This window comes from Erinaceus europaeus, chromosome 2, assembly GCF_950295315.1.
Source record: "Erinaceus europaeus chromosome 2, mEriEur2.1, whole genome shotgun sequence".
Lineage (NCBI taxonomy): Eukaryota > Metazoa > Chordata > Mammalia > Eulipotyphla > Erinaceidae > Erinaceus > Erinaceus europaeus.
In genome coordinates this window covers 2,488,314-2,629,649 of record NC_080163.1, presented here as the reverse complement: position 1 = coordinate 2,629,649, position 141,336 = coordinate 2,488,314, and the positions used below count along the sequence as shown (strand labels likewise).

The window sequence follows — 141,336 nt, the reverse complement described above, 5'->3', positions numbered from 1 at the left end:
TTTCCCGAGGAAAAGGACTACATTTTGCTCCGGGCCACAATTTGGTTCTTTATGACCGTGATCGTAGACCTTGGGATATGCATGGGGATTTCCACTGGGACTTTCTGGACTTCTTCTCGCATGTTTCCCATGGAGAAGGACTACTCTAATTTGAGGAGCGTTCTCCAGTACCCTGGCAGTCCCCAAGAATGGAGACACGTGGTTAGTTCTACTCTCCTGATTGGATTCTTTCTTCGATGGGAAGACGCTTTTAAAAGTAGATGCCTGAAGCAATACAGCAAGAACAGTCAGAAGCACCCTAAATGGAATTTCGAGGAGCTTTTTGGACTAGGACACCCTCCGGGGACTGATAATGCTACATGCTGTCAAGTCTTCACATGAAAAAGTATCTACTCAAATGGAATTCCTGGAAATCCATTTGGATCCTGTTCTCTGACATCACCCACAAGATGAAATGACTACAACACACCCCAGAAACCAATGATGTGATCTGGCACGACCTGAAGAAACAGATTCACAGACTCCAAAGATCACTCTCTACAGAAAAGCAGAATTCTGGTGGCCGACATTCCCCATCGAGACAGACATGCAGCATTTCATCCCTTGGCATTTTCTTCTGTGGTCAGCTACTTTGGACTGACACCTCCATTGGACTTACTGGTACTCGCTGCTGTGTTTCTCAAAGACTAACTTCAGTCAATTGCCTTGAGACTTTATAGACCATGTCCCCTCGCCTGCAGGCTCTGTCCCCAGAGGTGGAAAACTCCCCCTCCTTATTAGGTTATGCCCACAGAGGTAGGAAACGCCCTTTGAGGCAAGAGATGCCCCCAGAGGCATGAAGCGCTCCCAGAGGCAAGAAATGCCCTTTCGCCTGCTAGGCCTTTCCCTTTGAGGCAAGAAACGTTCCCCTTGGCATCACACTTGTTATTGCTGCTCGCCTATTTTGTTTTCCGTGTCTTATGCCAGTTCTTTTGAAAACGCCTGTACAATATAGGTTTCTGTTCACCCCACAATCCTGATACTATGGCCATTAGTTAAAAAGAAAGGGGGAATTGTTGGTATGCTTCTAAAAACCCCTTCTGTTTCATTTGGTTTAAATCCCCCTGCTTAACACTGCATTCTATTTATATAACCACTTCATTCTATTTACATAACCTCTGTTAACAAGCACCACCTTCCCTCCAGGGCATTGGTGGTCTAGTGGTAGAATTCTCACCTGCTCCGCCCCCTCTCCTTGTCATACCCTGATTTTCACCAGTCACTTTTCTCTCCACCCTCTCTGCATTGCATCCTGTTCCCACCCTACTGGGCTAGTATATTTGTAAGGACAAGATTGTTTGTAGTTAGTTCAGTTTAGCTTAGCTTGGTATAGATTGTGCTGCATGAATAAAGAGATACTGCCTACAGCTCAACCATGAGTCCCGGGTCGTCTGTCTCCCATCAATGAAGCTTAGCCCGACAGGTCTATTTATTTATTTTAATGAGAGGATAGAGAGAAAGGAGAGAGTCAGGGAGGCCAGAGTGCTGTTCAGCTCTGGCATATGGTGGTGTTGGGAATTGAACCTGGAACCTCAGAGCCTCAGGCATGATAGTCATTTGTGGAACCATTATGTTGTCTCCCTAGCCTGATGACACTGGAATTTCATGCATAAATGGAAAGTCTCTGCATGAAAAAAAAAGTCTATATTGTTGGAGAAATTATCCCCAAACACGAGACCAGAGCCAGGTGTGGTGAAAAAAGAGTTTAATACACTGGTAAGTGAGCGATCTAGATAGCTCCAGGAAGTTCTCTCCCCTGGATGAATGAAACAGCTTATATAGAGTTTTACATCTCTGTTACAAAGGGAATGCAGACATAGGCACATGATCTTAGGCCCCAGTGCTGCTTCATTACAGGGCTCTCATCTCTTCCAGGTAGGCTGGATGTCCTGCTTAGGAATTTGGAGGGAGGAGCTACAGTACATCAGACACAGGGGAAGTATAAGCTTATACTCATCTATTTTTCTACTTCAATTTCACTGTTTTTTTTAATTTATTTATTGGGGAATTAATGTTTTACATTTGACAGTAAATACAATAATTTGTACATGCATAACATTCCCCAGTTCCCATATAACAATACAACCCCCACTAGGTCCTCTGTCATCCTTCTTGGACCTGTATTTTCCCACCCCACCCACCCCCACCCCAGAGTCTTTTACTTTGGTGCGATATGCCAATTCCATTTCAGGTTCTTTTTTTTTTTCTTCTGATCTTTTTTTTCAACTTCTGCCTGAGAGTGAGATCATCCCATATTCATCCTTCTGTTTCTGATTTATTTCACTTAACATGAATTTTTCAAGGTCCATCCAAGATCGGCTGAAAACGGTGAAGTCACCATTTTTTTTTTTTACAGCTGAGTAGTATTCCATTGTGTATATATACCACAACTTGCTCAGCCACTCATGTGTTGTTGGACACCTGGGTTGCTTCCAGGTTTTGGCTGTTACAAATTGTGCTGCCAAGAACATATGTGTACACAGATCTTTTTGGATGGATGTGTTGGGTTCCTTAGGATATATCCCCAGGAGAGGAATTGCAGGGTCATAGGGTAGGTCCATTTCTAGCCTTCTGAGAGTTCTCCAGACTGTTCTCCACAGAGGTTGGACCAATTGACATTCCCACCAGCAGTGCAAGAGGGTTCCTTTGACCCCACACCCTCTCCAGCATTTGCTGCTGTTACCTTTTCTGATGTATGACATTCTCACAGGAGTGAAGTGGTATCTCATTGTTGTCTTTATTTGCATTTCTTTGACAATCAGAGACTTGGAGCATTTTTTCATGTGTTTCTCGGCCTTTTGGATCTCTTCTGTGGTGATTGTTCTGTCCATGTCCTCCCCCCATTTTTCATGGGGTTATTTGTTGTCTTGTTGTTGAGTCTGGCAAGCTCTTTATATATGTTGGTTATTAAACTCTTATCTGATGTATGGCATGTACAGATCTTCTCCCATTCTGTGAGGGATCTCTTGGTTTGGGTAGTGGTTTCTTTTGCTGTGAAGAAGCTTTTTAATTTGATGTAGTCCTATAGGTTTATACTTGCCTTAGTCTTCTTTGTAATTGGATTCGTTTCATTGAAAATGTCTTTAAAATTTATGCGGAAAGGAGTTCTGCCAATATTTTCTTCTAAGCATCTGATAGTTTGTGGTCTAACATCCAAGTCCTTGATCCACTTGGAATTTACTTTTGTATTTGGTGAAATACAGTGATTCAGTTTCATTCTTCTGCATGTTTCAACCCATTGTTTCCAACACCATTTGTTGAAGAGACTCTGCTTTCCCCATGTAATAGTCTGGGCCCCTTTGTCAAAGATTAGATGTCCATAAGTGTGGGGCACTGGGTTTTTTTTCACTGTTTCTTATTGATTAAAATCAACACATCACATTATTTAAAAAACATGGATGGGAGAAAGAGAAAGATGAATATGGGATGAACTCAATCATGGACAGAAGTTGAGAAATAAGAACAAATGGGGAAACACAGAGTAGAACTTGGACTGAGTTTGGTGTATTGCAGCAAAGAAAAGGATTCTGGTGTATGGTGGTAAAGGTGGACCTAGGCTGGGGGTGAGAGTGTTTTGCAGAAAACTGAGAAATTTTATGCATATATCAACAACTGTATCTTCTGTAAACCATTAATCTTCCCCCAATTAAAAAAAAAGCTAAAAAAAAACTGGCGGAGGCAGGGGAGACAAAATAATGGTTATGCAAAAACACTCTCATGTCTAAGTCTCTGAGATCCCAGGTTCAATTCCCAGTATCACTATAAGCCAGAACTGAACAGTGTTCTGGTAAATTAACAACAGTAATAAATAACTGGCAACAAAATTGAAATGTAGACTAGAGTCCTGGCCAGACAGAGTTCACTAGGTAGGATTTGTGCCTTACCATGAAGGTGGCACAGAGCTGATTCCAGGCACCACATGAGAGATGCTATAGCACTGGGGGAAGCTCGGATGCTGGTGTGTGTGTGTGTGTCCTTTTATTTCAATTAAAAAGCTGTACTGAGGGTGGGGGAGACAGCATAATGGTTATGCAAAAAGACCTTCTGCCTGAGGTTCTGAAGTCCCAGGTTCAAGCCCCCACAGTACTCTGGCAAAAGGAAAAGAAATAACAACAACCACAACAAAAAAGTTGCATTGAAGGAGTCGGGCGGTAGCGCAGCAGGTTAAGCACAACATGTGGCGCAAAGTGCAAGGACTAGCTTAAAGATCCCGGTTTGAGCACCCGGCTCCCCACCTGTAGGGGAGTCGCTTCATAGGCAGTGAAGCAGGTCTGCAGGTGTCTCTCTTTCTCTCCCCCTCTCTGCCTTCCCCTCCTCTCTCCATTTCTCTCTGTCCTATCCAACAACAATGACATCAATAACAACAACAATAACTACAAAAACAATAAAAAAACAAGGGCAACAAAAAGGAAAATAAATACATACAAATTTTTTTTAAAAAGTTGCACTGAAGCAGTGAGATTGTGCAAGTGCAAGGCCCCAGCTCTGCAAAACACACACACACACACACACACACACACACACACACACACTCCCCCAACTGAATAGAGCCATGTCATCAAGTTTCTTTAGCAGTGATGGAACATCTCCATATCTATGGTGTCCAATGAGTAAAGCTGGCAACCACTCTTGACTTGAACCTCCTTACGGACAGCTTTCTCTCTCATCTAGACTGATTAGACATCAGAGTCTCAGGTCCTTCCACAATGTCTCTGATGCTGCTGAGACTTTTCCTGTGAGAAAGTGCTTACATGATCTAAAGTGGTTTGGAACATTTATTCTCGGAGATGGTAGCTTTCACCCGCCGTAGAAAGCCTTTTATTTATTTTTATTTTTTATCAGGCCAGGGCTTCACTACTCTGGCTGACTTTCTCAGATAGAAAGAGTCAACCTCACCAGTGCATCCTGGAACCTCACCTCTCCAAAGCCCTGTTCCACAAGAAAAAGATAGAAACAGGCTGGGGTATGGATCAACCTGTCAATGTCCATGTCCAATGGAGAAGTACAGAAGCTGGACCTTCCACCTTCTACACCCCATAAAGAATTTTAGTACACTGCATCAAGCAGTGGCATACCAGGTGAAACAAATAGCACAAAGTGCAAGGACCAGTGCTAGGATCCCGTTTCAAGCCCCCAGCTCCAGGTTTTCTTTAAATGCTGTGATGGTGCTATAGCCTCGTGCATCTGCTGAGCTTCATGCCTCATTGTCAAGAGGAAGAGAGGAGGTGAATCCACACTGAGATTTTACACCAGCACATGAAGCTTCTGGAATACTTCCAGGATCAAAAGAAGAAAAGGGGAAAAGAAGGGAAGAAAGAAAGGATGGAAGGAAGGAAAATAAAATAAAACAACAGGAAAAGAAAGGAATTACCTGCTATTTCTACTGTGACCTTCCCAACCTTCCCCAGCTCCAGCTCCAATGTCATGGACAAACAGAGAAAAAGGGTGACCCTAGTAAACTGATGAAACAGTTCAGTCTGTCTTGTCATCCTCCACCCCCTTCTTAAAAGACATTTTGGGGAGTCGGGCTGTAGTGCAGCGGGCTAAGCGCAGGTGGCGCAAAGCACAAGACCAGCATAAGGATCCCGGTTCGAATCCCGGCTCCCCACCTGCAGGGGAGTTGCTTCACAGGCGGTGAAGCAGGTCTGCAGGTGTCTATCTTTCTCTCCTCCTCTCTGTCTTCCCCTCCTCTCTCCATTTCTCTCTGTCCTATCCAACAATGACAAGAACAATAATAACTACAACAATAAAACAACAAGGGCAACAAAAGGGAATAAATAAAATAAATATTTTTAAAAAAAGACATTTTAGGGGTAGGGCTGAGTGGTGACACAACTAGTAAAGCACACTAGTTATTTATTGTGATTGAAGACACGTTCAAGCCCCTGGTCCCCATCTGCAGAGAGGAAGCTTCACAAATGGTGAAGCAGTGCTGCAGGTATCTCTCTGTCTTCCCTCCCTCTTCCTATTTCTCTATGTCACTATCAAAAATATATATAAAATGTCCTTTTTTTCTCTTTTAAAAAATTTTTTTATTTTATTAATTTTATTTTTGAGAGATGCAGAGAGAGACACACAGAGAGAAATACCAGAGCACTGCTCAGCTCTGGCTTCTGGTGGTGCAGGGGATTGAACCTGGGACTTAGGAGCCTCAGGCATGAGAGTCTGTTTGCATAACCATTATGCTGTCTCCCCTGCCCTAAAATGTCCTTTATACTTAAAAAAAAATTATTTTATTTATTTATTCCCTTTTGTTGCCCTTGTTGTTTTATTGTTGTAGTTATTATTATTGTTGTTGTTGGATAGGACAGAGAGAAATGGAGAGAGGAGGGAAAGACAGAGAGGAGGAGAGAAAGATAGACACCTGCAGACCTGCTTCACTGCCTGTGAAGCAACTCCCCTGCAGGTGGGGAGCCGGGGTTCGAACCGGGATCCTTATGCCGGTCCTTGTGCTTTGCGCCACCTGCGCTTACAGCCCGACTCCTGTCCTTTATACTTTTACAAATATATTATTTACCAGTACATTTGTAAAAAGGACACCTCAATCATTTCTGATAATTCCAGCTCTCTCCTGAGACCTTATTCTAAGTAGAAATCTGCAAGAACCCTTGATCAAAAAATCTTCTGTTGTTGTTGTTGTTATATTATTATTATTATATTTTACCAGAGTTCTGCTTAGCTCTGGCTTATGGTGGTGCTGGGAATTGAATTTGGGACTGCAGAACCTTAGGCATGAAAGCCATTTGTAGAACCACCACGGTGTCTCCCCAGTCCTATTATTATTTTGTCACTGTAGCCCTGGGGGATGAATCCAGGGCCTTATGCATGGTATTCTCACTGAATAACCTCATCAGTCCATTTTATTCTTTTCTTTTTAAATTTTTTATTTATAAAAAGGAAACATTGACTAAACCATAGGATAAGAGGGGTACAACTTCACACAATTCCCACTACCAGAACTCTGTATCCCATCCCCTCCCCTGATAGCTTTCCTATTCTTTTTTAATATTTATTTATCTATTTTCCGTTTTGTTGCCCTTGTTTTTTATTATTGTTGTTGTTATTGATGTCATCATTGTTGGATAGGACAGAGAGAAATGGAGAGAGGAGGGGAAGACAGAGAGGGAGAGAAAGACAGACACCTGCAGACCTGCTTCATCGCCTGTGAAGTGACTCCCTTGCAGGTGGGGAGCTGGGGGCTCGAACTGGGATCCTTAGTTGGTCTATCCACCTGCGGCGCTTACTCCACTACGCTACTGCCTGACTCCCAGATTTCCTATTCTTTAACCCTCTGGGAGTGTGGACCCAAGGTCACTGTGGGATGCAGAAGGTTGAAGGTCTGGCTTCTGTAATTGCTTCCCCACTGAACATGGGCGTTGACAGGTCGATCCATACTCTCAGCCTGCCTTTCTCTTTCCTAGTGGGGAAGGGCTCTGGGGAAGCAGAGCCCCAGGACACATTGGTGGGTTGTCTGTCCAGGGAAGTCTAGTTGGCATCATTCTAGCATCTGGAACCTGGTGGTTGAAAAGAGAATTAACATACAAAGCCAAACAAATTGTTGACCAATCATGGACCTAAAGGTTGGAATAGTGCAGATGAAGAGGCCCTCCATTTTGTAGATAGCTAGTAGGCACATTTTAGTTATATTCCAAAGGGCCTGTGGCTATACTAGTGTTTTTTTTTTTTCTCCCTGAGCTTGAAATTTGGTATACAGATGGATCCTAATTATTGTCTAGGGAGGTGGTGTCATGGCTGACACCATTTTATTCTTTATGAGAGAGAGACAGAGATAAGGGGGAGAGACTGAGAGAAGAGAGACACCACAGTACCACTCCACCCTCATAAAGCTCCATGCGGCCTTCCATGGTGCTCCCAGGGGGCACCAGGGCTTGAACCCAGGCCTTCACACACACTGAGGTGTGTGTTCCACCAGGTGATCCATCTCCTGTCCCCTCAAATCTTTTGATACATGGCTGATGAACTCATCACATCACTGGAACCCAGATAACAAAGTAGACTCTAGAACCAAGGGAATTTTTCTGAATGGTATAAATCCAATTATTTGGAGAAGAGACTAAAATAATTTATTTGGAGGGAAGAAACACTATAATCACACTGGATCTCCAAGTACCCCCAGTCAATCTTTTTCTACTTGTGGACAGAGCCTTTCTTAACTGCTAAGTCATGAGGACAGACTTCTATGAAAAGAGATGACACAATGAGTGAATGAATTCTGTGCCCCCTGCAAAGCCCCGCGGGACACATCAGCCAATGGAGAAGCAGCTTCCTCTCAGCACCATATTTTCTCCCAGTCCTCAGAGTGAGCCTCTTACCTGTCACTGTGACCTTAATGATATTTTTGACCAGCATTTTTTCCCTTTGTTTTTGCTTTGAAATACTCATACTCTTTAGGGATCAGGTCATCTTTTTTACCTGAAATCGGAGGATGTGGTTGGGAATGGTTAGCTACAAAGTGGTTTCAAGGAATAAAGCTCTTCATCTTTGAAAATGTTAATTAACCTGATTTCTGCTGGAGCACTACTTATCTCTGGCCTATGGTGGTGCTGGAGATTGAAACTGGGACTTCTATTTTTTTTTTTTTTCAGCCTGGGAATTTTGGTGCCTCAGGCAGGAAAGGCTTTTATTTTATTTATTTTTAAATATTTTTTAATCTTTTATTGATTGGATAGGGACAGCCAGAAATCAAGAGGGAAGGGGGTGATAGAGAGGGAGAGAGACAGAGAGACACCTGCAGCACTGCTTCACCACTCACAAAGCTTTCCCCCTGCAGGTGGGGACCGGAGCCTCGAACTTGGGTCCTTGCGCATTGTAATATGTGCACTCAACAAGGTGCGCCACCACCCAGCCCCTATTTTTATTTTTTTTAACTCCAGGGTTACCACTGGGACTAGGTGTTTGCACCATGAATCACTGCTCCAAGCAGCCATTTTTTCCATTGTTGTTGTTGTTGCTTTATTGTTACCGTTGCTGCTGTTGTTATTGGATAGGCCATAGAGAAATTGAGAGAGGTGGGGAAGACAGAGAGGGGGAGAGAAAGACAGACACCTGCAGACCTGCTTCCCCACTTGAGACGTGACTTCCCTGAGGGTAGGGAGTTGGAGCTGCAGGCTACAACTGGGATCCTTGCGACAGTCCTTGGCTTTGTACTATGTGCCCTTAACCTGCTGCACTAACCCTGCCCCCCATTATGCTATCTCTCTAGACCTTCCTTCCTTCCTTTTCCCCTTCCTTCTTCCTTCCTTACATCCTGTCTTCCTTTATTTTTAATTGGTGATATTAATAATTGATAGCAAGTACAGTTGTTGGTACTTGTGTAAAATTCCTCAGTTTCATGCAAAACACTCTCACCCTGGACTAGGTCCTCCTCCACCATCATGCATCAGGACTTGAAAGCTCTCTCTTCCCCCAGAGTCCTGTTCTTTTTTTTTTTCTCTTTTGTTGCCCTTTTTTTTTTTTTATTGTTGTTGTAGTTATTATTGTTGTTATTATTGATGTTGTTGTTGTTGGACAGGACAGAGGGAAATGGAGAGAGGAGGGGAAGACAGAGAGGGGGAGAGAAAGCAAGATACCTGCAGACCTGCTTCACTGCCTATGAAGCAACTCCTCTGCAGGTGGGGAGCCCGGGGCTCAAACCGGGATCCTTATGTGGTCCTTGTGCTTTGTGCCACATGCACTTAACCCACTGCACTACCGCTCAACTCCCCCCAAGAGTCCTTTTCTTTATGCAATACACCAGCCATTAAAAAAATATTTTAACTTTAATTTTTATTATATTAATTTTATTTATTATTGGATAGAGACAGAAATTGAAAGGGGAGGGGGAGATAACGAGGGAGAAAGAGAGACACCTGCAGCCCTGCTTCATCACTAGGGAAGCTTTTCCTGTGCAGGTGCTGACTAGGAGCTTGAACCTGCATCCTTGTGCACTGTAATGTGAGCACTTAACCAGGTGTGCCATGAACTTGCCCTGCTGGAGCTCACGTGGGGTGGCTCTAGCCAGGAGGTAAGCCACTGATCTTCCCTCACTAGCTCAGGGGCTCAGTGATTCAAAAAGGAAGACTCGGGGAGCATTTTGGTACAAACACTCATTTTATTTGGGGGTGGGCTTGGGTTTATATAGAGATTTAAACAAAGAACATTTTTCAAACACATCAAAAATTACAGGTTTCTTAAAGGTCAGCATGCCCCTATGGTAGGGGGTTGGTATGACAAGAATTGATGTGATACATAAACGTCAAGACAATTAGTCCTCATGATGCAGGCAAGCTAATTATCCAAAGGCATTTGAGAGAAGCATAGGGGTTAAACCAGTAAGGCGAGATATGGAGAAGAAAAATAAGGCTTAATGTAAATCATAGATATCAAAGAGCATAAGGAAATAGAAGTTTTGGGGGTTTCTCTGTCTGGTGTTTGCGGTTTATGATAGAGTGTGTTCTCCTTTGTGGTCAAAAGGTGAAGTGGATGTGTGAACTTTGAGTGACTATGTGAACTTTGAGTGAACCCTCAAGCAGGCAGCCATGTGGCCTGCTAGCAGGGAGAAACTAAGTGTGAGAGGCCTGTAGGATTTCTGTGAGCTTGAGAGACTAACAAGGAGAAACTGAGTCTGGGAGACTTTTCCCTGTTGGCTTATCTCTATGAGGAGAGAGGCTAACAAGTAGGGTGTCTTTCCAGACCTCCATCCAAGGATGGGAGAGCTTCCCTAAGCTCTACCAAGCTTTCACATAGTCCTACATTGCCCTCTATTAAATTAAATTAAATTAATTTTTTTCCTGCTGGGGTTTGATCCTGGTAGACGTTTTTATTTTTCACCTAGAGGGTGAGAGAGAGAAGGAGACAGAGAGAGGAGAGACATCACAGCACCACCACACCGCTTGTGAGCTCCTTTTCTTCTCACTGTGCTTCAATGAGCAGGTGGCTCAAACCCGGGTCACACGCTGATCATACATTCATGCCACCCCACACCCATGCTCAGGAGGGGGGCTGTGATACTTACTGAGAGTCATCAGCGTCGATGTCACTAAGCCGTCATCGACAATGGAGATTAAGAAAATCACAAGCAGGGAGTCGGCTGTAGCACAGTGGGTTAAGTGCAGGTGGTGCAAAGCACAAGGACTGGCATAAGGATCCCGGTTCGAGCCCTGGCTCCCTGCAGGGGAGTTGCTTCACAGGCGGTGAAGCAGGTCTGCAGGTGTCTATCTTTCTCTCCTCCTCTCTGTCTTCCCCTCCTATCTCCATGACAACATCAATAGCAACAACAATAATAACTACAACAATAAAACAACAAGGGCAACAAAGGGAATAAATAAATAAAATAAATATTTAAAAAAATTAAAAAAAAAGAAAAAGAAAATCACAAGCAGATTGTTGGATCTGTACAGATCTTGAACGCACATTTTCCCAAAGTGTTGGGCTGTGCTGTGGAGAAGAGAGAGAGGAGGTCCGGGGCAAGTGTGGTACACAAATCTTTATTATTGGATCAGGAGGGGGTGGCTCAGGCCACGTGGAGTCAGCCGAAAATGGCCATCCCCACTACCTCACCACCGGGCGAGAGAGAGAGAGAGAGAGAGAGAGGGTACAGAGAGAGAGAGAGAGAGAGAGAGAGAGAACCCAGAGAGGGGGGGAAGTCGGAGAGCTTTTATTGGGCAACAACCAGGGGTGACGTGTGGGAACAGGATTGGTTGAAAGGGGCACTGCTAGGATTTCGCAGGGCTTGGTAAAACCTGGGGGCCGAGACTGCATCAGAATAATTCCTCCGCATCATCTCCTCCTTTTCCTTTATATCTAAATGGACACAGTAAAGAAATATGGAATGGAGCAGGCTTAAATGTTTTTAAGGAATGCCATGCTCAGGTGGGAAGATGTAGGACTTTCTGTGGAGGAGGGAAGGCTTAAATGGCTGCCAATCTTGTGAGATTTATGTGTCCCCCTGTGCTCAACCCCTCTTTAGAGAGAGAGACTTACCTGGAGGGACTTATCTCATAGGTTAAGCACAGCCTGCTCAACCATCTCACAATACCAAAGTCTGTAAGCAAGAAAGAGATGAAGAGGACAGCTTGGCTGGACCGCAAGGGAATAGATACAGCCCATGTCATATTTAGGCTGGTGTGTGTGTGTGTGTGTGTGTGTGTGTGTGTGTGTGTGTGTGTGTGTAGTGGGGGGGGAGGAGAGCCAAAGGTCTTGCTCATGGGAGATAGAGCTGTGCAGGCTCCCTGGCTAATATTTTGCATTCTACATCCATCCAGAGAATTAGAAAGCAGGAGAGACAGGACGGAGAGACACGATGGCACTGCTGCACCGTCCCTCAAGCTGCCCTTGGTGCTGTCATGTGGGAGCCCAGAGTCTACCCAGTCACCCAGTCTACTCCACTGAGTCACCTTCAGGTGAAGTTCCTTTCTCCATCACTCCTTGAGTTCGTGTGTGTCTCTCTGTGTGTTTTATTGGTGGAAACTAATGGTTTACAGTCAACAGTAAAATGCAGTGGTTGGTATATGTGTAACACTTTCACATAACACTAACCCCTCGCCTAGATCCTCCTCCACCATCATCTTCCAGGACCTGAACACTCCACTCTCCCCCTCTCTATCTGTCTATATATCTATCTATCTATCTCCCCCTTCCTCTCAACTTCTAGCTATCTCTATATAATAAATAAATAAAGATAATAAAAAAATTTAAAAATAAAAGAGAGAGAGAGACATGGATAGAAACCAGAGCACTGCTTAGCTCTGGCTGGTGCTGGGACTTGACCCTGGGACCTCAGAGCCTCTGGCATGAGAGTCTTTTGCAGAACCAGATTGCCATCTCCCCAGCCCCAGGGTGATTTTGAATCTTTATGGCTGTTTCTCACTTCCCTCCACTGTGATGATATCCAAACCGTCCCCTTCGGTTACTGTGGGCAAGAAAGGGGCAAATGAGTGGTGGCAGGTGCCAGATACACAGGAGGCCTCCTTCCTTAGTGACTGTCCTCGGCCGTAGCCGCAGCCACAGCCACAGCCACAGCCACAGCCCCATCCCTGTTGTGGGAACTCCACTACCAGTGACATGGATGGAAGGTGTGGAAAATAATTGCACGTATTTGTATCAGACCTGCAGAACAACTATGAATTCTAAACTTAATCCCCTTCTCTGCCTAGTGTTTGCATGGTTTTAAGGGCTTTTTGAGGGCTTTATGCTGTTAATTTTTTCTCCTCCCCTCTCGTATTGATTACATAGTGATTTATATGACTGTAATATACTTTAAATATATTAGGAATATACTTTAAATATATTAGGAATATACTTTAACACCATTCCTACCACCAAAGGTCTGTGTCCCTACCCCAACCCCCTACAGTGGAACTGAAAATCTACCCTTTGACTTTTTAAGATGTTAATTTATTATTATTGTTTTATAACCACAGCACTACTCAGCTCTGGTTTATGGTAGTTGGGGGTGGGGGGGTTTGAACCTGGGACTTTGAGGCCTCAGGCAAGAGTCTATTTGCATAACCATTACGCTATCTATTCCCTCCTTAACTCTTTACTACACCTCCTTCACTTCCTACACGTCCCCCTACCTCTCCATCTCTTTCTTTCTCTCTCTCTTTCACACACACACACACACACACACACACACACACACACACACACACACACTTAGCCATAGACTGAATCATTATCCAACTGCTCTGTGTGTGCTTGTGTAAGAAAAGATTTTGATATAAAAGAAAAAGCTTGCTATAAGAAGGGGCTCAGGGTCTTAGGGAAGGGATTCTGCCCCCGCCCTCCCAGGTTGATGCATCAGATCAATTTTGCTTCCTTAGCCATAAGGTGTCATGCTCTTTGCAATCTGACTTCCCTGCTACATGAACCCTCACCAACCACCACCCACTCATGGTGAGTGCACAGTCTGGCTCCCAAGAGTTATTTACACTCAAAGAAATAATAGTCTTGGTCAGGTCTCCTTCCTTTATGATGAAGCTCTGGCAGGTGCCATTGATCCTGGGAAAGGAAGGGTTTCAATTTGTGAGAAAATGGAATTCCCCAAATTTAGACTAGTCCATTAAAGTAGAGAAAGTGTCATAGAAACTAGGTAAGATGAAATACACTAATGCACTAACTGTTTCAGCTCAGCACCAGGCTGATACAATGTTTATCTTGAAAACTGCACACTGTAACCCCTGCTTCCTCAGCTATATGTTAACCTGTCCATTTGGCTTCTGTAAACACTGCTTGCTTCCTCCCTAGAAGACAAGAATGGAATGTTCTCTTTGAGACTTTTACCCCAAAGATAAGTTAGCAAGGACATGCAGACCCCTCCAATCATGCAGACACGCCCTCCACTTTTCCCTTTTAAAGGTGGGTGAATTTCAAGCCTGGTGATCTCAGAGCAACTCTGGCCTGGGATCCCTCAGCTGAGGTTTGTCTTTGTCTTTTGGTGTTGTCTCTTTGTAAGTATGTGGACTGGCCTTATTTTCACTCTTCTAAACTTAAGAATAAATTCCTTATATTTCACTTATATACTGGAGTCATGTCATTTTGTGTGGGTTTGGATCAGAAGTGCTCTTACATTTGGCGAGCCAGCCAAGAGATATTTTCTTAAGCCTTCTGACCGACCACAACAGCCGGCTTAGGTTCTGCTCTCTGTCAGATCTCGAACTGATTCTCCTTGGTCTCGTGATAGCTTTGATCCTTGTTGTTCTACACGGAGTAGTTTACTGACTAACCACCCCAGAGATAGGCTACTGGCTATAACCCACCTCTCCTCCGGCCTTAGCATTGGTCTGATTATTTGTACATTTGTCTTTGTGTTTGTTAATATCCCTCCCTATTTTACTTACAGCTCCTTCTCTTAAATACTGTTCTATCCATTTTAGCTAAGTCCTCCGTGAGGAGATTGGTATGGTCTGAGATAACTGAAGGTTTCTGGTCGAGGCACCCTCTGGCATAATGAAGCTGTAGAAATCTATAAAAAGGAAACTGCCTTACTGGCCTAAATTCACTACTAGCTTGAATTTGATGTATCTATTCAATAAAGCCTCTTACTCACAGGCCTCTGTGTCTGTGTCTATTGTGGAAGTCGAACTAGAAATGTGCTTACACATCTTCCTTTATGTCCTGTGTTGGCCTCAGTTTGTCTTACTTTGCAATGGGTACGATCAGAAACAAAAGTTAACAAACTGTGTTTGCTGCACTCATAGATGACTAGGAAGGAGAGCATTGCGCCCATTTGCAAATGACTTTCTTCCTTTCCCATTCCTTCTCTCTCTCTCTTTCTTTCTTTCTTCCTTTCTTAGCTTATTGGAGGCAGAAAGAAATTTAGAAGGAAAGGGGAGATAGGGAGAGAGACACCTGTAGCACTGCTTCACCAATTGTGAAGCATCCCCCCCCCCCTTGTAAGTGGGTGTTGGGTAGTATGCCACCTCCCCCTGGCTTCTGCTTAACCATATGCCTATATAGGGATTTACTGATCCAAAGCTTTGGTCTATTTACATAAATAACTTTTACATAAAGCACTCCAGGGCATTGGTGGTTCAGTGATAGGATTCTCGCCTGCTCCACCCCCTCCTTGTCACACCCTGATCCCTTCTTTGTCACACCCTGATTTTCACCAGTCACTTTTCTCTCCACCCTCTCTATATCACATCCTGTTTCCACCCTACTTGGAGAGTATAAAAACAGCTGCTCTTCTGATTAAAGACACTTGGAAATTGCTTTCTGGCTCTGTTTCGCCCATCATGTTTTGGCGGTTCCAGGTCACTCTCTACAGAGAAGAAAAGTTCCGGTGGCCGTCCTCCTCCATCAAGATAGACGTGTGGCATTTATTTCCTGGCCGTTGACATTGGACTGATGCTTCTATAGAACTTGCTGGACACTCCTTTTATACTGCTGGACTTCTTGAAGAATGACTGTAGCAGTTCATAGAACTTACCGCCAGCTGACTCGGGATTTTGCAATACCAGATCACCCCTCTAGCCCCTCGGCTTATCAGGCCCCCAATCCTCCACCCATCAGGCTCACTCTGTCTCTTGCTACTCTTACTTATCCCTCCCTGTCTTGTGCTAGTTCTTTTTGAAGACACTTACACACTATCATTCTGCTTTCTTCCCAACAGGTTTCCATTCACCCCTACACTGCTATTCCCCTGACAGAGATGAAGCCTTTTACAGACATTGACCCAGTTATATATGGCCATTAAGTAAGAGGAAGATGTTGGGGAATTGTGAGGATATGGTTGAGCTTGGAAGGGCTTGAGCCTGAGGGGTGTGTCAATCCTGTTAGTCTCTCTCTCCACGGAGAGGTTGAGCAAGGAGGGACAGTTGAACCCCAAAAAAGGTGTGCCTCTTATCAGTCTCCCTGCCTCACAAAGTGCCCTGCACTCCTGATACTATGGCAAAAAGTTAAAAAGAAAGGGGGAGATGTTGGGTAGTATGCCACCTCCCCCTGGCTTCTGCTTAACCATATGCCTATATAGGGATTTACTGATCCAAAGCTTTGGTCTATTTACATAAATAACTTTTACATAAAGCACTCCAGGGCATTGGTGGTTCAGTGATAGGATTCTCACCTGCTCCACCCCCTCCTTGTCACACCCTGATCCCTTCTTTGTCACACCCTGATTTTCACCAGTCACTTTTCTCTCCACCCTCTCTATATCACATCCTGTTTCCACCCTACTTGGAGAGTATAAAAACAGCTGCTCTTCTGATTAAAGACACTTGGAAATTGCTTTCTGGCTCCGAGAGTTCCAGAGTGTATCTCCTGCGGAAGTTGGTGCAGCACGAGTTCCTGATCCCTCTCCCACACAGCAGCCTAGATCAGCTCCAGTTGAGTTCTCTCCAACCCAGAGAGCACTAGCTCGGGAAGAAGTACTCTCAGGCTATCCCGGCAAGTGGGGACTAGGGATTTGAACCCAGGCCCTTGTGCATTGTAAAGTGTCCATTTAAGCCAAAGTTCCACCACTTGACTCCTCCTTTTCTTTTCTTTTTAAATATTTTATTTATTAGTTTTCAATGAAACAGAGATACAGAGAGAAAGATACAAGGTGGGGGAGATGGCATAATGGTTATACAAACAGATTCTCCTCCCTGAGGCTACCAGGTTCCAGGTTCCAACCCCAGCAGCACCATTAGCCAGAACTAAACGGTGATCTGGTAGAGAGAATGAGAGAGAGGGAGAGGGAAAGAGGTGTACTGCTTAGCTCTGGCTGCTGGTGGTGCTGGAGTTTGAACCTGGTGCCTCAGAGCCTCAGACAAGAGAGTCTTTTTCTGAACTATTATGCTGGCTCCCCAGGCCTCCAAGTAGCTTTCTGCAGGGTGGGTGTTCCTTGTCTTTTGTTGTGCCTCCCTGGTTCCCATTGTGAGGAAAGGTAACTGTGTGAAAAGGCCACTCCCCCAAAGGAAGGCTGCCTAGGTCTGTGTCCCCAGGTTCAGTTTATGTCTGAGATTTGGGGTCTCAGATGTTTAGTGCTGGAGATGGAACCCCCAGGTGCAAAGCACATCCTTGAGCACTGGCTGGCCCCTGGTCCCTTTCCCTAGCTTCTTTTTACTTTGATAATGCTAAGTAAAAGAAAAAGAAAAAAAAAAGAAATTTATTTTAATTTGACAGGACAGGGAGACATTGAGAGGGAAGGGGGAGGGGAGAGACAGAGAGATGCCTGCAGCTGTGCTTCCCCACTTGTGAAGCTTCCCCCCAGCAGGTGGAGGTCAGGGGCTGGCCCCTGGGTCCTTGCACACTGTAATGTGTGCGCTCCACCAGGTGCATCACGGCTTCTTCTTTTTTTGTTTTCTTTTTTTAAAAAATATTTTCCTTTTTGTTGGCCTTGTTTTTTATTGTTGTTACTGATGATGTCGTTAGATAGGATAGAGAGAAATGGAGAGAGATGGGGAAGACAGAGAGGCGAAGAGAAAGACACCTACAGACCTGCTTTAGCGCTTGTGAAGCCACTCCCCTTAGGTGGGTAGCCGGGGCTCCTTGCGCCTCCAGCCAGGTGCTCTTTTTTTTTTAAATATGTATTTATTTATTCCCTTTTGTTGCCCTTGTTTTATTATTGTAGTTATTGTTGTTGATGGATAGGACAGAGAGAAATGGAGAGAGGAGGGGAAGACAAAGAGGGAGAGAGAAAGATAGATACCTACAGACCTGCTTCACTGCCTGTGAAGTGACTCTCCTGCAACTGGGGAGCCGGGGGCAGGTCCTTGCGCTTTGCGCCATGTGCGCTTATCCTGCTGGGCTACCACCAACTCCTAGCCAGGTGCTCTTAACCCGCTGCGCTACCTTCCGACTCCTTTCTTCTTCTCCTACCCCTCCCTCCTCCTCTCCCTCCATCCTCCTCCTTCTGGCTGGGAATTACAGGCCAATTCCTACCAGACCTGCACTGTAGCTTTTATCAGTTTTAAACTAGGCATGGCACAAGCTGATTGGTTAGAAACAAAGTCCATCAAGGTGCTAACAATAAAGGTGAGAGCAGGTTGGTTACCATCACAGCCTTCCACTCAGAGCCCGCCACAGGGTTGCAGGAATGTAGAAGTGGGCGTCCACCAGGAGCCTATAGATATTTAATTTCATCCCTCTTTTTGTGCCCAGGAAATCTTTCCTGATGTATTGGATTACCTCAGTTTACATTCTTTCTGTATCAGCTGTCATCAGTTTATAAACTTCTTTTTTTTTCTTTGTGTGTGATTTAAAAAAAAATTTCTTTCTTTATTGGGGAATTAATGTTTTATATTCAACAGTAAATATAATAGTTTGTACATGCATAACATTCCCCAGTTTCCCATTTAACAATACAACCCCCACTGTGTCATTTATCATCCTTCATGGACCTGTATTCTCCCCACCCACCCACCCCAGAGTCTTTTACTTTGGTGCAATACGCCAATTCCATTTCAGGTTCTACTTGTGTTTTCTTTTCTGATCTTGTTTTTCAGCTTCTGCTTGAGAGTGAGATCACCCCATATTCATCCTTCTGTTTCTGACTTATTTCACTCAACATGATTTTTTTCAAGGTCCATCCAAGATCGGATGAAAACGGTGAAGTCACCATTTTTTTTTTTTACAGCTGAGTAGTATTCCATTGTGTATATATACCACAACTTGTTCAGCCACTCATCTGTTGTTGGACACCTGGGTTGCTTCCAGGTTTTGGCAATAACAAATTGTGCTGCCAAGAACATATGTGTACACAGATCTTTTTGGATGGATGTGTTGGGTTCCTTAGGCTATATCCCCAGGAGAGGAATTGCAGGGTCATAGGGTAGGTCCATTTCTAGCCTTCTGAGAGTTCTCCAGACTCTGAGAGTTCACAGAGGTTGGACCAATTGACATTCCCACCAGCAGTGCAGGAGGGTTCCTTTGACCCCACACCCTCTCCAGCATTTGCTGCTGTTACCTTTTCTGATGTATGACATTCTCACAGGAGTGAAGTGGTATCTCATTGTTGTCTTGATTTGCATTTCTCTGACAATCAGAGACTTGGAGCATTTTTTCATGTGTTTCTTGGCCTTTTGGATCTCTTCTGTGGTGATTGTTCTGTCCAAGTCCTCCCCCCATTTTTGGATGGGGTTATTTGTTGTCTTGTTGTTGAGTCTGGCAAGCTCTTTATATATGTTGGTTATTAAACTCCTGTCTGATGTATGGCATGTAAAGATCTTCTCCCATTCTGTGAGGGGTCTCTTGGTTTGGGTAGTGGTTTCTTTTGCTGTGAAGAAGCTTTTTAATTTGATGTAGTCCCATAGGTTTATACTTGCCTTAGTCTTCTTTGTAATTGGATTTGTTTCATTGAAAATGTCTTTAAAATTTATGTGGAAAAGAGTTCTGCCAATATTTTCCTCTAAGTATTTGATAGTTTGTGGTCTAACATCCAAGTCCTTGATCCACCTGGAATTTACTTTTGTATTTGGTGAAATACAGTGATTCAGTTTCATTCTTCTGCATGTTTCAACCCATTGTTTCCAACACCATTTGTTGAAGAGACTCTGCTTTCCCCATGTAATAGTCTGGGCCCCTTTGTCAAAGATTAGATGTCCATAGGTGTGGGGCCTCATTTCTGGGCTCTCAATTCTATTCCACTGGTCAGTACGTCTATTCATGTTCCAGTACCAAGCAGTTTTGATGACAATGGCCCTATAATACAGTTTGTGATCTGGGAGTGTGATGCCTCCGGTTCTGTTCTTTTTTCTCAAGATTGTTTTGGCAATTCTAGGTCTTTTCTGGTTCCAGATAAACATTTGTAGCATTTTTTCTATTCTCCTAAAAAATGTGCTTGGGACCTTGATGGGGATAGCATTAAATTTGTAGATGGCTCTGGGTAATATATTCATTTTGATGATGTTAATTCTTCCAACCCATGAACATGGAATATCTTTTTTTTTTTTTTTATTTAAGAAAGGATTAATTAACAAAACCATAGGGTAGGAGGGGTACAACTCCACACAATTCCCACTGCTCAATCTCCATATCCCACCCCCTCCCCCGATAGCTTTCCCATTCTCTATCCCTCTGGGAGCATGGACCCAGGGTCATTGAGGGTTGCAGAAGGTAGAAGGTCTGGCTTCTGTAATTGCTTCCTCGCTGAACATGGGCGTTGACTGGTTGGTCCATACTCCCAGTCTGCCTCTCTCTTTCCTTGGTAGGATGGGTCTCTGGGGAAGCTGAGCTCCAGACACATTGGTGGTGTCTTCAATCCAGGGAAGTCTGAACATGGAATATCTTTCCACTTCTTTGTGTCTTTTTCAATTTCTTTGAGTAGTGACTCATAATTTTCAGTATACAAGTCTTTCACTTCCTTGGTTAGATTTACTCCTAGATATTTTATTGTTTTTGTTGCTATAGAAAAAGGAACTGATTTCTGGATTTCAATTTCTTCTAACTTAGTGTTTGCATGGAGGAATGCCACTGACTTTTGAATGTTAATTTTATAGCCTGACACCTTACTGTATTGCCTGATGATTTCCAAAATCTTCTTGCTGGATTCCATAGGTTTTTCCATGTATACTATCATGTCATCTACAAATAAGGAGAGTTTGAATTCTTCTCTTCCAATCTGTATCCTTTTAATTCCTTGCTACTGCCTGATTGCTATGGCAAGAACTTCCAACACTATGTTGAATAGTAATGGTGATAGAGGGCAGCCCTGTCTAGTATCTGATCTGAGTGGAAATGCTTCCAGTTTTTCACCATTGAGTATGATGTTGGCTGTAGGTTTGCTATATACAGACTCCACTATCTTCAGGAATTTTCTATCTATTCCCCTTTTTTGTAGTGTTTTGATCATAAAGGGATGTTGTATTTTGTCAAAGGCTTTCTCTGCATCTATTGATATGACCATGTGGTTTTTGGTTTTGCTTTTGTTGATGTGGTGGATCACATTGATTGATTTACATATATTAAACCAACCTTGCATGCCTGGGATAAACCCCACTTGGTCATGATGAACAATCTTTTTGATATACTGCTGTATCCGGTTGGTTAGAATTTTGTCCAATATTTCGGCATCTATGTTCATCAGAGATATTGGTCTGTAGTTTTCTTTTTTGGTTGTGTCCCTGTCTGCTTTTGGTATCAGGGTGATGTTGGCTTCATAGAAGCTGGCAGGGAGTATTCCAGTGTCTTCAATCTTCTGGAAGACTTTTAAAAGTAGAGGTATTAGTTCTTCTTTGAAGGTTTTGTAGAATTCATTTGTGAAACCGTCTGGTCCAGGACTTTCATTTTTCGGGAGATTTTTGATAACTGTTTCAATTTCATTAGCTGTGATGGGCCTGTTCATGTTATCCACTTCCTCTTTACTTAGTTTTGGAAGTTGGTAGGTATCTAGGAAATCGTCCATTTCTTCCAGGTTCTCTAGTTTGGTGGCATATAGTTGTTCATAGAAGCCTCGCATGATATGTTGAATTTCTGCAGTGTCTGTTGTGATATCTCTTATTTACTATCCGGTTTATTTGGGTCTTCTCCCTTTTTTGTTTTGTGAGTCTGGCTAAAGGCTTGTCGATTTTGTTTACTCTTTCGAAGAACCAACATTTACTTTCGTTGGTCTTTTGTATGGTTTTCCTATTCTCAAAGTTATTTATTTCTGCCCTAACTTTAGTGATTTCTGTCCTTCTGGTTGCTTTAGGATTCCTTTGTTGTTCTTCTTCTAGGTCTTTAAGATGTGCAATCAGTCTGTTTATTTGTGCTTTTTCTTGTTTCCTAATGTGTGCTTGTATAGCTATGAACTTCCCTCTTAGGACAGCTTTAGCTGTGTCCCAAATATTTTGATAGCTTGTGTCTTCATTTTCATTGAACTCTCGAAACATTTTGATTTCTTCCTTGATTTCCTATTTGACCCAGAAGTTGTTAAGAAGTGTATAGTTTATAAACTTCTAAGCTTGCCTCTGTTTCTTTTAAGCCTCTGTTTCTTTTTAACACTTCTTCTGTTTTTCTTCTCCTTCTCTTTTTTTTTTTTTTTTTGCCTCCAGGGTTATCACTGGGGCTCAGTGCACCACCAATCCACTGCTCCTGGAAGCCATCCTTTCCCATTTTGTTGCCCTTCTTGTAGTTGTTATTATTAAAGCTGCCGTTGTTGTTGGACAGGAAAACAGAAACCGAGAGAGATGGGGAAGACAGAGAGGAAAGACAGAAACCTGCAGACCTGCTTCACCAATGTGAAGCAAGCCCTCCCCCCCCCCGCAGGTGGGGAGCCGGGGGATTGAACTGTGATCCTTGTGCTGGTCCTTGTGCATTTTTGTGTGCTTAATCCGCTGCGCTACCACCCAGGCCCCCACACTGCTTCTTTTGATGGAGGGGCTGTAGATATGCACTGGCTGCGCCAAGAGTGCGTGTATAGTGTGTTGGGTAGTATGCCACCTCCCCCTGGCTTCTGCTTAACCATATGCCTATATAGGGATTTACTGATCCAAAGCTTTGGTCTATTTACATAAATCACTTTTACATAAAGCACTCCAGGGCATTGGTGGTTCAGTGATAGGATTCTCGCCTGTTCCGCCCCCTCCTTGTCACACTCTGATTTTCACCAGTCACTTTTCTCTCCACCCTCTCTATATCACATCCTGTTTCCACCCTACTTGGAGAGTATAAAAACAGCTGCTCTTCTGATTAAAGACACCTGGAAATTGCTTTCCGCCTCCGAGAGTTCCAGAGTGTATCTCCTGCGGAAGTTAGTGCGGCACGAGTTCCTGATCCCTCTCCCACGCAGCAGCCTAGATCGGCTCCAGTTGAGTTCTCTCCAAGCCAGAGAGCACTAGCTCGGGAAGAAGTACCCTCAGGCTATCCCGGCATCTGGCGCCCAGAACAGGGACCCGTAAGCAGCAGATTTACAAGAAGACATCTTAGATAAGTACACACCTTTTGGGTATCTGCAATATTGTGTTAAGGCATTGTGATTTTTTTCTTTTTTTTTCTTATTGTTTTCCTGAGATCTCTCCACCATGGAAAATCTTTTCCAAATTCTGCATTCTTTTTCCAGTATACAATTTTTATATATCTGGGACATTTTTCTTGGGGCTTCACCTTATATCCTGTTGATCATCATAGCAGCTTTTAAGGGATATATAGGGCAACCTCTCAAAAGGCTTAAGGACCTAGAGGCTGAGGTCCAAGAGATAAAGGAAGTAATAACAGAACTTAACCAGCACCTTAAAAACAAGAAGAAGCAAAGGCCTGTCGTGATCTTGACCCACCCTAATTCCTCTGCAGCTTGCCCTGAGGCCCCTATTTTGGCAGACACGTGTCCGAATTCTCCTTTGGACTCCACAGCCACTTCTTCGGCCACCCCCATTTTGGCAGACACGTGTCCAGAACCTCCTGCTGCCTCCACAGCTGCTTCTTCGCCCACCCCTGTTTTGATAGACACATGTCCGAATTCTCCTGTAGCCTCCAAAACCACTTCTTCGGCAACTTGTCCAGAAGCTTCCTCTTTGGTGACTCCTCCTACCGCTACACACTTATCAGAGCAAGTCCACACATTTCCGGTCAATGTTGCCCCCAATAGACAAAAACCTCAGGCCTGGTATCCATATTCCGCCACAGACCTGAAGGAACTACGCCAGGCTTTCAAAGATGACGGTGCTCATACCCCATGGACCAGGTCCATTTTACAAGGCCTGCTTCAGAACCTTAATACCCCCCAAGATTGGAGAGATGTGACTCGTGCTACGCTCCCAGGCCCCTTCTTCCTGCAATGGGAGGCATTCTTTCGTGACGAATGTTTACAACAATCGCGGAAAAATATTCAAAATCAGCCAGAGGGTAATTTTGATGCATTGTTTGGAACAGGCCAATTAGAAACAGGGATTCAACAGGGGGAAGCCAAGTTTCCACCGGGGTATTTTGATCAAGTACGCCTGTGTGCATTAAAAGCATGGGAGCGATTAACACCACTCATGGGAGCAGCCTCAGCCCCCATTCTCTCCCTGCAACAAGAACCTGATGAATCCCTCGCTAAATTCATTGCCAGGGTCCAGTCGAGTTTGGAAAGGAAGATTTGTAATCCTGACGCTCGTTTTCTCCTCCTGCGATCCATAGTCTGGGATGGAATGCTTCCGCATTTTCGACAGGCCTGTATCACTCTTAAAAACGAACACCCAGCTACTTGGATTCTAGCTACACAGGATCTCAGATCAAGCTCTTTTCAAGGACCTATGTTACAGGCCTATGCAGCTACCTTACATAAGCAAAAAGAGGCTTGCTTTCAGTGCGGTCGCCAAGGGCATTGGCGTAACCAATGTCTAGAAAATAGACCGCGACCCTGCCTCCAGTCAGGGCGACCCCACCTCCTGTCAGGGCAACCCCGCCTCCAGACAGGGAATCAGAGACCACGAATGCCTTGTCCCAGATGCCAGAAAGGATTTCACTGGAGGAGAGATTGTTGGTCAAGGTTCCATAGGAACGGCACGCCTCTGCCAAATGTAAACAGGGATTTAAACTAGGTATGGGGCTTCCCTTAGCCCCGCCCCCAAGAGGGAAGGAAGCAGGTCGCCCGCTTGGTGCTGTGTCCTTCTTCCACAAACAGAAGCCCAGCTTGGGACCCAATCCATCGCTATACCCACCACGCCAAGTAACAATAACAGAGGGTGAGCAGAAGGAGGAACCCGCGGTATGTGGGAACTTCCAGCATAGAAATAACCGGCTGGAGCAAGAGAACAGCTCGAATTCGGAGCCTGAGATTTTATGGACCACCCCTGTTTTAGAAAGGGGTCACCCAACTATGACAGTAAAGATTGGTAATATTCCTTTTAAGTGTTTGATTGACATGGGAGCAGATAAGACAATATTAAGACAAGCAGAGGTTCCCCAGAGTTGGGAACTCCTCCCAGGACCACGCTTACATGGTGTTGGAGGATTGACTCAGGCATTCTGCACACGAGATTCCCTTGTGTGGGAAGATCCAGAAGGGACTACCGGATGCTTTCAGCCTTTAAACGTTTTGCTTTCTCTGTTCCTTCTATTAATAATGCCAGCCCTGCCGATAGATTTGAGTGGGTGGTACTGCCCCAGGGCATGGCTAATAGTCCTACTATTTGTCAAGAGGTTGTTAAATCTGCCCTTTTCCCATATATTCATAAGGGCCTTAAGGTTTTTCATTATATGGATGACGTGTTAATATGGGGAGAATTAGATACAGATCTCTCCGCCCTACGTGATTTTCTAATCCCTGCCTTAAAGAGAAGTGGACTTAATGTAGCTCCTGAGAAGATACAGCTAATCCCTCCAATATCTTTCTTAGGCTCAGAGATTTCCCTAACGCAGATTTGTCCTTTAAAACCTTGTGTTACTTTTCCTTCTAATCTCACTCTTGCTTCTTTACAAAGTTTTCTTGGAAATTTGAATTGGCTTAGGCAGTATCTTTATCTGCCTACGAGCTGCCTGCAACCACTCTTCGATCTGTTAAAAGGAAACAAACAGCCCTCCTCAAAGCGTATGTTAACCCCCTAAGCATCCTTGGCTCTGGAAAAAGTTAACCAGGCTCTCCAGGACATGCACCTCGTTCGGTTCTCCCCCTCCTCTCCAGTAAATCTTCTAATATTTAACTCCACCCCCACGGTAGTGGGAGCATTGTGGCAGAAACATGGCGTTCTCGAATGGCTTCATACGCCAGTAGGTGGAGCTCCAAGACTCCTTACCGAGATTGATGCCTTAGCATTTATGGTTCGCCAAGGAAGAAACAGATCGGTTCAGGTCTTAGGAAGGGAACCAGATTCAATCATTCTTCCCTTTTCTCTCACTGATACAGAATGGCTCATACGCCACCATTCTCGTTTTGCCATAAGTTTAATGGGCTTTCCAGGACAATTAGATAATCATTTTCCCTCTAATAATTTGATAGCTTCTTTACCTCTGTTGCCACTACTAGTACCTAAACTTTTCTCTCGAGATCCCATCCCCTCTGCTCCTACAGTGTTCACTGATGGTGGAAAAAAGGGAGCTGCTGCCCTTATATATTATCCAGACCAGCAATACCCCAAACCTCTCTTTACTGAACTTCCTGATAATTCCCCTCAGTACAAAGAACTTTATGCTGTTTTCCTTGCATTAAAAGCTGTACCAGAATCCTTCAACCTTTTTTCTGACAGTGTGTATACTGTTAACTTACTTCCATGGCTTGCTCGATCTTATGTAAGAATTGATGACAACCCACTTTCTCCTCTTTTAATTCAAATTGCCTCTATGCTCTGTTCTCGAACCCATCCACTGTATGTTCAGCACCTACGTTCCCACAGCCCTCTTCCTGGTCCCCTGTCTGAAGGGAATGCTGCAGCTGACCGCCTTGCCTCCACAGTAATTCTCCTAGCCTCTGTCTCTAATCCTGCTGACTTTCATTCCCTAATCCATGTTAATCTTAAAGGTCTTCGAGCTCGATTTCCTGATATTCCTCTGCCACAGTTAAAACGTATTCTTGCTACATGTTCCTCCTGTGCAGGTCTAATCAAAACACCTGCTATTCAGACTCTGGGGGTTAATCCTCGAGGTTTAAAAGCCAACGCTCTTTGGCAAATTGATGTTACCCACATACCTAACTTTGGCAAACAAAAATATGTGTTTGTCTCAATTGATACCTTCTCTAAGTTTATGTGGGCTACAGCTCAGACTGGAGAAAACTCAAAAAAGCTTATAAGCCATATGCTCTCCTGTTTTGCTGTAATGGGCTTACATCTTCAACTTAAAACGGATAATGGACCTGCTTTTACCAGCAAACAATTTAAAGATTTTTGTTCCCTCTGGAACATTACTCATACTACAGGCATTCCGTATAATCCACAGGGACAAGGCATTGTTGAGAGGGCCCATCAAACTCTTAAGGCTCAATTAAATAAAGAAAAAGGGGAAATGTACCCCCCTAATATCCAGCTGGCAAAAGCCTTAACTACATTAAATCTCTTTAATATTTACAAAAACTCAGACCAACCTCCTATAATACTTCATTGGTAAACACCACCCACCCTCCCAGCTATTAAAGTCAAATGGAAAGACCCACTTGATAAAATTTGGAAAGGACCTGACCCCCTGTTGACTATGCGGAGGGGTTTCGCATGTATTTTTCCACAAAATTACTCCAAGCCTGTTTGGGTTCCTGCCCGCCATGTTCGGCAATACCCACATGATGGCGCTGATATCCCTGAAGAACAAGAAACACTGCAAGAAGACTGGCTGCAAGAGGACTGGCTACAGGATGCACCCCAGGGTCCATAATACAGCATGGCAGAATAAAAAAAAAAAATCTGATTCACAGAACTCTCCCCCCCCCCCGAATGAATGTCTTATGCTATGACTGGCCAGTTGTGTTTTGTGAGTGAGTGAGTGAAAAAAAAAATTGAGTGAGTTGAGTGACCAAAATTTTTGTATGACCCATTGTGCTCAGAGTACTCTGAAAGTTAACTGACTTTATATAAAACGGATGGACGCAGCCATGGTTTCTGGAGACGTCCAGAAACAGTCCAAAAATTGTTCATTCCCCCTTTTGATTTCTTTTTTAAGTCTTGATATCAATATGAAATGTTTAGTCTTAAACTGTGTGAGTAAAGATGGTTCAAATATGACAGTAGATCTAAATTCACATTTGAAATGATATATCTTATTTACAAGTTTTTCTCCTCCTGTGTGTTATAAACTATATGTTTAATATGCATGTTTCAAGTTTGGTAAACATTAACTTGACAGTTAAATTGTAACTTCAAAGCTACATTTTTACGAGAAGAGGTAAAATCAATTCATTTAAGTAACTGAGTGTTTAAGGTAAAACTCTAAATATTCAATGTGACAATTCATCATCTCCTAAGTTAAAATACAAATTCTCTATACAGGACATTTTTGGAGGGCCCCCCAAAATGTCCTGTAAGCTATCTTGTGGAAATTAATCCACAACAAATTTGGCATCAATCCGATATTGTAAATGTACCAAAAAAAAATTGTCACTAAAATGTTTAACTCTAGTAACCTGAGTTTGCTTAAAAACCCAATGTAAAAATAGTTAAGAATCAATATATGTGACTTAAATTCGGTATGAAAACTTTGCTATATAAAGACTGCTACATGAGGTCACGTAAGATGACCTTTACACGAAATTATAAAGATACCTAAACCAATTGTAATCATTGAGTTATCAATTGTAATAAACTTCTAATTTGTTACAAAGTTTTTTCATAAGTAATTGACTACAGCTATGACAAGCCTTCGCATAAAGAAGCATCTGCTCATATAGAATCCCCAGAAATCCATCTTGGACCCCTGACCTCTGACATTACCCACAATTACAGCCATCCCCCGAAACCCATGATGTGACCTGACACGATCTGGAGAACCTGATTCACAGACTCCAAAGGACAAGACTTTCCTACTGCCTTTCTCTCAACCATCGGTGTCTGCTCTTCCTGCTTCTGTTTCGCCCACCATGTTTTGGCGGTTCCAGGTCACTCTCTACAGAGAAGAAAAGTTCCAGTGGCCGTCCTCCTCCATCAAGATAGATGTGTGGCATTTATTTCCTGGCCTTTGACATTGGACTGATGCTTCTATAGAACTTGCTGGACACTCCTTTTATACTGCTGGACTTCTTGAAGAATGACTGTAGCAGTTCATAGAACTTACCGCCAGCTGACTCGGGATTTTGCAATGCCAGATCACCCCTCTAGCCCCTCGGCTTATCAGGCCCCCACTCCTCCACCCATCAGGCTCACTCTGTCTCTTGCTACTCTTACTTATCCCTCCCTGTCTTGTGCTAGTTCTTTTTGAAGACACTTACACACTATCATTCTGCTTTCTTCCCAACAGGTTTCCGTTCACCCCTACACTGCTATTCCCCTGACAGAGATGAAGCCTTTTACAGACATTGACCCAGTTATATATGGCCATTAAGTAAGAGGAAGATGTTGGGGAATTGTGAGGATATGGTTGAGCTTGGAAGGGCTTGAGCCTGAGGGGTGTGTCAATCCTGTTAGTCTCTCTCTCCACGGAGAGGTTGAGCAAGGAGGGACAGTTGAACCCCAAAAAAGGTGTGCCTCTTATCAGTCTCCCTGCCTCACAAAGTGCCCCGCACTCCTGATACTATGGCAAAAAGTTAAAAAGAAAGGGGGAGATGTTGGGTAGTATGCCACCTCCCCCTGGCTTCTGCTTAACCATATGCCTATATAGGGATTTACTGATCCAAAGCTTTGGTCTATTTACATAAATCACTTTTACATAAAGCACTCCAGGGCATTGGTGGTTCAGTGATAGGATTCTCGCCTGTTCCGCCCCCTCCTTGTCACACTCTGATTTTCACCAGTCACTTTTCTCTCCACCCTCTCTATATCACATCCTGTTTCCACCCTACTTGGAGAGTATAAAAACAGCTGCTCTTCTGATTAAAGACACCTGGAAATTGCTTTCCGCCTCCGAGAGTTCCAGAGTGTATCTCCTGCGGAAGTTAGTGCGGCACGAGTTCCTGATCCCTCTCCCACGCAGCAGCCTAGATCGGCTCCAGTTGAGTTCTCTCCAAGCCAGAGAGCACTAGCTCGGGAAGAAGTACCCTCAGGCTATCCCGGCATAGTGGACTGAACATATATTTAGTTAATATTTAGTTAGTTATTATTCTACTTTTTACCAGGCCACTGCTCTGTGTTATGGTGGTGCTGGGGACCTGGGAGGCTCAGCAGGAGGATCTGTTTGTAGAATCATTATGTGGGGCTGGGTGGTGGCACAAGGACCCAAATTCAAGCTCTCAGTCCCCATCTGCAGGGAGAAAGCTTCACAAATGGTGAAGCAGGATTGCAGGTGTCTTCTCTGTCTTTCTCCCTCTCTATCCCCCCCTTCCTTTCAATTTCTGGCTGTCTCTATGCAATAAATTAAGAACATATATGTATATCCATTATGCTGTCTCCTCCACTGGGTATCTTTCTGTATCTCTCTTTCTTTGGAAAATAATATAGGGCTGGAGAGATAATGTAATTGTTATGCAAAAAGATTTTCATGCCTGAGGCTCCAAAGTCCCAGGTTCAGTCCCCAGCATCTCCATAAGCCAGAACTGAGCAGTGGTCTGGTAGCTAGTTCTCTGTGTGTATCCTTCTCTCTGTGTCTCTTTGTCACTAAAATAAATAATAAAAATATATATTAAAAATAATAATAAATAGGAGGGGCCATGTGGAGGTGCACCTGACTAAGCACACACATTACAGTGCACAAGGACCTGGGTTCAAGCCCCTGTTCCCCACCTGCATAGGAAAAGTTTCATGACTAGTGAGGCAGGGCTGCAGATATCTCTGTTTCTTTCTATTTTCCCCTTTTCCTCTCAACTTCTGTCTGTCTCTATCCAATAAAAATAAAATAAATATTTAAACAGGAAAAATAATAAATGGGATGTGTGGTGGCACACCTGGTTGTGCACACATGTTACAATGTGCAAGGGCCCGGGTTTGAGCCTCTGGTCCCCACCTGCAGGGGGAAAGCTTTTTTTTTTTTTCCCCTTTTTTAAAATTTTATTTAAGAAAGGATTAATTAACAAAACCATAGGGTAGGAGGGGTACAACTCCACACAATTCCCACCGCCCAATCTCCATATCCCACCCCCTCCCCCGATAGCTTTCCCATTCTCTATCCCTCTGGGAGCATGGACCCAGGGTCATTGTGGGTTGCAGAAGGTAGAAGGTCTGGCTTCTGTAATTGCTTCCCCGCTGAACATGGGCATTGACTGGTCGGTCCATACTCCCAGTCTGCCTCTCTCTTTCCCTAGTAGGGTATGTCTCTGGGGAAGCTGAGCTCCAGGACATATTGGTGGGGTCTTCAATCCAGGGAAGTCTGGCCGGCATCCTGATGACACCTGGAACCTGGTGACTGAAAAGAGAGTTAACATACAAAGCCAAACAAATTGTTGAGCAATCATGGACCCAAAGAGGGGGAAAGCTTTTCAAGGGGTGAAGCAGTGTTCCAGGTGTCTTCTCTGTTTCCCTAACACCCCCTTCTCTCTCGATTTCTGGCTTTCTCTATCCAATAAATAAATAAATAAATAAAGATAATACAAAAGATTGAAAAGTAATGAATATATATATATATAGTCGGCCATTTAGACATGGGCCTGATGGTGCTCCTTCGTGGTCATCTGTGCATGGCTAACACACTTGAAACCCTGAGCCTCATGAAGCCTGTGGAGCAGCGCCCCCTGCAGGGGGAGCGGAGCTCTAACCTGGGCTCTTGAGCCCACAGCTAATGTTGCCATTGCGCTGCTGTGCCGCTGGCCAGCACCCCATTTTAGTTGTTTCGTTTAGTTTGTTTTGCTTTTAAAAATTTTATTTAGGTTAGACAGAGAAAAATCGAGAGGTAAGGGGGTAATAGAGGTAGGAGAGAGGGGCTGGGCGGTGATGCATCTGGTAGAGCGCACACATCACAGTGCACAAGGACCTGGGTTCAAGTCCCTGGTCCCCACCTGCAGGGGGGAAGCTTCAGGAGCAGTGAAGCAGTGCTGCAGGTGGCTCTCTCTGTCTCTCTCCCTTCCTTGTACTCAGTTCCTCTCTGTCCTTTCTCCTTTTTTCATTCTCGGTCTCATGAAAAGAAAGAAGAGAAAAGGAAAAGAAAAAAGAAACGAAAAATGGTTGCTAAAGCCTAAAGGCCCGCCAAGAGATGTCTGGCTAAAGAAGTGATGGGATATATATTTTATGGAATACTACTCTGCAATCAGAAAAGATGATATTGTGTCCTTTGGGAGAAAATAGATGGAACTGGAAGTGACTATACTTAAGGAAATAAGTAAAGACATGAAAAAAAACTACAGAATGGTTTCATTCATATTTGGAATCTAGAGAACTGATTCACATGAACTTGCCAAAGAAAGAAAGATGCGAGCAAACTGTTTCTTAGACTTGTGAGGACTCTGGTGGTTATGTTTGGGAGGTGGGAGGCTGGAGATACAGACGTTGGTAGTGGCTGTGGTGTAGAGCTATACATTGTAATCTTAGAATCTCGTGATCTTCCATTTTTGTATTTTATTTTTTATTTGGTAGGACAGATAGAAATAGAGAGGGGAGGGAGTAGGGTGGTAGCGCAGTGGGTTAAGTGCACGTGGCACAAAGATCAAGGGCTGGCATAAGGATCACGGTGGAGCTCCAGGCTCCCCACCTGCAGGGGGTCGCTTAGCAAGCAGTGAAGCAGGTCTGCAGGTGTCTATCTTTCTCTCCCCCTCTCTGTCTTCCCCTCCTCTCTTGATTTCTCTCTCTCCTATCCAACAACAACAACAGCTATGACAATAACAACAACAACAAAGGCAACAACAATGGCAACAAAAATGGGGAAAAATGACCTCCAGGAGCAGTGGATTCATAGTGCAGGCACCAAGCCCCAGCAATAACCCTGGAGGCAAAAAAACAAAACAAACAAAAAAAAAAAAAAAACCAGAAAAGAAACAGAGAGGGCAAGGTGAGACAGAGAGGGGGACAGAAAGACAGACACCTGCAGATCTGCTTCACCACCTGAGAAGCTTCCCCCTTGCAGGTTGGGAGTGGGGGCTGAATCCGGAGTCCTCATGCATGCTAATGAGTGCACTTAATCAGGTGCGCCACGGCCTGGCCCCTGTAACCTACTGTTAATAATAAATTAAAAATAAAATTAGGAGGGAGCTGGGCGGTAGCGCAGTGGGTGAAGCACACATGGAGCATGGCTCGAAGGCAAGGACCAGCATAAGGATCCCGGTTCGATCCCTCGGCTCTCCACCTGCAGGGGAGTTGCTTCACAATCAGTGAAGCAGGTCTGCAAGTGTCTATCTTTCTCTCCCCCTCTCTGTCTTCCCCTCCTCTCTCCATTTCTCACCGTCCTATCCAACAACAACGACATCAATAACAACAACAACAATAAAACAACAAGAGCAATAAAACGGAATAAATAAATATTTAAAAAAATAAAATAGGGAGTCGGGCAGTAGCGCAGCGGGTTAAGCGCAGTGGCGCAAAGCCCAAGGACCGATGCAAGGATCCTGGTTCGAGCCCCATGCCCCCCACCTGCAGGGGGGTCGCTACACAGGTTGTGAAGCAGGTCTGCAGGTGTCTGTCTTTCTCTCCCCCTCTCTGTCTTCCCCTCCTCTCTCCATTTTTCTCTGTCCTATCCACAACGACAACATCAACAACAACAATAATAACAACAACAACAATGAAAAACAACAAGGGCAACAAAAAAGGAAAATAAATACATATTTAAAAAATAAAATAAAATAAAAATGGCTTCTAGGAGCAGTGGATTCTGTGTGGGCATTGAGCCTCACAGATAACCCTGCTGCACTGCTTCACCACTAGTGAAGCGTCACCCTTTCAGGTAGGGACTTGCACTAGGTCCATGTCTGTAATGTGTGTGCTCTACCAGGTGCACCACCACCTGATGCCCAGGAAAGTTTTTTTTTTTTTTGGATAGGACAAAGAGAAATTGAGAGGAAGACAGAGAGGAGGAAAGAAAGACACCTGCAGACCTACTTCACCGCCTGCGAAGCGACGCCCCTGCCATCCTCGAACCAGGATGCTTACGCCGGTCTTTGCGCTTTGAGCCATGTGCGCTTAACCCGTGGCACTACTGCCCAGGACCCCCCCCCCCCAAGTATTCTTACCTGTCTATGACTGTCCCTCCTTACAGAGGCTCTGCTGTGCAGGTTCTTTGAAGACTGAGCTTTGTTAGGAAGACTCATTGCTCCAAATTAAGCACTCCCCCATGTGACAGTGTCCAGCCCTTCCATTGCGTGTGTGTGTGTGTGTTTATTCACACCTTTTCCCTTAAATAGTGAACATGAACTTGGGCCAAGTAAGAACCCACCTGAGAAAAAAGGAGAAACGGAGACCGACGTTGCCATTAAATGTAATATCCCGGATGTAAAATCTCAGGGTTCCATTCTCACTGATCTTCTCTTTATTGTTGGAAACGAAGTAGAGGGTATTCCAGCTTTTGTCCACCTGGAAAGAGTAACCACAGTGTCCTGAGAGGAAGTGCTCTTTGCTCCATGTGTGTTGGCCATGGAAAACCAAGTCAGACCAATCACAGATAAAGAAGAGCTTATTCTCCTTTTTGTCTTTTTGGTTTTATTGCACAACTCGGGGCGGGGGTGGGAAGCAAATCCAAAAGATTGCAAGGGATGGGTGGAGGTAGCATATTGGTGATGCAGAGAGACTCAGGCCTGAGGCTCTGAGGTCCTAAGTTCAATCCCCAGCACCACCATAAGCCATTGCTGAGTAGTGCTCTTGTCAGATAGGAGGAGGACGAGAATGGGGAGGTGGGGTAAGTGGAGGGATAGGAGGAAGTCTGCAAAAATGGTGACAGTAGAGAGTCGGGCTGTAGCACAGCGGGTTAAGCTCAGGTGGCGCAAAGCACAAGGACCTGTGTAAGGATCCCGGTTCGAGCCCTGGCTCCTCACCTGCAGGGGAGTCACTTCACAGGCTGTGAAGCAGGTCTTTAGGTGTCTGTCTTTCTCTCCCCTTCTCTGTCTTCCCCCTCCTCTCTCCATTTCTCTCTGTCCTCTCCAACAACAATGACAACAATAATAACTACAACAATAAAACAAGGGCAACAAAAGGGAATAAATAAATAAAATAAATATTTAAAGAAATGGTGACAGTGTGTGAGATACTATACTTGCATGTGCAGGGAGGAAGGCACTGTTGACTGGGTTTAAACATGGGCACCACTTAGTATCACATGTTTGATATTTTGGCTATGGCCATAGAGGTGAGTCAGATAAAACTGCATTGATTTTTTTTTTTTTTGCCTCCAGGGTTACTGCTGGGGCTTAGTGCCTGCACCATGAATCCACTGCTCCTAGAGGCCTTCCCCCCTCTTTTGTTGCCTTTGTTGTTGTAGCCTTGTTATGGTTATTATAGTTATTGTTGATGTCCTTTTTTGTTGGATAGGACATAGAGAAATGGAGAGGGGAAGGGAAGACAGAGAGGGGGAGAGAAGGACAAACACCTGCAGACCTGCTTCACTGCCTGTGAAGCGACTCCCCTGCAGGTAGGGAGCCGGGGGCTCGAACCGGGATCCTTACACCGGTCCTTGCACTTTGCACCAAGTGCGCTTAACCCACTGCGCTACAGTCCGACCCCCTCTGCACTGATTTTTAAGTTTATCTTTATTATTTTATTTTTGATAGAGGATGAGAGGCAGAGGTAAGAAGAAGGACAGACAGAAGGAGAGATATCTGCAGCACTCCCACCACTCATGAAACTTACTCCTGTCACCCACAGGTGGGGACTGGTGGTTGGAACCCAGGTTGTCCTGCAAGGTGATGTGTGTGCTCTGCCATGTGTACCACCACCCAGTCCACAAACTCTGCATTCTAGAGGCTGGGGGATGGCACACATGATAGAGTAAGCTCCTTCCCAAGTGAGAGGTCCTGGTTTGAGACCAAGCATGGCATGGAAACACCATGGACAGCAGCAGCTGGAGAGTTGTATGAATGGTGAAGCAGTGCTGTGGTGTCTCTCCTCTCTCTGTCTCTCCCTCTGTGCTCATGTTCTTAAGAAAGGGTTGCAAAGTTGGACAAAGTGGAAAAGTTGGTGAAGTTCAGATCAATCAAGTTACAATGTGTGCGACTATGTGAAAGCTTGGTAGAGTTTAGGGAAGCTCTCCCATCCTTGGATGGAGGTCTGGAAAGACACCCCACTTGTTAGCCTCTCTCCTCATAGAGATAAGCCAACAGGGAAAAGTCTCCCAGACTCAGTTTCTCCTTGTTAGTCTCTCAAGCTCACAGAAAGCCTACAGGCCTCTCACACTTAGTTCCTCTGCTAGCAGGCCAAATGGCTGCCTGCTTGAGGGTTCACTCAAAGTTCAGCATAGTCACTCAAAGTTCACACATCCACTCTAACTTCATCTTTTGATCATATAGGAGAACACACTCTATCATACACCCCTGCCAGTACCTGGCAGTGAGACCCCATATTCTATTTCCTTGTGTCCTTTGATATCTGTGATTTACATCAAGCTTTGTTTTTCTTCTTCTCTACCTTACCTTACTGGTTTAACTCCTATGCTTCTCTCAAATACCTTTGGATAATTAACTTGCCTGCATCATGGAAACTAATTGTCTTGACCTTTATGTATCTCATCAATTCTTGTCATACCAACCCCCTGCCATGGGGGCAAGCTGACCTTTGTTTTTGTTTTTTTTTTAATTTCTTTATTGGGGAATTAATGTTTCTCATTCAACAGTATAAGCTGACCTTTAAGAAACCTGTAATTTCTGACATATGTGAAAAATGTTCTTTGTTTAACTCAGTATAAAATCCTGTACCCATCTCCAAATAAAAAGATATTCATACCAGAATATCTCCGGATGTCTCTTTCTAATTCACGCAGCCACTAAAGCTGGTGAGGAAGGGTCAGAGGCTTACCCCGCCCCCAGTTGGAGCCACTTCACATGAGCACCGGCTACAATGTACAAACACCTGGGTTCAAGCCCCCATCCCCCACCTGCAGGGAGGAAGCTTCGCGAGTGGTGAAGCAGGGATGCAGCTCTCTCTCTCTGCATCTTCTTTATTTTTCTCTGTCTATCTAATAAACAATAAATTAATAAAATAAGTAATAATAAAATAAAAACTTACTGAACTTATATATTTAGTTTTGCCACCTGGATTATCTCTGGAGTTTGGTGCCAGCACAATGAATCCACTGCTCCTGGTGGCCATTCCCCCTCCCTATTTTTTTCTTCATTTATTTTATTTGATTGAACAGAGAGTAATTGAGATGGGAAGATAGAGAGAGGGAGAGAATGAGTGACACCTGAAGCACAGTTTTAAACTGTGAAGATTCCCCCCTGCAGGTGGGGACTGGAGGCTTGAACCTGGGTACATGGTAATGTGTACACTCCACTGTGTGTGCCACTGGTTGGCCCCCAGGCACTGTATTCCCTTCCCCCTCCCCACAGACCAACATGATGACAAATATTTAAAGAGTTCAAATCATGGCCCCACACTGATACCTTTTTCCAACTGCGTTCACAGCTCAAATCCTGGGTAGCATAGAACACCAGCATCCAAAGTAGAACCTTCATGCTGGTGTTCAGGATTCCTCAAGACGGTGCCAAAGCACTGGGACTCTGTGGCTGGGGGGTTAGAGAAGCCACCTGCCTGCATGGCCTTTATACGAGGTGGGCACAGGCATGGTATCTCCTCCTTATCTGCTCATACAAATCTGAGACAAAAGCACCTGTTAGAAGTGGAGACCTGGGCAAAGGTGGTGCCTGGACTCTCTTCCAAAGAGGACACCCCAGTGGCCAACAGGAAGAGGAGCAGGGCCAAGTGTCAGGGAAACGCAGACCCAACGCCCCCGTGAGGCCCCACCTCCCACCTGAGCCTTCAAGGAGGGCTGGTCCCCAAGAGACAAGAGGTGAGGGCATAGGGGAAAGGCCACCTTTGTCATCGGTGTCCAGGTTCCTGTTGAGAATATTCCAGAGGTGTGTCAGAAATGAGCCAAGAGCAGTGTTGATCTTCAGGTGAACAGTGCTCAGCATGAATAGATCAGTTTTAAAAATATTTTATCAGAAGCAACCAATAGCACAGCTATATACAAGATACTGGGTACTGTACAGCAAACCCTAACAAAAGGACTTTTCAAAGTTAACCCAATTGCCAAATAATGTGATGATAACATTAACTATCCATTGTCTTTTTGAACCCTAAGACAGCAGGAACCTCACATCTCCACTATAGAGCCTCTACTTCCCCCAGTCCTGGAACCATTGGATAGGGCCCACTTTCCCATATGCCTCTCCCAATCCATATCAAATAATATTGCATCTGCTGATCACAACCTAAACAACACAACGATTGCCACCTCAACATGCTTCACTCCAGACTATGTCCAGAGACTTCATGTGTGAAATGACAACCCTTCAGCTTCATTACTCGGGTGAGACCTTTCCTTTCATAGTATACTCTAATTCCATCTCAGGTGGTTCACTTTCTAACAAAGTCCCAAAACCTAGATATACACCAGTTTCTGTGAGAGAGAGCATATGTTCACACGTATCCGTAAACTACTGCAAAATATATACCTGAAAGCAGAAGTACACTAGAGTTTGCAGTGAGTACCCCCCTAACACTTCCTCTCCACTATTCCAAGCTTTGGGTCCATGATTGCTCAACAATTTGTTTGGCTTCGTATGTTAACTCTCTTTTCAGTCACCAGGTTCCAGATGTCATCAGGATGCCGGCCAGGCTTCCCTAGACTGAAGACCCCACCAATGTGTCCTGGAGCTCCGCTTCCCCAGAGACACACCCTACTAGGGAAAGAGAGAGGCAGACTGGGAGTATGGACTGACCAGTCAACGCCCATGTTCAGTGGGGAAGCAATTACAGAAGCCAGACCTTCTACCTTCTGCAACCCACAATGACACTGGGTTCATGCTCCCAGAAGGATAGAGAATGGGAAGGCTATCAGGGGAGGGGGTGGGATATGGAGATTGGGTGGTGGGAATTATGTGCAATTGTACCCCTCCTACCCTATGGTTTCGTTAATTAGTACTTTCTTAAATAAAAAAAAAGAAAAGAAAAAAATTATTTACTTTTTTCAATAAGAGAGTGAAAGAGAGAGACAGAAACTAGCCCTGCTCAACTCTGGATGATAGTGGTGCTGAGGGTTGAACCTGGGACCTCAGGGCCTCAAGTATGAGTCTCTTTACAGAACCACCATGCTGTCTACTTGGCCCAAATAGTTGAGGTTTTCAAATGACACTCTTCAGTCCTCCTGAGCATTTATATTTTGGATATATATATATGAACACCATATATATGTATATATATATATACATAAATATATATATGAACACCACATGTTATATCCGTGTTCTTTGTTCAAATGATACATTCATATTTTGTCTTATTTGAAACTATTTGGAATAACTGGAAGTATATCTAACAAAGGTAGTGAAGTTTCTTTACAACAAAAGCTGTGGAAACAAAAGAAACACAACACAATGGAAGGTACCCCCACCCATGGGTTGAAAAAGCAGAGATCGCTAATATGGTCACATTGACTGAAGCTTTTTATTTATTCAGAATATTCCATATCAAAATCCTTATGGAATTCTTAAAGGAAATTCAACAAATAGTCCTAAAATGTGTGTGGAACATAAAAGACTATGAATAGCCAAATAAATTCTGGATAAAGGGGAAAAATGGTTCTTTGTCTCTCTCCTCTTATCTTTTCCATTAGTAAGTAAATAAAATCTTAAAAAGAAAGAGAGAAAGAAAGGAAGGAATGAAGGAATGAAAGTAGGAAGGAAGGAAAGGACCATACACGCAGGAAATCCAAGGTTAGGCTTGGGGATGTGGGTGGGGGTAGGAAGTAGTGTTTTGCTGAGGAAGTCAGACCAGTTGGCTACCCTTCTGGAAATTTAAGACTAGACAGGAAGTGAGATTTTCTAGGAGTCAGCTCTCAGGCAATTCCTCAGCTGTAATGTCACAACACGGGGCAGGTTAGAACTCCAGAAGGGAGCTAGGAGATCCACCTGCTGGCCACAGCCGTGTTGCTGACCCCTATTTTATTTTTAATATTTTTTATTTATGTGTTGTTGGACAGAGACAGAGAGAAAATGAGAGGAGATAAGGAGGGGATGAGGAGAAGGAAAGAGAGAGACACCTGCAGCCTTGCTTCACCACTTGTGAAGCTTTCCCTCTGCAGGTGGGAACCAAGGGTTTGAACCTGGGTCCTTGTGCACTGTGATGTGTGCGTTTAACCAGGTGCACCACCACCTGCCCCCCTATTTTATTTTATTTATTAAAAAATTTTTTTTTTATTTAAGAAAGGATTAATTAACAAAACCATAGGGTAGGAGGGGTACGATTTCACACAATTCCCACCACTCAATCTCCATATTCCACCCCCTCCCCTGATAGCTTTCCCATTCTCTATACCTCTGGGAGCATGGACCCAGGGTCATTGTGGGTTGCAGAAGGTAGAAGGTCTGGCTTCTGTAATTGCTTCCCCGCTGAACATGGGCGTTGACTGGTCGGTCCATACTCCCAGTCTGCCTCTCTCTTTCCCTAGTAGGGTGGGTCTCTGGGGAAGCTGAGCTCCAGGACACATTGGTGGGGACTTCAATCCAGGGAAGCCTGGCCGGCATCCTGATGGCATCTGGAACCTGGTGATTGAAAAGAGAGTTAACATACGAAGCCAAACAAATTGTTGAGCAATCTATTTTTTATTTTTTAAGATGTGTTTATGAGAGAGAGAGAAAGGAAGAGAGAAAGCACAGACCAGAACATCACTCTGGCATGTGCAGTGCCAGGGATTGAACTTGAGACCTTACACACACAGTCCTGGGCTCCTCCACTGCATCACCTCCCTGGACAGCTAGCCCCAGGAACCCTCCCCTGGCAATGTTGGGTTTCCTACTTCCCTTGAAATGGGTTAGGTGGCAGGTAAACAGGACATGGGTGCTGCAGTTTGTCCCAGGCACATTGATCTCTGCCAGCTCGTAATTAGCACTACCATGTTCTTACATAATTTACATGCCGGTGAGAGAGAGAGAGAGAGAGAGAGATCCAGAGCTCCAAGCCAGTGTGTGTGGCACAGAGCATCAAACAGGGAGCTATTTCTCTCTCTCTCTCTCTCTCTCTCTTTAAAATATCTTTATTTATTAGATAGAGACAACCAGAAATTGAGAGGGGAAGAGGAGGTAGGGAGAGAGACAAAGAGATACCTGTAGACATCTTTGACCACTCTCAAACGTTTCCCCCCGCAGATGGGGACAGGGGTCTCAAACCTGGATCCTTGAGCATTATAACCTGTGTGATTAACCAGGTGTGCTGCCACCCAGCCCCCTAACTGAGCTATTTCTCCAGTATCTCTCTCTTTATTTCTTTTTCTTATCCTCGTACTCCTCCTCTTTTTCCTCCTCCTTCTTTTTAACTAATTCATGTGTTTATTACTTTACCAGAGCACAGCTCAGCTCTGTCTTATGGTGGTGCTGAGGATTGGACATGGGACTTTGGACCCTCAGGCTGGAAAGTCCATTATGTTATCTCCCCCACTCTTGACTAATTTTTTCAAATGTGATGCTGCACAACAAACCCAGGACCTCCCACATATGTAATGTTTGCCAACTATCTTCCCCAGCCCAATATCTTTATTCTGTTTACTTAAGAGAGAAGTGGAAGGACATCAAAGAGAAATATTTTTATTCTGTTTACTTAAGAGAGAGTGGAAGGACATCAAAGAGAAACATCAAAGCTCTGTTCCCCCATCCATGAAATGCCTGTGGCACAGTGCACGGTGCTGCCCTGTGGTGCCTCAAACCCCAGGCCACACACACAAAGGCATGTTCTGTGACCTGCTGAACCATCTCTAGGCCACAAGGTGGAATCTTTGAAGAGCACAGGAGCTGGTTGAGGGATGACAATTTGGGATTCTACCTACCCCAGCATTCAAGCAACAGTCTCTGCAGTGCTACAGCCTAGGTCAATTCAAAGGCTGAATTTGTTGTTAGTGTAGAAAAACGGGCAGAAGAGGGACCAGGTGATAGTGTACCTGGTTGAGCGCCTATATTGCAATGTGCAAGGGCCCGGGTTTGAACCCCCAGTCCCTACCTGCAGGGGGAAAGCTTTGCAGGTGGTGAAGCGGTGTTGCAGGTGTATTTCTCTCTGTCTCCTCCTACCCTCTCAATTTCTGGCTGTCTTCATACAATAAATAAACAAAATAATAATAATAATCATCATCACGATAATAAAAAGCAGGAGAGAAGGTGGGAATGGTGAAGAGCCCAGATCTGCTGAGGAAAGTCTCCAGGGCTTTAGGACCTTACCCTGGGAACACCGGGGAGCCCAAGATCCCTCCAGGGCATGGGCTGGAGGAACTGGGGCAGAGGGTGCAGAAATCACAGGGGGATCTCTCTCTCTCTCACACACACACACACTCTCTGTCTCTCTCTCTGGCAGTCGTACAGTGACCTCATCCTAGTCATCAACTGAAACTGCCCTCCCTCCACCTCCCAAGTCTCTCTTTCCTAACACTTCCTTTTCACACAAACCTTGGAAACAAAGACCTGAGGGTCGAAGCAGAATGCAATAAATAAATAAATTAATAAATACATCAAAGCCATGGGACTCAGAGATGGAGAAAAGAAAATTTAAAAATAAGGGCAGGGGTAGATAGCATAATGGTTATGCAAAGAAACTCTCAAGCTTGAGGCTTCATAGTCCCAGGTTCAAACCCCGCACCACCGTAAGCCAGAGCTGAGAGATGCTCTAGCAAAAAAAAAAAAAAAAGTTGAAAATAGCAGCTACTTTTGCTTAGCTGGCTGCTATAGACCTTTCCCCAACTGATTTGAAGAACTTCATTCTCTTCCTTGGTCCTCTCCCTGAACCTGGGAAGGAACTGTTCTTCACTCCAATTTGCAGATGAGAAAACTGAGACAGAGAGGTTAATCAACTCTCCCAAGATCACACGCCTATCAGAAGGGGAAATCTGGACTTGGAGTGGGGGATTAACCACAAAAGCCAGGCCTTTAACTATTAAATTCTCTGTCTCCCTGTTTGTCTATCTCTCTCCTTCCCACTCAGAATATGCATATTCACCCGGGATACTGTCGGGGCTTAGTGACTATAGGGCTCCATCACTTCAGGCAGCCATTTTTCTTCTTTTAGATAGAAGGTGAGACACAGGGAGGAGAGAGAGAGAACACAGCACCACTCTACTGCTCACAAAGCTTCCCCCCTGCAGCCACTACCATGTAGTAGCTGGGACTCAAACCCAAGTCCTTGAGCATGATAATATATATACTCCTGGCCTCCCTCCTCTTATGTATGTAATATATGTAGTATACATATGTAGCTAATATATGTAGCTTCTCCTCTTCTCCTCCTCTTCTTTTTCTTTTAAATAATGCTTTGAACATAAGTAATACAGTACTCAGTAGAATGCATGCCTTCCACAGGTGGGATCCTGGGTTTGAACCCGGCGCCACTTGGAAACCATGATGGCACCAGGGGAAGCTCCCCAGGTGGCAGAGCAAAGAGGAGGGGAGTAGTGCAATCACTCACATACCCCCCAGAGGGATACTATAAGAGAGAGGAGGCCCAGGGGCCAGCGGTGGCACATGGTTGAGCACAAATATCACCCACCATGAGCAAGGACTTGAGTTCTAGCCCCCGGCTCCTCACCTGCAGGGCAAAAGCTTCACAAGTGGTGAATCAGGTCTGCAGGTGTCTCACTATCTATCACTCTCTGCCTTCCAATTTCACTCTATTCTGTCAAATGAAATAGAAAAGAAAAAAATGGCCACTGGGAGTGGTGAATTCATAGTGCAGCATCCAGCCCCAGCAACAACACTGGCGGCATATTAAAAAAAAGGGGGGAGGGTGGCGGCACACGTTTCAATGCACAAGGACCCAGGTTCGAGCCTTCAGTGCCCACCTGCAAGGGGAAAGCTTTACAAGTGGTAAAACACTGTTGCAGGTGTCTCTCTGTCTCTCTCCCTTTCGATCACCCTCTTCCCTCTGGATCTCTGGCTGTCCCTATCCAATAAATAAAAGCATTTTAAGCACCGCGGGGCTGCAGGGTGAGGTGACCCCCGCGGTGTTTCTCCCGCAGGCCCTCCCAGACCGGCTGCCCGGCCTTCATCATCGTCAAGCTGAGCCCCCTGCGGGACCGCCTGGTGGTGACCGAGTGCCAGCTGACCCACTCGCACCCGGCCTGCCCGCTGGAGTTCGCCTACTACTTCCGCCCGGGCCACCTGCTGGCCAACGCCTGCCTGCCTGTGCGCACCACCAACCGCATCTCCAAGCAGTTCGTGGCGCCTGCCGACGTGCGCCGCCTGCTCTCCTACTGCAAGGGCCGCGACCACGGCGTCGAGCACGCGCTGCACGTGCTCGAGGGCCTCTTCCGCACTGACCCTGAGGCCAAGGTGGGGTCTGCACACCCGGAGGAGGGGTGGGGGCTGCCAGCTGGAAGACCCTCCGGCCACCCATTCATCCATCCGTGCGCTCATCCCCCCATCCCCCTGTCCATCTGTGCGTCCACCCCGCCCCCATCAGGCCTCTCATTCACCCCCACCTGCCCCCTGCTCCCTACCCCCTGGTACAGCACTGCCCCCACAGAACTTACTATGGCAGCCAGCCAAATAGCTCCCTTGGCCAATGCGCCTGCTTTGCCATGTCCAAAATCTCTCTTTGAGCTGGCCTCCCACTGCCTTGGAGGTAGCTTGGGTGCTGTGGTGTCTTCCCCCTTACTTCTCTGTCTCTCTTGATCTGAAAGTCGGCCCAGAGTAGGGAAGACCTGACCACAAACCACCACCCCCAAAGAAAGGAAGGCAGGAAGGAAAGGCAATTTGCCATCTGTAGAACTTTCAGCCCTAATGGGAGAGTTCTGTGATCCTGCACTGCCCTGTCAGGGGCCCCCAGCCCCAGCTGTGGTCAACAGCATCGCCTACTGGGCCTTGGAAATCGTCCAGGATGGCTGGCGAACTAATTTATTTTTCACTCCATTTTTTAGTTGATTTAATTATGATCGACAAGACCATAAGAGAAGAGGGTTACACCTCCATACAATCCAGCTTTCCTATTCTTTAACCCTCTGGGAGTATGGACCCAGGATCATTATGGGGTGCAGCAGGTGGAAGGTCTGGTGTCTATAATTGCTTGTCCATTGGGCATGAGCGTTGGCAGGTCTATCCATAATCCCAGCCTGTTTCTGTCTTTCCCTAGTGGGGCAGGGGTCTGGAGCCATGAGATTTCAGGACACAATGATGAGGTCATCTGCAAAGGGAAGTCAGGTTGGCGTGATGGTAGCATCTTCAACTTGGTGAGGTTTGCTGGTTTGCTTTACTCCATCTTAATGAACTGAAATCTACTGTTCTGATATTTGTTAACTAGAGAGAAAAAGCCGGAGTATCACTAATGGTACTTGCAGTGCTGGGGAAGGAACTGAGGACCTCATGCCTTCAAGCTCTGTGCTCTACCCACTGTGCCACCCCCTGGCCCACGGAACTGAAACTGAAACAGCCACTCACCTTGCTCAGTTCAGAAGGCGTGGTGGGGCAAGAGCCCCGCTCCACCCCCTGTTCCTTGGGTCCAGAGGCCACCCGAGTTATTTGATGCTTATTCACTATGTCTTTTTTGATCAGCTGGCCATATGCCATCCTGTGTGACAGAAATGGTCTCAGTTTGGGCCAGCAAGATAGCAGGAGAGGGTGGGGTGGGGAAACAGCATAATAGTGATGCAGAAAGATGTCCATGCCTGAGGCTCCAGAGGTCCCAGAGGTCCCAGGTTTAATCCCCAGCACCACCATCAGCCAGAGCTGAGCTGAGCCGACTCCAGCACTGCCCGGTTTGGTCTACTACAACATCATTATAGACTTCGAAATCGGGGAGTGTGAAACCATCTTTTTTTTTTTTATTATTCCAATCTCCCGAATTTATTAAGCTACTGATAGTCCTTTGTGTTCCACACATATTTTAGGACTATTTGTTCGATATCCTTAAAAAATACCATGGGAACATTGATATGGAATATTCTGGATAAATAAGCAGCTTTAGTCAACACGCCCTCATTAGTGATCTTTGCTCTTCCAACCCATGGGCCAGGGACACCTCCCATTGCCTTATGTTTCTTTTATTTCTACAGCTTTTGTTGTAAAGAATCTTCACCTCCTTTGTTAGATAAACTTCCAGTTATTCCAAATAGTTTAAAATAAGACAAAATATGAATGTATCATTTGATCAAATAAAAGGAAGAATGCAGATATGGTGATCTGAGGTATATATATATATAATTTTATATTTTTCTAAAATCTAAATGCTCAGGAGGACTGAAGAGTGTCCACTTAAAACCTCATCTATTCAGGTCGAGTAGACAGCATGGTGGTTCTGTAAAGAGACTTTTGTACTAAAGGGTCTGAGGTCCCAGGTTCAACCCTCAGCACCACTATTATCCAGAGTTGAGCATGGTTAGTTTCTGTCTCTCTCTTTCACTCTCTTATTGAAAAAAGTAAATAAAATATTTTCAAAACCGACCTATTCATGCTGAGTACTGTTCACCTGAAGATCAACACTGCTCTTGGCTCATTTCTGACACACTTCTGGAATATTCTCAACAGGAACCTGGACACCAATGACAAAGGTGGCCTTTCCCCTATGCCCTCACCTCTTGTCTCTTGGGGACCAGCCCTCCTTGAAGGCTCAGGTGGGAGGTGGGGCCTCACGGGGGGTTGGGTCTGCGTTTCCCTGACACTTGGCCCTGCTCCTCTTCCTGTTGGCCACTGGGGTGTCCTCTTTGGAAGAGAGTCCAGGCACCACCTTTGCCCAGGTCTCCATTTCTAACAGGTGCTTTTGTCTCAGATTTGTATGAGCAGATAAGGAGGAGATGCCGTGCCTGTGCCCACCTCGTATAAAGGCCATGCAGGCAGGTGGCTTCTCTAACCCCCCAGCCACAGAGTCCCAGTGCTTTGGCACCGTCTTGAAGAATCCTGAACACCAGCATGAAGGTTCTACTTTGGATGCTGGTGTTCTATGCTACCCAGGATTTGAGCTGTGAACGCAGTTGGAAAAAGGTATCAGTGTGGGGCCATGAATTGAACTCTTTAAATATTTGTCCTACTGTTCGCTTGGGGGGGGTGGAGCAAGGGATATAGAATTCAGTGTCTGGGGGCCAACCAGTGGCACACGCAGTGGAGCGTACACATTACCATGTACAGAGACCCAGGTTAAGGCCCCGGTCCCCACCAGGGGAGAAGCTTCACCAGCGTTAAAACTGTGCTTCAGGCGTCTCTCATTTTTTCTCTCTCTCTCTCCCTCTCTCTCTCACACACATCCCTTCTTAATTACTCTCTTTTTAAAATTCTTTTTAAAAATTGTTCTTACTTATTTATTGGATAGAGACAACCAGAAATCAAGAGGGAAGGGGTGATAGAAAAGGAGACAGAGAGACACCTAAAGCCCTGCTTTACCACTTGTGAAGCTTTCCTCCTGCAGGTAGAGACTGGGGGTTTGAACCTGGGTCCTTGTACCTTGTAATACGTGCACTCAACCAAGTATGGCACCACCCAGCCCCTCTCAGTTACTTTCTGTTCAATAAAATAAAGTAAATGAAGAAAAAATAGGGAGGGAAATGACCACCAGGAGCAGTGGATTCATTGTACTGGCACCAAACCCTAGCGATAATCCTGGTGGCAAAACTAAATATATAAGTTCAGTCTGTTTTTTAATTATTATTTATCTTATTAATTTATTGTTTATTAGATAGACAGAGAAAAATAAAGAAGATGGAGAGAGAGAGAGAGAGAGAGAGAGAGAGAGAGAGAAGCAACCCTGCTTCACCACTCGTGAAGCTTCCTCCCTGCAGGTGGGGGATGGGGGTTTGAACCCAGGTGTTTGTACATTGTAACTTGATTGATCTGAACGTCACCAACTTTTCCACTTTGTCCAACTTTGCAACCCTTTTTAAAAAACATGAGCACAGAGGGAGAGACAGAGAGAGGAGAGACACCACAGCACTGCTTCACCATTCATACAACTCTCCAGCTGCTGCTGTCTATGGTGTTCCCATGCCATGCTTGGTCTCAAACCCAGGACCTCTCACTTGGGAAGGAGCTTACACTATCATGTGTGCCATCCCCCAGCCTCTAGAATGCAGAGTTTGTGGGCTGGGTGGTGGTGTGCACATGGCAGAGCACACACATCACCTTGCAGGACAACCTGGGTTCCAACCACCAGTCCCCACCTGTGGGTGACAGGAGTAAGTTTCATGAGTGGTGGGGCAGTGCTGCAGATATCTCTCCTTCCGTCTGTCCTTCTTCTTACCTCTGCCTCTCATCCTCTATCAAAAATAAAATAATAGGGGGTCGGGCAGTAGCACATGTGGCACAAAGCACAAGGACTGGTGTAAGCTCCCGGCTCCCCACCTGTAGGGGAGTTGCTTCACAGGCGGTGAAGCAGGTCTGCAGGTGTTTATCTTTCTCTCCTCCTCTCTGTCTTCCCCTCCTCTCTCCATTTCTCTCTGTCCTATCCAACAACTAACGACATCAATGACAACAATAATAACCGCAACAAGGCTACAACAAGGGCAACAAAAGGGGAAAAAAATGGCCTTCAGGAGCAGTGGATTCATAGTGCAGGCACTGGGTCCCAGCAAAAACCCTGGAGGCAAAAATGAAATGAAATGAAATGAAATGAAATGAAATACTAAAGATAAACTTAAACATCAACGCAGAGTTTTATCTGACTCACCTCTATGGCCATAGCCAAAGTATCAAACATGTGACACTAAGTGGTGCCCATGTTTAAATTCAGTCAACAGTGCCTTCCTCTCTGCACATGCAAGGATAGTATCTCACACACTGTCACCATTTTTGCAGACTCCCTCCTCCCCCTCCACTTCCGCTTCCTCCTCATTCTCATCCTCCTCCTATCTGACAAGAGCACTACTCAGCAATGGCTTATGGTGGTGCTGGGGATTGAATTTAGGACCTCAGAGCCTCAGGCCTGAGTCTCTCTGCATCACCAATATGCTACCTCCACCCATCCCTTGCAGTCTTTTGGATTTACCCCCCTGAGTTGTGCAATAAGACCAGAAGCTCTTCTTTATCTGTGGTTGGTCTGACTTGGTTTTCCATGGCCAACACATATGGAGCAAAGAGAACTTCCTCTCAGGACACTGTGGCTACTCTTTCCAGGTGGACAAAAGCTGGAATACCCTCTACCTCGTTTCCAACAATAAAGAGAAGATCAGTGAGAACGGAACCCTGAGATTTTACATCCGGGATATTACATTTAATGGCAATGTCGGTTTCCGTTTCTCCTTTTTTCTCAGGTGGGTTCTTACTTGGCCCAAGTTCATGTTCACTAATTAAGGGAAAAGGTGTGAATAAACACACACACACACACACACACACACACACACACACACACACACACACACACACACACGCAATGGAAGGGCTGGACACTGTCACATGGGGGAGTGCTTAATTTGAAGCAATGAGTCTTCCTAACAAAGCTCAGTCTTCAAAGAACCTGCACAGTAGAGCCTCTGTAAGGAGGGACAGTCATAGACAGGTAGGAATACTTTCCTGGGCATCAGATGGTGGTACACCTAGCAGAGCACACAATTTCAGTGCACAATGATGCCGGTTTAAGTCCCCAGTTCTCTGTCTCTGTCTCTTACTCTCTCCCAGGGTTATCTCTGGAGCACAATGCCCGCACAGAATCAACTGCTCCTAGAAGCCATTTTTCTTTATTTTATTTTAAATTTATGATTAACAGTAGGTTACAGGGGCCAGGTAGTGGTGCACCTGGTTAAGTGCACACATTAGCATGCATGAAGGCTTGGGATTAAGCCCCCACTTCCCACCTGCAAGGGGAAAGCTTCTCCGGCAGTGAAGCAGATCTGCAGATTTCTGTCTTTCTCTCCCCCTCTCTATCTCCTCTTCCTCTCTCAATTTCTACCTGTCCTACCAAATAAAAAATAAAATAAAATACAAAAATGGTAGATCACGAGATTCTAAGATTACAATGTATAGCTCTACACCACAGCCACTACCAGCGTCTGTATCTCTACCCTCCCACCTCCCAAACATAACCACCAGAGTTCTCACAAGTCTAAGAAACAGTTTGCTCGCATCTTTCTTTCTTTGGCAAGTTCATGTGAATCAGTTCTCTAGATTCCAAATATGAATGAAACCATTCTGTAGTTTTCTTTCATGTCTTCACTTATTTCTTTAAGTATAGTCACTTCCAGTTCCATCTATTTTCTCCCAAAGGACATAATATCATCTTTTCTGATTGCAGAGTAAGTAGTATTCCATAAAATATATATCCCATCACTTCTTTTTTTAATTTTTAAAAAAATTTTCTTTATTTAAAAATATTTTCTTTATTTATTGGATAAGGACAGCCAGAAATCAAGAGGGAAGGGAGTGATAGAGAGGGAGAGAGATAGAGAGACACCTGCAGCACTGCTTCACCACTCACAGAGCTTTCCCTCCTGCAGGTGGGGACCGGGCGCTTGAACCCGGGTCCTTGAGCATTGTAATACATGTGCTCAGCCAGGTGCTCCACCACCCAGCCCCATCCCATCACTTCTTTAACCAGTCATCTCTTGACGGGCCTTTAGGCTTTAGCAGCCATTTTTTAGTTCCTTTTTCTTTTCTTTTTCTCTTCTTTCTTTTCATGAGACCGAGAATGAAAAAAGGAGAAAGGATAGAGAGGAATTGAATACAGGGAAGGGAGAGAGACAGAGAGAGCCACCTGCAGCACTGCTTCACTGCTCGTGAAGCTTCCCCCCTGCAAGTGGGGACCAGGGACTTGAACCCAGGTCCTTGTGCACTGTGATGTGTGCGCTCGACCAGATGCATCACCGCCCAGCCCCTCTCTCCTACCTCTATTACCCCCTTACCTCTCGATTTTTCTCTGTCTATCCTAAATAAAATTTTAAAAAACAAAATAAACTAAACGAAACAACTAAATTGGGGCGCACCCAGTGCATGTCTGCAGCCCCTCCATCAAAAGAAGCCATGATGCACCCGGTGGACTGCACACATTACAGTGTGCAAGGACCCAGGGGCCAGCCTCTGACCTCCACCTGCAGGGGGGAAGCTTCACAAGTGGGGAAGCACAGCTGCAGGCATCTCTCTGTCTCTCCCCTCCCCCTTCCCTCTCAATGTCTCCCTGTCCTGTCAAATTAAAATAAATTTCTTCTTCTCCTCCTCCTCCTCCTCCTACTTCTTTTTACTTAGCATTATCAAAGTAAAAAGAAGCTAGGAAAAGGGAGCAGGGACCAGCCCAGTGCTCAAGGATGTGCTTTGCACCGGGGGTTCATCTCCAGCACTAAATATCTGAGTCCCCAAATCTCAGTCATAAACTGAACTTGCAAGTCCCTGAGGACACAGACCTAGGCAGCCTTCCTTTAGGGGAGTGGCCTTTTCATAGAGTTACCTTTCCTCATAATGGGAAGCAGTCCCAGGGAGGCACAACAAAACAGACAGGAACACCCACCCTGCAGAAAGCTACTTGGAGGCCTGGGGAGCCAGCATAGAGGTTCTGAAAAAGACCCTCTTGTTTGAGACTCTGAGGCCCCAGGTTAAAATCCAGCACTACCAACAGCCAGAGCTGAGCAGTTCTTAGTTTTTTGTTTTTTTTAAGAAATGTTATTACTTTTATTTATTTATTGGATAGAGACAGCCAGAAATTGAGAAGGAATGGAATGATTGAGAGGGAGAGAAACAGAGAGACACTTGCAACATGGCTTCACCACTCACAAAGCTTTCCCATTGCAGGTGGGAATCGTGGGCTTGAACCCAGGTCCTTATACATTGTAACATGTGCACTCAACCAGGTGCACCACCACCTAGCTCCAGTAGTTCTCCATTTCTCTCTCTCTCTCTCTCTCATTTTGTTTATTTATTTATTTTTGGCCTTCTTACCCTCTTCCTGCTATCACTTCTCTCCCTACTGGGAGTATGACTCAAAGTTGGTTTTGAGGTACTGAAAGTAGAGTTCTGGCTTCTGTAATTGTTTCTCCTCTGTAATTGGGCTTTGGCAGGTCAGTCCATACCCCCAGCCTGTTTCTTTCTTTCCCTAGCTGGATAAAGCTCTGGAGAGGTGAGGTTCCAGGACACATTGTTGAGCTCGTCTGCCCATAGATGTTGGGGGGTAAAGAATCGTTACAACTGCAACTTGGTGTCTGGAAGGTGGCAGGACATTTCTGAGGCAAAATGGATAATGAACAGCCCACTGTACACTTGCTCTTGGCACACCCAGTGCACGTCTGCAGCCCCTCCATCAAAAGAAGAACAGGAACCAAAAAGTAGGATCAGAGCAGATGAAATTAGGGATCTTAGGGGGGAAGAAAGTTCAGAAATCCATCTTAGGTATGTTTCTAGGGGCCCACATCTGTGGTAGTTTTTACTTGAGTTTGATAGTTAGTGTGACTGTCTGAGAAAATGGTGTCAGAGTAGAGAAAAGAACTAAAGAGTTGGATTAGGACAGAAAGTAGCTTCCATTCTTGAAAAAATTCTGTGGGTAGAATTAACTTTTTAAAAAAAAATTATTTATTTATTTATTCCCTTTTGTTTCCCTTGTTGTTTTATTGTTGTTGTTATTGTTGTCATTGTTGTTGGATAGGCCAGAGAGAAATGGAGAGAGGAGGCAAAAACAGAGGGGGGGAGAGAAAGACAGACACCTGCAGACCTGCTTCACCACCTGTGAAGTGACTCTCCCTGCAGGTGGGGAGCTGGGGGCTTGAACTGGGATGCTTATGCCGGTCCTGGCACTTAGCGCCATGTGTGCTCACTGTGCTACCAACCAGCTCCCAGAATTAACTTTTTACCTCCATCCACCTGATCCAGGCCCATATATAAATTTATTATTAGCACCAGAGCCTGTGTAACCTCTAAGCCCCTATGGGTCTGAGCTCGCAGCTCATGGTCACAGCTGGGAACACTGCAGCCTGAACTCATTTAAGGACCAATCTTCCTCAAGTGGCAGGGTAGGATACCTTAGCCTCCCTTCAGAGACTGGGACAGTCTCTACCATAGCTGCTCGATGGTGAAGGCAAGGTCCTGGGGAGGCTCACAGAAGGCTTGTGATAACGTTCCTGATAGAAGTGACTAGTGGTGATTCCCTCTCTCTCTCTCTACCAGAGCACTGTTCAGCTCTGGCTAATGGTGCTACTGGGGTTTGAACCTGGAACCTGGTAGCCTCAGGCAGGAGAATCTGTTTGTATAACCATTATGCCATCTCCCCCACCTTGTATCTTTCTCTCTGTATCTTTGTTTCATTGAAAACTAATAAAACATTTAAAAAGAAAAGAAAAGGAGTCAAGTGGTGGAACTTTGGCTTGAATGGACACTTTACAATGCACAAGGACCTGGGTTCAAATCCCTAGTCCCCACTTACAAGCAGGGGTGGAGGGATGCTTCACAATTGGTGAAGCAGTGCTACAGGTGTCTCTCTCCCTATCTCCCCCTTCCTTCTCAATTTCTCTCTGCCTCCAATAAGTATAAGAAAGAAAGAAGGAAAGAAAGAAAAGAAAGGAAGGAAGGAAGGAAGGAAGGAAGGAAGAAAAGGACAGAATGTCATTTGCAAATGGGCACAATGCTCTCCTTCCTAGTCATCTCTGATTGCAGCAAACACAGTTGAAACCCTTCCTTTCCCAGGGTCAATGGCACTTGCCAGAGCTTCATCATAAACGGGAGGAGACCTGACGAAGACTATTATTTCTTTGAGTGTAAGTACCTTTTGGGAGCCAGACTGCGCACTCACCTTGAGCGGGTGGTGGTTGGCGGGGGTTCATGTTGTAGCAGGGAAATCGGGTGACAAAGAGTGTGACACCTTATCGTTATGGGAGCAAAGTTGATTTTATGCGTTAGCCTGGGGGGTGGGAGGAGCTTTTTCTTTTCTATCAAAACCTTTTCTTACACAAGCACAGAAAGAGGGGTTGGATAATGATTCACAGTCTATGGCTAAGTATGTGGAGAGAGATGGAGATGGGGGACATATAGGTAGTAAAAAGTGAACAGCTTGAAGAAATCATGTTAAGTGAGATAAGCCAGAAACAAAAAGAAGAACATGAGATGATTTCACTCATAAACAGAAGTTGAAAAATAAGATCAGAAGGGAAAATGCAAAGCAGAACTTGGACTGGGTTTTGCGTATTGCACCAAAGTAAAAGACTCTGGAGTGGAGGTGGGGGGTGGGGAGGGTTTAGGTCCTGGAATATGGTTGAATTGTTATGTGGAAAACTGGGAAATGTTATGCATGTACAAACTATGGTATTTTACTGTCAACTGTAAACTATTAATACTCCAATAAGGAAATTAAAAAAAGTTAACAGCTTGGGTGGGGATAGATAGCATAATGATTATGAAAAGAGACTCTCATGCTGAGGCTCCAAAGTCCCAGGTTCAATCACCAACTACCATAAACCAGAGCTGAGTAGTGCTCTGGATATATATAAATATATATATATATTTAACAGGGAGTTGGGTGGTAGCGCAGCGGGATAAGCGCATGTGGTGTGAAGTGCAAGGACCGGTGGAAGGATCCTGGTTTGAGCTCCCGGCTCCCCACCTGCAGAGGAGTCATTTCTCAGGCAGTGAAGCAGGTCTGCAGGTGTCTATCTTTCTCTCCCCCTCTCTGTCTTCCCCTCCTCTCTCCATTTCTCTCTGTCCTATCTAACAACAATGACGATATCAATAACAACAATAATAACTACAACAACAGTAAATAACAACAAGGGCAACAAAAGGGAAAATAAATAAACATAAATTTATAAAAAAAAATTAACAGGTAGATTTTCAGCTCCACTGTAGTGGTGTAGGGACACAGACCTTTGGTGGTAGGAATGGTGTTAACATATATTCCTATTAAATTATAATCTTATAAATCACTATTTAATCAATAAGGGGGGGGGGGAAGAAGTAAATAATTAGCAACTTAAAGCCCTCAGAAAGTCCCTAAAACCATGCAAACGTTAGGCAGGGAGGGGGATTAAGTTTAGAATTCATAGTTGTTCTGCAGATCTGATACAAATATGTGCAATTATTTTCCACACCCTCCATCCATGTCACTGGTAGTGGAGTTCCCACAACAGGGATGGGGCTGTGGCTGCGGCTGAGGACAGTCACTAAGGAAGGAGGCCTCCTGTGTACCTGGCACCTGCCACCACTCATTTGCCCCTTTCTTGCCCACAGTAACCCAAGAGGACGGTTTAGATATTGTCACAGTGGAGGGAAGTGAGAAACAGCCATGAAGATTCAAAATCATGGGGGCCAGGCGGTAGCACAGTGGGTTAAGCACACATGGTGCAAAGCTCAAGGATCTGAGTAAGGATCCCAGTTTGAGCCCCTGGCTCCCCACCTGCAGGGAGTCGCTTCACAAGTGGTGAAGCAGGTCTGCGGGTGTCTGTCTTTCTCTCCTCTCTGTTTTCCCCTCCTCTCTCGATTTCTCTTTGTCTTATCCAACAACAGTAACAGCAATAACAACAACAATGAACAACAAAGGCAACAAAAGGTAAAAATAGCCTACAGGAGCAGTGGATTTGTAGTGCAGGCACCGAGCCCCAGCAATAACCCTTGACGCAGAAAAAAAAAAAAATTCAAAATCGCCCTGGAGGTGGGCAGATGGCAATCGGGTCCTGTAAAAGACTCTCATACCAGAGGCTCTGAAGTCCCAGGTTCAATTCCCAGCACTAGCCAGAGCTAAGCAGTGCTCTGGTCTCTCTCTCTTTTTTACTTATTTATTTTATTATATTTATTTATTGGATAGAGATAGCCAGAAATTGAGAAGAAGGGGAGAGAGATAGATGAGAAAGAGAGAGAGAGAGAGGCCTGCAGTACTCTTTCACCACTTGTGAAGCTTTCCCCATGTAAGTGGGGACTGGGGTCTTGAACCCCAGTCCTTGCATATTTTAATACATACTCTCAACCAGATGCACCACCACCAGGCCCCTATCTCTCTCTTTTATTAAATTAAATAAATAAAATATATTTTTTAAAAATCACCCTTGGGTCAGAGAGATAACACAGATGTTATGTAGAACACTCCCCGCCCCCTTTTTCTCTCTCCCTCTCTTGATAGCATAAAGAGAAATTGAGAGAGGAGGTAGAAAGAGAGAGAGAGAGAGAGACCTACAACAGTGCTTCACCACTCATGAAGCTTCCTCCTTGCAGGTAGGGACCAGCAGCTTGAACCCAGACCCTTGTACTTACTTGGTAAGGTGTGTGTTCAACTGGGTGCACCACTGCCCAACTCCACAAATGACTTTCATATGAGCCTAAGGCTCTGAGGGCCCAGGTTCAATCCACAGCACTACCATAAGCCAGAGCTGAGCAGTGCTCTGGTCTCTCTGTTTCTTTCTCTCTGTAGAGCTTTTTCATTGAAAAAAAAATAAAATATTGGGTGGGGGTAGATAGCATAATGGTTATGCAGAGAGGCTCTGGTTATGCCAGAGGCTCTAAAGTCCCAGGTTCAATCCCCCACACCACCATAAGCAAGAGATGAGCAGTGCTCTGGTCTCTCTGTGTCTTTCTCTCTGTAGATCTCTTTCATTGAAAATAATAAAATATATAGACCCAGGTGATGGTGCACCTGGTTGAGCACACGTGTTATAATGTGCAAGGACCTAGGTTTGAGCCCCCGATCCCAACCTGCAGGGGGAAAGCTTTGCGAGTGGTGAAGCAGGGCTGCAGGTGTCTCTCTGTCTCTCTCCTTCTCTATCACCCCCGGCCCTCTCGATTTCTGGTTGTTTCTATCCAGTAAATAAATAAAGATAATAAAAAAATATATAAAAGAAAATAATAAAATATTTAACAACAAAAACAGCTCATCATTATTAGTTCTTTTTTTTTTGCCACCAGAGTTTTCTTTTAGAAAATATTTATTTATTCATTCATTCATTTATGAAAGTGGAAAGGAGAAAATAAACCAGAACCAGAGCATAACTCTGGTATATGCAGTGATGGGGCTCCAACTCCTGACCTCATGCTTGAAGGTCCAAAGCTTTAATCACCTAAGCCAAGCCACTAGGGACTCTATTGGAGCTTCCAATGGGGGAAATGAGAAATAGTCATGAGGATTAGAAATCATCCTGGGGTTGGGGAGAATCTGTTTTGCTTTTATTTATTTATTAATTTTTTTTACGGTAAAGAGTAAGAATGAGAGAGAGGAGGAGATGCAGGGTGAGATAGAGAGATAGAGACACCCTAGCACCATCCCATCGCTCCAGAAACTTCTCCTGATGTACATGGAGACTTAAGCTACTTCTTTCTCCTGGTAATGGGTGTTTTCTGCCAGTGAGCTGTCTCCTGGTCCATGATTGATAGGACAGAGACAGAAACTGAAAGGGGAAGATAGATAGAAGAGACAGAGAGACACCTGCAGCCCTGCTTCATCACTTGTGAAGCTTCCCTCTGGCAGGTGTGGAGATTGGGGGCTTGAACCCAGGCCCTTGCACATGGTGATGTGAGCGCTCTGCTGGGTGCTTCACTGCCTAGCCCCTCCTGGATATTTGTTTTGAATGCTCCTCTTGTCCTATGGGGAGGAATTCTCACATGTGCTGTGGACTCAGGCTCTGGTGACATCCCCCCCCTTGCTGGTTCAGGAGAAACACAAACACGCTTCAGATAATACTGTTCAATTGGTGTCACATGAGAAAATAGGCCCTAAGAATGCAAGGAAGTGTATATTGCACCAAAGTAAAGGACTCTGGGGTGAGAGGATGGAGTGTTCAGGTCTGGGAAGATGATGGTGGAGGGGGACCTAGGTGAGGGGTTAGAGTGATATGTGGAAAACAGAAGCGTTACACATGTACCAACCACTGTATTTTTTTTTTAAATTTCATTTATTTATTTATTCCCTTTTGTTGCCTTTGTTGTTTCATTATTGTAGTTATTATTGTTGTCATCGTTGTTGGATAGGACAGAGAGAAATGTAGGGAGGAGGGGAAGACAGAGAGGGAGAGAGAAAGATAGACACCTGCAGACCTCCTTCACCACTTGTGAAGCGACTCCCCTGCAGGTGGGGATCCTTACGTTGTTCCTTGTACTTTGTACCACGTGTGCTTAACCTGCTGTGCTACTGCCGGACTTCCCCAATCACTGTATTTTACTGTCACCTGTAAACCATTAATTCCTCTAATAATAATTAAAAAAGCATACACACACAAGCTCAAGGAGTGATGGTGACAGGGACATTTCCCCAGGAATATATTTCAAAGATGGGCCCTTAGATGAAGCCTTCAATATAAAAAATAATGGGAGTAGGGAGTCAGGCGGTAGCACAGCGGGTTAAGCGCACTTGGCGCAAAGCACAAGGAACAGAGTAAGGATCCCGGTTCAGCCCCCGGCTCCCCACCTGCAGGGGAGTCCCTTCACAGGCGGTGAAGCAGGTCTGCAGGTGTCTATCTTTCTCTCCCCCTTTTTGTCTTCCCCTCCTCTCTCCATTTCTCTCTGTCTTATCCAACAACGATGAAAACAATAACTACAACAATAAAACAACAAGGGCAACAAAATGGAATAAATAAATAAATAAATAAATAAATAAATAAATAAAAGAAATGTACTCCAAATCCCTGGCCTATTTTTTTTTGGGGGGTGGGCATTGATGGTAGTGGTTGTCCTTCCTGGCATATGGGGATACTATGCCTGATTCAGATCACAGATGACTCAAGATGACATTAAATACTTCATAGACTGTGCACTTAATGGGCCAGGCGGTAGTGTAGCCCATTAAGTGCACATGGCACAAAGCACCAAGCACAAGGACTGGTGCAAGGATCCCAGTTCAAGCCCCTGGCTCCCCACCTGCAGAGAAGTCGCTTCACAAGCGGTGAAGCAGGTCTGCAGGCGTCTGTCTTTCTCGTACCTGAGCCTCAGCAATAACCCTGGAGGCAGAAAAAACAAACAAACAAGAAAACAACTTCCCAGGCAAAAGGATTTTGATTCCCAGAGAGAGAGAGACATATTAGGGGAAGATGATTAGAGGGCTGTGGGTCCCAGTTCCACCAGGACCCAGAGAAAGAAGAGGAAAAAAGGAAAGACATTTAGAAGTAGTAATAGGTGTAGATGTGACTTAGAAAGGAAGATAAGACAGAACCACAGGAAAAAATAATAATCAAGTGGCCTGGAGGTGGCACGGTAGATAAAATATTAGATTCTCAAGCATGAAGTCCTGAGTTCAATCCCCAGCACAGCACCTGTAACCAGAGAGATGTCTGGTTCCTCTCTCAATCTCTCTCTCTCTCTCTCTCTCCTGTCTTTCTCATTAATAAATGAATAAAATCTCTTAAAAATATATAAATAAAAAGCTATCATGGGAGGGGGTGGGTTATGGAGATTGGGTGGTGGGAATTGTGTGGAGTTGTACCCCTCCTACCTTATGTTTTTGTTCATTAATCCTTTCTTAAATAAAAAATTAAAAAAAATAAAACAATAAAAAAGATAATAAAAATGTTTTAAAAAGGAAAAAATATATATATATATATAAATAATAGTCAACATGTGACCTTGGGAGAATCACTGCAGTTTCCAGTGGAGGGAATGGGGACACAGAACTCTGGTGGTGGACATGGCATGGAATTGTAATTTTGTAAACCATATTAAATCACTAAAAATTAAAATAGTCATAGGTTAGAGTACTGGAGGTGACTCAGTGGGTAGAGCACAAGCCTTACTGTAAGTGGGGCCTCTGGGGTCCCACATGACAGCACCAAGGGAAGCTTGAGGGATGGTGCAGCAGTGCCATAGTGTCTCTCCATCCTGTCTGTCTCTTCTGCTCTCTAACTCTCTGGGTGGATGTAGAATGCAAAATATTAGCCAGGGAGCCTGCAAAACTCTTATCTCCCATGAGCAAGACCTTTGGCTCTCCTCCCCCCACTACACACACACACACACACATATATATACACCAGCCTAAACAACATGACATGGGTTGTATCTATTCCCTTGTGGTCCAGCCAAGCTGTCCTGTTCATCACTTTCTTGCTCAAAGATTTAGGGAAAATCTACGTGCGAGAACTGTACAGATCCAAGAATCTGCTTGTGATTTTTCTGATCTCCATTGGCGATGACGGCTTAGTGACCTCCATGCTGATGGCTCTCGGTAAGTATCACAGCCCCCTTCCTGGGTGTGGGGGTGGGGTGGCATGAATGTATGGTCAACGTGTGACCTGGGTTTGAGCCACCTGCCAGCACATGGGAGCACCACATAAAGAAGAGGAGCTCACAAGCAGGATGGTGATGTCTCTCCTCCTCTCAGTCTCTCTTCTTCTCTCTCTCACCCTCTAGCTAAAAACTAAAAATGTCTTCCAGGATCAAACCCCAGCAAGAAAAAAAATAATTTAATCTAATTAAATTTTAAGGGGGGTAGTTGGTGGGACACCTGGATAAGTGTTCACATTATAGTGCTCAAGGATCCAGGTTCAAGCCCCTGTTCCCTACTTGTAGGGGGAAAGCTTCCCAAGTGATGAAGCAGGGCTGCAAGGTGTCTCTCTGTCTTCATCTCTCTTTATCTCCCCCTTTCCTTTCAATTTCTCTCTGTTTCTATTTGAGAATAAATATAATAAAAACAAAAATTAAAACATTAAAAAATTTTTTTATTTTAAAATTAGATGAACATTTTCAAAGATGTAGAGAAATTAGATTGATTAAGTTAATAACATTTTTCAAAGAGGAAGAGCCTTATTCCTTGAAACCACTTTGTAGCTAACCATTCCCAATCATGTTCTCTGATTCCAGGCAAAAAAGATGACCTGAGCCCTGAAGAGTATGAGTATTTCAAAGCAAAAACAAAGGAAATGGTTGTGCCAGTCAAAAATATCATTAAAGTCGCTGGCACAGGTAAGAAGCTCACTCTGAGGACTGTATTTAGCTGGGAGAAAATATGGTGCTGAGAGGAAGCTGCTTCTCCATTGGTTGATGTGACCCGTGGGTTTTGCACTGGGGGAAGACTCCTACACTCATTGTGTCATCTCTTTTCACAGATGTCTGTCCTCGTGACCTACCAGTTAAGAAAGGCTCTGTCCACAAGTAGAAAAAGATTGACTGGGGATACTTGGAGATTCAGTGTGATTGTAGTGTTTCTTCCCTCCTAATAAATGACTTCAGTCTCTTCTCCAAATAACTGGATTATTACCATTCAGAAAAGTTCCCTTGGTTCTAGAATCTACTTTGTTATCTGGGTTCCAGTGATGTGATGAGTTCGTCAGCCATGTGTCAAGAGATTTGAGGGGACAGGAGATGGCTCACCCGGTGGAACACACACCTCAGTGTGTGTGAGGGCCTGGGTTTGAGCCCTGGTGCCCCCTGGGAGCACCATGGAAGGCTGCATGGAGCTTTATGAGGGTGGAGTGGTACTGTAGTGTCTCTCTTCTCTCAGTCTCTCCCCCTTCTCTCTATCTCTCTCTCATAAAGTATAAAATGGACTGGTGAGGTTATTCAGTGAGAATACCATGCATAAGGCCCTGGATTCATCCCCCAAGGCTATAATGACAAAATAATAATAGGACTGGGGAGACACCATGGTGGTTCTACGAATGACTTTCATGCCTAAGGTTCTGCAGTCCCAAGTTCAGTTTCCAGCACCACCTTAAGCCAGAGCTAAGCATTGCTCTGGTAAAATATAATAATAACAGAAGATTTGTTGATCAAGGGTTCTTGCAGATTTCTACTTAGAATAAGATCTCAGGAGAGAGCTGGAATTATCAGAAACGATTAAAGTGTCCTTTTTACAAATGTACTGGTAAATAATATATTTGTAAAAGTATAAAGCATATTTTATATGTATTTTTGATAGTGACAGAGAGAAATAGGGAGAAATAGAGAGAAATAAAAATAGAGAGAAAGAGGGAGGGAAGACAGAGAGATACCTGCAGCACTGTTTCACCATTTGTGAAGCTTCCTCTCTGCAGGTGGGGACCAGGGGCTTGAACGTGAGTCTTCAATCATAATAAATAACTAGTGTGCTTTACTAGTTGTGTCACCACCCAGCCCTGCCCCTAAAATGTCTTTTAAGAAGGGGGTAGAGGATGACAAGACAGACTGAACTGTTTCATCAGTTTACTAGGGTCACCCTTTTTCTCTGTTTGTCCATGACATTGGAGCTGGAGCTGGGGAAGGTCAGGAAGGTCACAGTAGAAATTGCAGGTAATTCCTTTCTTTTCCTGTTGTTTTATTTTATTTTACTTTCCTCCCTTCCACTCTTTCTTTCTTTCTCTCTTTCTTTTCTTTCTTTCTTTCTTTCTTTCTTTCCTTTTCCCCCCTTCTTTTGATCCTGGAAGTATTCCAGAAGCTTCATGTGTTGGTGTAAAATCTTAGTGTGGATTCACCTCCTCTCTTCCTCTTGACAATGAGGCATGAAGCTCAGCAGATGCACGAGGCTATAGCACCATCACAGCATTTAAAGAAAACCTGGAGCTGGGGGCTGTGCAGTGGCAGCACCCGGCAGAGTGCACACGTTACAGTGTGCAAGGACCAGATTTCAGGTCCCCAGCACCCACCTAAAGGGGGGAAGTTATATTTGTGGTGAAGCAGGGCTGAAGATAGCTTTCTGTTTCTCTCTCTCTCTCTCTCTTTAAAAAGAAATGTTATGTTATGTTATGTTATGTTATGTTATGTTATGCTATGCTATGGTATGCTATGCTATGCTATTTAGATGAACATTGCTCAGTTATGGTTTATGGTGTTGTGGGAGATTGAACCTGGGAACTGAGGCATGAGAGTTATTTTTCTATAACCATGTTGTGCTATCTACCCCAACCCTCTTTCCATTTCTATTTTCCCCTTCCCTCCTAACTTCTATTTCTAGCCTAAATACACAAATATTTAAATAGTTGCTTGTTTAAGAAAAAACTTGGAACATTTAGAATAAAGGGCCAGAGTGACAGTGCATAAACCAGGTTTGAACCCAGCTGCCATGTGGGAGGTATTGGAGTACTAGGGGAAGCTCCATTGATATGGCCCCTCTCCTCCTCCTTCTACCTTGCCTTGAAATAAGCTGCCTTGGGACAGGGAGCTTATGCATATGCAATATCCCAGCCCAGCAAAACAAGTGAAAACCAGCACAACAGAATCATGTAATCAAAATTTTCAATACAAAAGCTACTTGTGAGTGGTCATGTATATCATCATCATCATCATCATCATCATCATCATCATTATTTTATTTTAACTAGAGCACTGCTCAGCTCTGGCTTATGGTGGCGGGGCAGACTGAACCTAAGAGGTCTGAACCACAGGCATGTAAAGCATTTTGCAGAACCATTATGCTATCTCCCTAACCATACACAGTTCTTTGAAAAAGAGCAACCTGCCATTGTTTTTCCCAGCACCCCCCCTTCCCAGTGTCCCCTGTCTCCCTTGAAGCTGTGATGCACAGTCACATCATTTCTCCCCAGCCTGTGCCTGGTTTATCTGTTGGCCCTTTGGGCCACTGCAAATACACTGACTCGGTCCAAATGTCCTCGAGGGCAGGACCTGGCTGCAGTGTTGCTCCGTGTCAGGTGTGCAGGCCGCCATATTTGCATGGGCTGGTTTCTCTACAGGACTTGAGTGGACTGCAGTGAATCACAGTGTGATTTTATGGGACATTCACTGGACAGCACCCATATATACTCCCATTCACTGAAGGCTAGGGCAGGGGATGACCTCGTCTTGAAGGCTGGTCTGTTGCAGACACAGGTGGCTGAGGGCCTCTATGGCTTTTGTTAACTAGGAGAGAGGGGCACTTCTCTGTCAGGTTGCATCGCGGGGGAGAGAGAAAATACCAGGAACTCGTGGCGGAGCGGAATGCAAATCTTTATTCACGCGGACGCCCCAGAGTTAGGTGTGAGCACAGCGATTTAGGCCACGTGGAGCTAGCAAAATGGCCGTCTCCCACTATTTCCACCAGTCCTTCTCCAGGTCTTCTCTGGGTCAGGACACGGAAGAGAAAAGGAAAGGGGAAGGAGAGGGGGGAAAAAAGGGGAAGAGAGAAAGGGGGCAAACAGGAGCAACTTTTGTAGGAGAATTCTGGAAGTGGCAAGTCAGGATGGGATTGGCTAAGAAAGGGGGTGGAGAGAGGCAAAAGGCATGCTGGGAAGGTGGAAGCATCCTTAGCAACTGTTGCAATGGTTTTAACTTAATTAGCAATACCCTGAGGGGATAACATGGTGGGGATCTGTAAATAATACTTGCATAGAAATATAGTGGTTTGTGGGCCCTGCCAATGTTCGACCACAACTGCACAATTTCCTAACACTTCTCCTGGACAAGGAATCTTTGGACGTCTTTGAGGGAGAAGGCTCTGGGTCAGGAGGGACAACTTAGAAGCCATCTTAGGTCTGGCTGGATTGGACACCCAGTTTTTTATTATTTTTTATTTTATTTTATTTTTCCCTCCAGGGTTATTGCTGGGGCTCGATGCCTGCACCATGAATCCACCACTCCTGGAGGCCATTTCCACCCCCTTTGTTGCCCTTGTTGTGGCCTTGCTGTGGTTATCATTGTCGACACTGTTGCTGTTGTTCGTTGTTGGATAGGACAGAGAGAAACGGAGAGAGGAGGGGAAGACAGAGAGGGGGAGAGAAAGACAGACACCTGCAGACCTGCTTCACCGCCTGGGAAGCGACTCCCCTGCAGGTGGGGAGCCGGGGGCTCGAACTGGGATCCTTACGCCCGTCCCTGCGCTTTGCCCCACATGCGCTTAACCCGCTGCGCCACCGCCCGACCCCCTGGACACCCAGTCTTATGCCACCTTTCTGAGGCGTGTTCTCAGAACCCTGTGTAGATTGTGTGGGCGGGGCCACTCCCGAAAGCAGGCTTGCATCATTCTTTCCACTGTTCTGTCATCACTGGGGCTTCACCTCTGTAATAAAAAAATCTCAGATAAAAATAAGAGAGAGGGGAGTCAGGTGGTAGTGCAGTGGGTTAAGCACATGTGGCGCGAAGTACAAGGATCAGCATAAGGATCAAGCCCCTGGCTCCCCACCTGCAGGGGAGTCGCTTCACAGGCAATGAAGCAGGTCTGCAGGGGTCTACCTTTCTCCCCCCCCATCTTCCCCTCCTCTCTCCATTTCTCTCTGTCCTCTCCAACAACGACAACATCAGTAACAACAACAATAACTACAACAATAAAACAACAAGGGCAACAAAAGGGAATAAATAAATAAATATAAAAAAATAAAGTTGTGGTCCGGAAGGTGGTGCAGTGGATAAAGCATTGGATTCTCAACCATGAGGTCCTGAGTTCTATCCCTGACAGCTCATGTACCAGAGTGATGGCTGATTCTTTCTCTCCTATCTTTCTCATGAATAAATAAATAAATAAATAAATAAATTCTTTAAAAAAATAAAAAATAAAGTTAACCAAAGTTTAAAAAAAATAGGAGAGAGATGGTGAGACAGACAGAGAGAGACCGCTCAGCACAGAAGCTCCCTCCAGGGCTGTTGTGGCCCCATGTGGTGTGACAGGAGCTTGAGCCTGGGTTGTAGGACTGTCAGAACAGACCTGTCTCTCTCTTTCTTTTTCTTTTTTTAAAAAATTTTTTAAAAACTTTTAATATTTATTTATTTTTCCCTTTTTGTTGCCTTCATTGTTTTTTATTGTTGTTGTAGTTATTATTGTTGTTGTCACTGATGTCATCATTGTTGGATAGGACAGAGCGAAATGGAGAGGGGAGGGGAAGACAGAGAGAAGGAAAGACAGACACCTGCAGACCTGCTTCACTGCTTGTAAAGCAACTCCCCTGCAGGTGGGGAACCGAGGGGCTCGAACCATGATCCTTACACCGGTCCTTGTGCTTTGCGCCATGTGCGCTTATCTCACTTTCCTTTTCATATAAACACGGGTGGGGCGGGGGGGGGGCAGGCATTACAGTGCACATATTACAATGCACAAGGACCCAGGTTCAAGCCCTTGGTTCCCACCTGCAGGGGGAAAGCTTCACAAAGGGTGAAGCAGGGCTGCAAGTGTCTCTCTATTTTTCCCCCTCTATATCTCCCCATCCTCTCTCAATTACTGTCTCTATCCTATAATAAACAAATAAAAAGGAAAGAGAGAGGAAAAGAGACACCACAGCACCAAAGTTTCCTACAAAGCTTTGGGGGGGCTGGGTTGTGCACATGGCAAAGCAACGTACTATCCAGGTGAGCTATCTCCTCAGCCTTCAAATTATGATTCTTAATGTAGGGCATCTTCTGCTTAGGGCAAATTGCTGGCTCCCTGTATTTTTCATATGTTTATATAAATCCTATATCTTTAACATCATTTCATGAAATTTAGAAACTCACTAAAATGTGCCAAACATCTTTAGACCATGGAATCCCTAGATTAAGAAAAAAGAAAGGGGGAGTCGGGTGTAGCACAGCGGGTTAAGCACAGGTGGCGCAAAGCGCAAGGACTGGCATAAGGATCCCGGTTTGAGCCCTCGGATCCTCACCTGCAGAGGAGTCACTTCACAAGCGGTGAAGCAGGTCTGCAGGTGTCTGTCTTTCTCTCCCCTTCTGTTTTCCCCTCCTCTCTCCATTTCTCTGTCCTATCCAACGACGACAATAATAACTACAACAATAAAACAACAAGGGCAACAAAAGGGAATAAATAACTAAAATAAAAAATAAATAAAAGAAAAAAGAACATAAACACAAAAACAAAAACAGAAAAAAAAAAAGAAAAAAGAAAGGGGTGGGGCAGTGGCATACCTGGTTGAGTGCACACATCACACTGCTTAAGGACCTGGGCTTTATCCCGTCTCTACCTGCAAGGCACAAGTTTCAGAAATGATGAAGTAGTGCTATAGGTCTCTCTATCTATCTCCCCCCTTCCCTCTCAACTTCTCTCTGTCTTCATCCAAAACAAACATGAAATAAGAAAGAAAAAAGAGAAAGACAGAGGAAAGGTCAGGCAGTGGTGCACCTGGTTAAGTGCATGCACATTACATGTGCAATGATCCAGAGTTTAATCCCCTGATCCCCAGCTGCAATGGAGTGGGAGAATCCAAGACACAAAAGGAAGAGTGCAAAGGGGAATGCAGGGCTCCCCACCTTCTTACCAAGAGGTCCAGAAATCTGCAGTCAGCACAATCAAGGGCACAGGGCTGGGATCCTGGGTGCATGAGGATTCGAATGTGTCTATTCCAAGAACATGATGTTTTGCTCAAACACAGGAAATAGATGTTTTTGCCACCTTAATTTAGGGGACACCTAGGAAGCAAGCAAGAGGAGCTTTAGTTCAGGTTCCTTGCTTGCAAGGAGAAGGGAGAGAAAACAGCTTGTTCCATCCTATTTCTTTGTTTCATTTTAAAAATTGTATTTATAAAAAGGAAACACTGACAGAACCATAGGATAAGAGGCGTACAACTCCACACAATTCCCACCACCAGAATTCTGTATCCCATCCCCTCCCTTGATAGCTTTCCAATTTTTTTTATATTTATTTGTTTTCCCTTTTGTTGCCTTCATTTTTTTATGTTGTTGTTATTGATGTCATTGTTGTTAGGACAGAGAGAAATGGAGAGAGGAGGGGAAAGACAGAGAGGGAGAGAGAAAGATAGACACCTGCTGACCTGCTTCACTTCCTGTGAAATGACTCCCCTGCAGGTGGGGAGCTGGGGGCTTGAACTGGGATGCTTATGCCGGTCCTTGCACTTCGGGCCACATGCGCTTAACCCACTGCACTACCACCGGACTCCCAGCTTTCTTGTTTTTTAGCCCTCTGGGAGTATGGACCCAAGTTCATTGTGGAGTGCAGAAGGTGGGAGGTCTGGCTTCTGTAATTGCTTCCCTGCTGACAGGTGGATCCATACTCCCAGCCTGCCTCTCTCTTTCCCTAGTGGGGTGGAGTTTGGGGGAATTGGAGCTCCAGGACACATTGGTAGGGTTGTCTGTCCAGGGAAATCTGGTTGGTATCATGCTGGCATCTGGAACCTGCAGGGTGGGTCTAGCATGAGTCTGCCCCAGATGGGGAGCCCTGATCTGGCTGCATAGTGGAAACCAGCAAGAAAACAGGCAGGAGGAGCTGGGGGCTGGGAACAGAAGGCAATTGTTGGGGAGCCATTTGGGTCCTTCCCTGGGTTACTTCTCTCCGTCCTGTCTCATGGGACATCTTGCCTAATGACACTGGTCCAGGGCGATGCTGGTTCAGGGTGACCAGGTGACTAGTCCAAGATGACCTTTGCATTTTGATGGCCAGGTGATGTGCAGAGATGACATGAGAGTGGCCCTTCTTTCTCCTGTCATCTGCCTGCTCTCCCTTCCCTCCTTGGCCCCCCCATTTGGCTCCATAAGTTAGACTTCTAGCAGGCTTCAGACATCCTCCAAGCCTGGCAGACAATGGGGTTACTAATTATTCACAGACTCTCAGGTTTCTTTCCAACTGTACCCCCCAAACTAGCTTTAGTTCTTCTTTTTTTTTTAATGAAGGGGCTGACAAGATAGCTCTCCCAGATAGTGCACCTGTGTTGCCAGGAACTCGAGCCTGTCCCCTTCCACCCCACATTGAAGGGTCTCTCCCTGTCCCCCTCTATTTTTATCTCTTTCCCTCATTCTTTCTTTCACTTTCTTTTTATAAGACAAGAGAAAAATTGAGAAGAGAGGGGAGACAGAGAAGAGAGAGATAGGGGCCAGGTGGTGGCACACCTGGTTAAGCACTCCCATTGCAGTGTGCAAAGACTCAGGTTCAAGCCCCTCTTCCCTACCTGCAGAGGAAAAGCTTCATGAATGGTGAAGCAGGGCTGCGGGTGTCTCTCTGTGTCTCTTCCTCTCTATCTCTCTTTCCCCTCTCAGTTTCTCTTTGTCTATCTAATAGTAAGTAATAATAAAGGAATTTTTCAATAGTTTTGTATAGACCGATCTTTTATTTGGTCTCAGAAAACGTCTTGTGGTTGTCTTTCCATAGTCTTCCCCCCACCACACACAAGTCATTTGTGGTTAATAGTGGTTTACAAGATCAGAGGATCGGAAGATTACATGGGTTTCACACCACAGCCACCACCAACGTTCTGAGTCCCCACCTTAATGATAACCACCATAGTGCTCACGAAGTTTTAGACATGGTTTATTATTTTTTTTCTCCTTCAAGTTCCTGCATTTCAGTTCTCTAGATCCCACATATGAGTGAAACCATCTTTCATCTCTTACTTTGCTAAGCATAATTACCTTCAGGTTCTCCAGTTCCTCCAAAGCCCTCCTCTACCACCCCTCTGCCCCTTCCCACTGTGTCCTTTGCCCTCTTGTACTCTAATTGCCCCTTGAACGTCGATCTCCTTGTACCAATTCCTCTCCCATGTCCCCTCGCCTCTTGCCCTCGATGCTGCTTCTCCAACACACAGATCTCCTTGTAATCATGCTTCTCTTGAATCCCTAATGGCTCTTGTTCATCAATGTGATTTGTGGTAGCTGCCGCCCTGGCTTTTGTCATAGTGAGCAAGACCAGGGCTCCCCCTAGTGGTCAATAAGACATTACCTGCGTAACTTTTTCTTTCTTTTTAAAAATATTTTTTATATTTATTCCCTTTTGTTGCCTTTGTTGTTTTTTTTTTTTGTTGTTGCTGTTAATATTGTTGTTACTGATGTCGTTGTTGTTGGATAGGACAGAGAGAAATGGAGAGAGGAGGGGAAGACAGAGAGGGGGAGAGAAAGACACCTGCAGACCTGCTTCACTGCCTGTGAAGCGACTCCCCTGCAGGTGGGGAGCCGGGGGCTCGAACCGGATTCCTTACACCAGTCCTTGCACTTTACACCACCTGTATTTAACATGCTGCGCTACCTCCTGGCTCCCCGTAACTTTATTTTTCTGCCTGAGCATTGTTCAACTCTGGCTCTTAGTGGTGCCAGGGTACCTCTTGCAAGGGAGCTCAGAGAGCTACCACAGAGTTATTTTCCCGATCATGGATACTATATTTATTTATGTATTTATTGTCTTCAACAGGATTTCACTGCTCTTGGTTGATTTTCAGACAGAAATAGAGAGACAGAGACCCACAGAAAGAAGGAAAGACATCACATCACCAAAACTCCCTTCAACACGGTGGCGGCCAGACTGGAACTCGGATTGCATGCATGGCAAAACAGTTGCACTATCCAAGTGAGCTATTTTTCCAGCTCTAATTTTATTTTATTTTTAAAATTATTTTCAGGGAGTTGGGTCTCATGCACACGAGACTTCACTGCTCTTTGGTCACTCCCCCCCCCCCAACCCCCAAAGCACTTTCTCAGGTGCCTTAGTTTTCTCCATATGATGCCAGGGTTCGAACCCAAGTCACGAATACAGCAACACATCTGCCTTATCCAGTGAGTCAATTCTCTAGCCCTGGATAATTTTAGATACTGTTAGCAAGCATTTAAAGCTCCAATTTTGCATTCTACATATCTAACACAGTTCCAGGAGGGAGCCTTAAGAAAACTGACAATTCGTTGTGGGTTAGACTGACCTCTAGGTTATGGGGCCAGAGCCCAGCAGGATTGTTTGAAAAACTGTGACATTTTAGGCTGCCTTGTTTAACAGAACCATCTCTGAAGAGTTTATGGAGGCTTCCAGAGAAAAACAGTCTGCACTTGCCTCCTTCACTCAGTATCTCCACTTTCTACTTCTTATTTTTGCTTTTTTTCTTCTCTTTACTGGGGAGAGGGGGACTAATGGTTTACAGTCAACAATAAAATACAGTAGTTTGTACATGTCTAACATTTCTCTGTTTTTTTTTCCTTGTTTGTTTTTTATCAGAGCACTGCTCAGCTCTGGCGGTGGTGTGGAGGATTGAACCTAGGACTTTGGAGCCTCAGGCATGAGAGTCTGTTTGCATAACCATTATGCCATCTACCCCTGCCCCTCAGTTCTTTTTTATATTTTATTTTATTTTACTGAGAGAGATAAAGAGACAAATACAGATAAATAACTAGATAGATAGGCAGACATAGACAGATGCCAGAGCACTGCTCAGTTCTGGCTTATGGTGGTGCTGGAGATTGAAGCTGATACTTCAAAGCCTCAGGCACCAAAGCCTTTTGCAGAATCATTTTGCTGTCTCCCCCCCCCCCCACACACACACACTCTCTACTTCTTATCCTTAAGAGCTCTGCTCACTCCTGAAACACGAAGGTGGCAACAATCCAGTTTTCTTACACCAATTCTTGCTTCTTAACAGGCCTTTTCGGCAATCCCATTCATAATTTAACTTTGCTCCCTAGGCACTCCCCTGGGGCCTCTCAGACTGGTACTGCGTTAGTTTTATGTACAAGGAACTTATCAAAACACCCCTGACTCCTCCAGAATAACCCAGATCCCCTATTTCAAGCTGATTTTCCACAAACACCCCAACTCAGGCTCCTGCTCTCAGCAGAGGGCAGCCTGCACGTGCACAGAGGGCATTCCAGGCGGCATTTCCGACTGCGCAGGCGCACACTCTGGTGTCGCTCAGCTTGCTGGGAGTTGTAGTTTCCTGATGGAGATACACATAGACAATGGGGGAGGGAGGTTGGACCATGATAACTAGTGCTGGGAGTCTTGGAGCAGGATCGGCTGTCAGGATAGCGACAGGGAGGCAGGTTGAAGCACAACTCTTTTAGCCTGTTTGCCATTCTCATTCTTTCATATTTTTAACTCACTGGGCACGGCTCCGGCCCGGAGACATGGTGGGAAATAAAATGGCTTCTATTTTGATGATAAACAACAATCCTGTGGCCTGGGAGGTCGTGCAGTGGTTACAGCACTGGACATTCATGCATCAGACCCCTAGACGAATCCCCAGCATCACATATGCCAAGGATCCTCTCTCAGAAATAAATATTTAAAAAAAATGGTGAGAAATATTGCTGGAGTAAATGGTGGCAGATGAAATAAATGGTTGATATGTTCAGGAGTGGGGGGTTCAGACAATATTAACACATGTGAATTCATTTGTCCTACACATACAAATTCAACTATTTTCACAAAGCACGGGGAGAAGATGTCTTCCCCAAGCTGTAATAGGGAGAGATTAAGCCAGAGAAGTCTCTGGCACACTTGATTGAGTGTATGCTAGCATGCACAAGGAAACCCCTAGCCCCCACCTACAGGAGGGAAGCCTCACAGGTAGTGAAGCCCTGCTGCAAGTGTTCCTCATTCCCTCTCAATTTCTCTGTCTCTATCCAATAAGTGAATAAACAGAAAAAGCAGTTTTCATGTGCAAGGATCTGGGTTAGAGCCCCCACTCCCACCTGCAGGGGAGAAGCTTCACGAGCAGTGTAGCAGTACTGCAGGTGTCTGTTATTTTTCTCTCCTTCTCTACCTCTCCTGTTGTGGGGATAATTGTGAAAGCATGGTAAGAGCATAGGGGAATTCCCATAATAAAGATGGAGGTCTGAAAAGATACCCCACCTGTCAGTCTCTCCCTTTCAGGGGTTGAACATGGAGGGAAAAGCTTTCCTGACTCAGTTTCCCCTTGTCAGTCTCCCAAGCATCACAAGAACCTACACCCCCTAACACTTAACTCATTTCCTTGTTATAAACCAAATGGTTTGTCTGCTTAAATTTCACTATAGTTCACCTGCTGCGATCACACATACTCCATATACCACCACTCTGCCTTGACCAAAAGGCTCTTCCTTCCTATTTCCTTAAACCCCTCCTCCACTTTGATCTAACTCCTCTATCTTATCTCTTTTCCTTCAAGGCTCCCCTCTGTCTGCTTCTCCCTTGCTGGGATAATTAACATGTCCTTCTAAACTCCTTTAGCTAATTGACTCTCTTACCCAATTGCCACTAATCATTCCGGAACTCTCCCCTACCACTATCAATTCTTCTCATTCCTTGGAACCTTCACCATGGGGGTTCCGACTTTCAAAAGCCCACCCTTATCGCCACATGTGAAAAGTGTCCTTTATTCCCTTCTGCTATTTAAACCCTGCCTTCTGTACAATAAATGGATCGTTTGCAACTAAATGGTCTCCTGGTCTTTTCCTGTTGTTAGCCACTAGAGTTAACATGAGAGGCCAGTATGGCCTATCTCTGCTGAGAGGCCCCCATGCGAGTATCAGCACCTGCCCCTCTCAATTTCTGTTTCTATCCAGAATAAACTAGGGCAGGGGAGATAGCATAATGTCTTGGCAAAAGACTCTCATACTGGCTTCTGAGCTCGTGTGTGGCTGAGTATGGTCTTTGTGAGCTTCTACCATGGTGTACCATGGCCAGGGCCCAAAAGTACAGAAGATGATGGTATGGCCCATCAAGCCTCTGCAGGGCTAGCGCCGCCAGAGGGAGAGACTCTGGAACACGTGGCTGAGCAGGAACACAATGTAATTCCTCTATTGATCAGATACAATGCCTTTTATGTATCTCTTTAACCAGAAGTGTCAAGCAGGAAAAGGAAATGGCTAGGAAAGGGGGTGGAGCAAAAAAAAAAAAAAAAGCCATGAACATAGAAAGCTTCCATAGCAGCTGCTGCGAAGGTTCTAACCAATGGGATTAAACCAATACCCTGCAGGCAGGGTGGGTCTCAGGCAAAACAATGATTATGTAAATAGACCACAGCATCAAGCAATGCAGGGGACCTGGCATAATGACCAACAAGCCTCATCTTCAGATACTTGCAAAATAGATCATGATTCAAGTGTGACTTTATGTGCAAGAGAACATGCAGACAGAAGGCTGCATCATTGGTTTTGACGAATATGTGATCCTTGTACTAGATGATGCACAAGAGATTCATTCTAAAACAAAATCAAGAAAGCAACAAGGTCAAATCATGTTGAAAAGAGATAATATTACTCAGCTGCAAAGTGTCTCCAACTAGAAATGACAGGTGAAGTGAGAAATTGTTGAGAAAGCAATGCATTGATTCTTTTTTTTTAAGTGCATTGTTGGAAGTGTGGTTCTAAAACATTTATTCATATTGTTTTGCTTACCTTTTTGTTATTAACCTGATAACACTAAATGCTGTGGGACTTTTATATTTAAAAAAAATAATAATAATTACTCTTGTGTCTGAGGCTCCAAGGTCCCAGGTTCATCATAAGCCAGAACCATCATAAGCCAGAACTGAGCAGTGCTTTGGTTAAAAAATAATAATAATGGGAGTCCAGCGGTGGCGCAGTGGGTTAAGCACATGTGGCACAAAGCGCAAGGACTGGCAAAAGGATCCCGGTTCGAACCCCCGGCTCCCCACCTGCAGGGGAGTCACTTCACAAGTGGTGAAGCAAGTCTGCAGGTGTCTATCTTTCTCTGCCCCTCTCTGTCTTCCCCTCCGCCCTCCATTTCTGTCTTATCCAACAACGATGACATCAATAACAACAGTAATAACTACAACAATAAAAAACAAGGGCAACAAAAAGGGAATAAATATTTAGAAATCTTTAAAATAATAGTAATAGTAATAAGTCATAAATAGCATTTTAAAAAAAAGGAATTTACATAACAAGTAAGTAATGGAGCTAGGATTTGAGACAGTGGGCTCCATACTCTTAAGCTTAATCATGGTGCTGGCCTGGCAATGGGCTGTGTAGCACAGTGTTTGGCAGTGAGAACAGAGAATCCCTCCATTCCATCCAGTTGTTGAGAGAAAGAATGCAAGAATGCTGGACCACTTCAATTCCCATCTGTCATCCAGAAACCAAGAACTCAGCATGGAGACCAAAATAACACAGCTTTATTACAAGCTTGAAGAACAATGAACCAGATGGCTTCCCTCTCCTGCTGGGGAGGCTCCAGCCACCCTCCTAGTTGCCCTGTTTACTTTGTCACTTCTGATTATGACCCCTTAGAAAATGCAGAGGACCTATGTTTCTAGGCCTTGGAGAAGTACAGAAATCAGGGGCTGGGCAGTAACACACCTGGTTAAGCACACACAGTAACAAAGCACAAGGAACCACATAAGGATCCCAGTTCCAGCCCTCCCTCCATCTCCCCCACCTGCGGGGGGGGGGGGACACTTCACAAGTGGTGAAGCAGGTCTGCAGGTGTCTCTCTCTCCCCCGCTCTATCTCCCCCTTCTCTATTAATTTCTCTCTGTCCTATCTGATTTAAAAAAAAAAAAAAAAAAGGCTGCCAGGAGCAGTGTATTTGTAATGCTGCACTGAGCTCCAGCGATAACCCTGGAGGCAAAAAAAAAAAAAGGAAAAAACCACTCCCTTCTGGTTTCTTCTCAGCCAGTCTTCCAGAACTTCCTTTGATGTGTCTCCTTTTCCTCTTGTCCATCCTTGCCTCTCCCACTTTCCCCCATTCCTCCTTGTCTGCCTCCCCTGCCATCCCCAGCCTTGTCCCTCTAGTTCTTTCCTTCCTTCCTTTCACCCTGCCTGACCTTGCCTACACCACAGGTCACACACTCCCTCTCCTGGTGGGTACCCCCAGAATCCACCCTGCTGGCCATCACTTTCCACAGCTGCACCCCAGGAGACCACTGTCAGCACACGCTGGGCCCTGAGAGGCACATTACCAAGACTGAGGTCCTTGCATGGAGCGGGCCTCAGCCCTGTTATCTTTGGGATCAAAGAATGCCCATCCGCTCTCCCAGGGGAGGGGAGTGGGCTGCAGCTGTGAAGCGTCAGGGCTCAGGGGCTCTGCCCCAGCAATCCTTGAGCAGGTCCATGTGGAATAAGGCAGCCCCGGTGAGGAGGCGAGCGGCGAACAGGTGGCGGCAGGGCAGGCGGTGTGCGGCGTGAATGGAGCAGCTGCAGCGGGTCAGGACGCTGTCCATGTAGAAGTCCGACGAACCGTCCTGGAGGGCAAAACCGGCTCCCGTCCAGTGGAAACCCTGTGTCCCGTGCTGCCTGGCAAAGGCCAGCTCCTCGGCCACCAGGGCGGCCAGCTCAGCCCCACAGGCTGCCCGGAACTTGGCCAGGGCCTCCCAATCTGTCTGCTGCTCCTCGGAGGGGCAACAAGGCCTCTTAGGTTCCCAGGGACCTTCTCTGTCTGCTCCTTCCTGCGGGCTCTCCCCTGCGGCCTCTCCCCTCCTGTTCCCTCCCCGTTTTGGATCACCCTCCAATACAGTCCCCTCAGGGGTGCCACACAGGACTCCAGTCCGAAGCCCTAGACACCTGCCTCCTAGGTCCCCGCACTCCACCCCTGGCCCTCCCCTGCTCTTGGGGTCCCCTGAGTGGGCTCCCTCTCCATTCTCCAGACCTGCCACCCTCGTGTCCCCGAGCTGGACCAGAACCACGTCTTCCAGTTTCCTTCTTTTGACCCCCAACTTCACTCCTCTCTCCTCCCTCTCTGGCTCTCTCTGCCTCCCATCGGTCCAGTGGGATCCCCTTGGATCTCCGTTGGCAGGGATCAACTCTGGTGGCTCCTCCAAATGAAACCCCCTCCAGCTTCTCGTCTCCAGCTCCCTCTCCTTCCCCTTCCAGTCTCTGGTTTTTACCACGCCCGCCCTGTGGTCGTGCACCTGGGCCCCCCTCCAGGAGTTCCCTTCAAGACTTCTGGCCCTCTCATAATCCAGTGGGGCACTCCTCCTCTCCGAGGTCTCCAGCACTGGAATCCTGCGGTCTTCCATCTGGGTCACCCTCCGGGCATAGCCGTCCAACCCTCTTAGATCCCCATCCTCCCAAGGGCATCCCCTCAGGACATAGCCTTTCAGACCCCAAACCTTCTCAGCCCCCAGAGAGGACCCCCTCCAGTCTCTGATCTCCGGCTCCCTCAAGCGCTCGTCCTCCAGAGGGGACCGTCGCCACACACCCCCCTGCAGGCCTCCTCCCTGCCGGCTCTGCAGCTGCACCCCGCTCCCAGCTAGGGCCTGGGGTCCCGACTCCCGCTGGCTTTCTGGCTGTTCTCCGGCTCCGGCTCCCAGGTCCCGGGAGCCCTCCTTTTGCAACGGGGCTTCTGTTCTCAGACTCCCTTCTCGCACGGTCCCTCCCCACTGCGCGCCCTCCGGGGCTTCCAGCCCCGCGTCGGCCCACTGCATGGCCACCAGGTCCCGCAGGCACTGCGCCACGCTGCGGCAAGGTCCGAGGCGGCGCAGCAGGCGGCGGCGGTGGCTGCGCACCAGCGCGCACGCGTCCAGGTCGCGGGCCGCCTCGAAGGCGCAGAAGCGCACCCACATGTCGCGGCGCGGGGCCCAGCTGCGCTCGAAGTAGTCCACGAAGTCGGCGGGGCCGTGCGCGCGCAGCTCACCCAGGGCCTCGGCGTAGGCGGCGGGCGAGGCGGCGCCGGCCAGGCGGCACAGGCGCGCCCACAGCCCCGGGTCCTCGCGGCCCGCGCCGCCCAGCTCCTGCGCCTTGCTGAAGAGCGCCTCCAGGCCCTGCGCGCGGCAGATTTGCACGCGCGCGCCCGGCAGCAGCTGGCGCACGGCGGGCAGCTGCGCCGCCACCTCGGGCCCGGCGGTCAGGCAGCGCACGCGGCCCTTCACGTCGGGCGCGCTCTGCAGCAGCGAGGCCAGTGCGAAGCGCAGCAGGCTCGGCGTCCCCGGCCGCGCCACGCAGCAGGCGGCCTGGCGCGCGCGCCCCGCGCCGTCCACGCACAGCACGGCGAGCAGGTCCAGCGCGCCCTGCAGCCCCGGCAGCCGGTCCACCAGCAGCATCCGCGGGAAGCGCCGCAGCAGCGCCCGGGTGCGCGACGTCAGGAAGAACACTGTCTCCACCACCGCCTGGTCCTCCACGAACACCAGCTTCACCTGCGGGGGACGGGGGGAGGGGGAGGTCAAGGGGTGCGGGGTGGGGAGGGCACCATGCCCGGCTCCCCGGCTCGGTTTCCCCATAGTTACATTCCTTCTTTCTTACATGCTTACATTCTCTCTCTCTCTTTCCCTCCCTCCCTTCCTTTCTTTCACCACAGCACTGCTCAGTTTTGGTCTTTGGTGGTGCTGGGGCCTGAACCTGGGGCATTAGAGCTTCAGGCAAGAGAATCTATTTGCATAACCATTATACTATTTCCCCCCCCCCCCCCCCCCCCCCCCCGCCACACACACACATCTTTCTTCCCTCCCCTTTCCTTTTCTCTTTCCCTTTCCTTCCCTAGCACTGCTTAGCTGATGGTGGTGCCTCATGGGCACTCTCCAAGCTTCTGGAACCTAAAGTCTTTTTGCATGACCACTATGATATCTTTCCAGCTAGGGCATCATTCTAGCATATGTGATGCTAGGGATTGAGCTTTTCAGATACTGCCAGCTCTCACTTGTGGTGGTGCTGGAGACTGAACCTGGTTGTCTGAAACTCAGGACTGAAAGTCTTTGTGTGATCATTATGGTATCTCCCCATCTCCACACACTTTTAATTTAATTTTTAAAATTATATTTATTTACTTTCCCTTTTGTTGCCCTTGTTTTTATTGTTGCTGTTGTTACTGATGTTGTTGTTGGATAGGACAGAGAGAAATGGAGAGAGGAGGGGAAGACAGAGAGGAGGAGAGAAAGATAGACACCTGCAGACCTGCTTCACTGCCTGTGAAGCGACTCGCCTGCAGGTGGGGAGGCGGGGGTTCGAACCAGGATCATTATGCTGGTCATTGTGCTTTGCATCACGTGCGCTTAACCGCTGTGCTACTGCCCCACTCCCTTTTTTTTTTTTAGTTTATTAACTAGAAAGGAGGCAAGAGAACCAGAGCATCACTCACCCTGGCACATATGATGCCAGGGATCAAACTTGGGACCTCATATTTTAAAATGCAAAGTTCTAGCCACTGTACCACATCGCTGGTTGCACATTTATTCTTTTATTTTATTAATTTTTTTCAGATATGGACAGAAGAGAGGATAGATAGAGAAGAGATCGTGGTCTGGGAGGTGGTGCAGTAGATAAAAGCATTGGACTCTCAAGCATGAGGTCCTGAGTTCAATCCCCAGCAGCACATGTACCAGAGTGATGTCTGGTTTTATTTCTCTCTCCTCTTATCTTTCTCATTAATAAGTAAAATATTAAAAACGAGAGAGATAAGAGATCAGGTGCAGTAGAAGAGACCACAGTACCAAAGTTTCTTTCAGTGAGGTGGGGGGGCTGGGATTGAACCTGGGCTGCATGCTTGCCAAAGCAGTGCACTATCCAAGTGAACTGTTTTTCCAGCTCTATTTATTTATTATTTTTAAAGATCTATTATTAATTTATTAATTCATTGCCACCACAGTTCTTTCACCTGTATGATTCCACTACTCCTGGCAGACATTTTTAAAACTGTATTTTTTAACTTAAACATTTTTTCCCTTTTGCTGCCCTTGTTGTAGTTATTATTGTTGTTATTGATGTCATCATTGTTGGATAGGACAGAGAGAAATGGAGAGAGGAGGGGAAGACAGAGAAGAGGAGAGAAAGACAGACACCTGCAGACCTGCTTCACCGTTTGTGAAGCTTCCCCTCTACAGGTGGGGACCAGAGGCTTGAACCTGGGTCCTTGCACACTGTAATGTGTGTGCTTAACTAGATGCATCATCACCTGGCCCCTTAAACTTTATTTATTTCCCCTTTTGTTGCCCTTGTTGTCTTTTTATTGTTGTTGTAGTTATTATTGTTGTTGTTATAGATGTCGTCGTTGTTAGGATAGAGAGAAATGGAAAGAGGAGGGGAAGACAGAGAGGGGGAGAGAAAGACAAGACACCTGCAGACCTGCTTCACTGCCTGTGAACGACTCCCTGCAGGTGGGGAGCCGGGGTCTTGAACCAGGATCCTTATGCCAGTCCTTGCGCTTAACCTGCTGTGCTACCGCCCGACTCCCAAACTTTATTTTATTTGATAGAACAGACAGAAATTAAGAGGGAGAGAGTCAGAGTCATAGACAGATACCTGCAGCACTGCTTCATGGCGTATGAAACTTCCCCTTGTTGGTGGAGACCAGGGGCTTGAACCCAGGTCCTTGTGGGTGGTAATCTGTGCATTTAACCAGAAGTACCAACATACAGCCCTCCCCTCCTTTTTTAATTTATTTTCCCTTTTGTTGCCCTTGTTGCCTTTTGTTGTTGTTGTTGTAGTAGTTATTATTGTTGTTGTAGTAGTTACTATTGTTGTTGTTATTGATGTCGTTGTTAGGACAGAGAGAAATGGAGAGAGGAAGGGAAGACAGGGGGAAAGAAAGACAGACACCTGAAGACCTGGCTCAGACTGGGATCCTTACACTGGTCCTTGTGCTTTGTGCCATGTGCGCTTAATTCGCTGCGCTACCACCCGACTCCCTTCCCCTCTTAAAAAATATTTATATTTATTCCCTTTTGTTGCCCTTGTTGTTTTATTGTTGTTGTTATTGATGTCGTTGTTGTTGGATAGGACAGAGAGAAATGGAGAGAGGATGGAAGACAGAGAAGAGGAGAGAAAGATAGACACCTGCAGACCTGCTTCACCGCTTGTGAAGCGACTCCCCTGCAGGTGGGGAGCCAGGAGCTTGAACTGGGATCCTTAAGGAAGTTCAGTCCAGGGGCTTGAACTGGGATCCTTAAGGAAGCCAGTCCTTGTGCTTTGCGCCACGTGCGCTTAACCTACTGCATTACAGCCCGACCCCCCTTTTTAAAAAAGATAGTGAAAGAAAAAAAAAAAGAGAAATAGGGAGAGACAGAGAGAGAAAGGGAGGCATTACCACAGCATTGTGCCACCGCTAGTGCAGGTGTTCATATTTGGTGGCTGGGGATTTGAACTGGGGTCTGCAACTATGGCAAAGTGTGCATTTCACAGGGTGAATTATCTCCCACCCCCTTATATTGTTATTTAAATTCAGAGAGAGAGGGAGAGGGAGAGGACACACACACAAGAGTATCACTCTGGTACGTGGAGCAGAGATCCACTAGGATCCTCAGGCATGCAAGTTCTGCACTCTCTGGCTCTCTCTTGGCAATTTGAATCTGTGATCTTGCACTGCACTCTGAGCAGCTGAGCTCTGAGTCTTCACCAGACTCTGGGAAGTGATAAGCTGGTGCCCAAGGCCGCGGAACTAAGGGGATGATGGTGGGGGCCGGGGTTGCAAGAATACTAAGAAAAAGGGAGGGGGCTGGGTGGTGGTACACCTGGTTGAGCACACATTACTATGCTCAAGGACCTGGGTTTAAGCCCTTGTTCCCCACCTGCATGGGGGACACTTCCCGAGCAGTGAAGCAGGTCTACAGGTATCTCTTTCTCTCCCTCCCCTCTCAAATTCTCTCCGTCCGATAAAATAAAAAATAGAATGCCGGGATAGCCTGAGGGTACTTCTTCCCGAGCCGGTGCTCTCTGGGTTGGAGAGAACTCAACTGGAGCTGATCTAGGCTGCTGTGTGGGAGAGGGATCAGGAACGCGTGCTGCACCAACTTCCACAGGAGATACACTCTGGAACTCTCGGAGCCGGAAAGCAATTTCCAAGTGTCTTTAATCAGAAGAGCAGCTGTTTTTATACTCTCCAAGTAGGGTGGAAACAGGATGTGATATAGAGAGGGTGGAGAGAAAAGTGACTGGTGAAAATCAGAGTGTGACAAGGAGGGGGCGGAACAGGCGAGAATCCTATCACTGAACCACCAATGCCCTGGAGTGCTTTATGTAAAAGTGATTTATGTAAATAGACCAAAGCTTTGGATCAGTAAATCCCTATATAGGCATATGGTTAAGCAGAAGCCAGGGGGAGGTGGCATACTACCCAACATCTCCCCCTTTCTTTTTAACTTTTTGCCATAGTATCAGGAGTGCGGGGCACTTTGTGAGGCAGGGAGACTGATAAGAGGCACACCTTTTTTGGGGTTCAACTGTCCCTCCTTGCTCAACCTCTCCGTGGAGAGAGAGACTAACAGGATTGACACACCCCTCAGGCTCAAGCCCTTCCAAGCTCAACCATATCCTCACAATTCCCCAACATCTTCCTCTTACTTAATGGCCATATATAACTGGGTCAATGTCTGTAAAAGGCTTCATCTCTGTCAGGGGAATAGCAGTGTAGGGGTGAACGGAAACCTGTTGGGAAGAAAGCAGAATGATAGTGTGTAAGTGTCTTCAAAAAGAACTAGCACAAGACAGGGAGGGATAAGTAAGAGTAGCAAGAGACAGAGTGAGCCTGATGGGTGGAGGAGTGGGGGCCTGATAAGCCGAGGGGCTAGAGGGGTGATCTGGCATTGCAAAATCCCGAGTCAGCTGGCGGTAAGTTCTATGAACTGCTACAGTCATTCTTCAAGAAGTCCAGCAGTATAAAAGGAGTGTCCAGCAAGTTCTATAGAAGCATCAGTCCAATGTCAAAGGCCAGGAAATAAATGCCACACATCTATCTTGATGGAGGAGGACGGCCACTGGAACTTTTCTTCTCTGTAGAGAGTGACCTGGAACCGCCAAAACATGGTGGGCGAAACAGAAGCAGGAAGAGCAGACACCGATGGTTGAGAGAAAGGCAGTAGGAAAGTCTTGTCCTTTGGAGTCTGTGAATCAGGTTCTCCAGATCGTGTCAGGTCACATCATGGGTTTCGGGGGATGGCTGTAATTGTGGGTAATGTCAGAGGTCAGGGGTCCAAGATGGATTTCTGGGGATTCTATATGAGCAGATGCTTCTTTATGCGAAGGCTTGTCATAGCTGTAGTCAATTACTTATGAAAAAACTTTGTAACAAATTAGAAGTTTACTACAATTGATAACTCAATGATTACAATTGGTTTAGGTATCTTTATAATTTCGTGTAAAGGTCATCTTACGTGACCTCATGTAGCAGTCTTTATATAGCAAAGTTTTCATACCGAATTTAAGTCACATATATTGATTCTTAACTATTTTTACATTGGGTTTTTAAGCAAACTCAGGTTACTAGAGTTAAACATTTTAGTGACAATTTTTTTTTGGTACATTTACAATATCGGATTGATGCCAAATTTGTTGTGGATTAATTTCCACAAGATAGCTTACAGGACATTTTGGGGGGCCCTCCAAAAATGTCCTGTATAGAGAATTTGTATTTTAACTTAGGAGATGATGAATTGTCACATTGAATATTTAGAGTTTTACCTTAAACACTCAGTTACTTAAATGAATTGATTTTACCTCTTCTCGTAAAAATGTAGCTTTGAAGTTACAATTTAACTGTCAAGTTAATGTTTACCAAACTTGAAACACGCATATTAAACATATAGTTTATAACACACAGGAGGAGAAAAACTTGTAAATAAGATATATCATTTCAAATGTGAATTTAGATCTACTGTCATATTTGAACCATCTTTACTCACACAGTTTAAGACTAAACATTTCATATTGATATCAAGACTTAAAAAAGAAATCAAAAGGGGGAATGAACAATTTTTGGACTGTTTCTGGACGTCTCCAGAAACCATGGCTGCGTCCATCCGTTTTATATAAAGTCAGTTAACTTTCAGAGTACTCTGAGCACAATGGGTCATACAAAAATTTTGGTCACTCAACTCACTCAATTTTTTTTTTCACTCACTCACTCACAAAACACAACTGGCCAGTCATAGCATAAGACATTCATTCGGGGGGGGGGGAGAGTTCTGTGAATCAGATTTTTTTTTTTTTTATTCTGCCATGCTGTATTATGGACCCTGGGGTGCATCCTGTAGCCAGTCCTCTTGCAGCCAGTCTTCTTGCAGTGTTTCTTGTTCTTCAGGGATATCAGCGCCATCATGTGGGTATTGCCGAACATGGCGGGCAGGAACCCAAACAGGCTTGGAGTAATTTTGTGGAAAAATACATGCGAAACCCCTCCGCATAGTCAACAGGGGGTCAGGTCCTTTCCAAATTTTATCAAGTGGGTCTTTCCATTTGACTTTAATAGCTGGGAGGGTGGGTGGTGTTTACCAATGAAGTATTATAGGAGGTTGGTCTGAGTTTTTGTAAATATTAAAGAGATTTAATGTAGTTAAGGCTTTTGCCAGCTGGATATTAGGGGGGTACATTTCCCCTTTTTCTTTATTTAATTGAGCCTTAAGAGTTTGATGGGCCCTCTCAACAATGCCTTGTCCCTGTGGATTATACGGAATGCCTGTAGTATGAGTAATGTTCCAGAGGGAACAAAAATCTTTAAATTGTTTGCTGGTAAAAGCAGGTCCATTATCCGTTTTAAGTTGAAGATGTAAGCCCATTACAGCAAAACAGGAGAGCATATGGCTTATAAGCTTTTTTGAGTTTTCTCCAGTCTGAGCTGTAGCCCACATAAACTTAGAGAAGGTATCAATTGAGACAAACACATATTTTTGTTTGCCAAAGTTAGGTATGTGGGTAACATCAATTTGCCAAAGAGCGTTGGCTTTTAAACCTCGAGGATTAACCCCCAGAGTCTGAATAGCAGGTGTTTTGATTAGACCTGCACAGGAGGAACATGTAGCAAGAATACGTTTTAACTGTGGCAGAGGAATATCAGGAAATCGAGCTCGAAGACCTTTAAGATTAACATGGATTAGGGAATGAAAGTCAGCAGGATTAGAGACAGAGGCTAGGAGAATTACTGTGGAGGCAAGGCGGTCAGCTGCAGCATTCCCTTCAGACAGGGGACCAGGAAGAGGGCTGTGGGAACGTAGGTGCTGAACATACAGTGGATGGGTTCGAGAACAGAGCATAGAGGCAATTTGAATTAAAAGAGGAGAAAGTGGGTTGTCATCAATTCTTACATAAGATCGAGCAAGCCATGGAAGTAAGTTAACAGTATACACACTGTCAGAAAAAAGGTTGAAGGATTCTGGTACAGCTTTTAATGCAAGGAAAACAGCATAAAGTTCTTTGTACTGAGGGGAATTATCAGGAAGTTCAGTAAAGAGAGGTTTGGGGTATTGCTGGTCTGGATAATATATAAGGGCAGCAGCTCCCTTTTTTCCACCATCAGTGAACACTGTAGGAGCAGAGGGGATGGGATCTCGAGAGAAAAGTTTAGGTACTAGTAGTGGCAACAGAGGTAAAGAAGCTATCAAATTATTAGAGGGAAAATGATTATCTAATTGTCCTGGAAAGCCCATTAAACTTATGGCAAAACGAGAATGGTGGCGTATGAGCCATTCTGTATCAGTGAGAGAAAAGGGAAGAATGATTGAATCTGGTTCCCTTCCTAAGACCTGAACCGATCTGTTTCTTCCTTGGCGAACCATAAATGCTAAGGCATCAATCTCGGTAAGGAGTCTTGGAGCTCCACCTACTGGCGTATGAAGCCATTCGAGAACGCCATGTTTCTGCCACAATGCTCCCACTACCGTGGGGGTGGAGTTAAATATTAGAAGATTTACTGGAGAGGAGGGGGAGAACCGAACGAGGTGCATGTCCTGGAGAGCCTGGTTAACTTTTTCCAGAGCCAAGGATGCTTAGGGGGTTAACATACGCTTTGAGGAGGGCTGTTTGTTTCCTTTTAACAGATCGAAGAGTGGTTGCAGGCAGCTCGTAGGCAGATAAAGATACTGCCTAAGCCAATTCAAATTTCCAAGAAAACTTTGTAAAGAAGCAAGAGTGAGATTAGAAGGAAAAGTAACACAAGGTTTTAAAGGACAAATCTGCGTTAGGGAAATCTCTGAGCCTAAGAAAGATATTGGAGGGATTAGCTGTATCTTCTCAGGAGCTACATTAAGTCCACTTCTCTTTAAGGCAGGGATTAGAAAATCACGTAGGGCGGAGAGATCTGTATCTAATTCTCCCCATATTAACACGTCATCCATATAATGAAAAACCTTAAGGCCCTTATGAATATATGGGAAAAGGGCAGATTTAACAACCTCTTGACAAATAGTAGGACTATTAGCCATGCCCTGGGGCAGTACCACCCACTCAAATCTATCGGCAGGGCTGGCATTATTAATAGAAGGAACAGAGAAAGCAAAACGTTTAAAGGCTGAAAGCATCCGGTAGTCCCTTCTGGATCTTCCCACACAAGGGAATCTCGTGTGCAGAATGCCTGAGTCAATCCTCCAACACCATGTAAGCGTGGTCCTGGGAGGAGTTCCCAACTCTGGGGAACCTCTGCTTGTCTTAATATTGTCTTATCTGCTCCCATGTCAATCAAACACTTAAAAGGAATATTACCAATCTTTACTGTCATAGTTGGGTGACCCCTTTCTAAAACAGGGGTGGTCCATAAAATCTCAGGCTCTGAATTCGAGCTGTTCTCTTGCTCCAGCCGGTTATTTCTATGCTGGAAGTTCCCACATACCACGGGTTCCTCCTTCTGCTCACCCTCTGTTATTGTTACTTGGCGTGGTGGGTATAGCGATGGATTGGGTCCCAAGCTGGGCTTCTGTTTGTGGAAGAAGGGCACAGCACCAAGCGGGCGACCTGCTTCCTTCCCTCTTGGGGGCGGGGCTAAGGGAAGCCCCATACCTAGTTTAAATCCCTGTTTACATTTGGCAGAGGCGTGCCGTTCCTATGGAACCTTGACCAACAATCTCTCCTCCAGTGAAATCCTTTCTGGCATCTGGGACAAGGCATTCGTGGTCTCTGATTCCCTGTCTGGATGCGGGGTTGCCCTGATTGGAGGCGGGGTTGCCCTGACTGGAGGTGGGGTCGCCCTGACTGGAGGCGGGGTCGCGGTCTATTTTCTGGACATTGGTTACGCCAATGCCCTTGGCGACCGCACTGAAAGCAAGCTCCTTTTTGCTTATGTAAGGTAGCTGCATAGGCCTGTAACATAGGTCCTTGAAAAGAGCTTGATCTGAGATCCTGTGTAGCTAGAATCCAAGTATCTGGGTGTTCATTTTTAAGAGTGATACAGGCCTGTCGAAAATGCGGAAGCATTCCATCCCAGACTATGGATCGCAGTAGGAGAAAACGAGCGTCAGGATTATAAATCTTCCTTTCCAAACTCGACTGGACCCTGGCAATGAATTTAGCGAGGGATTCATCAGGTTCTTGTTGCAGGGAGAGAATGGGGGCTGAGGCTGCTCCCATGGGTGGTGTTAATCGCTCCCATGCTTTTAATGCACACAGGCGTACTTGATCAAAATACCCCGCTGGAAACTTGGCTTCCGCCTGTTGAATCCCTGTTTCTAATTGGCCTGTTCCAAACAATGCATCAAAATTACCCTCTGGCTGATTTTGAATATTTTTCCGCGATTGTTGTAAACATTCATCGCGAAAGAATGCCTCCCATTGCAGGAAGAGGGGGCCTGGGAGCGTAGCACGAGTCACATCTCTCCAATCTTGAGGGGTATTAAGGTTCTGAAGCAGGCCTTGTAAAATGGACCTGGTCCATGGGGCATGAACACCGTCATCTTTGATAGCCTGGCGTAGTTCCTTCAGGTCTGTGGCGGAATATGGATACCAGGCCTGAGGTTTTTGTCTATTGGGGGCAACATTGACCGGAAATGTGTGGACTTCCTCTGATAAGTGTGTAGCGGTAGGAGGAGTCACTGAAGTGGAAGCTTCTGGACAAGTGGCCGAAGAAGTGGTTTTGGAGGCTACAGGAGAATTCGGACATGTGTCTATCAAAACAGGGTGGGGTGAAGAAGCAGCCGTGGAGGCAGCAGGAGGTTCCGGACACGTTTCTGCCAAAATGGGGGTGGCCGAAGAAGTGGCTGTGGAGTCCAAAGGAGAATTCGGACACGTGTCTGCCAAAATAGGGGCCTCAGGGCAAGATGCCAAAATAGGGGCCTCAGGGCAAGATGCAGAGGAATTAGGGTGGGTCAAGATCACGACAGGCCTTTGCTTCTTCTTGTTTTTAAGGTGCTGGTTAAGTTCTATGATTACTTCCTTTATCTCTTGGACCTCAGCCTCTAGTTTCTTAAGCCTTTTGAGAGGTTGCCCTATATATCCCTTAAAAGCTGCTATGATGATCAACAGGATATAAGGTGAAGCCCCGAGAAAAATGTCCCAGATATATAAAAATTGTATACTGGAAAAAGAATGCAGGATTTGGAAAAGATTTTCCATGGTGGAAAGATCTCCGGAAAACAATAAAAAAGAAAAAAAAAATCACAGTGCCTTAACACAATATTGCAGATACCCAAAAGGTGTGTACTTATCTAAGATGTCTTCTTGTAAATCTGCTGCTTACGGGTCCCTGTTCGGGCGCCAGATGCCGGGATAGCCTGAGGGTACTTCTTCCCGAGCCGGTGCTCTCTGGGTTGGAGAGAACTCAACTGGAGCTGATCTAGGCTGCTGTGTGGGAGAGGGATCAGGAACGCGTGCTGCACCAACTTCCGCAGGAGATACACTCTGGAACTCTCGGAGCCGGAAAGCAATTTCCAAGTGTCTTTAATCAGAAGAGCAGCTGTTTTTATACTCTCCAAGTAGGGTGGAAACAGGATGTGATATAGAGAGGGTGGAGAGAAAAGTGACTGGTGAAAATCAGAGTGTGACAAGGAGGGGGCGGAACAGGCGAGAATCCTATCACTGAACCACCAATGCCCTGGAGTGCTTTATGTAAAAGTGATTTATGTAAATAGACCAAACCTTTGGATCAGTAAATCCCTATATAGGCATATGGATAAGAAGAAGCCAGGGGGAGATGGCAACTACCCAACAATAGAAAGGACAGAAGGAAAAAATAAAGCAGGGAGGGGAGGGGGAGCATAGAGTGGCTGTGTGCCACACAGAGCATGGTGAAGATGGCCCGGATGGGAATGAATGACCTCATGGAGCAGGTTAGATGTATCGTTGCTGGACAGCCAATGAAACACCACGAGTGGGATGAGCTGGCCTTTCAGCCAGACATGAATACTCAGTAGTGAGCTGGGGAGATAACACAATGGTTCTGCACAAGAATTTCATGCCTGAGGCTCTGAAGTCCCAGGCTCAAGCCCCAGCACCACCATAAGTCTGAGCTGAGCAGTGCTCTGTTTGAAAAAAAAATAATGATAATAATAAAGGGAAGATCAAAGAATTCAGGTGTGAAGGATCAATGGGGAGGTGGGACTAATGGGACACAGGAAGTGGTTTCTCTGTGATCGCCACAGTCCCCAGGTGGCAACTATTTCAGTCCACAGAACAACCACAAAAAGCGGGTTTTGGGGGGGGGGGGGAGGCTGAGGAAATAGCTTGACTGGTAGAACATGAGACCTTCATGCCCGAAGTGCCCAGTTCAGTCCCCGGCACTGCATGTCTGAGTGTGGTGCTCTGGCTTTCTCTTTCTCTCCTTTCTGCTTCATGTGAAACTGTCTCCTTCACAGCTAATCAAGACTATCAATCTTAAAAAAAAAAAAAAAGAAAAAGAAAAAGAAAGAAAGCAGGCTTTGATGGAGGTGGGTTGCAGTTCCCAATCATCTGGCCCACGCCACAGGCTCATCAGAGCCCCACGTGGCTTCCAGAAACTGGCTGCCTGCCCTCAGTCTCCAAGACAGGAGTCTGGAGGTTTCTCAGGGAGGATTTGATCTGCCCCAGAGGAAGCCTGCCAGTAGGAGACATTGGACCCACCTTATCAAACAGGATGCGAACAAGTGTACAGAATACGCTACCTTGCGAGGAGTAAACATGAAGGAGCAAGGTTAAAAATAAAAACAGGTGGGGAGCTGGGCAGTAGCGCAGCGGGTTAATCACAACATGGCGCAAAGCACAAGGACCTGTGTAAGGATCCCAGTTCGAGCCCCCAGCTCCCCAACTGCAGGGGAGTTGCTTTGCAAGCACTGAAGCAGGTCTGCAAGTGTCTTGTCTTTCTCTCTCTCGTCCCAGTTTTTCTCCTCTCTCAATTTTTCTCTGTCCTATTCAACAACAACAACAACAGCTATGACAAAAATAACAATAACAACTACAACAAGCACAACAACAAGGGCAACAAAATGGGAAAAAATGGCCTCCAGGAGCAGTGGATTCATAGTGCAGGCACCGAGCCCCAGTGATAACCCTGGAGGCAAATAAATAAATAAAGGGAGTCGGGCTGTAGTGCAGCGGGTTAAGTGCAGGTGGCGCAAAGCACAAGGACCGGCATAAGGATCCCGGTTCGAACCCCGGCTCCCCACCTGCAGGAGAGTCGCTTCACAGGCGGTGAAGCAGGTCTGCAGGTGTCTATCTTTCTCTCCTCCTCTCTGTCTTCCCCTCCTCTCTCCATTTCTCTCTGTCCTATCCAACAATGACAACAACAATAATAACTACAACAATAAAACAACAAGGGCAACAAAAGGGAATAAATAAATAAAATAAATATTTTTTAAAAAAAAATAAATAAAAACAGGTGGTGCACCTGGTTGTGTGCATGGACCTGGGATCCAGCCCCCAACTCAAGGGGAAAGCTTTGTGAGCAGTGAAGCAGTACTGCAGGTGTCTTTCTTTCTCTCTGTCTGCCCCTTCCCTCTCGATTTCTGGCTGTCTCTATCCAATAAAGATAATTTTAAAAATTAAAAGTAAATAAATGGAAACAGGTGACCCAGGGGACTGAGGACAGTGCTGGTATGGCTGGGGAGCTGGGTTTGATCCCCAGCAATGCATAAGCCAGAATGGTACTCTGGCCTTTACTCTCACTAAACAAACCTTAGGGGAAAAATATTTAGGGCAGTAAATGTATCTGTAGGGCTGAGGAGAGAGCATAAAGGTTCTAAAAGAGCCTTTCATATCTGAGATGCCAAAGGTCCTAGGTCCAATTCCCAGCACTACCATAAGCCAGAGCTGAGAAGTTTTCTGGTTAAATAAATAAATAAATAAATGCTGTGCCCGTCCACCTCAAAAACCACTACCTACACTATAGCTGTTTGAATTAAGATGAATTAAGAATTCAGTTCCTTAGTTCATTCTGTTCACATTTCAAGCATTCAACAAACAGCCACATGAGTGAACCCAGTGGTCTCTGCACAGGACAATACAGACAGAGATCTTTTTTGTTTTTTTTCCTCCTTAGGAGGACTTCAGTCACTCTGGGCTGACTTTTCCCAATATAGAGAGACAGAGACGAAAGGGAGAAAGGGAAGCATAGCACTGAAGCTCCTGTCAGTGGCGGGGTCTGGGCTTGAACCTGAGTCTCATGCATGGCAAAGTAGAAGCTCGTCAACTTTTTTAAATTTCCCCCTATTTTATCAAAGCTCTGCTCAGCTCTGGTGGTGCTAGAGATTGAACCTGGGACCTCCGGGGCCTCTGGGGCCTCAGGCATGGACATCTTTCTGCATCACTATTATGCTGTTTCCCCACCCCACCCTCTCCTGCTATCTTGCTGGCCCAAACTGAGACCATTTCTGTCACACAGGATGGCATATGGCCAGCTGATCAAAAAAGACATAGTGAGTAAGCATCCAATAACTTGGGTGGCCTCTGGACCCAAGGAACAGGGGGTGGAGCGGGGCTCTTGCCCCACCACGCCTTCTGAACTGGGCAAGGTGAGTGGCTGTTTCAGTTTCAGTTCCGTGGGCCAGGGGGTGGCACAGTGGGTAGAGCACAGAGCTTGAAGGCATGAGGTCCTCAGTTCCTTCCCCAGCACTGCAAGTACCATTAGTGATACTCCGGCTTTTTCTCTCTAGTTAACAAATATCAGAACAGTAGATTTCAGTTCATTAAGATGGAGTAAAGCAAACCAGCAAACCTCACCAAGTTGAAGATGCTACCATCACGCCAACCTGACTTCCCTTTGCAGATGACCTCATCATTGTGTCCTGAAATCTCATGGCTCCAGACCCCTGCCCCACTAGGGAAAGACAGAAACAGGCTGGGATTATGGATAGACCTGCCAACGCTCATGCCCAATGGACAAGCAATTATAGACACCAGACCTTCCACCTGCTGCACCCCATAATGATCCTGGGTCCATACTCCCAGAGGGTTAAAGAATAGGAAAGCTGGATTGTATGGAGGTGTAACCCTCTTCTCTTATGGTCTTGTCGATCATAATTAAATCAACTAAAAAATGGAGTGAAAAATAAATTAGTTCGCCAGCCATCCTGGACGATTTCCAAGGCCCAGTAGGCGATGCTGTTGACCACAGCTGGGGCTGGGGGCCCCTGACAGGGCAGTGCAGGATCACAGAACTCTCCCATTAGGGCTGAAAGTTCTACAGATGGCAAATTGCCTTTCCTTCCTGCCTTCCTTTCTTTGGGGGTGGTGGTTTGTGGTCAGGTCTTCCCTACTCTGGGCCGACTTTCAGATCAAGAGAGACAGAGAAGTAAGGGGGAAGACACCACAGCACCCAAGCTACCTCCAAGGCAGTGGGAGGCCAGCTCAAAGAGAGGTCTTGGACATGGCAAAGCAGGCGCACTAGCCAAGGGAGCTATTTGGCTGGCTGCCATAGTAAGTTCTGTGGGGGCAGTGCTGTACCAGAGGGTAGGAGCAGGGGGCAGGTGGGGGTGAATGAGAGGCCTGATGGGGGCGGGATGGACGCACAGATGGACGGGGGGGGGGGGGGGGGGTGGGGATGGGGGGATGAGCACACGGATGGATGAATGGGTGGCCGGAGGGTCTTCCAGCTGGCAGCCCCCACCCCTCCTCCGGGTGTGCAGACCCCACCTTGGCCTCAGGGTCAGTGCGGAAGAGGCCCTCGAGCACGTGCAGCGCGTCCAGGACGCCGTGGTCGCGGCCCTTGCAGTAGGAGAGCAGGCGGCGCACGTCGGCCGGCGCCACGAACTGCTTGGAGATGCGGTTGGTGGTGCGCACAGGCAGGCAGGCGTTGGCCAGCAGGTGGCCCGGGCGGAAGTAGTAGGCGAACTCCAGCGGGCAGGCCGGGTGCGAGTGGGTCAGCTGGCACTCGGTCACCACCAGGCGGTCCCGCAGGGGGCTCAGCTTGACGATGATGAAGGCCGGGCAGCCGGTCTGGGAGGGCCTGCGGGAGAAACACCGCGGGGGTCACCTCACCCTGCAGCCCCGCGGTGCTTAAAATGCTTTTATTTATTGGATAGGGACAGCCAGAGATCCAGAGGGAAGAGGGTGATCGAAAGGGAGAGAGACAGAGAGACACCTGCAACAGTGTTTTACCACTTGTAAAGCTTTCCCCTTGCAGGTGGGCACTGAAGGCTCGAACCTGGGTTGTTGCCCATTGTAACGTGTGCCCAACCAGATGCCCCCTCCTCCCCAGTCTGGTGATGGTTCAGCAGACACAGAAAAATGCCTTTGTACATGCGGCCTTGAGTTTGAGGCACCACAGGGCAGTCCCAAGCACAGAGCCACAGGCATTCATTCCATGGATGGTGGAACAGAGCTTTGAGGTCTCTCTACTCCCTCTTAAATAAACAGAATAAAAATATTGGGCTGGGGAGGATAGTTGGCAAACATTGCATATGTGGAAGGTCCTGGGTTCATTCTGCAGCTCCACATTTGAAAAAATTAATCAAGAGTGAGGGAAATAACATAATAAGACTTTCAGGTCTCAGGGTCCAAAGTCCCATGTTCAATCCTCAGCACCACCATAAGACAGAGCTGAGCTATGGTCTGGTAAGTAATAATTACATTAATTAGTTAAAAAAATAGAGAGAGGGAGAGAGAGGGAGAGAGAGAGACAGAGACACTGGAGAAATAGCTCAGTTGGGGGGGGTTGGGTAGCAGTGCACCTGGTTGATCGCACATGTTACAATGCTCAAGGATCCAGGTTTGAGTCCCCTGTCCCCACCTGCAGGGGGAAACCTTTGCGAGTGGTGAAGGATGTCTGCAGGTATCTCTTTGTCTCTCTCCCTACCTCCTCCTTTCCTCTTGATTTCTGGTTGTCTCTGTCTAATAAGTAAAGATAATGTAAAAAGAGAAGGAGAGAAAAATAGCTCCCTGTTTGATGCTCTGTGCCACACACACTGGCTTGGAGCTCTGGCTTCTCTCTCTCTCACCGGCATGTAAATTATGTAAGAACATGGTAGTGCTAATTAGGAGCTGGCAGAGAGCAATGTGCCTGGGACAAACTGCAGCACCCATGTCCTGTTTACCTGCCACCTAACCCCCATTTCAAGGGAAGTAGGAAACCCAACATTGCCAGGGGAGGGTTCCTGGGGCTAGCTGTCCAGGGAGGTGATGCAATGGAGGAGCCCAGGACTGTGTGTATAAGGTCTCAAGTTCAATCCCTGGCACTGCACATGCCAGAGTGATGTTCTGGTCTGTGCTTTCTCTCACATTACAGTGCATATTACACATTAATCTTACACATTACAGTGCACAAGGACCCAAGTTCAAACCCCTGGTTCCCACCCGCAGAGGGAAAGCTTCACAAGTGGTGAAGCAAGGCTGCAGGTATCTCTCTTTTCCTCTCCTCATCCCCTCCCCTCTCCTCTCATTTTCTCTCTGTCTCTGTCCAACAACACATAAATAAAAATGTGGTGTTATAGTTAGTTGCAGGAATTACCTGGGAGCTTACTTATAGAAGACCCCACTTCCTGTCTAGTTTTAAATTTCCAGAAGGGTAGACAGCTGGTCTGACTTGTTCAGCAAAATGTTATTCTCTCCTCCCACCCCCAGCCCTAACCCTGGATTTCCTGGGTGTATGGCATTTTTCTCCCTCTTTCTTTCTTTCTTTCTTTCTTTCTTCCTGTCTTTTTTCTTTTTTAAAAAGATTTTATTTACTTACTGATAAGAAAGATAGGAGGACAGTGAGAAAGAACCAGACATCACTCTGGTACATATGCTGCTGTGGATTGAACTCAGAATCTCATGCGCGAACATTTAATGCTTTATTCACTGCGCCAACCCTCAGAGACGGCTCTATTCTATAGATTTATTTTAAATGTTTTCTTTACTTATTGGATAGAGCCAAGTAATTTGAGAGGGGAGAGGGAGGTAGAGACAAGGAGAAATAGAAACAACGTCAGCACTCTGCCAATGCTCATAAGCTTCCTCCCTGCGGGTGGGGACTGGGGACAAGGACCATCAGGCCCTACTCTTTTCTGTCTTTGTCTCAAGCTTCCTCTGCAGCTCAGTCTGGGGTCTCTTGGCATATGTACCAACTCTGTTCTTCTGACTCTGTCTGATGTCACTGGGGCCATGTCTCCACCTATCTGGAACTTCCTGCACCTCCCCCCTTCCCTATGTGTTATCTTAGGTGTGTTCATTTCACTCTGCCTCTCTGTGGGTTCCAATTCAGATCTAAACATGGGGTGACCCTGCAGTGGGTCTCTCTTTGTTCTTCCAGCTCTTTGCTTGTGTCCCCCACCTCCACCCGCACCCCTTTCTGGAAGTTTCCTGGACTCTCAGTTGCCCTCCCTGCACGTTTGTGAGTGGGGTGCTTTCTGCTCCCCCCCCACTCCCTGCAGGGATTAGGCAGGGCTCACGCACCGGACGGTGGGCCGGATGGGGGCACGCACATCCTTGCACACCAGCCGCACGTAGCTGTACTTGAACACGTCGATGAGCGTGTAGAGCGGGGGCGTGCTGGCCCAGCGGCAGCGGGCCAGGTGCATGGAGCTCTTGACGAAGAAGAGGGCCAGTCGCTGCTGACACCAGGCGTCGAAGAAGCGGCTGAACTCGGCCCAGGAGAAGAAGGCCCGCTCCCGCAGCTCCTGCTCCTCCTGTCCCGCAGTGGAGCAGGGTGGGGGCTCCGGCAGCTCCATCTTGGGGCGCCTGAGTGTAAAAGCGGGGGTGGGGGGAAGGTGATGATGCGACACCCATCCCCACACCAGGTAGCTCATGTCTTCTCTTCTCTACCTGCTCCTTTGGTAGTGAGGTATGAGGTGAGGGATGTGAAGTGGTTCTTTAGCTGGGCAGGGCTTTTGGCTGGGATGCAACAGACTACTTTCTAAAAACGTGAATCTGCACCCCATCTTTGGCCTCTTCTTTTAAAAAAATTTTTTTAAATTAATTTTATTTTTGAGAGATGAAGAGAGGAGAGAGAGAGAAACACCAGAGCACTACTCAGCTCAGGCTTATGGTGGTGCAGGGGATTGAACCTGGGACTTAGGAGCCTCAGGCATGAGAGTCTGTTTGCATAACCATTATGCTGTCTCCCCCACCCACATCTTTGGTCTCTTCTTACCCCCTGAGTACTTCCTAGGACAGTTGAAGTTTGCCCTGATCCCTAATTTCAACACTGTTCCCCTCCTCTTGTAGATGTGATTTCGTAGGTATAAGCCGGAGGTGAGGTGGCGGGTGGCAGGTGTCCCGGCTTCTGAAATTTAGTGTAAGCTGCTAGCCCTCTCCCTCTCCCCTGCCCCCCCCCCCACACCGTAAGACTTGAACCCTCATCCCAAGCAGGGACCTCTCATGCTCTGTCAGAAGTTCCCGTGCACCTGGGGCTACCTCCTACCCGGTGTGCACCACCTGGAGAGGGGCGATCCTGTGCATCGCCACATGCAGCTGTGGCCCCAGCCTCCCAGGGGTGCTGCCAGCTCCAGGGGGTCCTCTCCACACCCAGTGGCAAGCCTCTGTCTAACAGGTGGGTGCCCCGAGCAGTTGTGACCATTTCTCACAAGTGTCCCTACGTCCCAGCAGCAGCCCCCTTTCTGCCCCGTGTCCCACTCTCCCGAGCATGGCCGGCACCCTCCCCCAGCTGTGCGTCCCGGCTCCTGGGGTGTCTTCGGTTCCCCTGCTGATGTTCAGAGTCCAGCGGCCCCTCCCACGCCCCACACGGTCCCTCCCAACCTGCCCCCGTCCCCCACCCCCCCTCCCAGAGCCGCCCGCTCGGCCCCTCCCAACCCCGCCAGCTGTGCCACTCCCCTCCCCAGATGTGCACCCTGCCCGCCCCTCCCCGTTCACCTACCCGCCCCGGAGCGGCGTCCACCTCCCACAATGCCCCGCGCCTCGCCCCTGGCGGCCGGGGCCCTTGCTCCCGGGATGCCCCGCGCGGCCTCCCGCCTCTCTTCCCGCCGTGCCTCGCGCTGACTCTTCCCATTGACCCCTCTTGGCTCCCATCCCCTCTGCTGTCAATCACCGGCCACCCAGAGAGTGGGAGGCAGGCGCGGGCCGCTTCCCAGCATGCTCAGCGGGAGGGCGAAATAGACTCCCGGCCACCCCCAGAGAGGGGGACTCCAACTCCCAGGGTGCCCCGCGCGGTCGTGCTTGCGCAGAGGCCCTCGCGGTTCTGCCCCCTCGCTGCTCCGCCCTCGGCGTCTGCGCGCGAATTCCTTGGCGCGAAATCGGGGCCGGAGGCGAGCGTCGAGCGGTTTCGGGAGCGGGGCGCCGAGCATTGCGGGGCGCGGGGCTGGTGTGAGGCAAGTGTGGGGGCCTGCGCGGGGCAGGGGCGCCGGGGCGCGGGGCGCGGGGCGTGCCCTCGGGACCCGCAGCGTGCATGGGCTGGGGGGGCTGCCAAGGGCCGGGCCGGGCCGGGGGTGCGGCGGGAAAGGGACAGCGCCGGCCACTAGCCGCTGGAGGCCGGGCTGCGCCCGCCGGAGGGTAAAGACCCGGTAGCGGGGACCCGGGGGGTGGGGTAGAGAGAATCCCAGGGGAAGGATTTTTGGAGGGGCGTGGCCAGGTGACGGGGCGTGGCCAACTCATGAATATTCATCAGGGTTGCTTCTGTCCTGGGCGCTCTCTGCGAGGGGGTGGGACCTGGGAGGGGTCGGGGGCCGGGGTCACGGTTGGGGTCTGGCTCTGCGGTCTAATGGGTGCCTGACAGGTCAGCAGCCTTCTGGATAGGAAGACGGGTGAGGTCTGGCCTGGCTGCTTTGGTCTCTGTTGTTTTTCTGTGTCTCGTGAAAATAAAAAGATTTGAGAGAGAGAACCAGAGCGATACTCAGGCATATGGGAGGCTCAGGACCTCATGCTTGAAAGGCCAGTGCTGTAGCTCCTGCGGTACCTACCTCCCTGGCTGCTCTCGCAGGTGGGTTTATGTCATCGCCATGTAAAAGCCATTTTTTCCTCCACTCATCTTGAAATCTGACTTTCCCCTCAATCTAAACAAAACTGGGGGAGCCTCCATCGCACAGTCTGTCTGCACATTCGTGGAAAAGCAGGCTGTATGTGGCAGAGAGACCTCTGGTTTTTCTCACCGCATTGGAACTCTTCTCACTGTCAGCTCTACTGGGTCTGTTGTGATGGGCGTTTCTTCAGGAAGGAGAGGCTTGAGAGTCTTCTTGTGTATGTTTGTGTGTCTTGTCAGAGCCCTGCTCAGCTCTGGCATATGGTGGTGCTGGGGATTGAACCTGGGACTTGGGGGTAGGGGGAGTGGCTCCAGCATGAAAGTCTTTTTGCATCATCATTATGCTGTCTCCTCACCCTGTTTTTCTGTTTTGATCAGGAGGGGACTGGAACTGAAACCTCTCACCTGTGATTCCTCTGTGCTACTGCTGCTCCCATCTCTGCAGTCCCCAGACTCGACTCTTTTCTTTTCACAAGAAGTGGGTTTGTGTGTTTTTGTTTCTGCACATCCAGCTACCTGACCTGCATTTGGGTCTCTTTCAGAAACAGTCAACAGGAAAAGGAGATCAAATTCTGACGCCACCATGCAGCGAAGCATAATGTAAGGAACCCTGCTTGTCTGTGCTTGTCTGTGACCGCCTGCTAACCCCTTCTCACCCCCCTCCCCCCTTTCTCTGCCTTAGAACAACTCAACTTTGGGGTCTGGGCAGTGGTGCACCCAGTTGAGTGCACATGATTACATGCACAAGGACTCAGGTTCAAGCCTCTAATCCCCACCTGCAGGAGGGAAGCTTCACAAGTGATAAAGCAGTGTTCAAGTGCTCCCCCCACTTTTTTTTTTTTTTTTGCCTCAGGGTTATCCCTGGGGCCCAGTGCTGCCAGTACAGATACACTGTTTCGGGCGGCAAATTTTTCCATTTTAGTTGATAGGACAGAAAGAAATTGAGAGAGGAGGAGGAGATAGAGAAGGAGTTCTCTTTCTCCCTTTATCTCCTTGTTTTTGCTCCATTTCTCTCTGTCCTATCAAATGAAAGAAAGGAAAAGGAAGTAAAAAAGAAAGGCTATTGGGAACAGTAGATTCATTGGCAAGAAAAGGAAACAAACTTAAGTTCCCATTCAGGTTGCAATTTCCAGGAGCTGAGCAGTGTGGAAAATGGGGAGTGGGATTTGGGAGACAGGATATTAATAACTGAAACTGTTTTTTCCTTTTTTGCGTAACCAGTGCCTTAAGCACATTACTTTTTCATTGTGACAGAGTGAGAGAGGGAGCGAGAGAGACAGAAGTAGATTGGAAGATACTGTAACACCAGACCTTTTTCTGGTGCTGCAGCATCTCCTGTCTGTTGTGTTGGAGCTCGAACCTGCTTTGGGCCACTTCCCCATACAGAGTCAGATTTCCCTGGCCCGGCCTCTGGAGCCCCAGGGATATGTAAGGTGCTGCTTGTTCTGGCCTGGGCTGGGTGCTGGCTCTGCTTGGATGTGGGGTGGGGGTGGCAGTGAAGATCCAGGAGAATCTACAGTGTTGTTGCCTCTGGCTGAGCCTCAGTTTCCTTCTCACTCTTTGAAATTTCCTGTGACCGGCTAGGCCAGGAAGGTGCATTGGAAGCTGTGAGGTGTGACATGGGCCACAGAAGTTAATTGGTGGTGTAACTATCTTTCTCCCCCACTTCCTGTGCTCCTCCAGGTCATTTTTCCAGCCCATGAAAGAGGGCAAGGCAAAGAAGCCGGAGAAGGAGACAGCCAAGGGCACCAGAGAGGCAGAGCCGCCTCCAAAGTACGTAATGGAATGCTGATGTGGAGAGTTTGTGCCTTCTACTAGGCCGTTCTTGGCTGCCCATTACAAACCCAGTTCAGAATGTCTCTGCCCCAAAGGGAAAATTTGAAGTCTAGTAAGAGGAAGTCCAGAGATAGATCTAGCTTCAGGTACAGTTGGTTCCAGGGTCTCAGAATTGCCTTGGGCTTCTGTTCCCCAGGTTTTGGCTTTGTTCTTGAGCAGTCTTGCTCCACAAGGCAGAGTAACTGGCCATCGGTCACATCTTGCTCTGAGCAGAAGACAGCATTGTTCTTAACCTCTGGCATCTACCTGACAGGGTTACCTGATGACCTGCTCGGGCCATTGGGTCACCTCATCACCCCTGGACCAATCATCTGGTTAAAATGTGGACTCCAGCTAGAGCTCACCCCTAGTTCAGGACCCTGATCAGGAGTCCCTCCCTGTGCCCATTTTCCGTGTGTGTACATGTAACAGGACTCCATCATGTATATGTCTGTATCTGTGCACATATACATATATATATATATATATTTTTCAGGCTTTCTCTTTGTGTTCAGTCATTAAACATGTGTCACTTGTAGAACAGTGAGAATATTGTTGGCTGTGCGCACAGAGGGGTTTTCATTTCCTATGATTAATTAAAAAGCAACAACAACAAACAGGTTCAGTTCTGTATGTTCCTCAACTTGCTTTCTTCAGCAATAATTTGATTAGAAAATTTTTTTTCTTTCTTTATGAACATAATAGACTTTGTGTTGCAATTTATAGCTATACATAATTTAACATAGAATCTATATAATGCTAATGATTCCAACTTTTAATTTACTCTGGAATCATGGTGTGTCATATCCCTGGCCACTAGAGTTTTTTTGTCAGGGAGGAGTTGGGGCTTAGTGAGATAGAGGGAGGGAGACCAGAGCACTAGTTGGTCATATGAAGTGATGGAGGGCAGGCAAGGCAGGGCCTCAAGCTTGTAAAAACCTGATTTATTGGGAGTCGGGCGGTAGTGCAGTGGGTTAAGCGCACGTGGTGCAAAGTGCAAGGACCAGTATAAGGATCCCAGTTCGAGACCCCGGCTCCCCACCTGCAGAGGAGTCACTTCACAGACGGTGAAGCAGGTCTGCTGGTGTCTGTCTTTCTCTCCCCCTCTCTGTCTTCCCCATGTCTCTCCATTTCTCTCTGTCCTATCCAACAACAACGACATCAATAACAGCGATAATAATAACCACAACAATGATAAACAAACAAAAAACAACCAGGGCAACAAAAGGGAAAAAATGGCCTCCAGGAGCAGTGGATTTGTGGTGCAGGCAATAACCCTGGAGGCAAAAAACAAACAAAAACCCTGATTTATCCCGTGAGCTTCCTCTGAACCACTGCCCTGGCTGTGGTTAGCCTGCTTCCTTCCCATTGGGCTTTTTCTCTGTTGCTTCCGATGAACATACTGCCTGCTAGAAGTTTCTTTTGGCATCTCTTAGGGCAGCTCTGAAGGAGCGGAATGGAGTGATGCCCGAGAGCGACTCTCCTGTGAAGAGGCCAGGGCGGAGGGTGACCCGGGTCCTGGGCAGTGAAGAGGAAGAGGAGGAGGACGGAGCCCTCACAACCCCCAAAAGCCAGGTAGGCCCGATTGTTTTTAACCATGATTTCCATGGGCTTTTGGAGCTGAGGGCTGCAGCTTCTTAGGTTCCTGGAGATGGGTTGGGGGTGGTGGTGGAGGAAGAGTTTCAGACCGTGATCTGTGATAGATGCAAAGCCTGGTCTACACAGCCCTCTGCCTCAGCTCTGGGCCTCTGGATTGAGGGGGCCTTCCTGCCTGCCTCTCCTGCTACAGGCAGCCCCCTGCTTGAAACCAAGACTTAAAGGACACTGATTTCTCTCAAATGCGCCCATTAGCCAGGACTGGCAATCCCACGGTGTCAGAGAGCCAGGCTACCTCTGCTTTGTTGCTTACCAGCCGCTCTCAGAGGCCCTAGTCCAAGTGAGTGGCTTGCCTCCAGGTGTCTGTTTTTCCCTTTGCATTCTGTAGACCTAAGCCATATCTGGCCCCAAGGGAAGCTGGGAAATGTAGTCTCAGACTACTGGCCACAGTCACAAGGAAGCCTGGGAAATGTAGGCCTCCTGGCCACTGAGGGAGTCTGGGACATGTGGTTTTCAGGCTTCTGGCCGGGCCAAGCTGCAAGGAAGGCTGGGAATTGCAGTCCTAGACTCCTAGCCACAGTCGCAATGAAGCCTGGGAAGTGTAGTCCATGGGCTGCTTGCCACACTGAGGTGTAAGAGGTTCTGGGTGATGTAGTCTTGGACTATCCTGTGCCCAGCTAATAACCAAACATTTTCTCACTTAGAAAAAAGAGTTGTTATTGGTGTCTGTAACAGGGAGATCCAGGGGGCATGAACAGCAGAGGGTAGGGCGATGCCCAGATGAGAGAGGGTGAGGCTTGGGCTGGGAACATGGGCTAGATTGGAGTGTGGACGCCAAGAAAGATTTAGTGTTTCCTCTCTATCTTCTATCATCTGGGAAAGGGTATAACTGGATGGTTCTACTTTTCCCCCAACTTTAGAACCACTTTTTCTTTCTTTTTTAAAAGGCTTACTTATTAACGAGAATGAGAACCAGAGCATCACTCTGGCACATATAGTGCCAGAATGGGGCTTGCACCAGGGGCGTCATCCTTGAGAGTCCAACACTTACTTTATCTGTTGTGCCACCTTCCTAGCTGTTAGATTAACTCTCTCTTTCCTTCCGGCAGCCTGCTCCAGACTCCCCGCTGTCCTCCCCATCCAGTCCTGTCAGATCTCCCGAGGGTAGCCCTCCCCTGTCCAGCACCTCCCCCATGGACATTTCCCCATCAGGCTTCCCGAAGCGGCGCACAGGTAAGAACCCCAGGTTCCACCGTCCCAGCTGTCGGCTCTTGCCATGCCAGGAGTTGGGCACCATCCTTGCGACAGCTGATCTTAATGGTCAAGTGCATGCTCTACCCTGCACCGGCCAAGTGACCATGGGCACTTGACTTTTCTGTGAGCTGTGGAGCTGTGGTTCTCTCTGTAAGACTAGATGAAGATAATTTAACACCCCCATCCCCAGATGTGGTGTGGGAGTGAAAGTGCTTACAGGAAAGTGCTTGGAGCCTGGCCCAGTAAGTGCCCATCTGATGCTAGGCCAGGTTAGCACGCTTGGCTGATGCTGGTCATTTTCATTGGGGAGGTTGCCCAGCTCCTTGTGGGAGCACAGAGGAGGGACCAAGACCAATGAGGACTTGTAGGAGAGAGGTCGGTCACATGCAGCGTTGGGACAAAGAAGAGGAGAGAGTTGTGGGCATGAGGGTCGGGGAGAGTGAGGAGAAGGTTCTTTAGTGATGGTGTTTGGAGCTCAGAGCTGGAGATAGGAACCAGGAGATCAGAGAGAGCCCTTGGGAAGCCAGCTGTGGTGTGGCAGCTCTGTATCCTGGGGGGCTTTAGCTGGTGGGAGGTTTGTTCCAGGGCCCCACACACATGCAGGATGCTAGAGCCTGCTGAGACCCTAGACTCGTGAGTGAGGAGCCGAATCTTTCAGCTCACAGTGCTTTCTTCCTTTAGTTTTATTTTATTTATTACACACGGGAGAGTAGGGAGGTGGATAGATTGAGTCATATGAGGCAGAGGGGAGAGAGTGAGCCTAGTCAGAACACCACTTCAGTACGTGTGATGCCAGGGATTAACCAAGAACCTCCGGCATGAAATGTCTGCTAATTGCATATTTCTCCCAGCCACTAGCATTTCCTTTCTGTTCTTTTCCCTCCTTTTGTATGTGTGTGGATCTGGAGCCTCACACATGCTTGATTTCACCTCTTGGGCAGCTTTTTCATTCAGAGAAGAGAGACAGAGACAGAAAGACATGTGCACCAGAGCTTCCTTCTGATCACAACACTGCTTAGACGGTGGCAGTGCTCAAACCAGCACACACAAGCCACAGGCCTCTCTCACAAAGCTATCTTCCTGGCTCTCTCAGCACTCAGTTATATATTTTTATATAGCACCAGGGAACAAATTGAGGACCTTGGGCTTGTGCAGGTCCACCAAGTACCCACCATGACTCAGTTTTCCTATCTGCTACGCTTAGAGAGAGGGAGAGATAGGCACAGTGAGAAGAGAGACAGCACAGCACCGCCCCACCACCCACAGAGCTCCCTGCTGCTGTCCGTGCTCCGCCGGTGTGGTGCCAGGGATTGAACCCAGGGCCTCACGCAGGGCAAAGTGTATGTCGTGCACCCACCGGACCAGCTTGTGCCTCCAGCGTCTTCACACTTAAGTTCCATTTAGATCTGAAAGCTGATGATAGGGAGGAGTGGAAGGAGGGGCGCCCTGATCTTCTCAAGGATCCTTTGTCAGTCGGCTTCACCTCATGGGGCTCACGGGCTGACTTCCCACAGAGGGGACCACACCGGGGTCTTTGCTTTCCCAGCTCGGAAGCAGCTTCCTAAGCGGACAATTCTGGATGTTCAGGAAAATCGAAGTGAGGCCATGCTCAAGGCCAGAGAGGCCAAGAAGAGGAAGAAGGAGGTGATAGAAGGTGAGGCCAGGAGGAGAGAGAGAGAGAGAGTGTGTGTGTGTGTGTGTGTGCGCATGTGTGTGTGTGTTGGGGGAATCTGGAAAGGCAACACTTACCTGAAGAGCCAGCCCTCTGGTTTGATGATCGCAGTGTTTGTGAATCCAAACATGTCTGTCAAATGCCACACGCCAACACCAGTATTGTTGGCAAAGCATTTCTCAGAGGACAGCTGTTTGGCCGTCTAAATTCAACACACATTTACATGTGATTTTCCATTTTCATCTTCTGTTTCCATGTCTGTTTGATGGGAAGGCTTTCCTCGTAAGTGGTGACCTTCTCTGTATGTATTTCACCTGAAAAGCGGAGGTTCCTAAATGTTCATAGCTTTCTGGGTGCCACAGAGCTAATGTCTCCATGATTTTCCTCGGCCCATACCTTGGCAGTTCTGTTTCCCGAGTAGTTCTTTCCAAACAACTGTGTGTTCCAGCAACTTCAGCATTTGAGAGAGTGATACATGTACACTGGGAGGGAAATAACATTTTCATTTTTTTTTTTTCATTTTGTTACTTTAAAAAAAAAGTGCGTGTGTGTATTCATTAATGTGGAGCATGAGAAGAGAAGAGAGAGAACCAGGCACCACTTTGGCACATGGTGTTGGGGTTTGAACTCAGGACCTATGCTTTAGTCTAAAACTCTAGCCACTGTGCAATTCCTGGGCTGCTTTCATTTAATTCTTTTATTTTATATGTCTTTTTAACGTCTTTTTTTGTTGGATAGAGAGGGAGAAACTGAAAGGGGGAGAGGTAGAGAAGAAGAAAGAGGGACAGAGAGGCATACCTGCATCACTATTTCAGCCCTTGTGAAGCTTCCTTCCTGCAGGTGAAGACTGGGGACTCGAACCCGGGTCCTTGTGCATTGCAGTATGTGTGGTCTACCAGGTACCTCTCCACTCTTAATTAAATTGTCCCAGTTACTTAGTCCCCAAGGTGCTGCACAGTTGCTTAAACTTTTTTCCGCAGTGCAGCTAGAGCCGTGTGCACTGCCCCTGGGCTGCTTTTGCATTCAGGTAGAGATCCTCACAGCACTGGAGCTTGTTTCGGTGCTGTAGCACCTCTGGTGGGGGGTGGGGTGGGTGGGTGGGGACTGGATAGTGTCGTTTTTTGCTGGGCTGGCTTCGCGGGCGGGAGACAGATGGCCAGAGACTCATGACTGAGCTGAGAACGCAGTTCAATCTTTATTCACGAGCGGGGATGCAGTCCGACAACCTAATCACAACACAATTCTCTCCTGCATCTCCCCTCCGGCGGAAGAGTCAGGAACAAAGGGAATACGCTAGGTACGGGGTGGGGAGCAGGAAGAAGTGCGAACCAGCAATGACTAAACCAAAATCTCCCCGAGGCAGGGGGAGCGAGACCAAACCAATGTAACAGAATGACCATGTAAATAGACCACAATGTCAAGCATGTAACAGAAGGGATCCCAGAAGCAGAACTAGAAGCCTACCAACAACTAGAAGCACAGCAACAGGAGAGTAAGCCTGGCCCATGGGTGTGGTGAGGCACGAGGCCTCTCCGATGAGCTCTCTCTCCAACTGTGGAATTCCGTTGAAAGTGGTCACCTCTTTCTCCGGTTCCCGCCTTCAGTTTTGGTGCAGCATTTGCTTTTAATCCCAGCAACTAGCGAGAGCCCAGCTTTGCCGAGATGTGCTATCGGGAACACACAGCATGTAGGAGCCAGTATCAACAGAACTGAAGATCCCTTGGGCTAGTAGTTCCTACAGGGCCCAGCAGAGGTCACCTGTTTTCTTTGCAAACGTGAACTGTCCTGCCTGTGTCTCTGCATGCGGCGAGAGAGCAAGCAAAGACTTCTGAGGGGCCTGGGCTCCCGGGGGCCAGTGGGAGGCTGTGGCCCATGTCCTAGGCTCAGCTGCCCCAGGGCGGCTTGGCATCTGGGAGAGATTTGATTAATTGTTGGTCATTTTTCAGTTAGTAATAAACTCTTATATTTAAAATGTACTGTTTTAGCCTTGCCAATGGTGGGGGGGGGGTCGAGTGACTTTTTGTGATTGTGGTTGTAGTTGTTGCTGGGACTTTATTGATCTGAGCCAACTTTTTCAGGTGGAGACAGAGGGGGAGAGGGAAAGACACCATGGCATGAGAGCTTCCCCCAGTGTGCTGGGGGCTGGGCTCTAACCTGGGTCACACACACGGCAAAGCAGGTGAGCTATCTCACCAGCCCTGGGTGAGATAGCTTTCAAGAAATATTTATTAATGAAGGTGAGAGAACCAGGATAACACACAGCCCCTGCAGTGTGGGGGATCAGTCATGGGACCCTTGTAAGTCTCACCTTCTACCCACTGCCTGGCCTCTTGTACTTATTTTATTTTACCTACTTTGATGAGAGAAAGATACAGAGAGAAAGACCAGACCACTGCTCAGCTTTAGCTGATGGTGGTGCTGGGGATTGAACCTGGGCCATCAGAACTTCAAGCATGAAGGTCTTTTGCAGAACCAGTATGCTGCCTCCTCAGCCTCCTTGTTTTTTAATTAATTTTTTTTAAGTTTTATTTTGACAGGACAGAGGGAAGGGGGAGATAGGGAGAGAGAAAGAAAGACATCTGTAGACCTGCTTCACCACTCATGAAGTTCCCCCTCTAGCAGGTGGGGACTGGGGGCTTGAACCTGGGTCCTTGTATGTAGTAATATGTATTTCACTGCCCGCCTATCCTCATTTACCTTCTTGCTCTCAAAAAAAAAAAAAAAAAGGCCCCGGGGAAACTGCTCAGTAACTCGGCACATACCTGAAGAAGCTGAGGTTTTGTCCCCTGGGGCTCCACCGAGGAAGAATGGTTTGTGAGAGAAGCCTGTGTCTTGTGTGTGTCTTGGCTGCCCAGACCTGTTGCCTCACGGCAGTGGACACTCACACACATGAACCTGAGGAGGCATGTGTAGAAATATTTATATCAGCAGGCCCAGAATGTCTGTGGAGTTGAAATCACTCTGGGGCCCAAGTGACATGTCTGGTCTTTTTTTTTTTTTTTCTTTTTTTGCCTCCAGGGTTATTGCTGGGGCTCGGTGCCTGCACCACGAATCCACTGCTCCTGGAGACTATTTTTCCCCCTTTTGTTGCCCTTGTTGTTTTTATCATTGTTGTGGTTATTGTTGTTGTTGTTGTTGCTGTCATTGGATAAGACAGAGAGAAATGGAGAGAGTAGGGGGACAGAGGAGGAGAGAAAGACACCTGCAGACCTGCTTTACTGCCTGTGAAACAACTCCCCTGCACGTGGGGAACCGGGGGCTTGAACTGGGATCCTTAAGCCAGTCCTTGTGCTTTGTGTGACACGTCTGGTCTTTCCTGCCTGTGTGCAGAAGCGGAAGCAGAAGCAGAAGCAGAGATCCCAGCAGAAAACACCTCACATTCCAAAGCAGAGAAAACAGAGTCTGCAGAGGACCAGCCCACGCCACCCCCTGAGGCCCAAAAGCCCTCTGGTGAGCTTCTCTTTCCTGCTGTCTGCACTCAGAGTGTCTTTGGAGGTCAGTTGGTTTCAGCAAGGTGGATTTTCAAATGGGTTTTCTAACTAGGCTCTAGGAGAATCCTTTGATTTACTGTTAATTTAATTAGTTAAAGATACTTATGAGAAGGTGTATGTAGGGGAACATGTGATGCTAGAGATTAGACTTGGGGCCATGAGCTTGAGAGTCTAACACTACCCACTGCATCACTGCCTGGGCCACAAGTTTATTTGGAAGAAAAAAAAAAATTTGCATTTTAAATTTTTTTAAAGATCTTTTTAGATTAATTTTTTTAAAGTTGCATCATTTTTTTAAAAAAATATTTTTATTTATTATTGGCTAGAAACAAATTGAGAGGGGAGGGGAAGATCGAGAGAAAGAGACAGAGACATCTGCAGCCCTGTTTCGCTAATCGTGAAGTTTTCCCCTGCAGTGGGGACCAGGGGCTTGAACCACTAAAAAGGTTTATTTGTTGGGGCGGGGGGGGGAGAAGAGGGGAGGAGGAAGAGAGAGGGAGAATAGGAGCCAGAGCATCACAGTGGCACATGTGCTGCTGGAAATGAAACTCAGGGCCTCATTCCTGAGTCCAAGCAGTGTATCTGCTGAGCTACCTCTAAGACTCTAGGTTTCATTATTGTTGATCTCCCTCTAGGCATGTGTGGGGTGAAATGTCACCCTCCAATCTAATAGATCTTTTACGGCCTAGAGGGTAGCACAATAATGGCTATGCAAAAAGACTTTTATAACTGGGCCTCTGTGGTCCCAGGTTCAATCCCCTGCACCACCATAAGCCAGAGCTGAGCAGTGCTCTGGTTAAAAACAAAGCACAGTTTGTCTTTTGGAAATCACAGGTATTGAATGTTATTCATTGAGGGATAATTTATTTTATTTTATTTTTAAAGATTTTTATTTATTAATGAGGAAGATAGGAGAGAGAGAAAGAACCAGCTATCACTCTGGTACATGTGCTGCCAGGGATTGAAATCAGGACCTCATGCTTGAGAGTCCAGTACTTTATCCATTGCGCCACCTCCCGGACCACTGAGGGATAATTTATTAAAGTAGACAAGCAGACTGGGCTTCAGGGTCTAGAAAGCTAAAGCTGCCTTGACAGGTGAAGTGTAAACCTCCTGGCTACCCTCCCGGCAGTGGGACTCATGTGTTAGAAGCCGCCCCAAGGGACATGCTTTTATTTATTTATTTATTTATTTATTTATTTATTTATTTATTTATTTTTAACTGTGGTGACAAAAGGCTATCAGACCCCAGAGGCTTAAAGTGTAGCCTGTGATCAGAACAGCGACTCTTACGTTTTCTGTTGAGTTAGAATGACCTGGGACTTGTCTTTTTCTCCAGGAGGAGATTGCTTACCTGAGGTTCCAGAGTTCAGTTCCTGGCATCACATATGCCAGAGTGATGCTCTAGTTCTCTCTCTGTCACATAAACAAACAAACAAACAAACATGGGGGGGGCCCTCTCAGGGTCGAAACAGTACATCACCCTTTCACACTTTGACGTCTGGCTTTAGAGTCAGAACCCCTGACTGGAAGTGCTTCTGCACCTGAGGTGGCTGAGAAGCAGGAGGCGAAGAAGGAGAAGGAGAAGGAGAAGGAGAAGGAGAAGGAGAAGGAGAAGGAGAAGGAGAAGGAGAAGAAGAAGGAAGAGAAGGAGGAGGAGGAGGAGAAGGAGGAGGAGAAGGAGAAGGAAGCCCTATCTCAGCCGCCCCCCAGAGCTCCCAAGACACTCAGCAGTTTTTTCAGTGAGTCTTCCACCCGCTCCCGGGTTGTGTTGGGAGGAGGTTGTATGTGTAGGAACCAAGGTGTGTGTGTGGGGGGTCTTCTCAGAGAGTGCTGCCAGTTTTTCTGTCCCTCCCCACCCTTTGTCATTGTCTGGGGGCTCTCAGAAGAAGAGCATCCCAATTTTTCTGACTCACTCCCCAGCTCCCCGGAAGCCGGCCACTAAAAAAGAAGCGAAAGAAGAGGGGTCGGGTGCCCTAGTGAAGGAGGACATCCCAAAGGGGTGAGTCAGGGTCTGGGCCCCACAGAGTGTCCGGTGGGCCTGAGCCCCTTTTCTGTTCCCACACCAGGCCTTGCCCAGTTGTCTCTTTGCAGTGCTGGGCCAACTTGTGAATTCATCCAGAGCCAGCAAGTAGGTGCTGCAGCCTTGGGGGCCACAGCAACACCCCGATATCCAGGGAGCTCCCCCAGGGACCTCCGTGGTGCTTCCATGTGGTGCTGGGGCTCGAACCCAGTGTCCCATGTGCGGTGGGGCACACCCATTACTGGGTGAGCTCTCACTTTCAGCCCCCAAACATTTTTTGTTGTTGTCACCAGAGTTTCACTGCTCTTTTAGGTAGAAGGAGAGAGAGGGAAGGAGCGAAGGAAGGAGAGGGGAAAGCTAGCACAGCACTGAACACATGTTGTGAGGGCCATGTTGTGAGGGCCAGATTGAAACCTGGCATCGCAGTGGCACCCACTTACGGTCTTCAGTTGATCTGCCTTGTCTCCAGCTTATTTGTTTCTTTATTTTTAATATGTTTATCATGTTATGCATTTTGGAATAGAGGCAGAGATGTTGAGAGGGGTGGGGAAAGACAGGGAGAGAGAAAGACACCTGCAGACCTGCTACACTGCTCATGAAGCTTCCCCCCCTCTCCCTGCAGGTAAGGACCAGGGTCTTGAACCCGGGTCCTTGCGCATGCTAACGTGTGCTTTACCCTCTGCTCCATCCTCCAACTTCAATACCTGAAATTATTTGCTTGTGTGGTTTTACTTTGGTTCTGCCTGACTCTCCCACTAGAATGTGAACTCCAAGTTAGCAAGCTCTGTGTCCACTCCCTCCTGAGCCCCTGGTCCTTAAGACTGTGCACAGTAAACGCAGGTAGACAGACAGGCCTCTCCTGACATCTACTCACTTGAATCCCTTCGGCCTCCACAGCACCCTGGACCCATCCAGCTACAATCCCGCCAAGAACAACTACCACCCTGTGGAGGATGCCTGCTGGAAGCCTGGCCAGAAGTGAGGCACCCCTCCTGCACCTGTCTTTCTCTAGTCCCTGCTGCTGTGGGAGGCCTTCTAATCTGGGGCCTTTCCCAGAGGGAAGCGTAGAATCCCCCCCCTCCCCATTTTGGGGACCTAGTTGGCAGCACTGAAGGGAGATCAGAGAGCCGAGCCCCAGCTGTGCAGTGGGGTCACGGACGTTAGTTCATTTGGGCCTAGAAGGTGTCCCCACAAGCTGCTGGCCACAGGGCAAGTGTGGGCTGTACGTGCTGTTCATACATACGAACTTTAATTTATTCATTATTGGATAGAGAGAGAGATTGAGAGGGGGTGTGCAGAAAGAGAGGGAGACCCCTGCAGCCCTGCTTCACCACTTGTGAAACTTCCCCCCTTCTGCTGGGGACCAGGGGCTTGAACTCAGGTCTTTGCACACTGTAGTGTGTTCACTTAGCCAGGTGCATCACTGCCTGTACAAGGGAATGAACTTTTTTGTTTTTATTGCCACCAGGGCTGTGACTGGGGCTTGTGGTGCCGTCATTATGAATCCTTATCTCCAGATGGCCAGTCCCCTTCCCCCCTTTCTATTTTATTGGACAGGACAGAGAAATTGAGAGGGGAGAGGGAGACAGGGAGAAAGATGAATACTTGTAGACCTGCTTCACCTGCAGGTGGGAAGTGGGGGGCTCGCACCCAGGTTCTAGTGTATGGTATTTGTGCAGGGAGTGAACTTTAAAAGCACGATACCATCACCTGGCCCAGTTTCAGAACTGCTTCTTGAGGGGGGGCCGAGAGGGGGAGAGACACCCCAGTTTGGCTTCATCGTCCATGGAGCTCCCCTAGTAACGGCTGTGATGCATCCTCTTGTAGCTGGGGCTTGAACCTAGGGCCCCGCACACAGTCAGGCATGTGCTCTGCTTGCTAAGCCTTCTCCCAAGCCCTGTACACACCACTCTCTCGTGTTTTTTCCTCTCCAGGGTCCCCTACCTGGCTGTGGCCCGGACATTTGAGAAGATTGAGGAGGTGTCTGCTCGGTAATGAACCAGGGGGCCGGGGAGGGCGCCCTTTCGGCTTCATCCTTTGTCCCTGTGGGGCAGTGACTCTGACGCTTTCAGCCTCTCCTTCCTTCTCCCCCCTGACACACATGCTCTAGAAGGCGTCCACAATCACAAGAGTCGCCTCTGGCCCTCTCCACAACCAGGCCCTCCCTGTCGCTTCTGCCTGGTCTCAGGACCTTACCGTGCCAGCTCTGTCTTCTGTCATGGGCCCTCCCCTGCGACTAAACCTTGCCATTTGTTTCTTCCCGTGTCACTTACTGAACCCAGGTTTGGGGAGCTGTTCCCAGTCTTGGTGGCTTTAGTGTCTTGCCTTGCCTGTGCCTGGGAAATGGCTCACACAGGCATGAGGTTCTAAGTTCAAATCCCTGATACCTCATGTGCCAGAGTGATGCTCTGGTTCTCTCATGAAGTAAATAAATAAATAATACTAGTAATCATCATCATCATCCAGGAGGAGGCAAAGTGCCTAATCCGCAGGCATAAGATCCTCAAGTTGATCCCTGACACTGCATATGCCAGGCATATGGTCTGCCTCTCTTCTTGTTTTCAGAGCACTGTTCAGCTCTGGCTTAGGGTGGCACTGGGGATTGAATCTGGGACCTTGGGGCCTTAGGCATGAAAGGTTCTTTGGCTGTCCATTACACTGTCTCCTCAGTCCACTCTTTCTCTTTTGAAGAAATACATTTCTTTTTAAAGGGGACGTGGCCTGGGAGGTGGCACAGTGGGTAGAGTGCCTGACTTACATGGATGAGACCCTGAGTTCCGTCCTTGGCATCACATGAACTGGAGGGGTGGGCGCTGTGGCTCTCACCCTCTACCTCTCTCTTCCTCTCTGTCATCAACAAATAAATTTGAAGGAAAAGGAAACAAGAACATTTACAGGGCGTGTAAAGCAGGTACCTGGAAAATGCTCCCTTGGAAGCGATAATAGATGTAGGTGTGACTTGGAAAGGAAGTGAAGGCAGGGCTGTGGAAAAAAATGGGAAATGCAGATGTAGGTACATGTTTAGAAAGGACAGAGAGAAACGGAGAGAGGAGGGGGAGAGAAAGACAGACACCTGCAGACCTGCTTCACCGCTTGTGAAGGGACTCCCCTGCAGGTGGGGAGCCGGGGGCTTGAATCGGGATCCTTATGCCAGTCCTAGCACTTTGCGCCACTTGCGCTTAACCCACTGTGCTACTGTCCGACTCCCCCTATTGTTTGTTTGTTTATTTATGTGTTTATTTGCCTCCAGGGTGATCGCTGGGGCTCAGTAACAGCACCATGAATCCACTGCTCCTGGCGGCCATTTTTTCCATTTTTTGGACAGGACAGAGAGAAATTGAGAGAGGAGGGGGGGAGAGAGAGGGAGAGAAGATAGACAGCTGCAGACCTGCTTTACCGCTTGTGAAGCGTCCCCCCAGCAGGTGGGGAGTAGGGGCTTGAATCTGGATCATTTTGTGGGTCCTATGTGCGTTTAACTGGTGTGCCACTGCCTGCCCCCTCCGACTCCATTATCTTAAATCAATATTAAGTCATTAATAAAGTCATGAAAGGAAGAAAAAAGATGCTCCGTTGGCCAGAACTGCTTTTTCTCTGCAGTTGGTTATCACTTAGACCAAGTCACCTAGCTCCCCTTTCCTCTGAGAGTCTTGGCTGGGGGCTCAGTCCACACACCAGCCCTGAGCTCGAGCCCTTTCCTGGGCTCTTCCTCCCCACCCTGAAACGCCAGCTGGTCCCATCTGCGTGTCCCCTCCTCCAGGCTCCGGATGGTGGAGACCCTGAGCAACTTGCTGCGCTCCGTGGTGGCCCTGTCCCCGCCGGACCTCCTCCCCATCCTCTACCTCAGTCTCAACCGTCTTGGGCCGCCCCAGCAGGGCCTGGAGCTGGGTGTGGGGGATGGCATCCTTCTCAAGGCAGTGGCCCAAACCACGGGTAAGAAGGGACCTGTGTGTGTGTGGGTGGGGGCAGTGGGAGAAAGTAGAGAGCTGGCGGATGAAGATCTGGGAGAGAAGGTGGAGGGCGTGGGGAGAAAGAGAGAAGGGAGCCTGACTGGTGGACAGATCAGAAGGGTATTTTGGGGGGTACCTTGTGTGGTCTGCGGTTCAGATGAAGTATGACCCAGCTTCTGTTGAGACAGGAGCCTTGAGGATGGTGAGGGGCTGGAATTGAGGACTGGGATTCAGAGAGGGAGCAGAGACCCTAAAGGACTTGAACCCTGGAACTGGGAAGGGAGGCGAGAAAAGAGGCTGTTAGGACTGGGAGATGGCTCGGTACATACAGTCATGCAGTGAACACCCTGCTGTGTGTGAGGCCCCGGCACCAAATGGCAGCACTGGGCCGGGGACCCCACAGATAGGGGAGAGGTGCCGAGGTCTGTGTCTGTCTGTTTCTCTAACTCTGTGCATATATAGGAAAAAAGAATGTGCCTAGCACGATACCCAGTGATATTGTGTATGTGCAAGACACTGGGTTTGTTCCCAAGCACCGCATTAGAGAAAAAAGAGGGGGCTGAGTGGTGGTGGTGCGCCGGTTGAGTGCAAGTTAGCATGTGCAAGGGCCTGGGTTCAAGCCCCATTTGCCACCTGTGGGGGCAGCTTCCTTGGTGAATCAAGACTGTGGGTGTCTCACTTTCTCTGCCTTTCCTTGCCAATAGTTTCTCCCTATTATATGTAATAATAAAAAATTGAAAAAGTGGGGAGAGAAAATAGGAAGGAAAGAAGAGCGGGCTGCGTTGGGGAGGGCTTCAGGGTGGGCTCCGAGGGCTGGGCTGTGTGGCAGGGCAGTGTCTCCACTTTACCCATCTGCACTTGATGTTTGCTGGGAGGAGGTGGTGAACAGGTAAGAACAGGCTCAGTCCCAGGAAAGCCCTTGTGACCAGTGAGGGGAGAGGCCAAGCATCCTGGGCTGCCTTCTCTGTCTCCACTCATTCTTACCCTGATCCCATTCGACACCGTTGCCTTAAACCCTGTCTACATGGAGACACCACTGCTCCAGGCCCCTCCCCGAGTGTAGACATGTGCCTTCAACCTTCCCCTCTCCCCATGGAGGTGTCTCCTTGGCCTCTGACACCTGCCATCATGGGGACAGAGCTTACCGAACTACGTCAGTAGATCGGGCTCGATAGGAGGCTGCAGGCCTAGGCTTCCCTGCTTGCATGGCTAGGGAATGAGCATTCAGGCCCCTGGGTAGGTTGACAGGCAGGCAGGAATGCAGGAAGGCAGGCTGTCAGCCTGCCCGCCCCCCCCACTCCCCCCCCCCACTTTCTCCGTCCCCCCAGGTCGGCAGCTTGAGTCTGTCCGAGCTGAGGCCGCCGAGAAGGGTGATGTGGGGCTGGTGGCGGAGAGCAGCCGCAGCATGCAGCGCCTCGTGCTGCCCCCACCTCCGCTCAGTGCCGCGGGGGTCTTCGCCAAGTTCCAGGACATCGCCCGGCTCTCCGGCAGCACGGTGAGTGGCTCTGCGGGCACCGTGATGGTTTCCACTAGATCACTCTGGGCCAGTCAGCCTCAGCTCTGCTACATGGGAAACAGCTCCCTCTCCCCTCATTTAAACTGGGGACCCCCCCCCCCCCCCCGATGCCCATGTCTCACCTGGTACAGGCCAGGTGACAGGGCTCATAGGTGTTTGCCGAGAACGGTGGGACGAGGCAAGAACTGGACCTTTTCCTTAGCCTGGAACAACATTAGGGAAGTGGGAACAACAAAGGGGGCAAGTATTTCAAAGAGGAAGGAAGTGGGGTCCCTCTCCCCTGTCCCACCCAGGCCCTGGTCTCTCCTCTTTGCCCCTCAGTCCACCACCAAGAAGATGGACATCATTAAAGGCCTCTTTGTTGCCTGCCGCCACTCGGAAGCCCGTTTCATTGCTAGGTGGGTTTGTGGACCTGTGAGGTTGGAGAGATGTGTGAGGTCAGAGGGACTGGTAGTGGGAGTCCCCCAGTACCCCCAGAACACCTTAGGCTTGAGCAAGGCCTAGAGGAAGGACCTCAGCTTTGAGGGAGTAGGAGGGCAGCAAGGATGCTGCCTAGAGAAGAGTCCTGGGGCTTACAGGTAGAGGGGATTGATTAGTGATGTCTGCCATGGCCTGAGACACTAGTGGGTGGAGATCTGAGGCTGATTAGTGACGTCTGCTGTGGCCTGCACAGTGGGAGAAAACATCATCAGTCTCCCTGCAGTTTCTAGGTAGGGGACTGCTAGCCTCACAGTTTGCAGCAGAGGGTGGAGGCACCAGGTCTGTACACTGGTCACTGGTGCAGCGTGAGGACCAGGCTCTATGACAGTTCCCGGCCCCTGCCCTGCTCTACCTGGTCTGACTGCCTTCTTGAGGGGCAGCTGAGATGAGCAGTTCAGACGTCAGAGAGACACATAGTTCTGCTCCCAGGAAATGTTGGCGGTCCTGGCTGTTTCTGGCTGGCCTCAGCTTCTTCACCTGTGCAGTGGGGCTCTGTGATTTCTTGGGTTCCTCCCAGCTCTGAAGGTTGCTCTGGTTTTGAGGAGTGGGTGTGCTGAGGCCAGGGGTGGGCAGGCCAGGTGGACAGTTGTGGACAAGACCCTCCTGACCCCATCTCTCCCCAGAGCCCTGAGTGGACGGTTACGCCTTGGGTTGGCAGAGCAGTCAGTGCTGGCCGCCCTCTCCCAGGCCATAAGCCTCACACCCCCAGGCCAAGGTGAGTCCCTGAGCGGGGTCCCCTGCCCACAACAGAACTAACCCTCCACCTACCTGATGCTCCTTCTGCTTCCTGTTGCCATTCCAGTAGGGTGACCCCTGGTGGTGGTATGTGCAAAGGGCTCCTTGGCCCTTGATGTAGAACACACCACCCCCTTGCTGACCTACGGTGGCTCTGACATTGAACTCAACCCTAAGCTCTGCTGATGGGTCTTGTGTTAGAATTCCCCCCGGCTGTGGTGGATGCTGGGAAGGGCAGGACAGCAGAGGCCAGGAAGACGTGGCTGGAGGAGCAGGGCATGATCCTGAAGCAGACGTTCTGGTAAGAGCCAGGGGCCTCAGGTGACCTGGGTGGGCAGTGGGTGGGGCTGAGGGTTAGAGGGCGCTGTGTGAGGGTTCCCAAGTGGTGAGGGAGGGGCATGTGGCCAAGGGGTACTAGTGACCACTGCAGACGTGACAGCAGGGGAGGTGACCAAAATCGGGAAGGCAGCCCACAGCAAAGTGACAAGTGGGGAGAAGCAGAGACTGACATACCAGGAGTTTCGAGTAGGGGCCAGAAGACAGTTGACCTAGTCGGGCACCTGCTTTGCCATCTGTGGGACCCTGGTTCACAGCTGGCACCATGTGGGGGGTGCTGTGGTGCCCTTGGACTGGGGAGTCTGGTTTGGGCTTGGGGAGGTCATACATACATGAAGCCATAGCTCCTCCTACACAAAACCACATCGAGACTTGACGGTGTTCAGCCAGCTGTGCTGAGCAGAAGGTCTCAGCCATGCCTGGTATCTTGGGGATGATGTCAGGTGGGGAGGCCAGCACGGGGAGGAGGTGAGAGGCCTGTGGCTGCCTAGGTCTGGCTCTCAGGGCTGCAGAAGGTGGAGGCAGGGACTGGCTGGACCACACACGAGGCCTTGGGTTTCATGTCCGGCGCCATGCAGGCATGGGCTGGGGCTGGGTGTGCGTGCTCAAGTCATGTGCACTTAACCTGCTGCGCCACCGCCCAGCGCAGTGTGCGTGCTCTATAGATGGTGGAGCCACACTCTGGAGTCTCTCCCTCCTTTCTCTTTAAGAACAAACACTGGGCTGGGCAGGGGCTTAGTGATATCACGCCCACACCGGGCTCCTTGGGCTCATCTCCTGTCGCCATGTTGAGAAAGAAAAGGCAACTTTGTGGGGACACATTCTGGGAAAGGTCTAGTGGGAATTTGAAGGGGGCGTCCCTGGTGACATGACAGATGGGGACAGTTGGCGAGGCAGTGACACGCAGAGAGGGCCAGGGAGGGCATATTGGTTGGGGTCTCGCTGCCCACGAGCAGAGCTTCCCATCTGAGTTCTGGAAAGGCCTCCTAGCCCACTCTTCGCCCCCCCCACCCCCCCAGTGAGGTGCCCGACCTAGAGCGCATCGTCCCTGTGCTCCTGCAGCACGGCCTGGAGAAGCTCCCCGAGCACTGCCAGCTGAGTCCAGGTACACGCCCCACCACCCCAGCTGGGCAGGCTGACTCCGTGGGCCTGACTCCCTCCTCCAGCTTCTCTGCTGGCTGTGAGGGTGCCCAGACCAGGCCCCCCATCTTCTCCCCCTGCTTCTCTTCTGCCTCCACTTCTTCTCTCATGCAGGGATCCCCCTGCCTTCTCCCTGGAGACCCCCTCATGTCAGAGAGGACAGAAGAGAAGCCACCATAGCAGACCCCGTTGGGTCAGTGGGGTGGGCCAGACAGGAGTCTTTCTCTGGACAGTCTCACAGCTGTCCAGGTGGGGGGTGGGAGATAGCTCACCCGGTGGAGTGTCTGCCCCGTTGTGTCTGAGGCTCTGGGTAAAGGAGCCTGGGCCCTGGGAGGCCATGCAGCCTTGTTACGGACGGGCAAGGCCTTGACTCATTCCCTGGGGCCAATGGGGGAGGCCTGGTGGTGTCGTGCTATGTTTTGGGACTCACCCAGGTTACCCCGGGCTGACCTGAGATTGTCAGCCTCCTGTGTGTGGGAGCTCTCACGATGCCCACGTCTCTGGTGGTGAGAAAGGGATGTGGGGAACCAGATTCCTTGTGGGGTGCACCCAGGCCCTGTACCCCACCACTGCAGTCACATGGTCTCACCTGGCTACCGGGGTTAGGAGGGGGTGGCCTGAGGCTTCCAGCTACGGGCTCCTCAGTGGCCAGGCTGCCATCTCTGCTCCCACAGCCCCTCCCATGTGAGTTGAGCCCTTCCCGTCTGCCTCCATGCCCCTTACTCTTGCTCTCCCTTCTCTCTCTTCCCAGGGGTCCCCCTGAAGCCCATGCTGGCCCACCCCACCCGTGGCATCCAAGAGGTCCTGAAACGCTTCGATGAGGCCGCTTTCACCTGCGAGTACAAGTACGACGGGCAGAGGGCACAGGTACGGGCCGGGGGCCACCTTGGGCAGGGAGAACCAGCAAGAGAGCAGGGCAGGACCCAGCTTAAAAAGACAAAAAAAGATGGTACATCTGGAGGTTCTCTCTGGGACTCTGACCAGGCAATATAGAAAGCCGGTCCGTTGGGTCAGCGAAATAGCCTACTTGGGTAGTGTGTTGCTTTGCCATGTGCGCAGTCCAAGTTTAAGCCCAGGGCTTAAGATGTTGAAGGAAGCTTTGGCCTGCGGTCTTTTTCTCTTCCTCTTTCTCTTTTTTTATGGCCACCAGGGTTATTGCTGGGCTCTTGCCAGCACTACAATCTACACTCCCGGCAGCCATTCTTTTTGTTTTTCCTGTTCTACATGATGAGACAGAAACTGAGAGGAGAGGGGAGATAGAGAGGAAGAGAGACACCTGCAGACCTGCTTCACTACTCGTGAAGCATCCCTCCCTGCAGGTGGGGTGCTGGGGCTCGAACCCAGGCCCTTGTGCACGGTAATGTGTGTGTTTCACTAGATGTGCCACCACCTGGCTACCCTCTCTGTCTTTAAAAAAAAAAAAGTTACATAGCAGGGAGCCCTGGACTGGGAAGTGGGGTGAAGGATATAAGATGGGGATGTCCTCAAACCTGTGGAAGGCACCTTCTGCACCTGGGGATGGGTTCACCGAGTTCTCTGCAGCATTCCTTCTCTAGAGCCCCTCCCTGGGTCTTCTGCCAGTGAGGAAGGTGTGTGCGCAGAGGGTAGGTGGGGTTGCGGCTGCCTGGACCCTGAGGCCCCCTCTCTCCCTCCCCTCTGCAGATCCACTTCCTGGAAGGTGGGGAAGTGAAGATCTTCAGCAGGAACCAGGAGGACAACACCGGGAAGTACCCTGACATCATCAGCCGCATCCCCAAGGTGGGAGTCTGTCCCTGAGCCCCCTCTCTCCAGGGTGTAGAGAGAGAGAGAGACAGGGTGTGTGTGTTTGTGTGTGTGTGTTAACAACACGGTTGACTTGGCTATTTCTTAGCTCCTGGTTCAGCTGCCCATGGAATGAATACTGTTTTTCCCAGAGCCATGCTCAGCCCTGGTTTGATGGTGGTGCTGGGGACTGAACCTGGGAGCTCAGAGCTTCAGACAGTACAGTCTATTTATTGCATAAAATACTGCTACCGCCGCCCTGGAGCCTTCTTTTAAGTAAAGAAAGGAAAACTTGGACCAGGGAAGGCTGCTTAGCGGGATTCCATCTGTCTGTGAAAGAGCCCAGGCTCTCTCTCCCCGGTGCTGCATGAAAAAGAGAGAAGAAAAAAGGGGGCTGGTGAGATGACCCACCGGGATGGTCTGCTGCGTTGCCATGTGTGACTCGGGCTTGAGCCCAGCCCTCTCAGCATTGAAGGAAGTTTTGGTGCTGTGGTCTCTTTTGCTGTCTCTGTCTCTCTGTCTCTACAAAAGAGAAGAGATTCTGTGTCCACTCTGCCTCGAGAAGCTTGGTGTTGGGCCTGCACACCTCACCACCTTGGGCTCTGCTTCTTCCTGCAGATTAAAGGCCCCTCGGTCACGTCCTTCATCCTGGACACGGAAGCTGTGGCCTGGGACCGGGCAAAGAAGCAGATCCAGCCCTTCCAGGTGCTCTCCACCCGCAAACGCAAGGTACCCCACCCCTCCATGGCCTGCCGTGGCCCCCTGCTCCCCTCAGCTGCCTCCCGGTCCTGCCCAGGCCCCTGCCAGGGTGCTGTCCCCACCCTTCTCTCTCCCTCTCTCTGCCTTTGGCCATGTGGCTGCCGCAGCAGCTCCAGCCCTTGCCTCCTCTGCCCAGTAGGACGCAGGAAGAGCCATTTTCCTCTACTGCTGTGCTTCATTGTGAAAGATGACTTGTTTCAGGAGTCCCTCCCTCCCCCCCAGCCTGCATCCGTCCTGAGTTTGGGGCCCGCAGGACCCTCACCATCCCTGCTCCTGTTCTGCTTCCTCTAACCCAGGATGTGGATGCAGCTGAGATCCAGGTGCAGGTGTGTCTGTACGCCTTTGACCTCATCTACCTCAATGGGGAGGTGAGTCTGCGTGTCTCGGGGCAGGTGTGTTGTGTGTGTGGCGGAGTGGTTCTGACAGGCACTGCTTCCATCATTTAGACAATAATAATAATATAATAGGGGGCTGGGCGGTAGCGCAGCGGGTTAAGCGCATAGTATGAAGTACAAGGACTGTTGGCAAGGATCCTGGTTTGACCCCCAGCTCTCCATCTGCAGGGGGGTTACCACACAAGCGCTGAAGCAGGTCTGCAGGTGTCTTTCTCTCCCCCTCTCTATCTCCCCATCCTCTCTCAATTTCTGTGTCCTATCCAACAACAATGGAAAAAATGGTTGCCAGGAACAGTGGATTTGTAGTACCAGCACTGAGCCCCAGCGGGGGGGAGGGGAAACGACAACAACAACATGTTAATGTCTGAGTCCTTATGTCCAGGTGATTCCTGGCCTTTCCAGAAAACAAGTGTGATGGGCCCGGGAGGCAGCTCAGCAGGGAGAGTGCAGGCCTTTCTTGTCCCAGGCTCCGGCTTGGAGCCCACCACCACATGGAGCACCGTGGGCAGCTTTAAAGGGAGCTCAGTGGATAGTGGAGCAGGACAGTGGCTTCTCTCTCACATCCACCCTCCCTCCGTCAAAAAAAAAAAAAAATGGGGGCAGGAGGCTACTTAATGGTGGTATTATTTTTATTGTAACTGAGGTTATTGATAGGGTTTGGTGCCTGCGCAGCATACTTATTGCTCCTGATGACCATTTCCCCCTCCTTTTTCCCCTTTATTTGGTAGGATAGAGAAATTCAGAAAGAACGGGCAGATAGAGAGTCAGATACCTGCAGCCCTGTCTCACACTCGTGAAGCTGTCCTTCTGCAGGTGGTGACCAGGGGCTTGAACTTGGGTCTTTGTGCATGGTAACGTGTGCTCTTCCATGTGCCACAGCCTGGCTCCCCAGTGCCACTGGAAAGAGAAGTGCTGGGGTTGTAGAGATCTCACAAGCCGAGGGCACGTGCATTAACCGCAGGTGCGGCCCAGGTTCCAGCTCTGGTTCCGCAGAGATGCTCTGACCCTGAGGCAAGCTCCTGTGCTGTGGCATCTCTTCCTTTCTGTCTCTCTGAATGAGACGGCACCCTGATTGGCTCTCCCCTCCCCTGCTGATGTCCTTCCCCCAGTCCCTGGTGCGGTCACCCCTCTCCCGCCGCCGCCAGCTGCTCCGGGAGAACTTTGTGGAGACGGAGGGTGAGTTTGTCTTTGCCTCCTCCCTGGACACCAAGGACGTGGAGCAGATGGCAGAGTTTCTGGAGCAGTCAGTGAAAGGTGAGGGTGGCCGTCTGGGCCTTCCTACCCTCTCCCTCCCTGAGGGGCCTGTGGGCCCTCCTCCCCAGCCTCCTCTAGGGTGTCCCTGGGACATCACGGGGCCCCCTGTGTCTCCCAGACTCCTGTGAGGGGCTGATGGTGAAAACCCTGGATGTGGACGCCACCTATGAGATCGCTAAGAGGTCGCACAACTGGCTCAAGGTGACGCCCCCTTCCCTCCCCCGTCCTGTCCCTGCACGCCCTGTGAGCTTCTCTGAGCCCCCTCTCGGGGCGTTTCCTCTCAGCCTCACCCCCACCCTCCTCCTTCGCCCCCCTCAGCTGAAGAAGGACTATCTGGAGGGCGTGGGGGACACCCTGGACCTGGTGGTGATCGGCGCCTACTTGGGCCGGGGGAAGCGGGCCGGCCGCTACGGGGGCTTCCTGCTGGCCTGCTACGATGTGGAGAGCGAGGAGCTGCAGGCCATCTGCAAGGTGCGGCCTGAGAGAGGGCCCAGCCTCGGGGTGGGGGTCGTGGGGGCAGCTGCACCAGGAGGCAGGCATGCCTTCCCTGGGAAGGACTTCTCTTTTCCTTAGTTTTTGACTGTTTTTTCTTACACATAAATTTTACTTCAGAGAGAAAAAAGGACCCATTGGTTGGTCTGTAAGGCTCCTGTGCTAGCCTGGAATTGATTTCTGCTGCAGTAACAGTGGCTTAAGTAAGAGAAGGGTTGGTCTTTCCTCATGCTCTGGAAAGCCTCAAGGGACTTGGGCATTTTTTTTTTTTTTTTTTTTTTGGTCAATGGTATCTGGGGCTTCATGTTCACATAGTGACTGCAGGGGCTCCCACCATCATGGTCCTTGTGCACTTGTAACAGTGAGAAAGAGGAATTCCCACAGGCAGGGGAGGCAGAGGACAGAGCACCCGAGTCAGCACTGGCCAGTGAGCAGCTTCTGCCTCGCTCAGAGTCTTACTTCACACACACACACACACACACACACACACACACACACACACACGGCTACAAGGCTGCCTGTGGATTGTGGGAGGTTTGGTTTAAACACACGCACATGGTTGATCCAGTAGATTTGAGGCTTTTATCACGGAAGCGGCATCAACTGTAATATGGGTGCCCAACCAGCTGCCTGGTCTCAGTAGTCTAGTCTTGTCTTTCTTTTGACTTATTTATGATTAAGAGAGAGGGAGAGGGAGAGGGAGAGAGAGAGAGAGAGAGAGAGAGACCAGAATACTGCTCAGGTCTGGCCTGAGTGGGCATCAGGTTGAACCTGGGCCCCTGGTGTCTCAGGCACGTCCCGCTGAGCAGCTTGAGCCATTGCCCCTCCCCCAGGATGATCCCCCCCCCTTTTTGCCTGCAGGGTTATTGCTTGGTGCCAGCACTATGAATCCACTGCTCCTGGAGGCCACTTTTCTTTCCATTTTTTTATTGGATAGGACAGAGAAAAATTGAGAGGAGGGGAGATAGAGGGAGAGAAAGATTAGACACCTGTAGACCCGCTTCACTGCTTGTGAAGTGAACCCCCTGCAGGTGGGGAGCCGGGGGCTCAAACCCGGATCCTTTCGAGGGTCCTTAACCCCCTGCGTCACTGCACAGCTGCCCAGGATGATTTTAGCCTTGACTGGTGGGGATGAAGGAAAAGCAGTGCCTAAGTGGGAGGGGACAGCTGGTGGCTTGGTGGGGGGTCACGGCGCGGAGGGTGAGAGGGCTCAAGGGTGACAGTGAGCAGGGGTGCACTGTGGGGAGAGCTGGCTCCCCTGGGGGCCGGGCCCTGAACTGGGTGCCCGCGACCTGAGCCCCTGCCTTCCCACAGCTGGGCACCGGCTTCTGTGATGAGATGCTGGAGGAGCAGCACCAGGCGCTCCAGGTGAGCGTGCTGTCCGCCTCTCTCTGTCCCTCTCTCTCTGGGTCTCTGTCCCCCTCTGTCTCTGGGTGTCTGTTTCTGTCATTCTCTGTCTCTGTCCCCCCTCTGTGTCTCTGTCCCTCTCTCTGTGTGTGTCTCTGTCCCTCTCTCTCTCTGGGTTTCTGTCCCTCTCTCTGGGTCTCTGTCCCCCTCTGTCTCTGTGTCTGTCCCTCTCTCTGGGTCTCTGTCCCCCTCTGTCTCTGGGTCTCTGTCCCCCTCTGTCTCTGTCCTCTCTCTGTGTCTCTGTCCCTCTCTGTCTCTGCGTTTCTGTCCCCCTCTGTCTCTGTCCCTTTCTCTGGGTCTCTGTCCCTCTCTGTCTCTGGGTCTCTGTCCCCCTGTCTCTGTCCCTCCCTCTCTGTCTCTGTCCCTCTCTCTCTCTGGGTCTCTGTCCCTCTCTGTCCCCTTCTCTCTGGGTCTTTGTCCCCCTCTGTCTCTGGGTCTTTGTCCCCCTCTGTCTCTGGGTCTCTGTCCTTCTCTGTCTCTGTCCCCCTCTGTCTGTCCCTCCCTTTCTCTGGGTCTCTGTTCCTCTCTGTCTCTGGGTCTCTGCCCCCCTGTCTCTGGGTCTCTGTCCCTCTGTCTCTGCGTTTTTGTCCCCCTCTGTCTCTGTCCCCCTCTGTCTCTGGGTCTCTGCCCCCCTCTGTCTCTGGGTCTCTGCCCCCTTCTGTCTCTGGGTCTCTGTCCCTCTCTGTCTCTGGGTCTCTGTCCCTCTCTGTCTCTGGGTCTCTATCCCTCTGTCTCTGCGTTTTTGTCCCCCTCTGTCTCTGCCCCCTCTGTCTCTGGGTCTCTGTTCCTCTCTGTCTCTGGGTCTCTGTCCCCCTCTGTCTCTGTCCCTCTCTCTCTCTGGGTCTCTGCTCCCCTCTGTCTCTGGGTCTCTGTCCCTCTCTGTCTCTGGGTCTCTGTCCCCCTCCCTGCCACCAGCCGGCCTGTGCGGGGTCTCTGTCCATCTCTCACCCGGCTCTCCCTCCCCAGTCTCTGGTGCTGCCCGCTCCCCGCTCCTACGTGAGGGCTGACGGCGCCTCGGCCCCCGACCACTGGCTGGACCCGCGGCTGGTGTGGGAGGTGAAGTGCGCCGACCTCTCGCTGTCCCCCGCCTACCCCGCGGCCCGTGGCCTGGTGAGAGCGGGATGGGGGTGGGTGGGGGGCATGAAGCTCTGGTGTCACTGTCAGCATTGCATGGCGCCCTGGCTGCTGGTGGGGCGGGTGAGGTGGGGCGCGGGCCGGGCGGGGTCTGGTGGGCGTCAGGGTGCGGGTGTGGGTGGCTCCCGGGGCTGGTGCTGCGCTCAGCTCAGCCCCTGGGCAGGTGGACGAGGAGAAGGGCGTCTCCCTGCGCTTCCCGCGCTTCCTGCGCGTCCGAGAGGACAAGACCCCGGAGCAGGCGACCAGCAGCGAGCAGGTGCGGCCAGGAGGGTGTGGGGGGGCGGGGTCCAGGTGTGGGGGATGGGGTTCAGGTGTGGGGGGCGGGGTCCAGGTGTGGGGGATGGGGTTCAGGTGTGGAGGGGCGGGGTCCAGGTGTGGGGGGGCGGGGTTCAGGTGTGGGGGCAGGGTCCCTGAGCTGCCGCCCCGCAGGTAGCGGATCTGTACCGGAAGCAGAGTCAGATCCAGAACCAGCAGAACCCGGATGAGGACTCCGACGGCCACCTCGACTCCGACGCTGAGGACTAAGCCCGACTGGGCAGGATGTTGTGTGCCCGTGCTCGTGCTCACGTATGTCCGTGCGTGCTCGCGCATGTCCGTGCATGCTCGCGTGCGTCTGTGCGTGCGTCTGTGCGCTCGCGCGTGTGTACATGTGTATGATGGGGCCTGGGGCTTATTCGCATTTCTCTTTTAATAAAGGATTATTGACTATCTCGCTGCGTGGGGCCCTGGGTGTGTCTCTGACAGCCCGAAACTGGCCCTGTGCCCCCTCCTTGACGGCTTCCTGGCCGCCCCAGTTCCCTGCTGCTGGCAGACCCCACTCCTTTCACTTTAAGAGGCGGAGGGGGAAGAGAGGAGAGACTCCAGCACCCCTCCACCACTGGTGGGACTGCGCCATGTGGGGGGGGCTCAAACCTGTGTTGTCAACCTGTATGCTCTGCTGAGAGGGAGGGAGAGCCACCACTGCCCCAGAGCTTCCCGTGGTGCCCCGTGTCACACCCAAGTGAAGCTGGGACTCGAACCTAGACCTCTTGCACAGCAAGGCATGTGCCCTATCTGTTGAGCCAAACACTGGCCCTGTACGACTTTCTGCAGAGATGGGGATGCCTGAGTCCTGGAAACAGGGCAGGCACCGTGGCAGCTTCAGACGTTGTGTTTGATTCCTTTTCATGTCAGTAGCTGCAGGCAGTCTGTGACTGTTGCACTTGGCAGTGGTAGCCCCCACAAACCCCCCTGGAACTCACACGCCTGTAACACACACCCCTGTAATGCATACCTATAACACACACACCTGTAACACATTCCTGTAACACACCTCTGACACACACCTGTAACACACACACATACCTGTAACTCCTGTAACACACACACAAGCTGCGGGACAAGGTAGGCAGCTCTCCCAGGCCACAGCACTGGGCTCTGCCCATCAGTCTGGCTGGAAACCTCACAGCATCAGCCCTCGCCTTCTTCGGAGGCAGTAAACACGGTGACATGAGCCTCCCAGCTCTGCTGCCCACCCAGGAGGAGTGACAGATCTAGCCCTGGGCTCCTCAGCGGTTTCAGACCTGACTCTGCGAATGCAGACGCAGATGGCCTGGCATGTAGTCAGATGAGGACACCTCCTTATGGAAATGCTTCCTTTCTTACTGCTGTAACTACAGATGTGATGGCTGGAGCTGGGACTGCCACTTTCTGATCATGAGAAGCAAACTAGGAGAGTCACAGAAAGTTCTGACAACCTCTTAAAATTTTTACTAGTGATTCAATAGTGATTAACCAGATTGTAAAATAATGGATACAGTTCCTACCACCAGAGTTCTGTGTACCATCCCCTCGATTGGAAGATTCCCTATTTTTTTTTTTTTTAGATATTTATTCATTTCCTTTTGTTGCCTTTGTTTTATTGTTGTAGTTGTTATTGATGTCGTTGTTGGGTAGGACAGAGTGAAATGGAGAGGAGGGGAAGATAGAGAGGGGGAGAGAAAGACAGACACCTGCAGACCTGCTTCACCGCTTGTGAAGCGACGCCCCTGTAGGTGGGGAATCGGGGCTCAAACCGGGATCCTTATGCCGGTCCTTGCGCTTTGTGCCACCTGTGCTTAACCCACTGCACTACTGCCCAGCTCCCAGTTTCCCTATTCTTTATCCCTCTGGGAGTATAGATCAAAGTTTTTTTTTGTTAATTATCTTCATTTATTTATCTGGATAGAGACAGCCAGAAATCAAGAGGGAAGGGGGTGATAGGAAGAGAGACACCTGCAACCCTGCTTCACCACTTGTGAAGCTTTCCTCCTGCAGCTGGGGGCTGGGGGCTGGGGGCTGGGGGCTCAATCCCAGGTCCTTGCACACTGTAACATGTGCTCAATCAGGTGCACCACCTCCCTGCTGGTCAAAATTCTTTTTTTTTAAAAAATGAATTAGTTTAAAAATACTTCTATTTATTATTGGATAGAGACAGAAACTGAAAGGAGAGAGGGAGGGAGAGAGACTGAGACACCTGTAGCCCTGCTTTACCACTCATGAAGCTTTCCTCTGCAGGTGGGGACCAAGGACTTGAACCTGTGTCCTTGTGCACTGTAATGTGTGTGCTCAACCAGGTGTACCACCACCACCTGGCCCCTTCAAAATTTTTCATGGAGTGCAGAAGGGAGAAGATCTGGTTTCTGTAATTGCTTCTCCACTGGACATGGGCATTGGCAGGTGGATCCATATCCCCAGCCTGTTTCTTTCCCTGATGGGGTAGGACTCTGGAGAGGTGAGAATCAGGGTCACATTGGTGAGGTCGTCTTCCCTCTTAACTAGTGAACCCTGATTATTTACAACCAGGCCATTGATCAGCTATGGTTCATGGTGTTGCTGGGGATTGAACCTGGGACCTCGGGGCTTCAAACATGAAGGTCTTCTGAAGAACCACAATGCTATCTGGCCTGACTCTGAGGGCAGCGTCTGCTTACTTGGGATACTTCTTGATGGGGGAGTAACAGAGAAGGAGGTGGACAGGAAACAAAAACCAAACCCTAGTATGATTGCATCACTGGAAACATGCTTTTTTTTCTCATAAATTGAAGACTTTCCTAATAAATCAACCTTTTTTTTTTTTGCCATCACAGTAGCTTCACCACTCTGGGTGAAGAAAAAGGAAGAGGCACCATAGCACTGAAACTTCTCCAGCGAGGTGGGAACTAGGCTTGAACCTGGGTCATGTGAATGGCAGTTCCAGGTGTACTACCCAGCTGTGCTATCTTGCTGGCCCCATTTTTATTCTCAAATATTTCAGTGTCGTCTGGGAGGTAGTGTGGTAGATAGGCCATTGAACTCAAGTATAAGGCCCTGAGTTTGACCCCCGGCATTACAAGTGCCAGAGTGGTACTCTGGTTCTTTAGCGCTCCTCTTTCTCATCAATAAACACACGTTAAGAAAACATTGAAGTGGCCTGGGAGGTGGTGTGGCAGATACAGTATTGCACTTGTAAGCATAAGGTCCTGAGTTCAATCCACAGAATGTCACTGGCTCTCCATTAATGATTTTTTTTTCCTTTTTATTATTGCCACCGGGTTTGCCTCTGGGGCTCTTTGTCAGCACAATGAATCCACTATTCCCAGTGACCATTTTCCCCCTTAGTCTTTTATTTGATAGATTCAGAGAAATTGAGAGGTAAGGGGGGACTACAGAGACCTGCAGCTCTGATTCACTGCTTATGAAGCTTTCCCCTGTAGGGGGCTTGAATCCAAGTCTTCATGTGTGGTAACTTCCTGCATGCTCTACTGGGTGTGACATCAACACCCCCCCCCTTTTTTTTTTTTTTAAAGTAAGCAAAAGACTACTCAGCTCTAGCATCTGCAAGATCAGGGATAGAACCTTGGGCATGCAAGTCCTGCACTCTACCTTCTGTGCCCTTCGGCCTCTGTCACATGCTGTCACCCATTGTTGACTTGCTGGAGGCCGGGGGGCCACGTGCCTGCAGACCAGGCTGGGGACACCGGGCGCACAGATGGGCTTAATCCCTGGTGTCCAAACAGTCCTGCTTGTTCCATCTGGGCACAAAAGGTCAGAGCCTGTACACTACCCCTCCCGGGCCCCGGGGGGCCAGATGGGGAGGCAGGCATCCCTCTGATCCCTCCCTCCTGGACCTCAGGACAGTCTCCCACCCAGCTGTCACGTCCCAAAGACCGCAGCTGCCACCACGGGAGAGGTGGGGAGCACAGGAGCAGAAGAGAGGAGGCAGAGCTGCCTGTCTCTAGACGGGGTGCGTGCCCTCCCATGCAGTTCCCCGTAGGTTCCTCCATGCAGTTCCCTTTGGGACCCGCCTGCATCTTCCTGAGAAAAGGCATCGCTGAGAAACAACGGGTGAGGTGGGGGTGCGGCAGAAGATGGGCTGTGGGGGTTGCCGTGGCTATGTGGGCCAGGTGGGCAGGCAGGGGCCAGTAAAATGGACAGAGAGTAGAGAAGAGCACACAAAAAGGCAGCTGGGGGGGGGGGTTTGAGGAGATAGTGCAATGGGCAGCACAACAGACTTTCATGTATGAGGCCTCAGGTTCAGTCCTCTGGCACCACTATACGCCAGAGCTGTGTGAGTTCCCTGCTCCCAGGCTGTTGCTTTTTCATTCAGATACACAGAGAGAAAAACACAGAGGCAGATACTGTACTGTCAGAGCTTCCTCTGGCCCCATGGCACCTCCCATGTGGCATATGTCCGACCTGGTGATTAACGTCTCCAGCCTGTCCTTGTTAAAATGGAAAAAAAAAAAAAAAAGGATTTATCTCATAAGAGTTTTTTTTTTTTCCTTCACTTAATTGGGGGTGTTCAAGGTTTATAGTATCATTGTTGACACAAGAAAAAAATTTTAAAAATATTTTTGGGAGTTGGGCAGTAGCACAGCGGGTTAAGTGCACGTGGCGTGAAGCGCAAGGACTGGTGTAAGGATCCTGGTTCAAGCCTCCGGCTCCCCACCTACAGGGGTGTTGCTTCATAGGCAGGTCTGCAGGTGTCTGTCTTTCTTTTCCCCTCTGTCTTTCCCTCCTCTCTCCGTTTCTCTCTGTCCTAACAATGATGACATCAATAACAATAACTACAACAATTAAAAAGGGCAACAAAAAGGGAAAATAAATATTAAAAAATTTTAATTAGTTTATTTTTGGATAGAGACAAAAATTGAGAGGGAGAGGGAGATAGGGAGAAAAGATACCTGCAGCACTGCTTCATCAATCGTGAAGCTTCCTCCCTGCAGGTGGGGACTGAGGGCTTGAACTACGGTCCTTATGCATTGTAGTGTGTGCAAACCAGGTGTGCCACCTCCTGCCCCACAAGAAAGTTTAACAAGAGAAAGAGAGAGAACCAGCACATTATTCTGGTATATTCTGGTACATGCAGTGCTGGGGGTAGAGCTTAGGACCCCAAATTTTAAAGACCAATGCTCTAACCACTATGACACCTCCCAGCTTGGGGATGGGGAGACTTATACACACACACACACCCCTGCAGCACTGCTTCACTGTGAAATTTCCACCCTGCAGGTAGGAACTGAGCTTGAACCTGGGTCCTTTAGACATGTAATGTGTGTTTCAACCAGTCACACCACTGCTTGGCCCTTCTTTTGTTTAATGCCACACCATTTTTCTTAATACCAAATTTGCATACCCTCCAACAGCACAGAGTTCTTTTGTCTCCACAATCTCACCGACATTTGTTATCTACTATTTAAAAAAATATATATTTACCTTTTAAAATCTTTTTGCAGGTAACAGCCAGGACATGCCATCAGAAAGGCCCCCTGTCTTGGCTGAGTTTTTATTAGGAGCTGGCCAACCTGCAGGCCTGCAGACCTGGTTTTTTATTTTTTAAAAAATTTAGTTCTTATTATTTCATTTTCAGAGGCTGAAAGTTGGATTTCAGTGGGATTCTAATTTATTTTATTTTATTTTTTACCAGAGCACTACTCAGCTCTGATTTATGGTAGTGCAGGGGATTGAAACTGGGACAGGGGAGTCTCAGGTGTGAGAGTCTCGTTGCATAACCACTATGCTACCTGCCCCTGCCCTGCATTTCTCTAATGACCAGTGAAGTGGGGGCATTTATTCCTATGTATACTCAATGAACTACTACCCTGCAGTTAAAAAGAATGGTATTACAACTTTTGGGATGAGGTAGATGGAATGGGAGGTAATTATGCTTATGAAGTAAATAAGAGGTGACAGAAGCTGCTGGATGGTTTTGCTTCTATCTGGAATAGAGAGAACTGAAACATAAACCAGGGAAGAAAAGTAGAAGGAGGAGAGGAAGTAACCACACGTCTAAGCCTTTGTGAAAACTCTGGTGGTCATTATGGGGTGGGGCCCAGCATTCTTTGGTGGCGGGGGCAGTGTGGGATTTTACTCTGAGATTCTTAGAATCTTGTAAACCTCTAATAAATCACTAATGAGAATGATATAAATTTAAAATGGAGTGAATGTTGGAGCCCTGACCTGTTCTCCAAATTCTCTCTCCCCTGAATTCTGCTCCAGGAAAGGCCACTGGGACAAGATGAGATTGAAGGTAACCCCATCTCCCCCAGAGTCCCCACACTGCCATCCACCCCCTCACACACCTGCTCTGTCTCCTTGTACATCTGTGTAAACTCCATGTGAAAACCTTCCATCCGACAGAGGAGGGCCTAGTGGGGGTTGTATCATGTGGAAATGTTATTCATGAACAAACTATTGTATTTTACGGTCGACTGTAAATCATTAATTCCCCAATAAAGAAATTAAAAAAAAAAAAACCTTCCACCCCCCCATCCCACTCAGCTGTAATCTTGTGACACACGCACACACATATTCTTTCTTTCAGCTGTAATATTGTGACACACACATATTCTTTCTTCCTTTCTTCTCTCTCTCTGTCTCTCTCTCTGCCATGACTCTGCATACGCATGATTTTACCATTCCTAGACTACGTACTTACTTACTTAATTATTATATATATATATTTTTTTACCAGAGCACTGCTCAGCTCTGGCTTATGGTGGTGTGGGGAATGAATCTGGGACTTTGGAGCCTCAGGCATGAGAGTCTATTTGCAAAATTACTGTGCTATCTCCCCTGCCTCCTGCTGTTTCTCCTCCTCCTCCTTTTTCAGATTGAGAAGGAGAGAGAAAGGAAAGAGGGAGGGAGAGAGACTCCCTGGTGTTGGCGTTTCCCCAGTGCCATAGCACCTCCCATGTGGTGTAGGGGTTTGAAACTAGGGCAAGTGTATAGGCAAGGCAGGTGCTTTACCCCTGTGAACTAGTGCTCTGGCCCTTGTGAAACTCTTCCTCATGTAGTTAACCTCCCAAAATATTTCTTTCTTTTTGAAAATTTGCGATTGAACTCTTATTTTACTGGACAGGACAGAGAGAAATTGAAAGGGGAAGATAGGGAGAGAGACAGAGAAACACCTGCAACACTGCTTCACCACTTATGAACCTCCCCCCACAGGTGGGGAGGGGGAACCCAAACCTGGGCCCTGGTACATGGTAATGTGTGTGCTCAACCAGGTGTGCCATCACTTGGCCCTCTACCAAAGTATTTAAAAGGCACATCTGGCCCTAAGGCTCCCAGGGACTCAAGAGTGACACATGTCGTCATGTTTCAGGATGCACTGAAAATTATTTATCTATTAATAATAATTTATTTTTACTTTATTGTTATTACTTTTACCAGAGCCCTGCTCAGCTCTGGCTTCTGGTGGTGCTGAGGATTGTGCCTGGGGCCTCAGAACCTTGGGCTTAATAATTTCTCTTGGTGAGTGTCACATCTCCTTTAACCTCAACCATGAATCTGGAGGACTTCAGGCAGCCTTCCTGCCCCCTAACGCGTTTTACCCAGCACTTCATGAAATGGTGGCTTTTTCCTTTAAAGAGGTAGTTTGTTTCCAGGAAGTAGTAGTGATAACTGGGGTTGACTTAAACTTTGATTTTTAAAAAATGTCTTCTCAGGACCAAGGAGCTAGCTCTTACCTTAGCATTACAGACTTTCACACCTGAGGCTCTGAGGCCACAGGTTTAATACCCAGCAGCGTCGTCAGCCAGAGTTGACTAGTGCTGTGGTCTCTCTCAAAAAGAAAAAAAAATTTATTTATTTCCTGGACAGAGATAGCCAGAAATGTAGAGAGAAGGGATGATAGAGAGGGAGAGAGACAAAGAGACACCTGCAGCCCTGTTTCACTATTTGTGATATTTTCCCCCTGCAGGTGGAGACTGGGGGCTTGAACCTGGGTCTTTTTGAGTTGTCATAAGTGCACTCAACCAGGTGTGTGTGCCACCACCTGGCTCCCCTGTGTATTTATTTTTTCTTATTTTTTTCATTTTTCATTATCTTTATTTATTTATTGGATAGAGACAGCCAGAAACTGAGCGGAAGGGAGAAGTAGAGAGAGGGGGGGGGGGCAGTGAGACACCTGCAGCCCTGCTTCATCACTCGTGAGGCTTTCTCCCTGCAGGTGGGGACCAGGGGTTTGAACCCGGGTCCTTGGGCATTGTAATGTGTGCTCAACCAGGTGCGCCACCACCCGGCCCCTGTGTCTCTCTTTAATATAAAGAAATCTTCAAGAAACTTTTGTTTGTTTGTTTAAGAAGCCTCTGGCCAGTGACCCACTGATGGTTTCAAGGATCACCCCTGTTCCTCACTGACTGTTTCAAGCTCCCCTTGTCCAATGTTTCTTCCCCTAACTTTCAGAGCTCCGGGAAGCTTTTCTCGAGTTTGACAAGGACCGGGATGGGTTCATCTCTTGCAAGGACTTGGGGAACCTCATGAGGACGATAGGCTACATGCCCACGGAGATGGAGCTGACGGAACTGAGCCAGCAGATCCGCATGAACCGTGAGGAGGGGTGTGGGGGGGGTGGGGTGGGGGAGCTGCGACAAAGAGGAGCTGGGGGGCTGGGGACTGGGGGTGGGCGCAGGTCAGACTCCACACAGGCAGGAAGCACGTGTGATTAAGGTGCAGTGTGCACTCTATCGGCTGGGTTATGTCCCGTGGACAGCTGCAGAGATGGTGTAGGTTCTGAGATCCAGTCAAGGCAGTTAGCCACCGGGCTCCTTTGGGGGCGGACACGTGGCTACCTCCACAAGGTTGAAGTCAAGGGCAGCCAGCGTGCGCATCTGGAGAGAGATCCCGGCTCATTTAATTCCTAAGCCGGCTCCTCTGGGTGTGCAGACGGTGAGCACAGCCCTAAGCCAGTTAGGGGATTGGCTCAAGGTCAGAGGGACAACCAGTCACTTCCACCACAGCTCGGCCTGCTCAGATCTGGGGGCCAGTGGGCCCGAGCTGGCCAGGAAGAGAGCTCTGGAAAGACGGAAGACTGGGGCGGATCTGTGTCTTTTCCTTGCCTTCTTCCTTTTCTCTGTGCTCCACTCCACTCTTCTCTTCACCTCCCCTCTCTCTCTTTTCTTTTACCTTCCCCCAGGGTTATTGCTGGGGGCCTGGTGCTTGCACAAGGAATTCACCACTGTTGGTAGTCATAACCTTTCCCTCCTCCCTTCCTCTCTCCTTTCTTTCCCTTCCTTCCTCCCTCCCTCTCTCTCTCTCTCTTTCTCTCTGTTTCTTTTTTCATAGAGACTGAGAGAATTTGAGGGGGCCAGGTGGTGGTGCACCCTGTTAAGCACTCATAGCACTAAGCACAAGGATCTGTGCAAAGATCTGGGTTTGAGTCCCCCACTCCCCACCTGCGGGGGGGGGGGGAACACACCTCACAAGTGGTGAAGCAGGTTTGCAGGTGTCTTTTTCTCTCCTCTATCTCTCCCTCCTCTCTCAATTTATCTTTGTCCATCACCAGGAGCAGTGAATAGTACTAGCACTGAGACCTGGAGTCAATAAAATAAAAATAAAAATATAAAAAAAAATAAATTAAAAATTGAGAATCGAGGGAGAGAGTTCTGGGAAGTGATGAAGCAGACAAAGCACTAGACCCTCAGACATGAGGTCACGAGTTTAGTTCCCAGTATCATCTGTGCCAATGATCTGGTTTTCTCTCTCATTAATTAAAAAAGAAAGGGGGAGGTCAGGCGGTAAGGTAGCACAGCTGGTTGAGCTCATGTGTTGCCATGCTTAAGGACCTGAGTTCAAGTGCCTGATCCCCACCTGCAGGGGGGAAGCTTCATGAGCTTTGAGGCAGAGCTGCAGTTGTCTTTTCTTTTCTTCCTCTCTATCTCCCTTCCCCTCTCAAGTTCTCTCTGTCCTATCAAATAAAAAATAAATGAATAAAAAAAATGGCACCAGGAGCAATGAATTCATCATGGAACCACCCCTGGTGGGGGAGAAAAAGGGAGATGGGAGGAAGAAAGGAAGGAAGGAAGGAAGTAAAGAAGAAATAGGTAGAGGGATAGTGACCTCGGGCCAGGTCGTGGCCAGGTCGTGGCGCACCTGGTTAAGTGCACACATTACAGTGCACAAGGACCCAGGCTCAAGCCCCTGGTCCCCACCTGCAGGGGGAAAGCTTCACAGGTGGTGATATAGGGCTGCAGGTGTCTCTCTGTCTTTCTCTCTCTCTCCTCCTTGTTTTATCTCTGTCTCTATCCTATAAATAATATTAAATTTAATAAATGATATTAAAACAAAAGAGAGAGAGATACCTGTAGTCCTGCTTCACCATTCATGAAACTCCCCACCCCCAGCAGGTGGGGACCAGGGGCTTGAATCCAGGTCCGTGTACACTGTAACATGTGAGCTCTACTGAGTATGCCACCATTCAACCCCCTACCCCCTTTGAAAGGATGTTAATTTTTTCCATATATATATTTGCCTCCAGGGTTATTGCTGGGGCTTGGTACCTACACTACAAATCCACTGCTCCGGGAGACTATTTCTTTCCCCTCTTGTTGCCCTTGCTGTTTATTGTTGTTGCTATTATTATGTTATTGTCATTGTTGTTGGATAGGACAGAGAGAAATGGAGAGAGGAGGGGAGATTGAGAGGGGGAGAGAAAGACAGACACCTGCAGACCTGCTTCACCGCCTGTGAAGCGACTGCCCTGCAGGTGGGGAACTGGGGGCTGGAACCAGGATCCTATGCTGGTCCTTGTGCTTCACACCACGCGCACTTAACCCAATGTGCTACTGCCTGGCCACTCCCAAATAACTTTTTTAATTAATTAATAAATTTGAGAGAAGAAGGTGGAGAGAGAGAGATAGAGAGAGGAAAGAACAAAGCATCCTTCTGGCACGTGTGATGCCAGGGATGGATCTGGAGACCTCAGGCGTGAGAGTCCAGTGCTTTGCCTACTGTGCCGCCTTCTAGGCTTTTTCACCCCTTTTCTTCCCTACATAAATGTAGACAGACAGACAGACACCACAGCAATGCCCCACCAGCCATGGAGGCTCCTCTGGTGCCATCACAGTGCTCCCACGTGGGGTGGGGGTTCCAACCCAGGGCCTCAAGCAGGGTGAAGGGTGTGCTCTTTCACGGGCTTGGGAGACAGAGGTGGGGCTAGCGGTGGGGGGTGTGGCAGGTCAGGGCACATGGCGTCTCACTGCACCCATCTCCTGTGTCCTCAGTGGGGGGCCGTGTGGACTTTGACGACTTCGTAGAGCTCATGGCCCCTAGGCTGCTGGCAGAAACGGCGGGGATGATTGGTGTCCAGGAGATGCGGGACGCCTTCAAGGAAGTGAGTTCGGGTCCCCGCAGGTACGGGTGGGGAAACCCTGCCCCCCAGGCCGCTCAGTTTGTGCTGGGCCCCTGGTCCCAGTGTAGCTGCCAAGGCCCGTGGCATTAGAGGGTGGTAGAAAAACTTAATATATATAGTGTTTTTTATTTACCTTTATTTATTGCATAGAGATAGCCAGATATCAGGAGGGAAGGGGGAGATAGAGAAGAAGAGAGACAAAGAGGCACCTGCAGCCCTGTTTCACCACCCTGAAGTTTTCTGCCTGCAGGCAGGGACTAGAGGCTTGAACCTGGGTCCTTGGGCACTGTAACATGTGCTCAGCAAGGTGGGCCACCACCTGGCCCCAAAACTATATATTTTGAACACTTGCAGTGGACCAGGACCCCTGTGTCTTTCATCTTTTTATTACTTTATTTTATTTTATTTTTATTATATTTATTTTTTACCAGAGCGCTGCTCAGCTCTGGTTTATGGTGGTGCGGGGTATTGAACCTGGGACTTTGCAGCCTCAGGCATGAGAGTCTCTTTGCATAACCACTATGCTGTCTTCCCCGCCCTCTTTTTATTTATTTTTAAATCTTTAATTTGTTTTTATTGCCACCAGGGTTTTTCTCTGGGGCTTGGTTAACTGTATGGTGTATCTACTGCTCCCCGTGACTACTTTCCCCTATTTATTTATTTATTTATTTATTTACTTATGTGTTTATTATATTGCCACCAGGGTAGTGGCACACCTGGTTGAGCACACACATTACCATGCTCAAGGACCTGGGCTCAAGCTCCCGCTCCCTCCTTCTCTACCCCCACTTCCCCTCTCAATTTCTTTGTCTATCCAATAAATAAATATAAAAAAGTGAGAGAGAGAGAGAGAGAGAGAGAGAGAGAGGAAGAGGAAAGACACCACAGCACGAAAGCTTCCTTCAGTGCGGGCTTGAACCCAGGTTGCATGCATGGCAAAGCCCCATACTGTCCAGGTGAGCTATTTTTCTGGCCCTGGCACTGAATTTTTAATTCAATCTCATTTTGATTGGTTTTAATGAGATGATCTCAGTTCCATTTAGCCGACAGAATAGAAACTCAGTTGAGTTCCATTACAACTGAATAACTGATTCTGCTATTAAAACTGATGTCTTCAATGTTTTTTATCTTTATTTATTTGATAGAGACAGCCAGAAATTAAGTGACGCTCTCCTTCTGCAAGTGGGGACTGAGGGGGCTTGAACATGGGTCCTTACGCATTGTAACTTGTGTGTTCAATGAAGTGCACCACCACCCGCCCCATTAAAACTGATTTCTTTTTTAAAAATCTTTTAAAATTTTTTTAATTTTCCCTTTTTGTTGCCCTTGTTTTTTTATTGTTGTAGTTATTATTGTTGTTGTTACCGATGTCGTTGTTGTTGGATAGGACAGAGAGAAATGGAGAGAGGAGGGGAAGACAGAGAGGAGGAGAGAAAGAGAGACACCTGCAGACCTGCTTCACCGCCTGTGAAGCCACTCCCCTGCAGGTGGGGAGCAGGGGGCTCGAACCGGGATCTTTACGTCAGTCCTTGCGCTTCATGCCTCGTGTGCTTAACCCGCTGTGCTACCACCCAACTCCCTAAAATTGATTTCTGTATGTCTGTGATGAGAGAAACAGCAGGAGAAAGAGAGGACCAGAGCATCATTCTGGCATATGTGGTTCCGGGGATCCAACTTGGGACCTCATGCTTGCAAGTCCTTTGCTCTGCCCAGGGTACAACCCTCGTTAGCTGCCCTCAGACAGACTGATTCAGTTGTGGGAACATGTTCATTTGGAGCGACCTGGGTATGTGAATCTCCCTTTGCAAGCGCACATTTTATGAAGCCTAAATATGAGGATTCTTGAGACATTCAGTGTCTGCACTGAAGCATGCTGCAAATGGAAAGTAATTAATGGGGTAATTTAACACGTAATGCACCAGAGAGCTGACCTAGGTGGGTGCCTGCTTAGCCATGGCTGAGGCCCAGTTCGAGGCCCAGTACACCACTTGGAGCATTAAAGCTCTGGGGGAAGCTTTGGTGTTCTAACGCCTCTGTTTTTCTATAAAGCAGTGAAGCCTGGACACACACACACACACACACACACACACACACACACACACACACACACACACACCAGTGCGCCCACACTCCCCTAAAGTATCTTTAATGAGTGTGCTAAGTATATGCTAAGTAAGTACCTAGCATAGCAGTGTTTACCATGCCATCTGTGTACTAAGTGCTATAAATCCCTGGTATACATAAAACAGTGCAAAATGGCTCATTAGTCATTTTTAAATTGCAGCCTGGCCGGGGGTGGGGTGGGGGCGAGTGTGTGGCACAGTAGCTAAAGCTCTGGACTTAGCATGAGTCTTTGAGTTCGATTCCAGCATCACCTGTGCCAGAGTGATGCTCTGGTTCTCTCCACTCTCTCTCCCTCATGCCAATAAATACATAACTCTTGCCATGTGCACTTAACCCGCTGTGCTACCACCCCACTACAAATACATAACTCTTAAAAATTTCATATTTCATATTTGTTATATTTCAGATATGTTAGATTAATAGAGTCCATTATTAAATATTATTTTCATTTGTTTCTTTAAAACCATTGTTAATATAACTGTTTGACTCTTATTTACTTTTTAAAAAAATTTTTTTATATTTATTTTCCCTGTTGTTGCCCTTTTTTAAAAAAATTTATTTCTTTATTGGGGAATTAATGTTTTACATTCAACAGTAAATACAATAGTTTGTACATGCATAACATTCCCCAGTTTCCCATTTAACAATACAACCCCCACTATGTCATTTATCGTTTATTTACTTTTTTTTTTACCAGAGTGCTGTTAAGCTCTGACTTATTGTGGTGCTGAACTTTGAATCTCAGAGCCTCCAGCATGGAACTCTTTCTATGTGATCACTGTTCTAGCTTCCTGTACCTAAATCTATTTAAATATTAATTAATTAATATTATTTAAAATATTCATTTATTAATGAGAAGGAAAAGAGAGAGAGAGAGCCAGAGCATCACTCTGGCACATGTGATGCTAGGGATTGAACTTGGGGTCTCATGCTTGAGTCCAAAATTTTATCCACTGCACCACCTCTTGGGCTATTTATTTATTTTAATGAGCACTGCTTACCTCTGCTTTAAGCATGTGCCAGTGATTGAACCTAGGGCCTGGGAGCCTTGGACTGTTGTACTAGGGGTGGTGCTATCTTCTGGGTCTGAGAACTTTAAAAAATTTTTTTTATATTTATTTATTTTCCCTTTTTGTTGCCCTTGTTGTTTTTCATTGTTGTTGTAGTTGTTATTGATGTCGTTGTTGTTGGACAGGACAGAGAGAAATGGAGAGAGGAGGGGAAGACAGAGAGGGGGAGAAAAAGACAGATACCTGCAGACCTGCTTCACTGACTGTGAAGCGACTCCTCTGCAGGTGGGGAGCCAGGGGCTTGAACCAGTATCCTTATGCCGGTCCTTGCGCTTGGCGCCACCTGCACTTAACCACTGCGCTACCCCCCCTTTTTTAAATAAATATTTATTGAGGGGAGTTAGGCGGAAGCACAGCGGATTAAGCACAGGTGGTGCAAAGCACAAGGACCGGAGTAATGATCCCGGTTCGAGCAGGGGAGTAGCTTCACCTGCAGGGGAGTCGCTTCCCAGGCGGTGAAGCAGGTCTGCAGGTGTCTGTCTTTCTCTCCCCCTCTCTCTCTGTCTTCCCCTCCTCTCTCCATTTCTCTCTGTCCTAGCCAACAACGATGACATCAGTAACAACAATAATAACTACAACAATAAAAAAAACAAGGGCAACAAAAGGGAATCAATAAATAAATATTAAAAAGATCTTTAAAAAAACAAATATTTATTTATTTATTGGATAGAGCCAGAAAAAAATGAGGAGGGAGAGAGAGATAGAGAGGGAGAGAGAGAGAGAGAGAGACACTTGTAGGACTTGCATCACCACCTTGTGAAGCTTCCCCCTGCAGGTGGGGAGACTAGGGGCTGGAACCCGAGTCGTACATGTGCACTCAACTAGGTGTGCTACTGCCTGGCTCAGGACTTTTGTTGTTTTTTCTCCTTTTTTTTTTTTCAACTTATTTATTTATTTGCTTTTGTTGCCCTTGTTGTTTTATTGTTGATGTTGTTCATTGTTGGATAGGACAGAGAGAAATGGAGAGAGGAGGGGAAGACAGGGAGGGGGAGAGAAAGATAGACACCTGCAGACCTGCTTCACCGCCTGTGAAACGACTCCCCTGTAGGTGGGGAGCCGGGGGCTCGAACCCGTATCCTTCTGCTGGTCCTTGTGCTTTGTGCCACCTGTGCTTGACCTGCTGAGCTACCTCCCGACTCCCCTTTTTTTTTTTCCTCCTCCAGGGTTATTGCTGGGCTCGGTGCCTGCACCATGAATCCACCGCTCCTGGAGGCCATTTTTTTTCCCCCTTTTATTGCCCTTGTTGTAGCTTCGTTGTGGTTATTATTATTGCCCTTGTTGACGCAATTCGTTGCTGGACAGGACAGAGAGAAATGGAGGGAGGAGGGGAAGACAGAGAGGAGGAGAGAAAGACAGACACCTGCAGACCTGCTTCACCGCCTGTGAAGCGACTCCCCTGCAGGTGGGGAGCTGGGGGCTCGAACCGGGATCCTTACGCCGGTTCCTGCGCTTTGCGCCACATGCGCTTAACCCACTGCGCCACTGCCCGACCCCCCCCCCTTTTTTTTTTTTAACCAGAGCACTGGTCAACCCTGGTTTATGGTAGTGCAGGGGATTGAACCTGGGACTTTGGAGCCTTAGGCTTGACAGTTTGTTTGCATAACCATTATGCTATTAACCTGCCTGGGACTTTTGCTTTTAAGGGAACACAGTTTTCCTGAGTCGCTGTTACTGTCACTGCCTCTGGTTAGCAGAGACTGTCCCCTTTCTGCCCCTCAGTTTGACACCAACGGAGACGGGGAGATCACGTTGGGGGAGCTGCAGCAGGCCATGCAGAGGCTTCTGGGGGAGAAGCTCAGCCCCCGGGAGATCTCCGAGGTCGTCCAGGAAGCCGATGTGAACGGGGATGGCACCGTGGATTTTGAAGGTGACCTGGGGCGCGGGAGCGCCCGCCGCTTTGGGGATCCACCTCCCACCCCCTCAACTGATATTCTAAGGCAGCCATGCTTGCTCA

The 141,336-nt window shown here is 47.9% G+C and overlaps 4 protein-coding genes and 1 pseudogene across 11 annotated transcripts in view; 3 read left to right on the top strand and 2 right to left on the bottom strand.

Moving 5' to 3' along the window:
- Nucleotides 1-73,070: 73,070 nt before the first annotated feature.
- On the top strand, nt 73,071-73,689 carry LOC107523518 (small nuclear ribonucleoprotein E-like; annotated as a pseudogene).
- An 835-nt stretch (nt 73,690-74,524) lies between these two features.
- On the bottom strand, nt 74,525-96,534 carry ZSWIM9 (zinc finger SWIM-type containing 9). 2 transcript variants are annotated; one of them, XM_060173281.1, is made up of 4 exons: nt 96,252-96,534; nt 94,832-95,116; nt 92,093-92,405; nt 74,525-77,499 (listed from the first exon to the last, which is right to left on the bottom strand). In XM_060173281.1, exons 1-4 carry the CDS (start codon nt 96,401-96,403, stop codon nt 75,436-75,438), a joined length of 2,814 nt encoding a protein of 937 aa, XP_060029264.1. In that variant the 5' UTR covers nt 96,404-96,534; the 3' UTR covers nt 74,525-75,435. The 2 variants fall into 2 exon arrangements, with proteins under 2 accessions (XP_060029264.1, XP_060029271.1); XM_060173288.1 differs by lacking the exon at nt 96,252-96,534 and adding an exon at nt 95,529-96,099.
- Nucleotides 96,535-96,563: 29 nt separating this feature from the next.
- LIG1 (DNA ligase 1) lies at nt 96,564-125,264 on the top strand. Of its 6 annotated transcripts, none has more exons than XM_060173250.1 (28): nt 96,564-96,702; nt 97,892-97,949; nt 99,033-99,122; nt 100,601-100,739; nt 101,870-101,993; nt 103,561-103,668; nt 107,035-107,136; nt 108,689-108,919; nt 109,101-109,179; nt 110,098-110,178; nt 111,135-111,191; nt 112,958-113,130; nt 114,476-114,642; nt 114,985-115,061; nt 115,767-115,858; nt 116,080-116,179; nt 117,234-117,319; nt 118,106-118,221; nt 119,017-119,112; nt 119,734-119,844; nt 120,171-120,242; nt 121,379-121,523; nt 121,642-121,724; nt 121,842-121,994; nt 123,330-123,383; nt 124,389-124,532; nt 124,720-124,812; nt 124,986-125,264. In XM_060173250.1, the coding sequence occupies exons 2-28, from the start codon at nt 97,933-97,935 to the stop codon at nt 125,079-125,081; spliced, it is 2,886 nt and encodes a 961-aa protein (XP_060029233.1). In that variant the 5' UTR covers nt 96,564-96,702; nt 97,892-97,932; the 3' UTR covers nt 125,082-125,264. The 6 variants fall into 6 exon arrangements, with proteins under 6 accessions (XP_060029233.1, XP_060029214.1, XP_060029224.1 ...); XM_060173231.1 differs by having other exon boundaries at nt 107,035-107,181; XM_060173241.1 differs by having other exon boundaries at nt 107,017-107,136.
- A 2,447-nt stretch (nt 125,265-127,711) lies between these two features.
- Nucleotides 127,712-141,336, top strand: part of CABP5 (calcium binding protein 5) — a 17,368-nt gene continuing 3,743 nt past the window's right edge. Inside the window, exons 1-6 of one of the 2 annotated variants that reach the window (XM_060173220.1) lie at nt 127,712-128,900; nt 129,272-129,274; nt 131,055-131,085; nt 133,245-133,388; nt 136,061-136,170; nt 141,102-141,249. In XM_060173220.1, coding sequence (XP_060029203.1) covers nt 128,814-128,900; nt 129,272-129,274; nt 131,055-131,085; nt 133,245-133,388; nt 136,061-136,170; nt 141,102-141,249 — 523 coding nt within the window. In that variant the 5' untranslated portion in view covers nt 127,712-128,813. The remainder of the gene's footprint in view (nt 128,901-129,271; nt 129,275-131,054; nt 131,086-133,244; nt 133,389-136,060; nt 136,171-141,101; nt 141,250-141,336) is intronic. The other variant, XM_007538336.2, reaches the window with a different exon arrangement.
- The window catches only part of ELSPBP1 (epididymal sperm binding protein 1), a 16,181-nt gene continuing 15,968 nt past the window's right edge, over nt 141,124-141,336 (bottom strand). The window contains exon 7 of the mRNA XM_060173202.1: nt 141,124-141,254. The gene's annotated coding sequence lies outside the window, so the exon portion shown is untranslated. The remainder of the gene's footprint in view (nt 141,255-141,336) is intronic.

What these genes read in the sequence shown, in the direction of transcription:
- LIG1 (XM_060173225.1), top strand. An exon ending in CCTCACACCCCCAGGCCAAG is followed by an intron (nt 115,859 to 116,079) that starts GTGAGTCCCTGA and finishes GTCTTGTGTTAG; the next exon opens with AATTCCCCCCGGCTGTGGTG. An exon ending in TCTGGAGCAGTCAGTGAAAG is followed by an intron (nt 121,524 to 121,641) that starts GTGAGGGTGGCC and finishes TGTGTCTCCCAG; the next exon opens with ACTCCTGTGAGGGGCTGATG.
- ZSWIM9 (XM_060173281.1), bottom strand. Translation starts at nt 96,403, where the DNA reads ATGGGAGCCAAGAGGGGTCAATGGGAAGAGTCAGCGCGAGGCACGGCG. An exon ending in CCCATCCGGCCCACCGTCCG is followed by an intron (nt 92,406 to 94,831) that starts GTGCGTGAGCCC and finishes TTTCTCCCGCAG; the next exon opens with GCCCTCCCAGACCGGCTGCC. An exon ending in GCACTGACCCTGAGGCCAAG is followed by an intron (nt 77,500 to 92,092) that starts GTGGGGTCTGCA and finishes CGTCCCCCGCAG; the next exon opens with GTGAAGCTGGTGTTCGTGGA.